Below are 106,083 nucleotides of genomic sequence, written 5' to 3' on the forward strand. Positions count from 1 at the left end.
GAGCACATGCCCCTCCCTGGCAACAGTGGGGGCTCCTGACAAAGCGAAATCACTGAATGACATTTACATTCAGGGTGGACTGCGGAGGGGCCTTGCGGTGGGGGCAAGAGGTGAGGCTCCCCCCCAGGACGGCATGGGCAGACAGGAATCTAGGGAGCGGGGCAGGTCTGACGGAGGTTCTCTCCTTGGCCAAACCTTCCCTGGGCCCATCCGGTTTCAGCAAGAACACCGCCCTCCAAACCTGGTCACCCTGGGCCGCCCTCAGCAGGAATCCTGGGAGGTCGGTGTGGCCAGAGCCCCCAGACCTAAGGTCTCCTCCCAGTGATTTCCCACCGCCAACCTTCCTCGGCCGTCACCCCCTGTGTCAGTGGTGCGTTTGGAACAGAGCCCAGCCTTCCCCACTCAGTCATCGTGAATACGGGTGCCCACACTGCCGTGGCCTCTGTCCTGCTCTGCTCTCTCTGCCAGGGTTGGTGACGGATGGCCACTGAAAGGAAGAGTCAGGGGGAGCGGTTTCTGGCTGAAGTAACCGAACAGGGTCCCTGCGAGAGGCTGCCGGGTGATTGCACATCACGGCAAAGGGGGAGGGGCCCAACCCGCGGCCAGCGTTCTGGCCAAACTAGCTGGCAGGATTCTCACTAAGATGCGATGGTTTGGGGGCTCCCGGGGGCGCCGTAAGTTGAGCATTGGACTCCTGATTTCGGCTCAGGTCATGATCCCAGGGTCGTGGGATCACGCCCCAAGTCGGGCTCCTCACTGAGAGCGGAGCCTGCTTGGGATTCTCTCTCTTTCTCTGTCTACCCCTCCCCCACTAGCACTTTCTCTCTCTCTAAAAAAAGATACACATATATATGAAAAATCTAAGTTGATGCACAACAGCCTTTTTGAGCCGCCTCCAAATCTTAAAAAAAGACAGGACAGAGTTGCTGCTGCCCTCCCCCAGCTCAGGTTCCGTGCGGCACCCGGGCGCTGCTGGGGGTGCTGGCCTGGAGCAGCCCCCAGGGCAGCGCCACCTCCCCCCACCCCCGAGCGTGACCCACCTGGGTCCAAGGAACAAGGTCAGCAAAAAGTGAGCGAACCAGGTAAGAACAAGAAACCACCTGCAGACACGGCCACACCCAGCTCGTCTCTTAAGCTGCACACGGGCCCCCAGGACCCCCGCACTGGAAACTAGAACACAGAGAAGGCAGAAGCTTGAGGAGAGGCCACGGGTCTCCCCCATCCCTGTCCCATCGCTGGGACCCGAGGCCCAGGAGGCTGAGGGCCCCGGCAGGGTGCGACACTCAAGAGTTTACAAAGTGCTGGTGGCTGTCCCTGCCACACCCCACGTCTCACGGCCTGAGCTGGGGCTGCGGCGAGGGAGGCACTGGGGGGGGGGGGGTGGCCCGCCAAAAGTCTGCGGCCCCTCCAGCCTTCCCTGGGTCCCTGGGACCCCGTCAGCATGCAGGAGACACACTGAAGTCACAGCAAGCGTCAGCCCGACCACACGGACCCACTCTCCCCCCGCCCCCACGACCTCCACAGCAAGCAACTCAGTGTCAGCAGTCAGCCAGTGACAGCCGCCTCTCTGCCCGTGTCTTTCCCCCACCCAACTCAGGAGCAGTGAGTGGGGAAAGCCGAGGACCCCGTCCCAGCCTCCAGCAGGGCGCCTGAGCCCCCTTTCCTCTGGGGACTCTCCCACTCCCTGCCTGCCTTGGGGTCTCTGCCCAAGACGAGAGTCGCGGGACCCCCACACGGTGCGCTTGACGTATCAGCCCCTGCCGTTCTCATCTGGGGGAGCACGTGCCCTTTGCCAAGTATATTCGGAAGCCCCAGGCCACGTGCCTTTCACGCACCACTCGTCAAATGCTGACGTCAGCCCCGTGAACAGGCTCCGAGAGGTCAAGTGACCTGCCCGGGACCACACGGTCAGGACGTGGCAGCCTGGCTCTGCCAGAACATCCGTGAGCCACATGCCCTGCCGGCCACGCCCTCCGGCCGCGTCGAGGAAGCAGCTCCGAGGCCAGCACTCACGGCGGGCCCAGCCAGCCTCCGCCTCTGCCCCGTACCTGCGGGAAGGAGGGACGGATCTTCACCTGCTGCGCAGGCCTCTCTCCACTGTCTGAGTCCCTTCCCACACGACGCCCCTCTTCACAGCGCACTCTGTCGGGGCCCCAGCGACCACCAGGGCCGACAACACGGGGGTGGGCAGAGCAATGTGGAGGGACAGCGTCCCGGACCAGGGGAGTGGCCTCAGTCCCGTCCTGAAGGCAAAGCCTCTTGCACGACGTGCACACTGAGCTCAAGAAGCTGAAGACAGCAGGGTGAGTTCCCTCACTTCCCGCAGATGCACCAGCAACTGAGGCAAGTGACTATGAACGCCTGGAGATACGGCATTCTGGAATGTTCATAAACACGTGGAATTCGTTCCAGAGCTGCGTGGAACCATCCTGAACAGAGAACGTCAGCCTGAGGCCCCGGGAGGCCACGAAGGGATCTCTCCCTGGAAGAGACGAATCGGGAAACGGAGGCGGTGCCTGCCTCACGGCCAACAGCCCTCAGATGAAGGTGGGGGAACCCACCGGTGTTTCGGGGTAAGTGATAAGACGGAAGTCCCAGCACAGAAGGAAAAGCCCATTCACAAACCTGCCCGTGAGAAACACTGAGCGTTTGGGGGGCGAAGGGGACCCCTGAGAAGGCCCCTGAGCTCAGCCTCGGTCCCAGGGCTCTGTGGAAAAGTCGCCAAAGCCGTGGCCTGAGAAGCTTTGGGAAAGCCGGAGAAGACAGGTCACAGGATGTCCACGAAAGGAGCACACTTGCATGGAGTTCGGGGCAAAGAGCAGAGGGAGACCCCAATATGGCAGGAATGGGTGTGCCTCACCCAAGGGTCCGGGGCCCCGGGGCTCGGCTCCCTGCCGGAGGCCGTGTTCGTCGGGATCTGAGTCTCAGATCTTTGCATCTTTTTCTGAGAAACGTTTCCCAGGGAAGTGAGTGAAATGGAGTATGTCGTTATTTTTCAAGAGACATAGACATCCATCCGGGAAAGATGTAGCACTTTAGCATTTCATCGATAGGGACCCACAGCGTAAAATCAGCTTTGCTCTCCATGCAGGAGGGAATACCATAGCCAGAAAGCTCTTGGCGATTTCTCCTTTAAACTGGCTTTAGTTGAATTTAGTCTGGAATTTGGTTTTTAAAGACCAATGTTTGTTTGTAACGGGTTAGGGTTAGTGTACTGGCCAGAGAAGCCTCAAGTGGGCCCCGGGGCCCCTGGAGAGAGCGAGCTAACTTTATGTTACACAACGGCCACCGCCTTCCTCTGGCTGCAGACTGACCCACAAAAAGCCCTATTTGAAATTCGGTTCCACGAATAGAAACAAGGAACAGAAGTGCCAGTTCCCAGGCCCAGGGCTTCCTCTGCCTACAGACCCAACCCCCAGCCACAGAGAAGGGCTGAGCCTCGCAGGGACCCTCCAAACGCACCCCAAAGCCCACACCGAGTCACTGATGGCTTTTTAATTACAGAGAATCCTGGGCAACTGAGGGAGGGGAGAGGTGCCAAGAGTAACAGTGGCGGGGGGTGTGGAGAGGAGGCATCTGGTGTCCCCAACCCACAGCGGGCAATCCCCACCCCCCCCCCCCCCCCGCCACCGGCTGGCACTGAGATGTCAGAGTCAGAGCCGCCCACGCCTGCATTTGTCCTTGGCAGAAATCACTCATGAGCGGCATGCGGTGAAAACACAAGCTAACACGCCGCAGTGGGTTGGTCATTAAACCTGCAGTTAGCACAGTGGCCGCCCAGCCCGGGAAGCAGCCGGGCGCTCTGGAGCCCGGAGGAGGGGCGCTGGCGCCCGGGAGCTCCACTCAACACCTGGGCCACCGGCCCACGCCGAACAGGGCGATCCCCCCCGACCCCCGGGCGACACCACATGTGTCCCTTCACTGCACGCAGCAGGACACTCGCGGGCCGGGGTCCTCCAGCCCGGGAAGGCTGTGCCACACGTGACCGTAGCCCAGGAGAGGCTGCTCTCTGAGGCTCTCCCGGCCGCAGCGATGGAAACGCAGACACACGCGGCCAGCTCAGGGGGCAAGGAGGGCCGCATGTGCCCAGAGCGGCACGGGGACCTGCCACAAGCCGTGTGCCCGCCCGACGCTGCACTCCAGGTGGCAGACACGCTGCTCTCGGCCCCAGCGGAGCTCTGAGTGCAGTAATCAGGCTCCCAGGGGCGAAACAGCTTCTTCTTGGTCCTTGGTCCCGGGGCCAGCTCTGAGGACAGGGTTGTGGGTGGAACTGTGTCCCCAAAAATGGCATGTTGAGGTCCTAGCTCCAGGTACCTGTGTGACCTTATTTGGAAATCAGTGCTTTGTGGATAGAATCCAACATGACTGGTGTCCTTATGGAAAAAGGGACAGCCACGATAATAGTCACAGAGTGACAGCCACAGGGTGACAGCCACAGAGGGTAATAGCCACAGAGTGACAGCCACAGACTGACAGCCACAGTGGCAGCCACAGAGTGTTAAGAGGGCTCAGGCCCCTCCAACAGGAGCCATGTCAATGGTCCACCATCCTTGGGTGTCTCCGCCTGCAGCCCCAGGAGAAACATGGTCATTTACTTTCCCAAAAGACTCCATACTGTAAAATGAACCCTATGGTCACGGGAAACAAAAGAAAATTTAAATGTTTTTGTTTCTTGAATATTTGTGGTGTTTTTAGGTCTATTTATTTATTTTGAGAGAGAGGGAGAGAGAATCCCGAGCAGGCTCCACAGTCAGCGCAGAGCCCGATGCGGGGCTTGAATCCCATGAACTGTGCGATCGTGACCTGGACGGAAATCAAGAGTCAGATGCTTAACTGACTGAGCCACCCAGGCGCCCCAGTTTATTCAATATTTGGTTTATGAAACACTACGTGCGTTTTTGTTGCAAAGACGTGTAATCGGGGTCTATAGACACTTTGAAGCATGAAAAGATATCACAGGAGGATACAATTCTGGCCACGGTTTGATGTCCGTAATTTAAGGGAAAATACTATGATGAAGATTTTGGACTGGTAAAGAACGCGTTTATGTGATTTCTTAAGTGACTGACATGTGGTATCGACACCTGGCTGGCACCGTCAGTGGAGCATGCGACTCTTGATCTCAGGGTCGTGAGTTCAAGCCCCATATTGGCCATAGAACCTACTTAAAAATAAAAGTGTAAAAAAGCAAAACCATTTTGGTATTTAGCTTCTTGGGTACATTGACAAGAGTAACAGCTTTATTTCAAAATATCAATATTTACCACACCAGAAATTACATTCTTTGCATTATTTACATTTGTGATTTCTTTAAAAATGTAAATGTTGACTTTGAAATGTTCAAACAGTTTGACAGCTTTTCAGAATTCATTTAGGGAAAGTGAGAGCCAGGACCCAGAAGACCCCACTCCGCTCACCTCGGCACGCAACCTGGCCATGCTGAGTGCCAACTGAGTGCCCCAAGACCCGAGCGAGCCCCCATCCGAAGGAGACGCCCAGCTCAGAAGGACAAGGCAGAGTCCTGCCAGTGTCTGTGTAGGACAAGGGCCCAGCAGTCAGCACAGAGCTTTGCAGGAAACAGCGTCCATCAGGGGTGTCCTGACCTGACGTTGACCAGGAGGGAGGTCCATGGAGGGCAGAGGCCAGAGGCAGGGAGGGCAGCTCAGGCCAGGATCTGCGCGGGTGGGGAGAGTCTTGTGGGAAAGTGAGGTGGGGCAGAGAGTGAGTAGAGAGGTCAGGGAAGGCCACTGAGAAGGCTGGGGCACCACCATGTCATGGCCTCGGACCTCTGACATCACCCCAGAGGCCTCAGGAAAAAGGCTGGGCATGGGCTGGGCACCCTGGGGTGGTGGCAGGGGCAGGCATGGAGGCCAAAACTGAGAGGCTATTCCAGCGGTCTGTTCGCGAGGGCTCTTGGCCCTGAGTTTGGAACTATCTTCGAGTGGACATCCAGGGGCCGCTGGGATGTCCTCACACCCAAGTGTGTCTCATCTGCTCTGGGAAGTGTCTAATCAGACTTGTTCTGGGGTCAAGAATCATGCCTCGTCCAACATTAACGGAGCATCTATTGTGTCTAAGGCACCAAAACACAGAGCCAACACCAAATCCTTCCTTGGACCAAAGCTGGCCACAAAAGCCGGCTCGTATGCAAACACTCGGACTGAGCAAGCTTCCGGGGGGGGGGGGGGGGGGGGGGGTGACATCACTCACTGAACAAGACCAATGACGACAAACTTTTAAACGAAGGAAGGATAGCAGTGTGGCCTCAGCCCCACGGGGGTCTTCCCACCCCCACCCCCTCCCCACCCCCGTCGGCTCCTCCCCTCAGCTGCTCCCCAGCCCCTCCCCCGGCCCCTCCCCCCAGCCCCAGCTCCTGCCCCCTCCTCCCCCCTCGGCTCCTCCCCCCGCCCCTCTCCCTCAGCTCCTCCCACCCCGCCCTGCCACTCCCCCTCAGCTCCTCCCCTGACCTCCCCGCGGCCCCTCGACCCCGCGCACCCTGGTCCGTCTCCTCCTCCGAGCAGCAGTCTGACCAAGGAGCCGGGAAGTGTCCACTAGGCGCCTTCAGGCTGCAACAGCCAAAGCTGAGTGAGCCGCATCAAAGCCTGTCCGTCACCCAAACTGCTCGCACCTCTTCCCGAGTAGACCGTGTGTCCTCAGACTCAGGACCGCTCCCCAGCTGTGGGATTATCTTTACCCTCCCAATCGGCGCCTCAGTCCCCACCCCTGACCCCTGGCCCAGGGGCGCAGCCACCGCGGAGCCAGGTGACAGAGCCCACATGCACCCCCGTGAGGTCCCTGCAGCCCGTGGGGGCGCACGGGGCACCTGCGCCGGGCGGCGGGTGAAGGGCGTCTCCAGCCCTCCGCAGGGGAAAGGGCGGCCAGGGGGAGCCCGCGGGCAGGGGGCTCAGCTCTGTGGACTGGGAGCCTGGAGCGGCCCGCCTGCCACCCTCTGCCTCCTTCTGAGGCCTGGGTGCTGCCCACTGGCCCCCACCGCACAGCTGCCAGCTGGCTTCTGCAGCTCCAGCCACCGCCACCCACCCCCCCCTGGCTGCTGCCCTGAGCTTCCCAGAACCCCCAGAAGTGGGGAGCGGCACCCACAAGTCTGCTTGACTTGGGTGGCTTCAAGGATCAGCATTTTGCCCCAGGTGAGGCCGGCCAGCACCCACCTGGCTGCCAGCTTGAGGCCTATTTCTTTGGTGACTCGGATGGCCCTCCAATGCTTGGGTATCACGTGCCAGGGCCCAGGGTCACAGTGACCTGACCTGGGCACAGAATGCTGGGAATCTGTGCCCCAGTGCCTGCTCGGACTTGGCAGGCCTTGCCACAACACCTGCCTCCTTCACGCGAGAATTTGGGGAGCACCCGCCGTGCACCTGGTGGGGGGGGGGGGCTGGGGGGGGGGTTGGCCACATGTGGAAACCCACAAGCCTGGCCAGTAGCACCTGCTCTCCTACCGGGGCTCTGGCCCAGAGCTCTGCTGGGAGCCGGGCGAGGACCACGTCCACCAGGGTAGTGAGACTGCCACCCACCCTCCCGTGGAAAAGGTGGTAGGGGGTGCTGTCTGGCCCTTTGCCCGGCTGTTTGCCAACCACAGGCCCCAGGTTGGGGCAAGGCTCACCCCGGTGCTTCGCAAAGTCCAGCCACTGGGCCACAAATGGGGCGACGGAGGGGTTAATCAGGAGGCAGCAGGACCGCCAAATTGTGGGGAGGGGCTGTGTGGCGTCTCCTACGCCCCCAGGCTGGCTGGGAAGGTGTGGATGAAGCTGTAATCCTGGGTCCGCACAAGCATCCAGGAGACCCTCACTCAAGCGAGGAGGCAAGGCCAGACCCCAAGCTGCCCAGACGGGCCCCCGCCGGATCTCCTGCCCCCTCACTCCCGTCTCCCCTCCCCCGCCCCCCCCCCCCACAACCGCGCGCCTCCGCAGCCGCCACCCCCAGCGGGGACTGCGGCAGCCGCGCCCCTGGGCGGCGGGGGGAGGAAAGGGGGGGGGGGCGGACGGAGGGTCCACGTCCCACCCAGAGCCCTCCTGGGAGTGGGCCACGGCCCTCGACCTCGGGGCCCCAGGTGGGCGCAGACCCAGGCAGCAGCCTGCGGTGGCGTCGCTGAGGACGCCGGCCACACGAGAGGCCCCGCCCCAAACGGTGCCAGCCGCGCACAGGCCGCCGGCTCCGTGCAGCTGCAGAAGCAGCCAGCGTCCCCGAGGAACAGAGTCCCCGAGAGCGCGCAGACCCCAGTCGCGCCCAAGCGCCCGCCAAAGTGAGCCCGGCCTGGCGAGTGCCGGGACCCCCGGTTCCTCCCGGACACCCCGTCCCCCGCTCGGGTGACACTGCGGCAGGCGCGCGGGCGGCGCGCCGAGGGCGGGGCCGCGGGGGGCGGGCGCGTTGCCATGGCGGCGGGGCGCGCGTAGCCGGAGCCGGAGCCAGAGTCCAAACCGAAGCCCGAGCCCGGCCGCGCGCGGAGCCGGAGTCCAAACCGGAGCCCGAGCCCGGCCGCGCGCGGAGCCGGGCGCAGGGCCCGCGGGAAGGCCCAGGCCGGACGGGCGCGGCGGGGCAGGGGCGCCGGCCGGAGCGCGAGGCCCCAGCGCTGGCCGAGTCCGAGGCGCCCCCCGCGCGCCCGCACGATGCAGGCCATGGACGCGGCCGTGGCGGATTTGTACGAGGAGGACGGCAAGGACCTAGCGGGCTACGACTTCGAGCCGCTCCCCACTCTGCCGGAGGACGAGGTGAGCCCGGGCGCGGTGAGCCCCGCCTCCCCCCACCTGCTCCTAGGGAGAGTCCGGGGGAGGGTGCCCCCGCTCCCAGGACCCCTGCCCCTGGCCCAGGTCTTGGAGGCCGCTCTCAACAACGCCCGGTCAGCCTTAACATTTTCGCTTTGAGAGGACAGGACCCTTGGAATGTCAGCCCCACGGGACAGCAGTGGGTGGGTGGTCACTGAAGAAGTTGGGTCCTTCCGCGGTGAGGGTGGGGGCTCCTGATTATAAACGTTGGATGGATGAGTGTGGGGTGGGGCGTCGTGAGCGGGAGGGGGTGGAGCACTGTCCTCCTCCCTGCCGGCACCCTAGGAGGTCAGTGGGGGGCACTGGCCAGCAGAGCGCAATCAGGCCGGCCTGCTCAGGAGCTGGGTGGGGGGGCGGGGGAGCCCCCGGGACTGAGGGCTGCTGCCCGCACAGAGAACAGCAGAGGCCTCCGCCCAGCATCCCGAGTCCCGAAGCATCCCCCCTCCCAAGGCTCAGAGGGACCAGCAGTCTCTGCCACATAGAGCTTCTGGTCATTAACTGGACAGGTGCCCACAGAACCGATTTGCCTGCACCTCTTGCTTCCCCACGGCACCCGCAGGCTGAGGCCTGGGGCCAAATCAACAAGCCGGGTCCCTCCATGTGATAGGTGGCCCCCCGAGAAGGCAGCCACTCCCAGGAAGACCCAAGGCTCTGGGGTCTTGGCAAAGGAGGGCCTTCCAAGCCTCCAAGCAGGCAGATGCCCCAATCCCTGGGCTTCTGTGCTCACTGTGGAGGGATCCTGGCATCATGCAACCATCCACGGAACGGGCTGTAACCGGCATGTTGCTGATGAGGACCCTCCAGTGCCCACGTGGGCGAGACTGGTGGCCAAGGGTTAGACACGGCCACCACCCTCCTAGAGCAGATAAGGGGGTTCCTGAGGACCTAGCCACAGCCCCTAGGGCCCTCTGCCTTCTGCCTGCCATCCCCCCACACACACTTTTGCAAGAAGGCTGGCTGTTAAGGGCAGGGTTCATGACATGGTGGCCCTGTCCTTCTGGGGAGCAGAGCCTGCCATGGGAACCCTGTGGCTGGCCTGCCAAGAGCCGCTGAGGCCGGACCCGAGGGTTGGTGTGCACCCCCCCCCCCCCCGCCCGCCATGGTGGCCTGGATTTGGTGAGAGACAAGGCTGCAGAGAGGGAAAGCTAGAGAATAAATAAACCTCTGGGCATTTCCATGGCTTTGATGCAAAAAGAAAGGGTGCGCCCAGCCCACAGTCTTCAATATCTCCCCCAGAGGACACATTTCAGTGTGTCTGTTAGAAGACTCACCTCCTAAGTCACCATCCAAAGCAGATGGAGAACGTGGCTCTTTGTATCAGCGACCCCATCCTTTTAGGGCCTCCTTTGTGCCCTGTGGCTGGTGCCAAACAAACAACAGCAGAGCCGGGATTCAGAGCCAGAGCCGGATCCCCGCCCACGGTCTGTATCCCCGTGGCCCTGCTGCCTTCGCTGGGTTGGAGGGTTCCCTGGTGCCCCTCTGGGTTGGAGCAGCCCCCTAGCTGTGCACAGTGCATACGGCTGCGGGGTTCCCATCGTCCTGTGACCAAGGCCTCGGATGAAGTGGGATGCCACTGGGTTAGTAGCATCCATTGGGAAAGCTCAGATGAGCCCTTCAAACTTCCTTCACCTTTTGGGGGAGACAGGCACTGTCTTTGGGCATGCTCCCGTAAAATAGGAAGCCTGTCCAGCTCAAGCCTTGGAGCCAGACCAATGTCCTGTGCCTGTGAACACACCTGATCCAGACTTTATGCTTCCTGCATACATTCAACTCGGTTGGTGTTGAAGGTTTTCAATCCCCATCAGGGTCGTGTGACTGCACCTGCTAACATTATGGCATCAGGTTGCACCTGAAAAGCCATCCCGTGTAAGGTGAGGGGGTAGCCAGACTGCAACATCACCCATACTGACGGAGACCCCGGAAAGAGCCAGGACAGAGAAGACACGGGGCATCTTCTCACCCACGGAGGGGTGGTGGGTGCCAGACCCAGGACACGGACAGACTGCACAAGACATGGGAATTCACCATTTTCATAGCTGATTATAACAGCAGACTGCACGACAGGCCAGGACTCCCCACGAGCCCCAGGGAATGTCCTTCCCTGGTTGTAACCCCAGGGAAAATCCAAATGGCCAGTGAACACATGAAAAATGTTTGGCTTCATCAATATCGAGGAAGCCAAAATACACTGCCGTGAACACCTGTCCGCGAGTGCTAGGTGGCAAGAACTGAAAGACCGTATGGTGGCCACGTCAGCAGGGACAGGCATGGTGGCCGACCCCCTTGCTGGTGGCAGTGTCCCAGCGCTTCCACTCTGGGTGTGTGCCCCGGAGGGTTCTCTCAGCTGCAAACCCCCCGGGCCCGTGGTGAGCGGGCCTGAGGCCCTGGGGGCTGTCGCCCCACCTGTCCCGCTGCACCGGTCGCAGCAAAGGTCAGGATGAGGGACCAGGCAGAGCAGCGGCTGCCGGAGGGGCAGATGCCAGGCCTTCTGGAGGCAGGTGATGTCGCCTTCAGGAGCCTCCAGGGGACAAGGACAGGGCAGACTTGGAGGTGAGGTTGGCACCGGGGCAGGGCATCTCCGGGTTTCTAGACTTCCCTGCGGTGTAGGGGGCTTTCCTATCCCTTCCAGGTTCTGTGAGCATCTCCCCAGCATCCATGCACTGGGCACCAGGCTGGGCCCAGGGATGTGAAGGTGGGTGGGGGGCAGCCTGGAGGCACCCACGGCTGTGGGTGCCCTGTGAAGAAACAGATATTCCCACTGGGCCCTCCGGGTCCACGTGATGACCCCACCCAGACGACACAGAGCAGCAGGCGACTGGGGAGGTGAGGAGAGCTTCGTGCTGGGTGACAGTCCAGAGTTGGAGGGGGGCGCTTTAGGGCAAGCACCCCCAACGGGGTACTATGCAGACCTCCCCAGCTTCCTCCAAGCTGCCAGCAGGCCCCGAGATTGTCCACAAGTGTCCTCAGCAATGATTTGGGTTTCTGTTGGGGGTTCCCATCACGATGCTCTAGGGTTGAGAAAAGTAACATACGAGAGTATGTTTGAAATGGACAATAACCGTCCACGGTCCCTGTGGGTCCCCACGTAACCCCGACTCACAGGGTTATCTCTGATGGGATGGGGGGGGGGTCTTCGAGGCACAGAAGCTCCTGGATAGACCCACTTTGCTCTAACCAGACAAGGGTGGTCAGGTGGGAAGCCAGCCCTGCCCTGTGGCTGGCGAGGGGCTTCCCTGGGGACCAGCCTCCCTGAGGAGTGCCCCTCCTCCCAGCCTGGACAAGACAGGGGGGTTTGTGTCTGCACAATCGCTAGGGAAGGACAGCTCACAGGCCTGCTCACAGCCGAGGCAGCACCTTGCTGGCCAACAGTGAGGGGTGGGGTTCCAGGCCCTGTGGGCTCTACTGGGTTTTGAAGAACTTTCTGGGCCTGCGCTGAAGTCTGTGTCTGTACCCGAGAGGTAGAGCCACCAGAGGCTGCCCAGCAGCGACAAGGTCATGTCACGCTGGCAATGTCAGGGGACGGCTGCGGTGTGGGAGGCCACGAACCCTCCGGCCTGTCACAGGCCCTCACGGGTGCGGGTCTGTGGCTGCACTGGACGGGGGACTACAGACAGGCATCAGTGGGAGCTGCGGCCGGTGTTTCTGTTCCCAGCCCGTCACCTCCTTCCGAAACGTTGCCGCGGCCAGTGGAGCCGCGAGTCCTGCCCTGGGGCCCATGGTATCCGGATCCGGGCCCACCTGGCAGCAAGGCTCAGAGCCCACAGGACCTGGAGATGGGCACAGACGTGCAGGACGCCCACGTGGCTCTTGTCTGTCAAGGTGGCCGGGGGGCTGGTGGGGACGTGCGCTGAGGGAGCAGAGTGGCTGGCACGGGCTTCCCCGTCTCTCACCCCTGCCCGGCCCATTAGCCAAGCCTCAGCCCTTCTGCCCTCCTTGGGCCGTGGATTCAGGCAAGGGAGGGTCATTCCAACAGCCAGGGCCGGAGCAGGCGGAACGGAAGGGTGGGTGGCAGGCCCCAGAGGACAGGTGACCAGGGAGGCCGTGGGTCAGGGTCCCCCAGCACTTGGTGACCCCCCGCCACCGTTCTGGTGTAACGGAGCCAGCGGCACATCTCAGCCCCACCCTGGAACCGTGTGTCAGCTGAATCGTGCCTTCCCATTGCAACAGCTGGGCTTTGGAGGGGCCGAGGGCATCTTGTCCGCGAGTGGCAGCTTCCGCCGTGTGCCGGAAGCAATGACCCACGGAATCCACCCCGTAAAGTCGCACAGAGAATCTGCCCCCCACCGTTTAGATGATCCCACCGTGAACAGGCACTGGGGGTTAGGGGCCTCCCCGCTCACGGGGCATCTTCCAGCTGGGCCGGGGGCCCTCGACCCGAACAGGAAGTCAGGCTCTGGGCCGTGAGATGCCCCCGGGGAGCCACCCGACCTGGGCTCCCTTCTCCTGGCAGCACATTCAGTCAACACCCGCACGAGCTGGTGCCTGCAGCCTGTGCAGACACCGCGAGCACAGCATCAACAAGGTGCCTGCGGTGGGGACCGGCTCACGCTCGCGCCGTGGGCTTCGTTCTCCTCAGGAGCGTAAACCCAGGCTTTGGGTTGTTGGTTAGTGTGTGTCTACTTGTGTGGTCGCGTGCATGTGCGTGTGCACGCGTGTGTGCTGTGTGTGCACGTACACGCTGCCAAGACGCCTCTTTAACGAGGCCCCACGAGCATCACTGGGCTCTCCTGCGTCCTGGGGAGCCCACGTGCTGCAGCGAGGGCCCTAGACTGAGCCAGATCAGACAGACCTTTCATCCGTGGACCTCAGAGGCTGGGAAATTCAGATTTTCCGGTTTGCCAGCCTCCTCCACGCCCGAGTCTAATCCTGTGCTCTGCTTTGTGCCCTCATTCTCCTTTGAAAACTCCCAGACCACCTTCATCACAGGGCTGCACGCATTTCTGGAACCTGGCTGGCAGCTCTGACTTGGATGTGGGTGAACCCCGTGGCCCCGTCTTCTTGAACCAGCTTCCAATGGGCTGGCTGCCCTTCTTCCCTCATCCATCTACCCCACAGAAAGAGCTGGAAGGGCCTGGGGAGTGACGTGGAGGCCTGTGCTGAGCTCTGAGGAGGAAGCAGATGGTGGGGTGTGCCAACTCACGTGGGCACAGGCAGCCCAGGCCCGGGTCCCCTCCTGTCACCCGCACTGCTGAACCCCAGAGGTTTGGCCAAGGTGCCCATGGGGGCCACTCCCTGATTTTTCTTTCTTCTTTCTTTCTTTCTTTCTTTCTTTCTTTCTTTCTTTCTTTCTCTTTCCTTCTTTTTCTTTCTTTGTTTCTTTCTTTCTCTTTCTTTCCCCCTTTTCCTTTTTTCTATGTTTCTTTCTTTCCTTTCTTCTCCTTTCTTTCTTTCTTTCTTTCTTTCTTTCTCTTTCTTGGCTTAAACTCTTTTCCCCTTTGTCTGTGGTTGTGGGGATTCCTTGCAATACAAATGGGGGAAATTCAAGGGCAGGAGCTAGGAGACTTTCCAGGCCCGGAGGGCTTGGCCACACGGGGAGAACACTCCTGTATGCTGGGAGGGGTGGGCAGCTGAGGCTGGAGAAGGAGGGGGCTCCGTCTCTCTTCTACACCATCTCCCCCACCCTCCACCTCCTCTCCTGACCCCACGCACATGCTTCCTGCAGGCTCCAGCTCCCAGCCTGGCTCCCTCAGCTCCTCCCTCCCGAGGGCCGGGGGAACACAGTCCCACAGACACACAGAGGTGACTAGGGCATTGAACAGCAGGCCAGATGAGGGCCTCGAGATCCAAGGTGTCTGACGTGTGGCAGTGTGTGTGTGCACGCTCAGGGTGCACGTACGGGTCTGAGTGTGTGCATACAAGTATGTTGTGCACGTGTGAGGGTGTGTATGGCGTATGTGTGAATGTATGTGGGTGTGTGTGACTCGGGATCGCACAAGTGTGCATTTAAGTGAAAGTATGGGTTCTGAGCGTGCGTGAGACTGTGTGGCATATGCCTGACCACTGAGGACACGTCAACTCATTTTATGAGCGTGTTGGTACATGTGTGACTTGCATGTGTGCATGTGAGTGCACATGTTGGTGTAAACCCTCGTGCGAGGTGTGTGCGTGTCTGGCAGCGTGCAGGTGTCCGACGTGCATACGTTCGCAGTGCGTGTGTGCGTGCTGGTGACGTAGTCACAGCGGAGTCTGGTCAGATGTGACGCCGAGCCCAGCACAGGGAGGCCTGGGGTCTGGCCTGCAAGAGGAAGCCCCTTGACCTGGGTCCTCCGTGCGCCGCCTGGAGCACCTGCTCTGCCACGGGCTTCCCGCACACCGTGCATCTGTACGCGTCGGCTCGTCTCCACCGGTGCCCACGTCTTGCTTACGACCCGAAAGCCCTCGGCGTGCCCACCGAGCCGCGGGTGGTGAGCCTGTGGGCCGGGTGCCTCCGCCGGGGGGCTGTGGGGCGGCCAGAAATTCTGGGACAAAGAACTAGGTCCCGACCGCAGGAGCCACACCTGTTCCCGATGATATGCTGGTCATTTTGCCAAATACTCTGTGGCTTCTGGCATCCGGGGGACGGTGGGCTGGGTGACGTTCTGGGTTTGTTGTTTCTCCTTAAAAAGCCTTCGCCTACAACCCCGTTTCTGACGTAAAGTGAAACGTCGCCGCGTGCTGTCTGCCTCCCCGGAATCGGTCTCGACGTGGGGGTGCCGGGCCTTCCCTGGGGAGGGGGCCCCGAGGCGGCCTGGGCCCGTCCCCAGACCCGTCTCAGCCGCGGCCTGTCTTGGCAGGAGAACGTGTCCCTGGCCGACATCCTGTCGCTGCGGGACAGCGGCCTCAGCGAGCAGGAAGCGTGGGCCGTGTGCCTGGAGTGCAGCCTGTCCATGAGGAGCGTTGCCCACGCGGCCATCTTCCAGACCCTCTGCATCACGCCCGACACCCTGGCTTTCAACACCAGCGGGAACGTGTGCTTCATGGAGCTGCTCAGCGGTGAGCCCGGGGCAGGGCGGCGGGGGTGGGCCGCGGAAGGTAGCTTGGGGGCACAGCGTGGACACGGGCGCCCCGGGCTGGCCCAGAGCAACAGAGCCCAGGCCTCCCTGGTCCCCTGGTGAGATCTCCAGCCCCGAGGACCGCTGAGGGAGAAGGAGGCGGGAGGGCCCTCGTGCACGGTTCACGTGGTCCCCGCAGGGACGAGCCCGGGGCTGCCAGCTCCGAGGCATCCGGCCCTGCCGGCCAACAGGGAGTGCACGTGCAGAGGGCATCGTAGCGGGCACCGGAGGCCACCTGACATCTGCCTCCAGTGTTCCCGTGGCCTCCCCTCCCCGCCACTGTGCTCTTGGGACCGTTTCCCCACACGTAACAGTGAAGAGTGAGGTTCTCCCTCTCAACCGCTGTTTCCTCAGGGACGCGGGGACAGAAGGGGGTCGGGAGAGAGCCATCGGCCCCCAGGAAGCAGGAGGCGACGCGCCTCCCTCCGGGCTGGCGGGTCTCTCTTCACCCTGGGCGTTGTGGGCGTGTGACCAGAGCCTTCTCTCTTCCGCCCCCAGATGACCCCGAGGGTGCCTTTGTTCCCCCGGAGTTCGATGTGACCGGGAACACCTTTGAGGTGGGTGGCCGGGCCGCTGGGGCTGAGGCACCTCTGTGCAGGGTCGGGGGGGCTGTCTTGGGACACCCACCTTTGTCAGACTCAGGGTCCCGATGGGGCAGCTCGGCTCTGGTGATGGCTTGCTGTCCGGATGCGCGCTTGTCATGACAGCTGTAGAGTGTGTCTCCCGAGTGCGAATTTGCTAGATTGAACTTGCTAAAAGCGTCTGGAACTGGCAGCGGCGGCTGGCGGGGGGTCATGGTTTCTGGGGGAGATTAGCGGAGGGTGGGTCGTGGCGCCCAGAGGAAACACGTGGCCTCTGAAGCATCAGTCCCCAGCGGGAGCAGCAGCCACAGCAGGCTGCCGTGGGCCAGCATCACCAAGGCCCCCCGGGCCCCGCCCCCCGATCCTTGGAACGGACTCCGGGGCCCTGCCGTGTGCCGGTGCGGGAGGTCCGGGTCGGGCACGAAGGAAGGGCTGGAGAGCCCAGCTTTCCGCAGAGCCCCAGCCCCTAAGACAGCGGAGAAAACGAGATCACTTGCCAACAAGTAAGTGTTTACTTACAAACTCAAAACTGTAGATGAAAACACATTGGCTTAGTGACATTAGGTTACGTTTTCACCCCCAAATGAGAGTTTTAGGATTGGCTCCTCCTATGCTCAATTTTCCTTTAAAATAAGCCGGAACCCAGCCCCTCGCTGAGAGGCCCTTGTCCCAGCTCCGCTGGCAGCAGGACGCAGGCCCGAGTCGCTGGTGGGTCAGGTCCCTGGCTTCCCTGAAGGGTCAGCACCAGGCCCACGTGCCCTTCTGTTTGTGGCCGTACCCGTCCCTGGTCTGTGCACAGGCTTCTGCCTTTTCACTGCATCTTTAATGTTTATTTTATTTTATTTTATTTTATTTGAGAGATAGATAGAAAGAAGGAACAGGGGAGGGGCAGAGAAAGAGGGAGACACAGAATCAGAAGCAGCTCTAGACTCTGAGGTGTCAGCACAGAGCCTGACGCGGGGCTCGAACGCACGGACTTCGAGGTCCTGACCTGAGCTGGAGTCAGATGCTGAACTCACTGAGCCACCCGGGCGCCCCTTCGCTGCATCTTTAGAACCGGACCGGACACGACACTAAAGCCCAGAAAGTAGTGATGTCCTCCGCCCCCGCCCCCGGTCCGCCGGCCAGGCTCCTGCCCTCCTTCCCTGTCCCCTCGCGGTTCTGTGCCTAAAAGCAGTTATCGTTTCGTTCGCGCTGTTTTTAACATTCTAAAACGAGCATCAGCTGCGATGCGTGCCACCCTCTGGAACTTCCTTTCACGCGCTTCCGCGAAGGTTCATCGGACCACGCGCGCTGTCACTGTCACCCCTGTGGAGTAGCGAGCCTCTCCGTGGGTCTGGGCCGCAGCTCCTCCGGGGCGTGAGCCCAGCGACGCGGCGGCCACACGTGCGCTCCGGCCGCCCGCGGGCCCGTCTCCTCGTGCTTTTCTTCAGAGTCTCACCGTCTTGCCGGGACCGTAAAGGTCTCGTCTGTAACTTGTCTTCCCACCGTCTTTAAGGCAGCGAGCGGCTCTCAGCCTCTTTGGCTCTCGGGACCCCTTTACGCCCCTGCAAATCGCAGAGCAGCCAGAGCCAGAGAGCTTCTGTTTGTGCGGGTTATGCCTACCGGTCCGTGGTGTAGACGTGGTGCAGTCTCAGGGCTGAGACGTGGGAAGCGGTTACCTAGTAATTCACTTAAAAATAGCAATAAACTGCTGCCTGTTGACACACAGGACGTATTTCTATTAGCGATAGCAGCATTTTCCCAAGAAAACAGTGAGAAGAGTGGGGCTGTTTCACACATCTGCAAGCCCCGTAGCGCCCTGCTCTGTGGAAGCCAGCGTGGTTTCCACGGCGGCGTGCGGGTGTACCCCGGAGGGTCCAGGGTGCGCTCGGACCGCACGACACGGAGGCGGCAAAGAGCATGACCCGGTCACCCTGAAAACCGTGCGCCCCAGGAGGGGCCCCTTGGAGGTCTCCTGCCTTGGTATAATCTCCTCTCAGCCTTAATATAGTCAAATTTATTCATGTGTTCTCTCGTTGTTAGTACTTGTTGTGCCTTAAGAACCCTCGCCACCCCCGAGGTCTAACAGAGACGTGCTCATAATTTCTCCATAATTGACTTTTTTCTGTAGCTGAGGTAAGGGCCCAGTTTTATGCGTTTCCCTGTGGATACCCGCTCCTGGACCTGCCAACCCCGATGCTGGCCACAGCCGCTGTGCGCCCAGCTCTGGACAGCAGGGTGGGCTTCCCGGCCCCTGGCCCAGACCCAGCCCTCCCGGCTGGGCACCCGCTCCTGTCCTCTTCCAAGTGTTCTGACTCTGCTCAGCCTTCACTCTTGCCCGTCAATCTGAGAATTAGCTATCAGGTTCCACAAAATCCTCTGCTGAATCAAGGGGCGTCTGGGGGGCTCAGTCGGTTGGGTGTCCAACTCTTGGTTTCGGCTCAGGTCACCATCCCGCTGTTCATGGGATCAAGCCCCACGTTGGGCTCTGTGATGACAGCACGGAGCCTGCTTGGGATTCTCTCTCCCTGTCTCTCTACCACCCCCCCCAACTCTCTCTCTCTCTCAAAATAAATAAATAAACATTAAAAAAAACACCTCTATTGAATCTGTCAGTCACTCTGGGGAGAATTCGGTCATTATAAGTTCTCCATAAACACTTCTTCCTTTTCATTTATTTAGATCTCAGTAACATTTTTTCACTGTAGGAGTCTTGAATATCACTTATTAGTTTATGCTCTGGAACTGGATATTTTCTGCTTCTATTCTAAATTGATGGTCATCTTGTCATTGCATTTTTCTGCTTGTCTGTTGCTGCTCTTTGGAAACGCAATTCACTTATCGTCTCAATCTTACGTCCATCCACCTTGCTAGACTCGTTCGTTATTTCCCATAACTTACAGATTCTTTAGCTTTTCTGTCTCACTGACCAGGTCACCAGCCCGTGCAAAGGTTTTGCATCACGTGTCCCTTGTCATCCTGCTCTGTGCCCACAGGAGCCGCAGCAAGGTGCCAGGTAGCACAGTGTAGCGGGCCCGCATCCTGCCTCGGGGACACGGGGCTCAGAAAGTGCTGTCTCTCCCCTTCTGGGGGGGGAAGCCAGGGTGGCGTTTGCTACGTGCCTGCCCTCTGTGCCACGTCCTATCACGGATGTACCTTAGGTTTTACGAAAATGTTTCTGCACCCTTTGAACTGATCATTGAGGTTTTTAATACTTACGCATGTATTTTCTAATGTCAATTCATCCTTTCCTGCTTAGACAAACCAGGCCAGCTGTCTTATCTTCTTGGTGCACCGTTGCACTGGATCTGCTGGTGCTTACTCTGGGGTTTCGTGCCGTTTCCGACTGGTACTGGGGGCAGGGCCCTCTCAGTCTGTGCGAGCGCCCCTGCCCCTGCCTGGGAGGGTTTATGCAACAACAGGGCGCACTGCTCCTGGAGGGCTGGTCCCACTTACTTATGGGGCCACCTGTTCCCTTTGAAGGAAGTTCTTTCAGTGCTGCTCAATTTTTAACAGTTACAGGGTCCATCTGTTTTGTATTTCTCATTGAATCAGCTCTCTGGTAAGCTGAGTATTTCTGAAATGTACCCATTTTTAATTGTTTTTTTTTTCAACGTTTATTTATTTTTGGGACAGAGAGAGACAGAGCATGAACGGGGGAGGGGCAGAGAGAGAGGGAGACACAGAATCGGACACAGGCTCCAGGCTCTGAGCCATCAGCCCAGAGCCCGACGCGGGGCTCGAACTCACTCACGGACCGCGAGATCGTGACCTGGCTGAAGTCGGACGCTTAACCGACTGCGCCACCCAGGCGCCCCTTTAATTGTTTTTTAAGTCATCGGCGTTTGGTTGTAGACTGTCCCTTCTTAGTCCCTGCACTGTCTGTGGGACACTGGATAATTTAAATTCTCTTCCCTTGCACTTGTCAGTCGCACTGGGGGGTTTTACTTTGTTAGTTTTTTCAAAGAGCCCACTTTATACCACATGATCTTTCCTGATGTGGTTTCATTTTCGTTTTCGACTGATTCTGCTCTCCTTTCCATTCTCTTTTCCTTGTTTTGAGTTTGGTAAGTATTCCTTCTCTAAAATAAGTTGGACACTCAGCTCGTCTGTCTTCAGCCTATCTTCCTTTCTAATATGAACATTTATATCCAAGGCTATGAACTGCCCTCAAAACATGGGTTTAGCTGCATCCTGCAAGCTTTGCCTTGTAGCATCTGCAGTATTTTCTACTTCTAAGTATTTCTTTTAATTCCCACTGGGATTTCTTCTTTAGCCTATGAGTTGTTTGGCAACAAGAATGGGTTGAGTTTTTTCTGCCTTTTTTTGAGGTGTAATACACATACAGAAACACACATGTCACAAGCCTGGCAGCACCCTATGGGGTGCAGGGCCAGGTGGGTCCATGATAGAGTCCACAACCCAGCCTGTCCACAGTGACAAGCAGGGTTCCCAAGTCTTCAATGCTTCACATCTCTAGAATCTTCCTATAATGAAAAGTCTTGTTTTCTGAGTTATCTTAATTCCCAATGGGCGATAGGTGATTTTCTTTGTTTTTCCGTCCATGGAGCAAACAATCCTTCTTACCTGACACGTGAAAGGGGCCTGCAGAGTGCACTGATGCCTTGGTCCCAGTGTTTGCACGGGCCCATGCATCCCCCATCAGCCCTGTGATTCCAGGGTCTCTGTTCTCCTCTTGTATTAGCTTCATGCTGGTGCCTGTTCCTGGGGCTGTCAGAACATCCCTAAGCGTCACATCTGGAGACCCCAGGAATGACTGCACATGTCACGTGGGCTCGTCAGGTCTCCCCAGGCACCTGTTCCTGCTTGCGTCCTGGGGTGGCAACCCCCTGCCCATAGGAACCATGGTGGCAAATGTGTTTTCTTAGTGCCACTGCTGCCGTGACACCAAGACGCCTCTGGCCCTGACCTCTGTGTCTCTGCACTATTGCGCGGGTGCAGCCCGTTGGACCACTTGCTGGCCATGTCAAGACTGAGCCCATCCTCTTGCCCACCGCATGCCTTCCAGACCTCTAGTTGGCACAGCTCATGCTGCTGCCCACCAGCCCCTGCCGGCCTGGTCTTGCCCCCACATCTGCCCCAGAGAGAGGACAAAAGATAAGTAGCAGTCCTCAAGTCCTCATACTGAATTCCCCCTTGTGACCCTACCCCACCACCCACCCACTGCTGGGCTGACCCCTCAGTCTCCCTAAAACCCAAGATGCATGGAAGCTGGCCCTCCTGGGACCATCCTCTGAACATCTCAACCCTTGCTCAGGAAACCCCAGAGATGGGCTAGCTTCCAAAAGCTAAAACTATGACCCATGGCCAACATTCAAGGCCTGCCCCAGGCAAGCCCCCAACTGCTACAGGAGTCTTCTCTGGACCTTATCACCCTGAGTATGTTCGGGTTCCAGTGGAGCCTAGCCAGGGTGACCTCAACATCTGCCACCCACTATTACTGCCCACTGCCATTTGTCCACAGACATGTATGTCAGGCCTCACAGTGAACAGAACAGATGGGCTCCTGCCTCACGGGAGTCATGGTCCTTCACAGGGGATAGACTTGATGTAGGCAGGGGGCTGGGTCCTGAGAGAGGAGAATGGGGCCTTTCAAGGAGATGACAGGGTCCCCAGCCAGGTCAAAAGTCCCTGGAGGCCACTCTATGAGAAAGTGATATTCAGGTTGGAACCTGAAGGGTGAGTAGGGTTCACCAGATTGAGACCTGGGAGGGGCTTCCAAGACCGAAGGAAGTGTGCAAAAATGCTTGAGTGGCAAAGATGCTGATATTGGCCAGCATGTCATGGACAGCGTCATCCAACAACCAATAAGAAGTTTATTTGCTGAGTTATTGTCAAACTAAAAGATATGGAATGATGGATGAGTGGATGGATGGATGTTTGGGTGGGTGGGTGGGTGGATGCATGGATAGATGTGTAGATGGATGGATGGATGGATGGATGGATGGATGGATGTGTGGGTGGGTAGATGGATGACCATAGACAGGTGGTTGGATAGATGGGTACCAGTGTTCCTGAAGGGAAATAGGGAGTGGTAAAGGCAGAAGCAGATACCCTGGCCTTGCAGGCACAGAGACGGGTTTTATTCTCAGAGCTGTGATGAGGGTGGTGGGCAGAACTGCACCCCCACAGCTCATAGTCCCGGCTGGAGTCCTACAGGGAAGGCCTCATAGGGTTTGCCTCTCCTTCTACCCCAAGTATTAGCAACCAGCAAGGTCCCTAAAACAAGGCATCTGCCCGAGTCCTTGAAGCCCCTTGACTTAAGTTTGGCCCCTTCAGGAAGCCCTGGACACTGGCTGTGTGGGACCCCAGGCAGGGGCCCCGGGGTGTGATCGACATGGTCAGTGTGTGAGAAGAGAGAGAAGGCTGCCCTCTTCTTGGGGACCAGGGCTGGGAGTTCCAATGTCTTCTGTGAGAGGTGGGGTAGTGGCCCAGCGGCCCAGCTTTGGGCATGGGGAGAGTGGATGGATTTGGGAGTCATCAGTGCAGCTCAGCCATGTGCATGGGGGCCCAAGCGAGCAGCGGGATGCCAACGCTGATTGGTGTGTGCGGCCAGGGGGCAGGATTGCCTTGTCTGTAGAGAACAAGTTTGTGGGCCTGAAGTCTAAGAGGCTTCAGTGGAAAATGACAGAATAAGAGGCTTCAGAGGCCAGGTGGAAACAAGATACATCCCCCAAAAATAAGTAGCTTCTCTTTGTATTGGTAACTACTGGTTAGAGATGAAATGGAAAATGTTTCATTTATAGCAGCAACAACAACTACAGAAAGTCCAGAGTAAATACAGCAGGAAGGATAGAAATGTAAAGTGAACCGCTTTTCCAAAGGTAAGAAAATAGGGTGCGAGAAAAGGAGGAGACAGACCCCATCCCTGCATCTGAGTTTGCCCCAGCTTTTGGGAGGCATAACTGACGTATGACGTTGCGCAAGTTTGCGTACAAACTAATGACTTAATACATTTGTATCTTGCAAAATGATTCACACTACTAATAGGGTTAGCTAACACCTCCATCACGTCATTACCATTTTTTTGGTTGTGAGAACACTTAGCATCTACTCTCTTAACAACCTTCAAGTGTATAATACAGTGTTGTTCACTGTAGTCACCAAGCTGCACATTAGATGCCAGGAACTTACACATCTTATGAGCGTGAGTTTCGGTCCTGTCTCCAACATCTCCCTGTTTCCTCCACCCCCCAGCCCTTGGCAACCTCCACTCCACTCTCTGTTTCTGTGAGTCTGGCTTTTTTAGATTCCACGTAGAAGTAAGAGCACCCAGGGGCGCCTGGGTGGCCTGGTCGGTCGGGCGTCCGACTTCGGCTCAGGTCATGATCTCACGGTCCGTGAGTTCGAGCCCCGCGTCGGGCTCTGTGCTGACAGCTCAGAGCCTGGGGCCTGTTTCCGATTCTGTGTCTCCCTCTCTCTCTGCCCCTCCCCCGTTCATGCTCTGTCTCTCTCTGTCCCAAAGATAAATAAACGTTGAAAAAATAAATAAATAAATAAATAAATAAATAAATAAAAGTTAAAAAAATAAAAAAATAAAATAAAATAAAATAAAAAGAAGTAAGAGCACCCAGCATTTGTCCTCCTCTGTCAGACTTATCTCACACAGCCTAATGCCTTCACGGGCCATCCTTTCCTGTGGCTGAATGATGCTCCTTTCTTTGCTGATTCTTCCAAACACAGGCAGGCTGCTTCCACTTCTTGGCTTTTGTAAGCAAAGCTGCGTGAGCATGGGGTGCACACAGCTCTTCGATTGCCTGATTTCACTTCCTTTGGACATGTACCCAGAAGTGGGATGGCTGGATGACAGGGTTATCCTGTGTTTAATTTTTGAGAAACCGCCATGCTGTTTTCCACGTTGGCTGCACCAGTTTGCATTCCCACCAGCACCACATCCACACCAACACATATCACCCCTTGTCTTCTCAATAATAGCCATCCTAACAGGTGTGGTTTTGATTTGTGTTTCCCTGATGGTGAGTGATGGTGAGCATCTTTTCAGGCACCTGTCGGCCATTCGGATGTCTTCTTTGGGAAAACCTCCATTCCGTCCCTCTGCCCATTTTTTTAATCAGATTGTTTCCTTGCTGTTGAGTCGTCTGAGCTCCTCATATATTTTGGATATGAACTGCCTACGAGGCAGGTGGCTTACAAATGTTTTCTCCCTTTCTGTAGGTTGTCTTTTCATTATGTCGACTATTCCCTTCACTCTTCAGAAGCTTGTTATTTGCTGTCATCCCACTTATTTGTTTTTTCTTTTGTTGCTTGTGCTTCGGTGTCGCATCCAAAAACTCATTGTCAAGACCAACGTCTCAGAGCTTCTTCCCTGTGTTTTCTTCTAGGAATGTTATGGCTTGGGGTCTTATGTTAAGTCTTTAATCCATTTTTTGCATATACATACATACATAAGATTATATAAATAGATGAATCATTGATGAATAGATAGGAGATGATGATGATAGATAGATAGATAGATAAGATAGATAGATAGATAGATAGATAGGAAGGGAAGGGAAGAAAGAAGGGTTATTTCCTCAAATTCTCCCATGGAGTAGACAGATACCTTTTGTAGCTTTAATGGTATTTGTGATCTCACAATTTGGATAGCACATTGTAAGTCAAAAGCCCCAAAGAGATAACTTGGGCATCGTGGGATCATGCTCCATGGGATTCATACTGAAATGTATCTCTGCATGAGAAATTAGTTTTCCTTCCAGCACCTCCCTAGGCAAAGGCACTAGGCAGAGGTCGCTGCATGTTCCTCTCCAGGCCCATCTTGTCCAAAAATACACCTGAACCAGACCCTCCTCCCACACCACTCCGCACACACCGCTGTTAAGTCCTTGGTTCCTTCTGCTGATTGTTTACTTGTTCATCTGCCCCTTGGTCCATGACTTCTCTTCCTGTGCTCTGACAGTCAGGATCATGTGTCTTCTCTTCTTGAATTTGGAATGTTTGCACAATATAACCATGCCCACAAAAACATCATATTAAATACACTTTGGTGGTAAGAGCTGTTGTAAGGATGCATGGCAGTCACTGATTGCCATGTCACCATATGCCTCCTTCTGTGCAGCTTGGTTAAGAAAATCAAAATTGAGAAATCCAAATGTATAGCATCTAGGATTCTGCTCAGGGCTAATTGTCTAGAACTAAATCCTCAAGGTCTGCTTCTCTTGGTGCCCTTTTGTGACTTCTGCCTGACTCTAGCCCCAAGCCTTCAGTCTAGATCTTTCTATATTAACATTCAATCCAAAGAAGATAATTCTGGGGGCACCTAGGTGATTCAGTTCATTAAGCGTCCAACTTCAGCTCAGGTCATGATCTCACAGATTGTTGGTTGGAGCCCTGTGTCAGGCTCTGTGCTGACAGCTCAGAGCCTAGAGCTGCTTTGGATTCTGTGTCTCCCTCTCTCTCTGCCCCTCTCCTGCTCACACTCTGTCTCTCTGTCTCTCAAAAATGAATAAATGTTAAAAAAAAATTTAAAAACAAAGAAGGTAATTCTGGTCGGCTTTGATCTTGCTGAAAAGTCTCAAGCACTTTGGGATTCTCTGGTTTTGCCTGAGATTCTGCCTATTTTAATTTTTTTTCTCATATGTGTGAACAAGGATGCATATCACACTGTTATCACTGAAATAGCATTGGAGGAAAGGTGATCAATTATCTTTGCTTTTATACATTTTTGTGCAATAATGTTCCAATTGTTCCAGTGAGATTGCATTGCTATTTTAATTTCAAAAGCTCAAATAAAAAAAAAAAACTTAAAAAAATTTTTTAAATATTTAATCCATTTTGAGTTCATTTTTGTCCATTTTTGTAAGTGGTGCAAGATAGTCCAGCTTCTTTGTTCTGCAGGTGATTATCCAGTTGCCCAACATTTATTGAAGACATTGTCCTTTCCCCATTGAGTATTACTGGCTCCCTTGTCAAGTATTGGTTGACTGTATAGACTTGAGTTTATTTCTGGACTCTCAATTCGGTTCCATTGGTCTGTGTGTCTGTTTTTATTCCATGCTGTTTGGGCTGCTATCGCTTTGAAATCAGGACATGTGATGCCTCCCTTCTTTCTCAGGATTGCTCTGGTATTTAGGGGTCTATTTCTTTCTATTTCTGTGAAAAATGCCATCAGAATTTTGATAGGGATTGCATTCAATCTATAGATGACTTTGGGTAGTATGGGCAAATATTTAACACTACTAATTCTAAAAATACTAACAATACCAATACAAACATTTAACAATGCTGATTCTTCCAGCCCGTGAATATGGCGTCTCTTCCCATTTATTTGTGTCTTCTTTAATTTCTTTCACCAAACTTTTTTTTTCTTAAACTTTTTTTAAATTTTTTTAATGTTTATTTATTTTTGAGAGAGAGGGAGAGAGAGGGAAAGAGCGTGAGTGGAGGAGGGGTGGAGAGAGACACAGAATCCAAAGCAGGCCCCAGGCTCCGAGCTGTCAGCACAGAGCCTGATGCGGAGCTTGAACTCACAAACTGTGAGATCATGACCTGAGCCAAAGTCGGACGCTCAACCGACTGAGCCACCCAGGTGCCCCAAAGTCTTAAACTTTTAAATGTACAAAGTTTTCACTTCTTTGGTTAGATTTATTCTTTTTTTTTTTAATTTTGTTTTAACCTTTATTTTTGAGACAGAGAGAGACAGAGCATGAACGGGGGAGGGTCAGAGAGAGGGAGACACAGAATCCGAAGCAGGCTCCAGGCTCCGAGCTGTCAGCACAGAGCCCGACGCGGGGCTCGAACCCACGGACCGCGAGATCATGACCTGAGCCAAAGTCGGACGCTTCACCGACTGAGCCACCCAGGCACCCCTGGTTAGATTTATTCTTTTTTTTTTTTTTTTTTTTTTTTAATTTTTTTTCAACGTTTATTTATTTTTTTTTGGGACAGAGAGAGACAGAGTATGAATAGGGGAGGGGCAGAGAGAGAGGGAGACACAGAATCGGAAACAGGCTCCAGGCTCTGAGCCATCAGCCCAGAGCCTGACGCGGGGCTCGAACCCACGGACCGCGAGATCGTGACCTGGCTGAAGTCGGACGCTTCACCGACTGCGCCACCCAGGCGCCCCTAGTTAGATTTATTCTTAATTATGTTTTTGATGCTATTGTGAATGGGATTTTCTATATTTATTTTCCTATATTTCATTGTTAGTGGACAAAATATAACTGGCTTCTACATATGGATTTTGTGTCCTGCAACTTTATGGAATTGTTGATCCTTCTAACAGGGTTCTGGTGGACTCGTTAGGCTCTTCTGTATGTAGGATTATATTGTGTGCAAATAGAGACAGTTTTACCTCTTCTCTTCTGATTTGGATGTATTTTATTTCTTTTTCTTGCCTGATTGCTCTGTCTGGGACTTCCAGGGCTGTGTTGCATAGGAGAGGGGACAGTGGGCATCCTTGTCTTGCTCTGATCTTAGCGGAGAAGGACTCAACCTGTCACCGTTGAGTGTGATGTTAGCTGGAGGCTTGTCACGTGCGGCCTTTGTTATGTTGAGATATGTTTCTTCCCCACTCAGTCTCTTGAGAGTTTTTATCATGAAAGATGATGAATTTTGTCAAATGCTTTTGCTGCACCTTCTGAGGTGGTCGTACAATTTTCATCCTTCATTCTACTAACGTCGTCATCAAGTTGGCTGATGTGCAGGTGTTGAACCACCCTTGCAACCCTGGGACAAATCCCACTTGACCATGGTGCGTGATCCTTATGATTGTTGTTGAATTCAGTTTGCTGACATTTTGCTGAGAATTTATACATCTATGCTCATCAGGGATATTGGCCTATAGTTTTCTTTTGGTTCCTTATCTGGCATTGGTATCAATGCCAGATCAAGTAGTGTTGGCCTCACAAAATGAGTTTGCAAGTGTTCCCTTGTCTTTAATTTTCTGGAAGAATTTAAGAAGGATCGGTATTAATTCTTCTTTAAATATTTGGTAGAGTTCATTAGGGAAACCATCTGGTCCTGGGCTTTTCTTTGTTGAGAGGTCTTTGATTACAGATTCAATCTCTTTTCTAGGAATGGTCTGTCCAGATTTTCGATTTCTTCATGGTTCAGTCTTGGTGTGTTTTATGTTTCTAGGAATTTATCCACTTTTTTCTAGGTTATCCGATTTGTTGCCGTGCAGTTGTTCGTACTAGTCTCTTAAGATCCTGTGGATTTCTGTGGTGTTACTTGTAATGTCTCCTCTTTCCCTTCCGATTCTGTTAATTCGAGTCTTGTCTTTTTTTCCCGGTTAGTCCAGCACTAGGGTCCACAGCCAGGACCGAGGTCTGTCTTGCCTATTACCTGACACACAGGTGGGCGACACTCCCTCCAGGTTCCCTTGGTGCGAGACACTGGCTCCCGCAACCCCCACAGAGAGGCTCTTGGCCATGGATGGAGGTTGAATTGCTGTTGAGGACATGTTGGTGGCCATCTTGGTGACATCCTAAGCATTTTATCTCGTAAGAATTCTGCGATGTCAGTGCAATTACAATAAAATCCCAACTGTTTTTAGTTTGTTTTCTCAATGGGAATAGGGGAACTTATATTTGTTTTCTAAAACCTGACAAATGTGAAAATAATCAAACTTTTTGAGAAAAAAAAAGAATGACGACTTGTCCTCAGGACGTGAAAATACACTCTGAAGCTACTATAATTAAAATAGCACCGTCTGGACAGGAGGACAGGAGGAGAGGCCAGCTGGTTCTCAGGGTCCCAGGGGAGCCAGCGGGACGGGCAGTGGCTCAGCAGCAGAGGGTGGGATCTTCTTTAAATGGTGCCAGGGGGTGCTCTCTACCAGGAGGGAAAGAAGGCCAGACCCCGCAGCACGCCAGCACACTTCAAATGGATCAGAGCGGGGTGCGCAAAAATTATAAAATATTGGAGGAAACAAAAGCAAGCCGTCTTTATCATCTCGGGTTAGGGAGCTTCCTCCTAAGAAGCAGCTGAAGAAAAAGCGTCTGATTTCACAAATTAAACCTTAGACATCATGAATGTCAAGGGGCGCGTGGCTGGCTCAGTTGGAGGACCGTGCGACTCTCGGGCTCGGGGTCGTGAGTTCGAGCCCCACCTTAGGTATAGAGACTACTTAAATAAAAGTAAAAACTTAAAACAAAAGGAAGTTTTGAACGTCAAAAACCGCACGAACCGCATCGAAAGCTAAGTGACGAGGAGAGAACATACGTGTGGCACACAGACCAGGAGTCCGATCCCCGGTGCGCCAAGGGTGCGCCCCAAACAGGCCACGACGCGGTGGAGGTAGGGAGTCCACGAGTGGGCAGAGAGAGGAAAAGTTAAAACCGTGCCCAGCGATGCTCAGTCTCATTCACAATTAGAGAAATGCAGATTTCAAAATAGAAGACTCCGCCCTTCAGAGACACAGCAGCCTTCACAGGTGGGACCCTAGCGTCTGTGCACCCTGGGTGGCGCTGGGGTGAGCCGGGAGCCCGGGAGGGGCACCGGTGGGCGCAGCCAGGCCAGCACAGAACCCACACCCACGCGCCTGGGGCCCTGCGGTGGGGGGAGGCGGTACCTTGGCCGTGCTTGCGCCGGCCCTACAGAGCAGGCGTGGTCCCCGAAAACACCCGCTCCTGGCCAGAGGAGCAGAGGCCGTGTGGGGACAAGCCACGCTCCACGCCACCGACAGGCTCTTTGGTGCCGCAGGCTCACATCTACTCTCTGGGGGCCACGCTGAAGGCGGCCCTCGAGTATGTGGCCGAGCCTGAGCCCGAGCCCGAGCCCAGGCTGAGCCAGGACCTGGAGGCCTTACTGAGCCAGATGCAGGCAGAGAACCCCAGGGACCGGCCAGACCTCCAGGTAAAGACTCATCGGCCGTCCCCACACTTCACCCCCAGGCCGAGACCTGAGACCCTCCCCACGGCCCCGATGCCCCAGCACACACCCACGGGACCCTCCTGTCCCCATACCTCGCCCCTCTGTCATACGGGCTCTCCCCCTGGGGTGCGGTGGCGTTGCATTTTGCTTAAACAAGAACTTGATTTCTTATTATGCATTGTTATTGTGAAGAGGCGTGGCTTATAATTCTCGTGGGCTAAACAGAATCTCCTGGTTTCCCGTAATCCCGGGACACAGGGTGTTTTTACGCCAGAAAGTAGACGTGGCGGGCGGGCGGGCTGTCGGCCACAGGGCTTCCTCGTGGTGAGCGGTCCCGGCTGAGGCGCTCACACGCGTGTCTGCAGAGCATCATAGCGCTGTGTGAAAAGAAGATGCTTTTCACGTCCTCCTGCCGCCTGTGCCGGAGCCTCTCGGCCGTCGGGAGGAGGGTGCTCTCCATTGAGTCTTTCGGAGCATTTCAAGGTAAGCACACGCACACACGTACGCGCACATGCGCACAGATGGTCACGCACACGTGCGCACGCCTGCACGTACCCACTCACATACGTGCCTGTGAACGTGCACAGGTCTCAGCACAGACCACACACGTGTTCACACCTCTGTACTCTCACACCATGAAACACCCACGTGTACACAGGCAAACAGACCACGTGTGCCCCACAAGCACACGTGTTCACACTCACATTAACACGCATGAAAGTGCAAAGTCATACACCTCTTCATCCTCGTACACAAGCATGCACCCTTGTGCACAAAGACAGCACTCTCCCACACATACAAACCCGTTGTGCAAACGTGCACGCAGATCGACACGTACACCCTCACCCTCTCAGTCACTTTGTGCACGCTTTGCAGACCCCCGTGCGGCTGGGGGTGAAAACCCAGGTCCTGGTGGGAAGTGACCGGTATTAGGCCTCTTGTCTCTGTCCTAGTCTGTGAGCAGGTCAGTCCCTGGACACGGGGACGTTTCACTCTTCGTTTCCGTTTGCCAACACCACGCAGTGCCTCTGAGGCCCGTTGCTTCTCTGCTATGGAAGCTGTTGCTGAAGCGCCTGGGACTTTCTCGGCTCACGTGAGACTCTGGCATGGTCTCAGGTGGCCTTCCGAACAAACGCCCGCATCACTCTGCCCTGTGCCGGCAGCGAGGAGCCTGGAGGGCCCTCGGGGGAGGCACGTGTGGCCGGAGGGACCCGCCGCACCGGGGACCACGGGCCTGAGGCGTGGCTCCAACAGCGAAGCAGAGAGCGGTCACCACCACACGGGCTGCAGGCCGCAAAAGGGGCCGTGTGTCTCTAGTGTGGTTCACACAGACACAGACACGTGGGGGGGCATTGTGCACCAGGACAGGGCAGGGTCGCAGCCAGATTCAGTGTCTTCCTTCGGGGAACATCACTATGTAATTGTGCCAGAAAGCCAAGGCTCTTTGGACAAGGTGCTTGGGTGACCTTGGGAAAACCCCGAGGGGGCTCACAGAGGCTGGGGACGTGGCCCGGACCCTCTGGAGCCTCAGTATTTAGAATCAGCTGGGTTTTGTGATCAAGGAGGTGGATGAAGACGGGGAGGCATATACACACGCACACACAGATGGTGACACATGTGGGGGAGGGGAGCAGTGGGGGACCCAGGAGTGCAGGAGAGGAATCCCCGTCCCCTCTGGTGACCCGCAGGGTCACTGGCCGCGTCCCCCACAGCAATCTCCTTGCTTTTGCCCAGATGTCAGCGAGAGCTCCTGCAGCGGGAGGCCGGCGACAGGAAGCACAGGGCCCAGAAAGCAGCCCGGGGGCCGCACCGCGGACCCAGAGGGCCCCGCCCAGCGCCCCGCCCACGAAGCCCACGGCGCCCCGGAGCAGCCCGCGGCCCTGCCTTCCAAGCCCCTGCTGTCGGCCCCCGTGGGAAACGGAGAGCGGCTGGCCAGCCTCGTCTTGGACGCCCAGCGCCCCCTGGGTGACCCGGAGAGGAGCTGCCTGAGGAAAGTGCAGACGTTCCCCAGGCTCCTGCCCGACGGCCCGGAGGCCAGCGCCCTCTGCCTGACGCTGGGCCCCCAGCTGCCCCCATCAGAGCTCTTCCCTCCAGACCCCAGGAAGGCCTTTCTGGAGGGGATGAACGGCCTTTCCAGCTACAAGACACAGCCCTCGGCCAGACTGCGGCCAGAGCAGGAGCCCGAGATCCGGCGGGGAGGACCCGGAGGCGCCGGCAGAGGTGGGGACGGGGCGTCTGGGGCGCCGGGCTGGGGCCCCACGGAGGAAAGCCCCGCGCCCCGCCCCAAGGCCCCTGGAGATGCAGGCCGAGAGCCCGGGGCTTGCAGGGCTGAGGAGAGGATTCCGGACGGAGCTGGGGAGCCGGCTAGCACAGCCACAGAGCAGGTGGGTGACGCGGTTCCCGTCCCGCAGAGCCCTGGGGCAGGAGGGGGGCGGTGCCGCACGCTGCACACACACCCACTGCTGGTCCTTTACCACAAGGAAGGGAGTGAGCCTTCACCCCTGCTCAGGAATGTGCAAACTGTATGCAAGCTACCTGGGTTCTGACGGAAGCTGTGACTACGGCCTCCCCCTGCCCCAGGTGTGGCCCCAGGTGTGGCCCCAGGTGTGACGCCAGGCCAGAGCCTCCCCTGTGGCCCCCCTGGGGGTGCGGGGGGGCATCCCACAGAGCACCCCACACGCCCAGGCCTCACCTGGCTTCACCCAGCACGCAGCACCCCGCGCATCATTCACCAAAGAGGCACACCCCTGCCTGGGGGGTAATGCTCTTTTACCTTCTTTAATTTAAATTTTAGTTGGTCAGCATGCAGTGCAATGTGGGTTTCAGGAGTAGAACCCGGTGATTCACCCAGTGCTCGCTCCAGACAGCGCCCTCCTTAATGCCCGTCACCATCCAGCCCATCCCCCACCCACCTCCCTCCATCAACCTTCGGTTTGTTCTCCGTATTTAAGAGTCTCTTGTGGTTTGTTTCATTCTCTTGTCTTCTCGCCCCACTGCCCCTCTGTTCCTCTGTTTGTTTCCCAAGTTTCACACGCATGAAACCATAGGGTATCTGTCTTTGACTGACTTCTCTCGCTTGGTGTCATACCCTCTAACTCAACTGTCATTGCAAATGGCAAGATTTCATTCTTGTTGGTGGCCGAGGAGTATTCCATCGTGCCTATCAGACCACATCTTCTTACGCAAACAATGCGCAGGGAGCTGCCTCCGCAGGGGGAGGCGGGGCGGCATCAGGCCCAGAAGGGGCATCCACCTCTGGGACCCCGCCCCCAGCCCTGGCGCTCCACCCCCCCCCCCAGCCCTGGGCCCCCCTGCCCTCAAACCCTGGCACTCCCTCTGAGGCTTGTTTTCTTTTTTTTTTTTTAATTTTTTTTTTAACGTTTATTTATTTTTGAGACAGAGAGAGACAGAGCATGAACAGGGGAGGGGCAGAGAGAGAGGGAGACACAGAATCTGAAACAGGCTGCAGGCTCTGAGCGGTCAGCACAGAGCCCGACGCGGGTCTCGAACTCACGGGCCGTGAGATCATGACCTGAGCCGAAGTCGGACGCTGAACCGACCAGGCCACCCAGGCGCCCCTCTGAGGCTTGTTTTCAACGTCAGGCACTAACACCACGAGTTGGGGTTGCTCACGGGTCAAGCGTGGCGCCCTGCGCCCTCAGATCTTCATCGATGCTGGGGTTCTGTGCAGCTGTCAGGACGGGGTCTCCCAGGGCAGCTGGGGTCTCCCAGGCCTGGTGGCTGCACCCCATCTGCTGAGACGGACAGGCATCTCCGTTCTGGGAGTTTGCACTGTGTTTAGTTGAACCACAGGTGCTCTGAGGGGCCTGCGGCCCTAGGCCCTTCTGTGTGGTGACACCTGGGCTCAGCAGGTCCCTCCCCAACGCTCTGTCCCCATGAGGTCCTCAGGCAAAGCCACCTGTGTGCTGCAGGGCAGCGCTGGGCCCTCACCAGGGCACCAAAGGCCATGTTTCCCACCACGCTCTGTTGACCCAAAGGACAAAAGGTCAACAGTCTGTGATTTGTATTGGTATTCATATCCTGGTAAGGACCCGAGGGTAATTTACATAAAAAACATAGTTACCGTAAGGCAAATGTCTGTCCTGACGACCCCAGTGCACTGACACGTGCTTAACGTGCACATGCATGTGTCCCCACTCAGCTCACACGGCCTCCACTGGCCTCCTGCGTCCACCCAGCCTCCACACCAGCTTGTGCAGAGAGAGCTCCCAGTCATACACCCTAGCCCTGGACTTGGCTCACCTTCCCATGCCCAACAGCCTCACAACGGCCTGCCTTCCAGATGGGTAAACTGAGGCACAGAGTGGCCATGCACCCTCTTGGAGGGTGGGCAGCCACTGAGGAGCAGGGCTGACTGGGAGCGCAACTACTGTCTTGACCACTAGGCTTCCCTGCCCCAGAGGCCCCGTGGGACCAGGGCCACGCAGACCTCCCCCCACCCCAGGCATCAGGGCACCCAGATCTCCACTGCGGAGCGCGAACAGGGTTCAGAGCTGGCTGCTTCAATCCCCACATGTAGCAGGAGGCTTGGGGTGCACCGCTCCCGGAACATGGGCCGCCAGCCAGGCACTGCAGAAACGGGGCTAGAAGGAGCAAGGCGGCTGCACCCCGCGTGGAGCGGGGTCAAGGGTGGAGACACTGCCTCTGGAACCTTCCCTAGAGCGTGCACTTCTGTGCCCCAAGTGTGGAGGCCGTGGTCCTAGCTCTTCCCGTGGCCTCGAAGTGGCGAACGACCTTCCAGCGGAGTGCGTTCCGACTCCAGGACTTTTCCATGTGTAGCAGGGACGGGGGTGAAGCAAAGCTCGTGTCACATAAACTTTGCCCTCTCACCCGTTGAGCATGCGGTCTGGAGCACCGAGCACGGTCACCCCGCAGGCAGCCACTCCCACCCTCCATCCCCAGGACTCTCCCATTCCCCCAAACCGAAGGTCTGTCCCCGATCAGGTCCCCATCCCCTCCCCGCCCCTGGCGCCCACCATCCGCCCTCTGTGTCTGGAACGTGATGGCTCTGGGGACCTCTCGAGGGTGGAGTCACACTGGGCCTGTCTTTTTGTGTCCAGCTTCTGTCACTGGGCATTGCGCCCTCAGGGCTCATCTGCCCCATGGCAGGTGTCTCCTTCCCGCGAGGCTGGGGGACGTTGCGCCGTGTGGACGGGCCGCTGCGTTCACCCGCTTGTCCACAGTGGACACTCGGGTCCCTTCCACCTGCGGGCTCCGGTGAATCTGCTGCCGTGGACACGAGGGTGTCTGTCTGAGACCCCGCTTTCAGTTCGGGGGGGGCGCCCGGAAGTGGGATCGCCCGATCATGTGGTGATTCTGTGTTTAATCTTGAGGACCCGCCACACCGTTGTCCACACGGCTGCACTGTCTGACATCGCCACCAGGGGCACGGGGTTCTGATCCTTCACGCCCTCCCCCATCGTGTCCATGCGGGGACTTGGCCCACTTGGTCAAGAGCACACTGTGTGGGAGGCGCATCCCACCCTGATTCGAGGTGGTTCCCGCCCAGTTCCCTTCCCCAGCGGTGGGCTGAGCTGACCCCACGTATCCACTCTCACTGAGATGTGACTTCTCCCCACCAGGGCATCTCCCTGCAGGACCTCCTGTGCCAGCTGGGCCGGCCCTTCAAGGAGTATGAGCTCTGGGCTCTGTCCCACGCATGTCTCAGTGCTCTGCGTGCACACAGCGAGCACCCAGGTGAAGTTCTGCCCCGCGGTTCCGTGTTCAGCCCGCCCCCCGATGTGTTCCAGGGCCAAGACCAAGAGGAGCACCTGGGCCATGGGGCCGGCCTGGGGGCAGGCGGCTGTGTCCCCACTGTGAGCCAGTGGTGCCCTGGACATGTCTGCTCTGGTCTCAGGACCAGAGGGGCCCAGGGCAGAGTGTGAGCTGTGTGGATGGCCCACATCCCCTGAATGGGGCGACACTGTCCCCAAGGAAGCAACATTGGCCAGGGAGAGGGGGGGATTTCAGACACTACCCCGATTTGCAGCCCCCTGAAGCACAGCCTTCCCGGACAGCGTGGTGGCCGACAGCCCTTGAGATTACCAGGTCCTGGGGAGGGCGATGAGGAGAAAGTCTGCTGTCCGGTCCTGTGACCCCCAGGCCTTGGGGATGCAGCCTCGACGGGGGCCCCTCAGGGGGGCAGCGCTGGGTGCTGGGCCATGTCCCCCCCCCGTGCCCCTCCTCTTCCTTGAGCTGCTTGCAGTTCCCAGCTTGATGTGCCCGGGGCAGCCTCGAAGAGAACCTCCCCGGGCCCTGTCCAGCCCCTGGCCCCTGTGCTGTGCTCCCTGGAGACTGGGGGCAGGGGCGGGGTGCTGCGGGCTGGGGGGGAGCTGCCCCACCCTGAGCACACCACTGCGGGTTTTCCGGGAGAGCCGGGTCCCCACGGTGAGTCTGGCCACCCTGACCCCACCTTCTCTTGCAGCATACCTGTGCCTGGACTCCGTGCTGGTGGCCGAGGACGGGGCCGTTCTCTTCAGCCCACCCCCTGCCAATGGTGCGTACGCGGGGACACCCTCAGGAGCTGTGCTCCACCACAGACCCCCAAGGCTGAAAGGGAAACTAAGAGCTTGGGCCTTTCTCTCTCAGGCACTTACGACACGTTTTTTCTGGCTCCTGAAGTTGCAGACCAAGAGCTGGTGACGGAGAAGGTAACTGGGGCCTTCCCGTCCCTTCCCAGGGCCTCCTGCCCCACACCCTCCGTGGCGCCCCCTTCTGCCCAGAGAGCTGGGGTTGGGGGTGAGGCATGGGCCCCTCACCGGGACTCAGGGGGAGTCAGGAAGCCCTCCCCCAGTGCAGGAGTCGCCTCCCCAGCCCTGGCTCTCCTGGCCTGGGCAGCGTCCACCCAGCAGGTGCCTCCCCAGGGCAGCAGGGGCGGGGCTTCTGCATGGACAGCTCTGGGCGGTATGTGTTAGCTCAAGAGAGCCCAGGGCTGAACTTTCAGGAATATTTACAAGGCACTTGTTAAACAGAGTGTTATTAAAAATTAAATTGTACACACTTACGGGGCGCCCGGCTGGCTCAGTCGGTGGAGCATGTGACTCTTGATCTTGGGGTGGTGCGTTCAAGCCCCACGTTGGGCATGGAGCCCACTTTAAAAAATAATAACAAAATGAAATAAAAATTAAAATGAATTTAAATTAAGTAAATTATATTCAAAACCAAGGTAGAACTCCACTTCCCTACTCCCCGACTAAGTACAGCTAGAAACCCCGCATCCCTAAAACAAACGTGAGAAGTGTGCAAGGCAGAGAGCAGAAGGCAGCCTGGCCGGGGCCTCGGGCTGAGGAGGGCACAGCGGTAAGGGCCCTGCTCCTTCTCTCTGCCTCATGCGTGGAGGCAAAGGCACCGCACTCGAGCCAGAGGAGAGGAGCGGGCCTACCCAGGCGGTGCCAGAGGAGGCTGAGCACCCCCACCAGTCTATTCCAAGGACCCCTGCCCATTAAGCTGGTGAAGAGCATGTATGTGGGGAGCCTGGACCCCCACCACTGCACCCAACCCTCCGCAGTAGCAAATGCCCCTCGAGGCCGAGTGTTGCCAAAGGAGGCCTCACGGAGAGCTGGAACCCCCACCGTCACCCAGCGGCAACAAGGCCACCCCTACCTCGTGCTGGGAGTGGAGGCAGGTGAGGAGCAGAAAGGATGCCCTCCCACCCCTCCCGGCCAGAGGTGTGACACCAGAGGCCCAACGGGGAGCCAGGATTCCCACCCCCTCCAGCAGCAAAGAGGAGCCCCCTCCTCAGGTCTCAGTTGAGGCCAAATACAGAACCTGGACTGTGCCCCCACCTGGCAATAACAAGATGGTGTCTCCTTTTCTGGACAGTGCTGTCAGAGAAAGTCAGGTAAAACAAGTTAGAAAGATCTAGAGGCTTACAACATGAAAATGTCCAGGTTTCAACCAAAAGTCACTTGCCACACCAAGAACCAGGGAGATTCAAACCTAATGAAAAAAGACAATCAACAGATGCCATGTTGACACTGTGGGACACAGCCAAAGCAGGGCTAAGAGGGAAATTCGTAGCACTAATTGCATATGTGAGAAAAGAGGTAAATGCTCAAGTCAGTAATCTAAGCTCCTCAAGAACCTAGAAGAGCGACACAGACCCAGAGCAGAGGAAGGAAGTCATGAAGACGAGAGCAGAAATCAATGAAAATGGAATAACAATAGAGAAAACAGTGAAGAGGTGGTTCTTGGTAAAGACCAACAAAATGTGAAGACTTGCAGCAAAACTGACAAAAATAAAAAGAAGACACAAATTACTAATATCAGGAATGACACAGAGGATTCCCCGACAAACCCTTCAGGCATCGAAAGAATAATGGAATACCACAGATAAGTCTACACACACAAATTCGACAACTTAGATGAAATGGGCCAGTTCTTCAGAAATCATACACTACCACAATGCATTCGATATGAAATAGATCTTTGAACAGCCCTTGACTATTGAGGAAATTGAATTTGTACTTTTAAAGTTTTCAAAAAATAAATCTTTGGGCTCAGCAGTTTCATGGGGGAGTTCTACTCAATGTTTAAAGACAAATTACTACCATTTCTACACAATCTTTTCCAGAAAAGAGAAGAGAAAACACTTCCCAATATATCTAATTAAGCTAATATATATATTGTCAATGTAGATAGATAGATGATAGATAGATAGATAGATAGATAGATAGATAGATAGAGGCATCTATACACACACACACAGCAACATCTCTCATGAACATAAAGGCAAAAATCCTTAACAAAATATGCAGCTAGAATTCAGCAATATATAAAAACTACGCACCATGACAAAGTTGGGGGGGGGGTATTCTAGGGATAAAGGGCTGGTTTGGTATTTGAAAATCAATTAGTCCAACATATTAACCAGCTAAAAAAAGAAAAATCCCATAATCACATTAATTGATGCAGAAAAACCATTTGGCAAAATTCAACACCCATTCATAATAACAACAAAAACCTGAGAAAAATACAAGTAGAAGAAACTTTCTCAGCTTAATAAAAAGCATCTACACACACATGCACACACACACACACACACACACACACACCCTATAGCTAACATCATACTCAATGGGGAAAGACTAAATGCTTTCCCCACGACTGGGAACAAAGCAAGGATGTCCACTCTCACTGCTCCTACTCAACATACTGCTAGAAGCAGTAGCCACTACAATAATAAAAATAAATAAATAAAAATTTAAAAAAAGAAGCATGTAGGAAGCATAAAGGCCAGGAAGAAGAAATAATACCATTCGCAGAAGACCTGTCTATGTGGAAAATTCCAAGGAAACTCACGTAATCTACCAAAGGACTCCTAGAATTAATAAGTGAGTTCTGATATAAGATAAGCATTCAAAAATAAGTTGTATTTCTATATATTAGCAATGAACGTGCAGACTCCAAAATTACAAATACAGTGCGTGCTCTCGGCACTAGCACCATCTCAGAAACCTCCAGGCCATGAACCAAGTGGAGGAAGAAGTAAATGCACAGGCTGAAGCATAAAAGAAGAACGATGAGGCAGAAGTTCAAGTAAACCACTAACTTGTGCACCCATGGAAGCTACGGAAGGGGAAACAAGGAAAGCCAGAGGCCAGGGACACTGGCACAATTAGTGGGCTGCACACCTACTTTCTAGATCTTGTTTCAGAAACAAATGGATCTAGAAACACCCATCGTCATCTGAGCGCAACAACCACTTTTGAGAGACCCACCTTGCTCATACAAAAACAGTCCTTTTGGTCCTTTGCCCTGGATCTGTGATTTTCAGGACTAATCCTGTACTCAGAATGTAACATGTGTACAATAAATCATTTCTTCTATTGTCCTAGCTGAAATATACATATAAATATAAATTTAATTAAGATACAAAATTTATGTAAATGTACAATCACTCAAAAATTGAAATACTTACATGTAATCTAACCAAGCACACACAGGACTGAATGCTGAACACTACCAAATGCTGACGAAAGAAATCCAAGAAAATCTCTGGGATGGAGAGCCAGGCAGAGAGCTTTTATCCTTGACACCAGAAGCAGTATCCTTACATTTTTCACAAAAGGAAAAGTGGGCAAAATGAACCTCATCAAAATTAAAAACTGACCAAGTGGGATTTATTCCATGCCTGAAAGGCTGACTCAACAATGGAAAATCAGTTAATTTAACACATCACATCAATGGGCTAAAGAAGAAAATTTGTGTTTGTGTCAATAGACGCTAAGCTATTGATGAAATGCACTACACATTCAGGATGCAAGCTCTCAGCAACCTAGGAATGGAGGGAAACTTCCTCAACTTGATAAAGAACATCTACTAAAACCTACAGCTCACATAATTAATGGTGAGGAAACTAGATGCTTCCCCCCTAAGATTGGGGAAAACTCAAGAATGTCATTCTCACCACTCCTATTCAACATCATACTGGGATTCCTGGCAAGAAAATGTGTACAGATTGAGAAGGAAGAAATAAAACTGTCTTTGTTCACAAGTGACATGATTGCCTATTTAGAAAATCCCAAAGAATCAACAAAAATCTCCTGGAACTAATAAACAATTTTTTAAGTTTATTTATTTATTTATATTGACAGAGCGAGAGGCAGGGGAGAATCCTAAACAGGCTCTGCACTGACAGATGCAGGGCTTGAACCCACAAACCATGAGATCACGACCTGAGCCAAAACGGAGTGTTGGACGCTTAACTGACTAAGACCCCCCAGCACCCCTAATAAGCAACTATAGCAAGGTTTCGGGATAGCAGGTTAATATGCAAAAGTCGGTTGCTTTACTGTTTACCACCAGTGCACAATTGGATTTTGGAATTACAAACACAATGCAATCTACATTCATACCAAAAAAAATTACTTCTATATAAATCTAACAAAATATGTATAAGATCTATAAGGAAAACTACAAAATCCTAATGGAAGAAAAGCCTACATAGAGAGACATTCCATATTCATGGATAAGAATATTCAATACTGTTAAGATATCAGTTCTTCCAAACCTGATGTATAAATCAAATGCAATTTCAATCAAAATTCCAGCAAGTTACTCATGGATATCAACAGTCTGATTTTAAAGTATGTATGGAGAGATAAAAGACCCAGAACAGCCAGCAAATATTGAGGGAGAAGAAGAAAGTCAGAAAACTGACAATACCCAATTTTAAAACTTACCGTAGAGTAATAATGGTCGAGCCAGGGTGGTGTTGGCAAAAGAATAGACAAATAAATGGAACAGAATAGAGGGCCCAGAAATAGACGCACACAAATAGAGTCAACTGGTCTTTAACAAAGGAGCAAAGGCAATTCAGTGGAGAAAGGACAGTCTCTTTAACAAATGGCGCTGGGACAACTGGAAGTCCGCGTGCAAAAAAAAAAAAAAAAAAAAAAGAATCTAGACAGAGACCTTGCACCTTTCACAAACATTAACTCAAAATGGATCACAGACCTAAATGCAAAATGCAAAACCATAAAACTCCTAGAAAATAATGGAGAAATCTGGCAACAACTTCTGGGCGCAACACAAAATCACGATCCATGAAAGAGAAAATTGATGTTAGACTTCAGTAAAATTTCAAACTTCTGCTCCACAAAAGATATTATTGAGAGTGAAAAGACAAGCCAGGGACCGGTAGAAAATATTTGCAAAGCACACACAAAGAGCTCTTAAAACTCAGCAATAAAAAAGCAAACAACCCGCTTAAAAAGTGGGCCCAAGGTCTGTGCAGACCCTCACGGAAGAAGACAGCGTGTGGTTAAGCAGCATGTGGAAGATGTTCGACCTCCTGTGGCACCTGGGATTGCAAAACAGGAAGCGGCCCCTGGGCCCCGGCTGGAATGGCGACAACCCAACACCGACCACACGCGTGCCGGCCAGAATGTGGGGCCGCGGGGGCTCTCGCTCATCGTGGTGGGCACAGCCCTTCGGGAGACAGCTCGGCAGATTCTTTGAGCACCCTGCAACCCAGAAACTGCCTTCCCGGGTGCTTATCCTGGAGAAATGAAACGTCCGCACAGAATCACGCACACGAACGACCACGGCAGCTGTACTCAGAATAGCCCCAAACTGGAAACAACCCAGATGTCTGTCTGGGGCGAATGGTAAAACTGGCTGTGGTCCGTCCACACCATGGATTGCTACCCAGTAGTCAGAGGAACGGGGTATTGATAAGGCAGCAACCTGGAAGGATCTCCATTTAATTAAAAGCCAATCCCAAAAGGTCGCATATTGTGTAATTCCATTTATGTGAAATGGCACAATTAAAGAAACAGAGAACAGATTAGTAGTTGCCAGGGATTAAGTACACGTGGCTGAGGGCTGTTGCCCTGCCTCATGCAGGAAGCGCTCTGTACCTTGATCGTGTGGATGCCTCGTCCTGGCTGGGACGTTGTCCTGCAGCTTTGCAAGATGTTACTATCATGCAGAACTGGTCCGGGGTACACAGTCTCTCTGGACTGTTTCTTACAACTGTATGTGAATCCATAATTCTCTCAAAATTAGAGGTTTAGCTTTTTAAAAACGTTCATAAGTATCTACAGCTGATAATTTCATTCGTGCGTGACTGTCGTGCACAGTGGCCTGTGCTCCTGGCGGTGGGAGCGCTCCTGGAGGGCACCGCTGGCACTGCCCCCGCCCCCGCGCACTGGCACCACTTGAGCAGCTTGAAGGTGGCCTCGGGGGAGCGTCCACACTGGGGAGATCGGCACACGCGGTCTGGTCAGCTGCATAGACTTAACGAGGGCACGGAGGAAATGTTAACGATGCAACTGAATGCAGAGGTGCTCCGCGCCTGCCGTGACCCTCCAGAACTGCTGGTGGCCGCACAGCGGCCGGTTTACAGCAGCGAAGCTCGCACCGGGCCTTCCTCGGGTCGCTCTCATCCCGCCGGTTGAGTTAAATGAAAACGAAGCCAGCACGCCTGTCGGGCCACCTGTGTGACTTCCGGGACAAGAGCTGGAAAATCAGTGCCCACGTCCCGTGACACCCCTTGGCTCTCTGCAGCTGACAAAAAAAGAGTATTACACCTTACCCTCTTTTTTAAACTGTGTGCTTCCCTACATTTGCATCAGGAACGTTTAGAGTAAACTGATGTGTGTAGACACGGGTATTTTTTTTAACGTTTATTTATTTTTGAGAGAGAGTCCGGACTTAACCGCCTGAGCCGCCCAGGTGCCCGAGGAAGGTGCTGTTGCTCAGAGAACCTGCTGCTAAATAGCGGCACACTGCTGGTTTGGGGGGCTCCTGGCCTCTGAACCCCGAGCCGCGGCCTCCAGCTGCCTGAGGACCGCGGAAGGTGGGAGGGTCCCACGGAGGCCTCGGGTCTTGGCTGCTCACACCTGAGGGTGATGACCCGGGAGTACTTGGTAAGCACGCAGGTTCCCAGGCCAGTCCCCGCTCCCCCAGGGATCTGACTCAGGGTCTGGCAGACCTCCAAGCTCCGAGGAGGTGCGAACCGGGGGCGTGGATCAGAGCCACCGTCCTGCTGGCGCCCCGGGTGCCCTTGGGGAACCCCCGGGTGGGGACGTGCTGCTGAGCAGGGCTGGCCTTTCCCTCCCCCGCCCCCAGGCCTCCGTGTACTGTGTGGCTGCGGTCCTGTGGACGGCAGCCAAGTTCAGTGTTCCCCGAGACCACAAGCTGGCCCTGCCTCGCAGGCTCAAGACCCTCCTCTTGGACATGGCTAGACGCAGCGCCCAGGAGCGGCCGTGTGCAGCAGAGGCCATCAAGGTAAGCACACTGCGGTCGGGACCCCGGCTCACAGTCCAGGGCCTGAGCGATGGCCGACAGGGGACCCAGGTTCTTGTTTCCAGGAAGAGTGGGCGCTGGACAGACGGCCATGTGTGTCATTTGCGAACAGGCGGTACTTGATGTCTGCTGCTCACCCCCGGACCACCCCATTGTCTCCGTGGGTTCGCCGGGCCAGGGTGGGTGGGGAATGTCCTGGGGCCAGCCCGACCCCTGCCCTCATGCCCTGCCAGACGGGACAGAGGTTTCTCCCCAACAACCGACTTCCCACAGCTCCTCTGAGGGTCTCTCGGCCTCCCCTCTGGTCTCTCCAGACTGGGCGGGGGCCTGATGGGGCCGGATCCTGACCCTCCCAACAGTGCCCGCGTCTGCCAGCAAGAGCTGGACGCCTGAGGGGGAACTGGGCCACTGTCTCAGTGACGGAGAGGCCACAGGAAAGCCACCCTGTGGAGGGAGAAGCCCTGGGCCGGCCTCCCCTGCCCCTGACTGCCCTGCTTCGCCAAGTGAGCAGGAGCCCTGTGTCAAAGAGAGACACTCAGACATCAGCTACGATGCCCAGACACGCTACCCAGCGGCCACAGACAGACAGACAGCCGGGGGACGGCCCGCAGGGAAAAGAGTTGCGCTCTACTCCAGATCTGCACGGAGGCGGCTGGAGGTTACGGGGAGAGTGGGGACACAAGCGGAAACTGCCCCGGGGCGGGTCAGCACCAGCACACGGACGCTGGGAGCCGGGATCCACCCTTCCTGACGGTCGAGCTTCGGGGGACCAGGCATAAAGCCCTGAACAAGACCGTCCTGGGTCGTGAGAGTCACATACGCCCCACAGGGGTGGAGGAGGGGTTCACAGCCGTGACCTTTGATAGTAATTGCTCTAAGGCAGGAGGGCATAGCCTCTGCCTGGCGTTGGCTCGAACAAACTGACGTTTTCCAGGCAGGAGCCCGAAGGAGTCGGGGCCGTCCCTGACTTCGGCCGCCCCAAGTCGCGCTCTGGCTGGCCAGCCTCTGTGCAGGGCTTGGTTGGGGCTCCTGCCAGCGGTTAGGAAATGACATAGGTGTTCGGGGGGAGGGAAGGTGCTTACACGGTAGCTTAAAAAAGAATCTTTATCTTTCTTTATCTTCACTATCAATACCGTCCATGACCCCAGATGAAAAATAGACGTTCTCATCAGTGACATTCTCTCCCCAAATATCAGAATGTTTGAGCTTGTAGAATCAGTTCCCAGGGGTCAGCTGCATTTTCAGGGTCCACCCCCCATCCCAGAGCGTTTCTTCTTGTGCACGCACAGGCGGGGCACGCGCACAGACACGGGGACAGACAGCTGGCTTCAAACCTGCCTGGGCCCCACCCACATTTGTCCTGCAAGCAGCCACTGCCTTGTTGTCAAGGTCACCGAGGACTCGGGCCTGCCTGGGTCAAATTGCAGATAATTGGAAATGTCTACAGAAGTTTTCTCTTGCCTGTTTTTTTAGGTTGCAGTTTTGGGGTTTGCTGTCTGTGCATGTGGGAGCTGACTGGTCTGCCCCTAACTCCTCTGTGGTTCTGTAGCATCACCTGTTCTTGAAGTCTTTAGAGGGACAGGCTGGAAAGGTCATGTGTCATTGTGCCCTCCTGTCCGGCGCTGAGGCAGCCCCTCAGCAAGGGGCGGGGGACATTTCTGTTCAGCCTTTATTCCTTCTACGTGAGGCTGCAGAATTTCATCCCTGGCTGCCCGAGGCTGGGGTCTGCTTCCTGTACACGAAGCCCCCAGGCCCTCCTCCCTGCCGCTGTGCACTCTCTCAAGGGCTCCTGCCCAAGGCGTGCTCCCCTCTACGTTTGGAGTGACGTGGGCCCGGCCTGCGGCCTCCCAGATGCCGGACACGGGGCTCCTTCTTTCAGATATGCAGCACTTACCTCCTTCAGCGAGGCATGGACAGCAGGAAGATTTTAGCCCACCTGAGGGCGTCCACCTGCAAGGTAAGACGGTGCCCTGCAGAGTGTATGTGAAGCCCCCTCGGTTCTGTGCTGGGGCCCGGGCCCTGGGGAGACGAGGACGCCTGTTCTTGCTGTTTACTGTGCAGGTGGACGGCGAGTTTAGGAAAGGGGGGGCATACCCCACAGTGACCCTCAGGCACAGGTGGCTGTCAGCCTCCTGGGCCTGCGGACCCGGCGGGCCCCGTGGATGGCAGACAGGCACACACACTCCCCCGCAGCGACAGTGCCCTAGAACCCTACCCACACTTTGTTGAATTAGGAAGCAAACGCCCCCAAGGCTCCCATTGGAAAGAGAAGCAAACCAGGGGGCACCCGGCTGGCTCAGTCGGGGGAGGAGGGGACTCTTGATCTCAGGGTCGTGCGTTTGAGCCCCACACTGGGTGTAGACATAACTGAAAAATAAAATCTGAAAAATAGAGAGAGAAGCAAGTCCAGTGTGTGAGCCAGTGCCGGCTCAGAGCTCCGCTGAAAAGTCGGGGAGCGCTACACGGCGTCCACTCGGGACCGCCGGGCCCCTGGACTCACCTTGACCGGGGCCATCCTGTTCTTCTGCCTCAGGTTGACCAGGAGGAGGAGACCATCGGCCTCCAGAACGCTCTCTCGGTGGTGGAGCTGAACCCCAGTGCGATGCCGCCTCCCGGGCCCAGCTCAGGTGAGCCGCCAGGGCCTGGCCCTTCCTGCCCTCGACGCCACGGCTACCCCCGCTGCTGACCCCCCAGCCCTGAGCGGACACCCACAGGCAGCCACCACGGGGCCCCGGAGCAGGGTGTCCAGGACCTCCTGGCGGCCTGGCTGTCCACCTCTGGGCTGACGGCCGTGTCACGCTCCTGTGTCCACATCCACGTGCCGCTGCCCAGCTCCTGTCCTGCCCCGTCTTCCCCCCCAGCCTGCCTGTCATATCTGGGTGGTAACCCCCATCCTGCAGCACAAAGAAGAGCCCCTCCTCCCGTCCGTGGCCTTCTCCGTGGCTCCCAGCTCCGCCACCCTTGACCCCGGCCGCCTCAGGCCTGTCAAAGCCCCCTTGGAGCCCCGCGGGGGGGAGGGGTGCAGCACCCGCGGGGGCGGGGAGGAGCCAGTGCACCTTATGGCAGGGAGCTGCTCCAGGGCATCTCGGGGCCCGCGCTCACGCGGAGTCTGTCCCCAGGCTTTGTTCAGGTCGGAGGGGACAGCAGGCTGGTGGCAGTGCAGGGGCCCGTGCCCACTCAACCCTCCTGCTGCGAAGCGGCCGCCTCCCTGCCGGCCGCCTTCACCTCGGCAGCCACACACTTCAAGCCCATTGTACTGGCACCACATGCAGGTGACGCCAGGTGAGCAACCCCACCCCGGAGCTGGCGGGGTCCCCGAGCCCTTCCTCAGTGCTCTCTCCTTCTCTCTGTGCTCTCAGGGACGGGGAGGGCGCTGCGAAGCAGGCTCCCGAGACCCATGGAGCAGCCCCCAGCCAGCAGATTCCCGACCAGCCGGTACCGGGTGCCGGACCACAGGGAGCAGCCCCAGAGCCTCTCGGAGAGTCCGTGCCGAGAGACACGGGCCAGGGGAACCCCTGCACCCCTCCCCCTGCCCCGGCCAGCCCGCCGGAGGAGGCTTCACCAGCGATGCCCGCATCTTCTACGGCTGTCCCACCCCTGAAGGCACAGGTGCCCCCCACGGAGCGAGGGCCAGACCCAGTAGCCCTGCCTGGAGCCTCTTCCGAGGGCCTCAGGCCTCGGCCCCCAGGGTCCAGTGCAGCCCGCCATGACCTGGGTCACCCAGCCAAGCCGCCCAGGAGCAAGGCCACTGAGGGCCCAGGCCAGGAGCCGGGGGGTCCCCCGTCAGCCCCGAGGGACCCCTCCCTGGCCAAGGCGAGTCCAGACAGCCCCAAGGGCACCTCGGTCCCAGAGCAGGATGACCAGGCCCCAGACAGTCACCGCGAGCGGCCCCTGCCAGCAGACCGCAAGCTCTGTCCGCCCAGTGTGGACGCCTCACCCCTCCCGAAGAGGACGGCCTGTCCGTCGCTGCAGGAGGCCATGCGCCTCATCCAGGAGGAGTTTGCCTTTGACGGCTACTTGGACAACGGGCTGGAGGCTCTGATCATGGGTATCACGGGGGGGACCACAGGGCTCCCCGGAGCAGCCCCAGGACCAGGGAGAGGCCATGGGGGGACGCAGTACACTGTAGGGGGCCCGTGTGAAGGGGGAGCTGGGGTCGTCACAAAGAGGGGGCCCCCCACTCGTCCATCTGCACCAAGAGCTCAGGGGGCAGAGCTGAGCCCCCCCAGGATTCGGCCGGCAGCAGAGTCTTAGGCAGGAAGAGGGACTTAGAGCCCTGGCGCCCCCGCCCGGCCCCCTGCCAGCTCCTTCCGCCCTGGAGAGCGGGGAGCACGGAAGGTGCTCTCCCACGTGGTAACTGGCCGCTGTCATTTTGCAAACCCAGGGGAATACATTTACGCCCTGAAAGACCTCACCTACGCCACGTTCTGTGGGGCCATTTCGGAGAAGTTCTGTGACCTGTACTGGGGGGAGCAGTTGCTGCACAATCTCTTCCACGTGGTGAACGGGAGGGCATCGCCCCCGGAGAAGTGAGTCCCCCACGCTGGGGCCCTGTTCCGCCTCCTCTAGGCCCTGGGCTGCCTTCCCTGCGTCCCCTCCCACCCACCTGGGCTCCAGCTCCCCGCCCTCCCCAGACTCGGCTGTCCACCGGGGTCCCCCTTGCCGGGCCTGCAGCCCACCCTGCGGGCGCCGGGCTCCTGTGGGCAGGGAGAGACAGTGTGGGAGGCACAGCCCCTGCGCAGGTACCGGCCTGAGGAGGCGGAGTGACCCGGGGCCCGGAGGGGCGGACGCCCCCCAGGGAACGGGTCAGCGCTGGGTGACAGCAGGTGGATGGGGACCCTCCCTGTGCTGTCCCCCTGCCCCCCCCCCCGCCCCTTCAGAGACTGCCCTGCTGCTCTTCTGCCGGGGCCGGCCCACCCCCTCCTGGAGGACTGTCCACAGCGATGTGGGGGGTGCCTGGAGAGGCCCGATGCCCCGACACCCAGTCCCTGAGCCCCAGGCACACCCACAGCCCTCCCCGCCCCTGTCCCGTGACTGCACCAGGCAGTGGGAGCCGCGGGACCGCCCTGCGGTGTTCACTGCCCGCCTCGTGCAGACAGGTCAACACCGCTGAACACCCCGAATCGGTGCCTGCCCCCCCCCGGGTCCCAACACTCACAGGCTCGCAGGCAGCCAACGCCCTGCATTCTCACAGCACCGACCTCCAGAAAGCCCTGTGCCAATTATTTGGGCCCCTTAATTGTTCTGGAAGGAGGGTGCTCTGTGACAGCCTGTGGCCCGCAGTCAGGGTGTCCTCGGGAAGCTGGGTGGGGCCTCTGCTAAGTGGTGTGTGTTGGGCGGGGAGGGGGGGGGGAGGGGGGAGGGCCAGGTCACCGGTGGGCCCCCACCGCAGCCCAGGTGTGTTTACGTGGGGTGAGCTCTGGGGGCTTCTGCACATCCGCCCAGAGACTCCTGCTGGAAGGCAGTGCAGGGACGCTGTGGCATCGTGGGGGGCCGACGGGCCGGGCCACAGAGGCGTCTGAAGCATCCTTCCCTCTGATGGCAGCGCTTCAGAGGAGGCCGTGTCACAGCCCCAGGGTGACGGGACTAGCGCTCCAAGTGGCTGCTCACTGTCCAGCAAAAGGCCATCGTTGCACGGGGCGGGTAAGACATGGGCTCCATCGGGGCAAGAACTCTCCATGGCGGGGTCCACATTGACTCTCTTGGCGTGGCTGGGTAATTCCAGGAGAGGCTTCCCTTTGCCCCGGGGTGCCCTAGTGTCCTCTCAAAGGCACCCAGAGCAGGGCTCGCCAGCTGGGGACCTTGTGCCAGGAAGGAGGGCTCTCCCACGCCCGCAGGTGGGTGGCACACAGGAGCCCAGTGCCCTGGGGGCCGGGGGGTCTCATTCTGCTTCCTGGAGTCGCTGGCCAGCATCCTGGTGATGGGACAAATCTTTGCTTCTTTCCTGGAAACATGTGCCAGGTAAAGAGTCTGAGGGTTATTTTCCTGGATTGTTAGCACAGGCTGCAGGATGCCGGAAGTCTGTGTAATTTCCCGGATACCGTGGGAGTGGGGCGTGGCTGTAGGAGTCAGGCTGTGTGACTGTGATCACACGTGTCATGGCCATCGGAGTGGGTGGCGAGCACAGGCACCTCACCCCACCCCTCTCCGCGTGCGCACTCCAGGAAGTTTGAGAGCAAAGTGAGGGCGCCCACCGGGCCCCCAGCGCCCTGCTGGCCCTCCGTCCAGTCTGGTTCCTCCTCGTCTACACACAAGCAGCTCACGACCCAGGGGTCTCCTCCCCCACCCCGGGACAGCCCGTGTTGGGAGGGGATCTGAGGGATCCTCCTGGGAGGCAGGACCCCTGCCCTGAACCCTCAGAGCCCTCTTCAGGGGGGCACCCTGCCATCCCGAGGGGCTCGACTGAGCGCAGTCAGCTCCTCTGTAAAGAGTTGGTGACGGACCCTGCCACTCGAGCTGCATTTTCGAGGGCGGCCGTCCTCTCCTGTGCAGGGAAGGAGAAACCGGCCACCACTCGCGTCAGCCGAGCCCCCTGCCCGCCCCCACCACTGTCTGACGTGGACGCAGACGAGCTCTCACGGGGTAACTTTGAGGTGGGATTCCGGCCTCAGAAGTCTGTCAAAGCCGAGCGGGAACAGCAGCCGGAAGCCGGAGAGCATGGGCAGCAGGGGGGGGGCCCCGAGGCAGTGGCCCGGCTGCCCCGGCCCAAGGACGGCGGCCTGGCCGTGAACCCCGGCCCGGCAGACCTCCAGAGCTGCAGCCCCGGCTGGTGCAGTGCCTTCTACGAGGCCGACTGCTTCGGCGCCGACGTCTACAGCTACGTGCAGGAGTTGGCAAGGCAGAAAGCCGGTGGGGCCAGGGATGCCGACACCCAGAGCCCGGTGAGTCCCGGGCCGCTGCCCGGTGCTGGGGGAGGGGGTGCAAGTCCCGCGTGGCGGCAGGTAGTGGGGCCTGGTGTGCACAGAGCCCCTCCCCGTGCCCCATTCCATGGCCCCCGCCTGCCACCAGCGCCCCCCTCTGGTCTGGGCACCCCCTCCACATCTGGGGTAGGAAATGGCTTCTGTCTCTTGGTGAGCTGGGCAAGTGGTCCACGCGTGGCGGGAGAGGACCTCGTGAGGGCGACCACAGTTGGGTTCGGGCCGTGTCTCTGGCGGGCCAGGCAGGTGCAGCTCCCTCCCCCCAGGCAGCCTCCTGCCCCTTGGGCAGCGCACCCACCGCGATGAGAAAAGTGTTGTGGACGCCTTGCCCATGGCAGTCCATTCAGGCCGGCCCCGGGCTCCATCTGGCCCGGCCTGAGCTTCTCTTGTGAGCAGCCCACCCCTCCCCCCGCGCCATCCTGGTCAGGGCAGCCCAGGCTCCTCCCGAGTCAGCAGGGTGACAGGAGGGCACAAACCTGAGAGTGGCCAGGCCAGGCCAGTCCTTAGGTGAGGGCAGCACCCCAGAGATCTGGACCCGAGGTTCCCCATAACCAGCCGCGCTGCCCTGGGCTGTATTCTCCCCCCGGGACCAGGGGCTCCCACGGAGGCGCACGAGGTGCGCCCCACCCCCACCCCCCCCCCCCCCCCGCCGGCAGAGCAGACGGGAAGGAACCGTCAGCGCTCAAGCATCCTGCCCTGGCGCCTCTACCCGCCCCTGCTTGACTCACCTCCTCTGGCCTCCGAGCACAAGCCCCAGAAACGTTGCGTCGCCCCGGCCCTCACAGCACCATCTGAACCTTTCCCAGGTGTTTTTGCCTTGTTGGCCTCCGGCCGCTGCCTCAACTGGGCTGCACTGCTCAGCCCTGCGCTAGACAGAGGACGGGCCCTGCCTGGTCCTGACGCACGTGTGGACGGCGGCCGTGCCCGGTGGAGCCGTGCCGCTCCTCCCGGCGTCGTGCCCCAGGCCCTGCATGTGCCGCCTCAGGCAACAGACTCGGAGGCCTGGCCTCACGCGCTGGGGGCCTCCCGTGGGGACCCGGTGCGCCGGGTGGCCCCCATGTAGGGCGCCCTCCTCTGGGACCACAAGGAAGCTCCACACCACTGTGTTGGAGTCCAGTGCCGCGGGCAGAGAGGACAGCTCCCAGGCCCGACAGTCCCCTTCCTTCCACCGGGGGGGCCTGCAGACCTCGCTGGCACTTCCTTTTCTGTAACGTGTATTTGCCCTCGGAGCTGCTGGATGTTCTCGCCCCGGCAGCCCTGGTTCTGCACCCGCGGGGGCCTTTCCCAGAAATAGAAAGTGAACAGACTACAAGGGGCAGAAGGTGCCAGCACGACTGTGGGCCACATCAGACTCCCAGTCATGGGAAACGGAGGGTACGGGGCTTGCACAGGTGGTGAGAGAACAGAGCGGGCACCAGCGACGGGGTCACGGCTCATGACAGCCCAAGACGAGCATAGGCCTCGTCACCAAGAGTGGAACAGCTTCCCCTGACGCAGGATCCTGAGCATCCCGATGCTCGTCCCCATGAGAAGAACCCACAGACCGTGAGCGCTGGGAGGCGGTGAGGAACAAGCACGCTTCACGGAACACTCACGCGTGCACACTTCCCGGCTGTGTTGCTGATAGGGCCCAGAAGCAGCAGTGAGCACACTGTCCTCCAGTCAGAGGGACCAGGGCTCCGGGGAGAAGCCACCGACCCCGGGACGCGTGAAGAGGAGCTGGGGCATCTCGTGCCAGAAAGTAAGGAGATGACGAAACAAGACGGGAGACGTCCGAAGTCGGAGGAAGCAGCTACAGAGCTCCGGAGCCCGGAGCGGCAGCAGCGTGAGAACTAAAGGAACCACGCGGGTCTGTCTTCTGACTCGAAGTGGCGCGTACCCACACGTCTGCACTGAGACAGGTGGCTGGCCCGAAAGGAGAGCGGTGACCCGACGGTGCTTCTGGAAGAAATCGAAAGCCCACCCTTAAGTTCACGTGGAACCTCGAGGAAGCTCAAACAGCCAAAACGATCGTGCCAAAGAAGAACAAAAGTGGAGGACTCGCACCTCTGGTTTCAGAACTTGTCACAAAGCTGCCACCGTCCCCACCATGTGGTCTCGGCACGGAACAGACGCACAGGCCCGTGGGGCAGGATAGGGAGCCCGAAACAAGTCCCTGCCGACGCGAGTGCTGACAGGCCGCCAGGCCCGGCCAGCGGGCAGAGGGCAGAGGGCCTGGACCATACGGCACTCTCAAAAATTAGCCAGAACGTCGGAGACCGAAGCACAAGAGCTAAAACCCATGGAGGAACACAGGGGAGGAGCTTGGTGACACTGGATTTGGAAATGATTTCTTGGACACGACACCAAGATCGCAGGCAACAGAAGTAAAAATAGATTCACCGGACTTGATCAAGATGAAAACCTGCGCATCAGAGGACGCCACCAACAGCGTGGGGAAAACAGTCACGAGTCCCACGCCTGAGAAAGGCTCAGGCTCCAGAGTACGTGAGGAACACAGAGGACTCCGCAAGCACTGAACAACGGACGACGGACTTGCACAGACATCGCTCCGAAGAAAACACACAAATAGCCAAGCTCACGAAAAGGTTGCCCAGCGTCGTGAGTCGTGAGGGAAAAGCGAATCAAAACCACAGCGAGGCACCACCTCACACACAGTAGGGTGGCCGGTACCAGAATTTGGAAAAGAAAGAAAAGAACGGAAGTGTTGGGAAGACGAGGAGAAGCTGGAGCCCTTGCGCACGGCTGGCGGGAACGTAAAATGACGCTGCCGCCGTGGAAAACGCTGGCGATCCCTCCAAAACCTAAGCCCAGAATTATCAGTGGGTCAGCAGCCCCACGTCTGTGCACCCGGAACAGCCGAAGGCGGGGTCTCGAGGGGACGCGTGCGCTCCGTGTTCCCAGGAGCCAGCAGGTGCGAGCCGCCCAAGTGTCCATCAGCAGATGAGCGGATAAATAAGATGTCCGATATGCGCACAGTGGGACGTCCCCCAGCCTCGCGGGAGGGAGACACCCGTCACGCGCGGAGGAGCCCCAAGGGCATGATGCCCAGTGACAGAAGCCAGAGACAAAAGGACAGGCCCGGTGTGACTCCACCCTCACAAGGTCCCCAGAGCCATCACGTTCACAGCCACAGAGAGAGGACAGTGGGCGCCAGGGACAGGGGAGGGGACAGGGACCTGATGTCTGATGGGGGACAGACCTTCCAGGATGGGACAGTCCTGGGGATGGGGGGGGTGAGCACACTGGATGCCACGGAACAGCTCGATGAAAATTTGTTAAAATGGTAACTTTTATGTTATGTTTCTCTTGTCACAAAAAAATTTCTAAATAAAAATTTTAAAATTAGTTGAGAAAAGGGAGCGACGACCATTGGTCCCAGGGACCTGAACTGACACCTGCAGATGTCACCATAGGTGAAGCTCTGAGTGACAGAGAAGACACGGGCAGCATCCCTGGGGAGCCCCCTTCGCCCGCCCCTCAAGCCCAACCCACCACCGTCCCCCCACCCTGGCCACAGCGGGACCGCGACCCAGGAGCCCCACTGACCCGGGGGACAAGGGTGGCAACCAGGGGCGGCTCGCGGTGCCCACACCGACTCCCCCGACAGCTGTGGGGACGGGGGATGATGAGAAGTCCAGCTGTGCCGCCTGTGTCGGAGGTCACCTTCTGCGGTCACAAGTCATGTCCTCTGACATCACAGGTCACGCCTGCTGGGCGGCTATGGACCGGCTGCCCTGTTTCCAGCCCCTTGAGTTCAGGGCCACAGAGGGTGGCTCTCAGCTGTGCGAGTGCCTGGCCCGGGCTGACGGGGCCCTGTCCTCAATTCTGTGTTGTCTTCGGGGTGGTGGCCCCTTGCAGGGAGATGCACCCCCTGGCGAGCGTGGGTGACCCATGCACCGTGCGCAGACTGTTCTTGAAAGTGGGCTCGGAGACGCGCTCAGCCCAGGAGGCTGCTGGCGCCCGCGTCCGTTCTTATCCGGACCATGACCCTGTGGTGGGGACGAGGCTCCCCGCTCCTGCCACCACTGAGAGTGGGGCCCGGTCCCGCGGTCCTCGGCGGGCGGCTCCCGCGGGGGACGGTCTGCAGGAAGCAGGCAGTTTGAGGGAAGCTGTGGAGTGACGTGTTTTCCCTTCTGTTCCTGCTCGCCCGGGAAGGCGTCTCTGCTGGAACCCGAATGCCGCCAGGTGAGTTTCCCGTGCCCTTGTCTGCATCGTGGGTGGGCTGGATCAGGCCGCTGGTTTCACGTTTCTCTCTGAGAACCACCGTGTCTGTTTCAAAACAGGAGTCCCAGACAAACTCGAAGGGTATAAAACAACCATTAGACACACTTCCACATTTGCTGCCCAAACAGAGCGAGTGTGCAACAGGTCAGGCGTTGGGGTGGGGGGTCAACCAGAGGGCATCATGTTCCCTCCGTCCGTCCCTGACCGCACAGCAGCACCTGCACACCCAGTGCGTGCCGACTGGCGCCCCAGCACGTGCCGCGAGTGGGGGCCAGGAGCCCGCCTTGCGCGTGGCCGCAGCATCTCCGAGGCGGCACACGCAGCGCGGAGGTCCTCTGTTATCCTTCGCCTGCTGTTAAAACGGGCTTTGCTTTCAGTGCTGAGGTGAATGGTGCTGATCTAGGTTCATCCTGTTATGCCCAGAGTTCGTGATCCCCAAAGACCACCAGGGAGCCGAGTCCGATGCAAAAGCAAAGAGCCTTTATCCGAGCTAGCTCGAGCTCAGTCCCCTACCTGCACCGACGCAGGGGTGAGATGCCGGGGAGAGGGAGCGAGTTTCAAAAGCACAAAGGTTTTATAGGGGTGTAGGGGCAGTTGGTGAGGTGATGGCTGTGGCCTCAGCCGATTGGCTGGGGAAGGGTCGGAGTCCTGTCACGCGGGTGGCCGGGCGGGCGTGTTTTGATCGGGAAGTTTGAACGGGTGAGCGGGAGGTTACTCAAGGGGAGGAGGCGCGGTCTGAGGTTTCTGCGATTTTCCCGGAAAGGGGCCGTGTCGGGGACATAGTCCGTCAAGGTGGAGGACACAGAACAAGATGGAATCGGCCGGCGGAGGCCCGCCCTTTCAATCCCTCTTGTCTCTCTTTGCCTACAAGTTCTGGCTTTTCCAGCTTCCTTCCGACTGTGGTTTTGTCTCCTCCCCAGCACTGGCCAGCTTTCAGGCCTGTGTAAATCAGGGGCCATGGTGTGTGATGAAAAAAACCCTCACTTGGGTTCGGCCAGGGGAAACGCCTAACCTCGAATGACCCTGGGTGTTTTACTTAGGCGCAGCCCGTCCGGCTCAGCCCGTGGTCCAGGACGCCTTCTGCTTCTGCCAAGGGTGGCCATGGCCGTGCTGCCCGGCTCCCATGTTTCTTCTCCATCATCCCGTTCTGTGTGAATTTGAATTCACATAGATTTAGTTTAACATCAGCCAAAATGGTCCTTTGCAAAGAACCAGTCTGTGGTTCAGTAGCGTGAGAGGTGTTACTGACAAACTTCACACCCAACCTTAAAACCTGAGGTTGCCGAGACGCTCACCTGGGACGAGGCCGCGTGAACCTCGTTCTGGCAGGTGTGTGACCCATCGGCCCCAGCGCCCACAAACCCGCTCCAGGAGAAGGGGTCTTATCAGCTTCTGGAAAAGCGTGCAAGGGGGCGACAGGGCTGGACAGGGCCTCATGCAGGGTGGCCTCAGAGGGTGCCCTCCCCATGGCTGTTCTGAGCCACGCAAAAGGAGGGGAGCCCTGGAACACGGGGCCGAGGCCATCCTTCCCCTCTCCGGCAGGGGCCACTGCATCATCAGAAAGCCAAGGTCACAGAGAAGCATGCATGGAGGGCAGAGACACTCAGGTCCCTACACCCAGAAGGCAGAGGAGGAGTCCTCCGCGAACACAGTTCTGCGGGGCCACCTGCATTTGCCGCTGTGTGGAGATTGGTGCCATCTGACGGGACTGCCGTCAACGATGAAATGTTCCAGATCTGCACCATCCATCAGGGCAGCCACCAGCCATGTGTGGCTAACTGAGCGCTTGAGGTGTGGCCCACGTGACCGAGGAATCGCAATTTTCATACCACTTAAATAGAAGAGCTGCCACACACGGCCAGTGGCTCCCACGTCGGAGGCACACTTCAGTCCTGCCCCCATGTACCCTGGGGGCCCGTTCTCCTCCGCACCCTGGCAGCTGGTGACCAGGGCCTCCAGCTGTCAAGTAGGGGAGGAAGATTTGGACCCGGGGCCACGTGGTGTCAAATCCCACGCTCTGCTCAAACACAGGCCCAGCCAAACGGTGCAACGGCAGCTTTGGGGCAGCTCGAGCTGCCCTCGGCAGGCTTCCTCCCCTGCCCTCGAGGGTCTCCCCTCGAGGTCTAAATCGGCCTCCTCCCCATGCGTGACTCCTCCCCTGCCCTCGGCAGCTTGCACTCAGAGGCCATGGGGGATCTGATTTACCAACGGAGATGTGGCAGGGCCACGTGGTTGTGTTTGCACCACACTCCCCAACACCAGGCACGGCCCCTGCCCCCCAGCTGCCCTGGGCCTAGAGGCTCCTACCCTCTGCTGTGGCTGTTGCCACCCCGTTGTTATCGTAGCAGCATGAAGAAGACAGCCACGTGAACCTCCTTTCAGTAAAACCACCAGAGGGAAGGGATTCAAATATTTAAATTATTATCGGCATTTTTTATTTTACAAAATCATACAGAAATAAATGCTACCAATAAAGCAAAGTCCATAGTTGTAGTTAGATAAGATCAGGGGAAAGCTTGTTTGGGTTTGAGGTGCTTAGATGTCCCCAAGTGAAGACCACAGTGTATTTGACTTTCAGATTAAGGTTCTTGTCAGTGTGGCCGCTTCAGGGCCCTGGGGCCACCTTGAACCCTGTTAACGGGAAGTTATTTCCCAGGGAGTCTGAGACCTCCCTGAGCCAACGCCTACCTTTCGCTGGTCCCCGGCCCCAGTCTGGTCCCCGGCCCCAGTCTGGTCCCTCACTGTGCCCACCCACAGGAAAAGTCAAGCCACAGCCCCAGCTGGAGACCCACGCTCAAGGCCAGCTCCCAGGGACCTGCCTGGCTTCCGGACCCCTCACTGCTCCACTGTCACATCCCTCCTCAGCCCTGGGCTTGGCCAGGTGGGGGCAGTGGGCCAGGCTGTATCTGTCAGCTCCCTCCTTGAAGGGAGGGGCCTCATCTGGATTCCGGTCCTTTCCAACATTCCCTGCCCTGAGCGGGCCTGCCCTGGGGCCTTTCCTGCCCCCTCTGTGTAAGAGAAGAACCCAGGCTGTCTGCCCTGGAGGACAGAGCCAGGGATACTGCCCCTCGGAGCGAGCACCCTTGTGGACCCTCCCAGGAGGATGCGCCTCCTCTCCCTGAAGATGCAAATTCTGCTGGAGGGAGCTGGGGCCTCTGTCACTGGGCTCCCTGGTGGGCAGTGACACGTGACCCAGCAGAACTTCCGCTGGCACCGCCGCCCTTTGGACGGTCCGCAGGCGGCAGCGTCCACACGTCCAGGCCACTGTCCCCACGCAGGGGTGGCCGAGGGGCCGCGGCAGGAACTGGGGCCAGTCGCCCCGAGTCTGTGGCAGGGACTCCGTGCTGGGGTCCCCCGGACAGCGGGGCCGAGGTGCGGGGTCGCATGGGGGTCCTGCAGGGACCTCCCCGGGCCGCAAGTGCCCCCCCCCGGCCCCTCCCAGGACCAGGAAGGGGGTAGGCATGCGCCAGGCGCCCTCCCAACTGGCCGGAAGTAGTATCTGGAGACCGCTCCAGAAGGACAGACCCTCCGTGGGCCAGGGCAGGTGTCAGGGGTGGAGCCAAGGCCAGGAGGCAGGGCCTGGGTTGCAAAGGGATAGGGCGAGGCCCCCAAGCTGTGGACCCTGTCCACCAACCCCCTCCTCTGCGGGCATCCTGGGGGCTGCTGGGGACCTGGCGGTCTGTAATTTTCTTTAAGTGGCTCAGTGGAATCCCTGTCTCTCATTGGCTGGGCTGTGGCAGCCCCTCATTGGCTGGGTTATGGCAGTCCCGCCTTAGTTGGGCTCTGGCAGTTTCTCATTGGCTAGGCCATGACTACCTCTCACTGGCTGGGCTGTTGCCAGGACAGGAGGAAACCTTCCTTCCTCCTGCGGGGTGGTGAAGTGTATCCCCCTGCAAGGTCCTTGCTGGGTCTTTACTTCACCAGGCCGTGGGCTGAGAGCTCCCTTGCTGGCCTCCCCCCGCTGTTTCAGCGCGGTTTCCCTTCTCATTTCCTAGCGTCCTTGCATCAGAGCACAAGGCCTCACATCCCAGCTCGCGGGCACAGATAGTCCTTCTGTGGCTGTTTGACAGCTTTCCTCCCAAGAACTTCCACATGATTCACATGTGTGTCCCTGCATGCTAACGTGTTTTCCGTGTGTGCATCTTGTGTAGGCCTTGCTGAGCAGTTGCTTTCGAGACAACAGACGGAAAGCCTGTTGTGAGCGGAGCCTGGGCCGCCAGCACCTCCTGCAGAGGGAGGAGGGCGGTCGCCTGGGCTCACGGGCTCTTTCCTCACTAGGAGCTGGAGCAGCAGCTCATGATAGAGAAAAGAAACTACCGGAAGACTCTGAAGTTCTACCAGAAGCTCTTACAGAAAGAGAAGCGAAACAAAGGTAATGTTGCGTGTCCACATGCCAGAGCACAGAGTTGGACAAAGGGCCCCCCCCCCCGGGAGCTCAGGGGACCACTTTGTGCCACCTCTGCCTGCCCCCAGGTTCCGAGGTGAAGACCATGTTGTCCAAACTGAAAGGGCAGCTGGAAGAAATGAAGTGCAAGGTGCAGTTCCTTGGACTGGTCAAGAAGTATCTGCAGGCAAGTCCCCCTGCGTCTCTGCCCCTCCCACCCCTGCCCCTCCCATCTCTGCCCCTCCCATCTCTCCCTCATCTCGGCCCCTCCCACCCCTGTCCCTCCCATCTCTGCCCCTCCCATCTCTGCCCCTCCCATCTCTCCCTCATCTCGGCCCCTCCCACCCCTGCCCCTCCCATCTCTGCCCCTCCCATCTCTCCCTCATCTCGGCCCCTCCCACCCCTGCCCCCTCCCATCTCTCCGCCATCTCTGCCCCTCCCACCCCTGCCCTTCCCACCCCTGTCCCCTCCCATCCCTGCCGCCTCCCATCTCTCCCCCCATCCCTGCCCCTCCCATCTCTGCCCCTCCCATCTCTCCCTCATCTCGGCCCCTCCCACCCCTGCCCCCTCCCATCTCTCCCCCATCTCTGCTCCTCCCACCCCTGCCCTTCCCATCCCTGTCCCCTCCCATCCCTGCCTCTCCCATCTCTGCCCCTCCCATCTCTCCCTCATCTCGGCCCCTCCCACCCCGGCCCCTCCCATCTCTGCCCCTCCCATCTCTCCCTCATCTCGGCCCCTCCCACCCCGGCCCCTCCCATCTCTGCCCCTCCCATCTCTCCCTCATCTCGGCCCCTCCCACCCCTGCCCCTCCCATCTCTGCCCCTCCCATCTCTCCCTCATCTCGGCCCCTCCCACCCCCGCCCCCTCCCATCTCTCCCTCATCTCGGCCCCTCCCACCCCTGCCCCCTCCCATCTCTCCGCCATCTCTGCCCCTCCCACCCCTGCCCTTCCCACCCCTGTCCCCTCCCATCCCTGCCGCCTCCCATCTCTCCCCCCATCTCTGCCCCTCCCATCCCTGCCCCTTCCATCTTTCCCCTTCCCTCAAGAGGCCTTCATGCTCTTGTGGATACCCGGGAAATCAGTCCCTGGGGAAAAAAAAAAAATCACGAAAACGTGCCGCGGTTTTTGAGAAGCCACAGCCATGCAGAGTGACTCAGCACCCATGTCCTGCAAGCACCCGGTGGCAGCAGGTCAACCAGAGGCAGCTAGCTCCCCACCCCACACACAGGTCATGTACGCCGAGCGGTGGGGCCTGGAGCCCTGCGCCCTGCCCGTGATCGTGAACATCTCGGCGGCCCACTGCGACACGCTGGATTTCAGCCCCCTGGACGAGTCGTCGTCCCTCATCTTCTACAACGTCAGCAAGCACCCGCGCGGCGGCAGGCAGAGGAAGGCCCGCGTCCTGCAGGCGGGCACGCCCCTGGGGCTCATGGCCTACCTCTACTCCAGGTGCAGCCCCCGGCCCCTGGGGGGGTGGGGGGGACTGTGGGCTCCCCTGGGCCCCTGCGCGCCTTTTGAAAGCAGGAGGGAGATGGAAACAAAGAAACAGGCCCCCAGAAGGCGAATGAGGTGAGGAAAGTCTTTGCCTCATCTGAGATGGGTTGGCGCTTTTAATTTAGGAAATTTTGAATCAGAACTTCAAGCTGCCTCGTGTCAGCTGCCGCTTGCCTCCTTTGCCAGGCTCTTGGCTGGACGTGCACCTGTAGACCTGGGCGTCTGGGTCTCAGCTGTGCCGGGGCAGGTGCCTTGGAAGAGAGACAGGGGATGTGGGATGCACAGTTAACGGCCCAGGGGACTTCTGAATTTAAACACACACAGGAGCCTCAGAGACCTGCCTGGATTCCATCCGCTTTGCTGGGTCAAAACACCCCTTAACTAATCGCGTGGCTCCCCAGGGACTGCCAGTGCGGTTGGTCCCAGCCCCTCATTGAACTATTTCTGCAGCTGCCACCTCTCGGCAGAGCCCTGCACTGGGGCCTCAGACACTCTGACTGATCCGTGCGCAGGGGCGCGTTCACCCTGCAGCATGGAGGACCAGTCCACTCACACCCAGGCTCGCAGGGATCCCCGGGCCGCCCCCTGGCCCCTCCACCCTTGTGCCCGCCCTGTCCATCGGCACAGCCACGTGTCCCCCTGGTACAGGCACAGGGCCTCCTGGCAGGTTCCCTTGACCCGATGGCCCGGCCCACGCCACAGCGGCCAGCAGGTCAGGTCTGGGTACAGACTACCTTCCCAGACAATGGCGGAGGCCTCCCCCGGTTCTGGCTTTGGGGGGGCCCGTGACACACTTGGGGGCTCCCGGGGCCCTCTTTGAGCTGAAGGCTGTGGTGGTCCCAGAACCGATAGTCAGGAGGGGACACTGGGGGCTGTCAGGGGATGAGGGAAGTACCCTGAGAGCAGAGGCGTCCTGGGCCTCCCGGGATGGCAGCCTCTTCCCGTGTTCTCCCGAGGTGGGCTGTACCCGACTGTGCTGGGAGACTTCCCCTGGCGGGGGTCCTCCGACCAGCCCTGACCACGCGCCCGATGACGGCGGGCTGTGCAAATACAGGAGACGTGCATGTGTGCATGTGTGTGTGGGGTGTGTGTGTGCTTGGGGGGGTGTGCATGTATGTGTTGAGGGGTATTACGCGGCGTGCTGTGTATGTGCGTGCACAGCACCTCCAACAAGGGGAGAGCCCTTGCTCAGACCCCGTAGGCACCCCCTTCGTGGGGCAGGCTGGACCTGACCCCGGCCGCAGCACCCCCAGCTCCCAGGAGCCCCAGGGTGACCAGGTGGCTAGGCTCCCTCACCCTCCAGACACCAGGCCTCCACCCCGAAGCCCCTTCCAGGAGCCTTGCCAGGACCCCTGCACCTTTCTTTCTGGGACTCAGTCACTGACCTGCATGGTGTCGCCCGCCCTGGGGTTCCCTGGGGCACCCCTGCGGGCGGGGGACGCTCATTCCCTCGCCTACCTGGTTTTGCCCTGAAGAAACTGAGGACTTTGGGGCACAACGAGCAGCTCTCCTTTCTAATGTAGTGACTTCCAGTTTGGGGGCGGGGGTCACTGCCTGCGCACACGAGTCCCCCCAAACAGGTTCTAGAAGCGGAGAGCGAGGGTGCCTTAAAACTCGATGTTAAAGAAGGTCCTCCCGCCAGAAATGGTTGGGAGTCCCTAACGTTACCAATACCCGCAAGCACCTTTTACTTCTCCAAGTGCTCCTCCTGGCAAGGGCCGCGCATATCCACGCGCTCACACACGCGGAACTCACACGCCTTCTCGCTCACGCACATTCACATGCTCTCTCTCTCACATCTACCTCACAACTGCTAACGGGGGCTGTGGGGAGCCGGGCCCTCCCTCCCGCTTACCTGAAGCACAGGTAAGGTCTCCTGGGAGGAGATGATGCCTGCCCGGCCCGGGGTTGGGGACGGACGCAGCTAGGAGGCGGGCGGGCGGGGCCGAGCCTTGGCCTTGCCGGTGTTCTGAGCACCTCCTCTCCGCCCCAGCGACGCCTTCCTGGAGGGCTACGTGCAACAGTTCCTGTACACCTTCCGATACTTCTGCACACCCCACGACTTCCTGCACTTCCTGCTGGACCGCATCAACAGCACCCTGTCCAGGTACGGCCCGGCCCACGAGGCGCCACACAGGTGCACGGTGGACCCCGTGGCGCCTTGTCAATGGCTGTGAAGGGCCGGGGGGGGGGGGGGGGGGGGGGGGGCCCTGCCGACCCTGGCCAGGATGATGGCTGTGCCTGGCCGGAGGAGGCAGAGCAGGAGGGAGGGTGCGAGGGGACGAGGAGCCCAGAGAAGGGAGGGAGCAGCAGGAGGGGAGAGTGGCTGGGGCACCTGGGTGGCTCAGTCGGTTAAGTGTCAGACTCCAGCTCAGGTCCTGATCTCGCAGTTCTTGAGTTCGAGCTCTGTGCTCACAGCTCAGAGCCTGGAGCCTGCTTGGGATTCTGCGTCTCCCTGTCTCTCTGCCCCTCGCCCGCTCACGCTCTGTCTCTCTCTCTCTAAGATAAATAAACATTAAAAAAAAAAAAAAGGTTTTTTTTAAAGGAGGGGAGAGTGGCCGAAAGAGACCACCGATGCTAATGGAGGAGGCAGGGAGGGGATGGCCTGGGTGGGGGCAGGGGCAGGTGGCCTGGGTGGGGGCAGGGGGGGAAGGGGGGTGCTGTTCTGCAGGCCCTCAGCCCTCCTCAGCAGCAGCACATAGGCAGCCCAGGACTGCAGTCAGGGAAGGATGTATGGACTTGTTCTGGCCTGTTCTGACCTGGCCTGTCGTCACCACAGGCTCCCTGCGCCTGCCTGGCCCATCAGCCATCACCTCCCTCCTTGGGGCGGGGACTCGCAGGGGAGACCTCCGTACCCTTTGCTCCTGCGCGTGTGGAGCCAGGCCCCCACTCTGCCTCTCGTGGCGTGTGCTCACACCGTGTGCCAGACCCCTGGCATCTCAGCCTGAGCTGCAGGGGTGGCAGGTGCCTCAGGACTGGCGCCAGGCAAGGCTGGCGGACAGGCGGCAGGCCCCTGTCCCGAGTTGCCGAGCCCGAGGCCCAGCTATGCGGCCACGGCCTCTCTCTTCTGCCCCCTGACACAGGCGAGATAGGGCTGAAACACCCCTCGAAGGCAGAGCCACGTTCAGACCCCACTCACACCCCCTTGCTGGGCAGTGCGTGACCCCCGGCAGCAGACAGACCCGGTAAAGCTTAGGTCTCTGCCGTCTGCCTCCAGGGCCCACCAGGACCCCACCTCGACCTTCACCAAGATCTACAAGCGAAGCTTCTGCCTCCTGCAGGCCTGGCTGGAAGACTGCTACACCGTGGACTTCACTCGGAACTCCGGGCTCCTGGGCAGGCTGGAGGACTTCCTCTCTTCCAAGGTGAGGGCGGCCAGAGCCAGAGCCGGCACTGCGGCAGCCCCCGCGTGCCCGTGGGCAGGACTCGGGGTGAGAGCCACCAACCCTGTCTGGGTGACGAGTGACCACCCTGTGCTTCTGCCCAGATCCTGCCCCTGGACGGCTCTGCAGAGCATCTGCTGGGCCTCCTGGAGGTGGGCACTGACCGGCGGGCCGAGGGCACCTCGCGTGGCACAGACCTGGAGGGCCCCAAGGAGGCAGAGGAGGACACCAGGCCTCTCAACGCCCTCTGTAAGAGGCTCTCGGAAGACGGCGTCTCCCGGAAGGTGGGGGCCTTTCCCGGACTGGGGGGACGGGGGGTCTCCTGGGGCAGAGGCAGCACAGCCCAGAGAACGCAGTGCACGCACGCATGCACACACACATTCACACACGCGCTTGTGCGCTCACACGTGTGGACACACGTACAGACACGCGCGCGGCCCTGTGAGGCTGGCACTTCCCGCCCGTCCTCGCCCTGGACGAGGACAGTGCAGGAGCCCCGGCCGGGTGCTCAGATGACCTCACATTCCTGATGAGTGGAGCAAATCATTGCCAGGAAATGGCCTAGGACGGGGGCCGGGTCTGAAGGGACCTGCCCATAATATATGGGGACGGCGCCACACTTCTTCAGGGGGGGATCTGCTGAGATGACCAGGACAGGTGTCCCAGAGCGGTGGGTGGCAGAGATCGGCTCTGCGGCTCTCTCTCTGAGCAAGGGCCTGGAGCCCTCCTGGTCCTCCTCACCCCCACCCCCTCCCCTCGGGGCTGCGCCTCCCGCCCCTTTAGCACCTTCTGACCTCGCCCTGCAGAGCTTCCCCTGGAGGCTGTCCCGGGGCAACGGGCTGGCGCTGCCCCACCACAAGGAGCGCCAGTACACCATCGCGTCCGCCCTGCCCAAGCCCTGCTTCTTCGAGGACTTCTACGGCCCGTACGCCAAGGCCAATGAGAAGGGGCCCTACTTCCTGACGGAGTACAGCACCCACCAGCTCTTCTCCCAGCTGACGCTGCTGCAGCAGGTGACGGGGCCGGCCAGCCTGGCGCGGGGACGCCACGGGGAGGGACGCGGGGGCCCTCGCTGGCTCTCTGGAGTTGCTGGGCGGACGTGCGGAGGGCAGTGAACTTGGCGGGCGGGGCTGCGCTCTGGAAAGGCCCGGACTCTGCTCCTACTCCCACCCCTCCCCCTGCCCACCGGGCGCCGGCGTCCCTGACACTCCCGCCTCGCGAGCGCTAGAGGGCGCCCTGTGGGCCTCCTCCCTCCTGGCGCCCTGAGCCCCGCCCCCAAGGTGTCCCGCCACCCTGGGCCCCAAGTCACTTGGCGGGTGAAGGGGGTGATGGTGACCCAATGATCCTACCTGCTGTCACCACGGCTGGGCAAAGAGGCCCCCCGAGATGCTGCCTTGTCCGCGAGGCCCCTGGGAAAGGTGCCCTGAACATCTGCGTCCTTGTCTCCGACAGGAATTGTTTCAAAAGTGCCATCCCGTCCACTTCTTAAACTCCCGGGCCCTGGGCGTCATGGACAAAAGCGTGGCCATCCCCAAGTGAGTGTGCACCTGCGGGGCGTCACCCCAGAGCTCTGGGACAGACAGATGGCTGGTGGCAGGGGCCCGGGGGCTTCCCCTGAGTGTCTCGTGGACACCCTTGGCCAAAGGGAGACGCCGATGTCACAAACGTCCTCAGAGCCGGACGCTCCCCGCTCCGCAGAGCCCATCCTGCCGGCCCCACCCGAGTCCGGAGAGCCCCCTGCGGCCCCAGGGGCCCGGGCAGGGCCGCGGCCGCACGTCCTCGCCGGGATGCACACGCCTGTCTCTTCCAGGGCCAGCTCCTCCGAGCCTCCGACCGCCAAGACGTGCAGCTTGTTTCTGCCCAACTACGTCCAGGACAAGTACCTGCTGCAGCTTCTGAGAAGCGCAGACGACGTCAGCACCTGGGTGGCGGCTGAAATCGTGACCAGCCACACCTCCAAGGTGGGTGCCCGTCTCACAGGAGGGCCAGCGTGTAGCCGCAGGGGCGCGGCGCCTCACGGGGGGCCCCAGTCGTCCGTTCTCCGGGCACGGGGCAGCCTCAGACTCCGCCCGAGCAAGGGTGAGAGCCGTGTCACCGCCTCTGTCGACAGCATCAGGCGCCCCACCCGGCTCGCCCGCCGGGCACCGTCTGTCGCACCCCGACCCGACACCGCAAATGCGCACCGGCTCTGAGCGCCACGGCGGCCCCTCGTCCGTGCCACTTCCACACGTGTGCCTGTGCACACCTACAGGGTCACACGTGCACGTGCAGTCTTACACAAATGCACTCCCTCACACACATACCCCCTCACGCACCCACAGCCACGTGCTCATTCCCTCACACACACTCACACACTCACACTCCCTCTCACACTCGCACGCGCAGCCGCGGGGCTGGGAACTGTGACTCCCGGCCTTCCCTTCCCGCTCACCTGAATTTTTCGAGGGTGGGGACCAGCTTGGTTCCTGTCACAGCCCTGCAGCCAGTACAGTGCCTGTTCTCAGCAGGTTCGTGGGATAAACAAACCGGGTCAGCGGTCCAGTCAAGGTGAAGGTCTTGCCGTTCTAGGGCCCCTTCTACGCCCCGCCGGCCTTCCCCCTGACGGCCAGTCTCTCAGCCTGAACTGACCCACCTGCTTCCGGCAGTGCACCAGGCAGGCCAGGAGGGACAGTCCCCTGCCTCAGAGCCGGCGCCTCCCTCCGGGTTCCCACTCACTCACGAGGGGCTGGGGGAGGACGGAGTCCCCGGGCCCCGGTGCGTCCCGAAGGCCTCCGCTTTCCTGCCACCTGAGGCCAGCCCTGGCACGGGGCATCGCCGAGTCCTGCCCACCTGAACTGCCACACTGGCATGCTGAGGAATGAGGTTGGGACCACAAGGGCTCCTCCCGTGGGCGGATTCCCACCCCTTCGCAGGCGAAGCAACCTGAGGGCAAACTCTGGCCCAAACATAGGGCTCCTCCTGCGAGATCCCCATCACCGCTGCCCCTGGGCTGAGCATGACGGGGGAGCTCAGGGGTGGGGGACGCCATCGTTCTGCCCCCGGAGCCGCCCCCAAGCCCACAGGGGCCACCCCCCCACCCCCCATCACATGGCAAAGCACAGAAAAGTCTATCCCAGCACCTGTCTGCAATTTCTTTTCTTTCTTTAATATTTCTCTGTGTCCCCCTGACCCCAAAACCCACAGGGCAACCCAAGACCCATTAGCAAGTGCAGAGTTCTCTACATTTTCCCCCTTAGGGGAGAATTTTCGTACTTTAGAGATTTATTAGCCTTCACTTCTCCAAGATGTGGGAACAGGGAGCCTGGGCTTACCCGGTTTGTTCTAATCCACGACGTTACAAATATCATGACATCGGAACGTAGCTTCCCTAAACCAGGTCTTCAAACAGGGGCCTGTGTGGTTAGTCCTCACGAGGACTTCCAAGGACAGGGCCAAGGACAATCCACAGCCACGCCACGGCCCTCCCAGGATTATCCCTATGTGAGTCCCCAAAAAGAGGGTCGAAGGCCCCCTCCCAGCCTGAGAGGGAAGGTGAGCTCGGTGTCCCGAGTCTGCGGTGCCTGCCCAGCAGGCCCACACGGAGCAGCACGACACCTTTGCGGGCCCGGCGGTCAGCACGATGGAGCGGATCTCTGGGCGCACACCCGGGCACCCAGCCTGGAAGGACAGTAGGGACCATGGTGTCACTGGGGCAGAACGCCTCCTGTTGTCGCGAACGGGCCCTGTGTCCCCACAAGCAAAAGACAGAATCATTCAAGTGGGCAGTCCTCAGCCGCATGCAGGAACCACCGGGGCCAAGAGCCTGTGCAGCTCATCGGGGGACGTGTTTCCAAGGAAACCGCACGTGAACCTTCGACAAAAGTGTTTGTCACGTTCCGACGGATGCATTGTTTCACGTGTTGTGTGTTATTTACTGTAATGTCAGAACAATCCAGAAGACTGGCTTCTCCATTTGTCAACTGTGGTCACAGAAAACTGTCAACATTCACATTCTGAGGCAGAGAATGCAGCGGGGCCCTGGGGACAGCATACATCCCACGCACGTGACGCGCTGGGGAAAACGGAATGGAAGTACGAGGTGAAGAACAGGAAACGGTGTGGAGGTCGTCACCTTCAAGAGAAACTTGTTGACTTTTTTTAGGTGAATAATGGTGGGTTTGAAGGCAAAACCGCATTTCGACTTCTTCAGGTAGTTTTCCAAGTGATAGAACACAACAGCCAAGAGAAAGAAGCCACCCAAAGGTCCATCCACGGACAAGTGGGTAGACAAAAGGTGGCCTGTCCACGCTATGGAATAGTAGCCAGGCTTAAAAGGGAATAAAGTCGGGGCGCCTGGGTGGCTCAGTCGGTTAAGTGTCCGACTTCGGCTCAGGTCATGATCTTGTGGTTCACAAGTTCGAGCCCCGCGTCGGGCTCTGTGCTGACGGCTCGGAGCCTGGAGCCTGCTTCGGATGCTGTGTCTCCCTCTCTCTCTGACCCTCCCCCATTCATGCTCTGTCTCTCTCTGTCCCAAAAATAAATAAACGTCGAAAAAAAAAAAAAAGGGAATAAAGTCATGATACAGGCTCTGGCGTGGCTGAGCCTGGAGCACGTCATGCTCAGGGAATAAGCCAGTTCCAGAAAGACAAATGCTGTGATTCCGCTCTAGGAGATCTCTGGGGGTGTTCCAGCCACACAGACAGAAGGTAGAAAGGTGGGGGCAGGAGATGGGGGTAGCTGTTTGACAGTTGTGGCCTCAGTTTTACCAGAAGAAAGCTCTAGAGATCTGTGACACAACCCAGTGTCACTAACGCTGCGGAGCTCTATTAAGAGTGCTTACAAGAGTCAATTTTCTACTGCATATTTTTTACCACATTTTTTTAAACACAAAAATGTGATGGAACAGTTTTATCTGAAAGTGCTGGAAATTACATACTTCACATCTATTTAAATACTTACTTATTTTTGAGAGAGAGCACACGCAAGCAGGGAAGGGGCAGAGAGAGAATCCCAAGCAGACTCCGCGTCGTCAGAGCAGAGTCTGGCACCGAGCTCAATCCCACAAATCTGAGCCGAAATCAAGAGTCGGACACAACTGACAGAACCACCCAGGCACCCCTATTTTGCATCTGTTTAAATATATGAAGAAAAAAGTGGGATGTCAACTTAAAAAGTATGAGCGAGTAAATGTTTTCCAAGACTCTTTAAGAAGCACTCAGGCCAGACAGCTGGGAGGCCACCATGGTGGATGAGCTCCAGGGGCCCATCTGTGTGACCTTCGATGGCATCAGAATCACCGCAGACAAGGTCAAGTCCAGTGGAAAGACATGTGGTTGGGATCCGCAGGCAGGCAACTGTTCCCGCCTGAAGGATGGCCCTGGCCCTGGTGACAGTTTATAGGGTGAGGCAGCTCTGCAATGAAGGGTCAGCTGAATTCTCTAGAATCTTCTAGAAGCCTCTGGAATTGTGTGAAATCCAAGTGCTATCTGTGGGTCCATGAACCCAGGACCTCAGGCCTCCGAAATGGCACATGCGGTTAGGAATGAGAATCCCACCGGGTGTTCCTATCAAATCTGGTGAATTTGCCAAATCTGCTGACTGGCCACCCGCAGAGGAGCAGTGGGGCCCGTGGACCCACCCCCTGGTCAGGCGCTGAAGCCCTTCCTGCAGTGGAGTCGCGCCAGGCAGATGAGAAGCTGCTCTTGGCCACGAGATGCATCGGCTCCGGGGTGCCCTTCTGGGTCCTAAAGCTGTGCCCCCTGCCCCGTGTGTCTCACTCCTAGAGCAGAGGTTTGTCCTGGGAGAGATTTTGCTTTGGAGAAGGGAGGCTGACTTCTTTTCACATCTTCGTGCCTACTGGGTGCTTGCCTTTTCGTTTTGTGTTTCCGAGTCATGAGCATCCTCCTCCCCTCACAGCCATCCTCTGAGACCTGAGCCCACCTGCCTCCTCCCCACACGGGTGGTGGGCCTCCTGTCCTGTGTGCCCTGGTGCTGGGTTACTCTAACGGGTCCTCAGATGCTATCTACCGGCTCGTCTTAACCCGGAACACACCGAATGTGTCATTTTCTGGTTTCAGTTGCAGGTGAATTTACTGTCCAAATTTTTGCTGATCGCGAAGTCTTGCTACGAGCAAAGGAACTTTGCGACAGCCATGCAGATCCTGGGCGGCCTGGAGCACCTCGCAGTGAGGCAGTCCCCCGTGAGTCACCTCCGGGGGCGCCGGCCAGGGGCGGGCGTGTGGGCACCGGCACGGCCACGGGGGTTCACTGTGCTTTTCTTCTAGGCCTGGAGAATTCTACCCGCAAAGATAGCAGAGGTCATGGAAGAGCTGAAAGCCGTGGAGGTACTGGTGCTGTGCCTGAGCTTCTGGCAGCTTCTGTCCACCTGGGGCTTCCCCTAAGGACGCACCGCGTGCACCTCCGCGGGGCTCACCGGGCGGAGTCTGCATCGTGGCCCCCAGGCCGCACGGCCCCCTCGGAGTCGTGCGTGGAGCAGCCCGGCTAGCCTGGTCTTGCACGCCTCCCCGTGAGGCCTCTGCCGCTCAGCTGGGCAGAGACCGAGGGGCCAGTGCCCAGGGCACAGGTGCCCAGAGGACCAGACTGAGCTGAGCCGGCCCTCTGGCCTCGGTGCTTCTCCCCAGGTACAGAGGCACCTGCCTCATGAGATCAGAAACGAGGAAGCGCTGGGCATTTCCCCAGATGCGGCAGCAGGAGCAGAGGCCCCGCGGCCCCCACCCCGGGCCCGGCCCCCTGCAGGGCGGGAGGGCTGCTGCGTGTCCTCGGTTGACGCCGGAAACAGGTCCCCGAAGCCGGCCGGCCTGGGTCTTATTGTCACTTGGGCAGCTGGGTCACCTGGCTGTTTTCTGGAGCCCGGCAGAGAGTAGGTTAGGAAACGATGGCGGGACGCGTGCGGCTTTCTGCTGGATGTCCGGGTCCCCCGTGTCTGCCAGTCTCAGACATCCGCACCGCCGACCCCCGTCCGGTCATCCCAGGCACGCTTCGGATTGGATGTAAATCAGTGCTGTGCAGCCCCATGCAGGGGATTGGCTGAGCTGAGGGCCCTGGACTGACTCTCACCTGTCTCCCCCTGCCCACGCCCCCGGCTGGGCCCCCAGGTCTTCCTGAAGAGCGACAGCCTGTGTCTTATGGAAGGACGGCGCTTCCGGGCCCAGCCCACTCTGCCCTCGGCGCGCCTCCTGGCCATGCACATCCAGCAGCTGGAGACGGGGGGCTTCACCATGACTAACGGGGCCCACAGATGGAGCAAGCTCAGGTGAGGGCCTTGCTCCCCACGGCCCCATGGGCCCCTCGCGCTACAGCTGTCTACACAGCCCGCTCCTGCGGGGCCGTGGTTCCCCTGCGCGGCACCCCTGGGCGCTCGGCATGCCTGGGAGGTACAGACCGGGGGCCGCTTGTGAAAGCCACCGCGGCGGTCCCAGCCAAAGCGGGCCGTGGCTCATTTCTGCCTCGGAGCATGCGAGCGTGCCCGGAGAAGCCCGGCCTCCAGCCCACCGCTCCTGGGAGCTCCAGGCCTCCTCCGAGATGCCCCCGCATGTCTCAGGACCAGGCCAGCCCTTCTCCAGTGGGCCTGCACCCACCCCCCCCCCCACAACCCCCCCCCCCAGCCTCACACGCACCCTGCTCTCCTCCCGTCTCTTCTCCACACCAGCCACGTGCACAGTCAGGTGGAAGCTGGTCAGACCACAGTCCAGCTGCACTCGGGGTGGAGGGCTGGCCTCAGCAGGCACGGCCCAGGGGCCTTGGAGCCCAGCGGTTCCAACCTGCTATGCGCAAGGCCTCCTTTCGGTCACCAACTTAAAAAGTGCTTAAGAGACACCACAGGGCACGTCAATCCGTGTCAGCAGAATGGCAGGCCACGATCCAGAAGGCACAGGGGAGGAGACCTAGTGAGGCCTCTTCTTAACTCTATTGTACGTCTGGATCCAAGAGCCTGGTCCCCCACACTGGACCATCTCCGTCCACAGTCGCGACGGGAAGACGTGTCTGGAGCCCACGGCTTCCCCCTTTCCTGGACGACCCCCACCCCCACCTCCGGGGCTGTGTGGCCTCTGTGGCCCCGCTCCACAGTGTCAGCCAAGCCCCGGGGTGTAAATGCCCCCACGGTGGTGGCTCTTGAGCTGTCAGGTGATGTCCCTGAACACAGAGCTGGGGGGAGCATGTGCCCAGGGGCCCCTGCATCTCCCTACCTCACGTTTCTCCTCTGCGGGCCCTCGATGGCTGACACCGGGGTCTATTCACGTCGGAACCCTCAGCACTGACCAGACCCGACACAGACGTTCAGTAAATGTTTGTGGGACGAAAAGTGGACGGCTGGACAGAGGGATGGATGGGAGCGCGGGTAGACAAACAGGCCTGAGTAACGAAACGAGGTTTGGCCGTCGGAAACTCACCCAGAGCTGATACCAGAAGAGGTTTGGGTTAGACGTTTCCGGTGACGCGCCGGGAACTCCCAAGCCACGGCCTCGTGCGAACTAACGGTTCGCTTCTCCCCAACACAGGAACATAGCCAAGGTGGTGAGTCAGGTCCACGCGTTCCAGGAGAACCCCTACACGTTTGCCCCCGACCACAAGCTGCAGTCCTACCTCAAGCAAAGAATCGCCCGCTTTAGCGGGGCCGACATCTCCACATTGGCGGCCGACAACAGGGCCTCCTTCCACCAGATCACCAGCGAGAAGCACTCCCGCAAGATCCAGGACAAGTTACGGAGAATGAAAGCCACGTTCCAGTAACGGGACGGTGGATGTGATGAGAATGCCAAATCGGGGACAGGACTGGGGCAGAAAAGAGCCGCCCGCTTGCCGTCCAGGCCCAGGAAGTCCGTGCAGCCCAGTGTCTGCTGCCCCGGACGGGGGACCCCCAGTGCAGGAGCCAGGGCCCAGCCGGGGCGTCGGGGTGCATGCCCGGGGGGCTCTGGGGGGTGGAGGCTCGAGGGCCTTGCCGAGAGGGAGAGGATGGGGGCTCTGGTGGAGGTTGGGGTATTGCTGCTAGTTTAAAACTATATTTTAAAATTAACACAAAAATAGAATAAGTAAACTCCCCAGGAGCCACATACCCATTTATACTTCTTAGAGATAAACCGCTCTCTGCCAACTCTCCAGGGATCCCGCCCCCCCCAAAACCCCACAGCCACCCACCCTGACTCAGAGCATTGTTTTCTTGAGTCCGGCTTATGTCTGCCCAGCAACCAAGGACCAAACTGACCTCTGACCCCCATGCCAACCATAGGCTCCAGGGGTGTCCGAAACCTTCCCCTGGGGCCCTGAGGCTTCCTTCCCAGTGGCCCAAGCCCCAGCCTGGGCCCACACTCCTACCCTCAGGCCTCCTCCCACCCCACAAAACCCCCCCTCCCCACCCCCAGACCTCCCCCATACCTCACACCTACCCCTGTCTCCCAACCTCCCGCTCCCCACCCCAGGCCTACTGCCCCCGCAAATACCCCCTCCCCAACCCCAGACCATCCCCCAAACTCCTCCTCCTCCTCACCCCCAGACCTCCCCCTCACGCAACATCCCCCTCCCTTCTACCCAGACCTCCCCCAGATCTCCTCCCACATCCCAGACTTCCCCCCCCAACACCTCATACCTATACCCATCTTCCACCCAGACCTCCCTCTCCCCACCCCCTGACCTCCCAAATTCTCCCTCCCCACCCCCAGACCTCCCCCACACCCAAATTCCCCCTTCCTACCCCCAGACCTCCCCCACACCCCCCTTCCCCTGGCCACCTCCTTCCAGACCTCCCCTTTAGGGGCCCGGCTCAGCTCACCCCCATTCCTGCCAAGAGGGGGTGCCTGAGTTTTGCAGCCCTTGCCCCAGCAGGCAGCCCCGCCTCTGGTTGCTGGTGAGGGAGCACCTCACGGCTCCACACCGCTCCACACCGGCAGCCCCCCAAGTGCCCGCGGCCCCTGCCCAACCCCCACCCCTTAGGACAGTTCCTGGTGAGGCCCTCGAGGCTCTGCTTCCTAGCAAAGCACACAGGATACAAACAGCAACTCCAAAGCCGACTCAAGGCCTCAGGGGCCCTGAGAGCCTCCCCCAGCCCCATCTGGGGGCCTCAGGCCTGTGGCCCAGGTCCATCTGCCGCCAACAGCCAGCATGCGCTGCACACGCCTACGCCCGGGCTCTCACAGCTTGCCTTCGCTAGCGCTCCGTCAGAACCGTGGGGGAGGTGACGTCAGAACCGCGGGGGAGGTGACGTCAGAACCGTGGAGGAGGTGACGTTCGCCGCCTGGATGGAACCAAGCTCTTCCCCGAGGCTTGGATTCCAAACAGCTGGTGTTGAGCATTTGCTCAGCTGCCAGAAGACCCCCTCGGCCAGGTGTACAGGGACCAGGAAGGTGCGGTCACAGCCCCCACACGGGTAGATCAGGCCCCCTGGCACCGTCCCAGGCGCCACTGATCTTAGGTTGCACATCGTTGCAAGACCCAAGGCTGTTCTCTAGAGTCTCAGAATTGGAGACTCTTTAGAACAACCAGCGGTTAGTATTTCTGGGGAAACAGTTACTTGTGATAAAATACAGAGTTTGTAATGTCAAGATGTGTTTCCCACACAAATTCATTTGCGACACGTAGGTCCTGCTTAAACGGAATATAAGCGGAACTCGGCACTCCCCGCCACGCAAGTTCGGGTTTTTTTCTGGCTTTTATATGAGGATTATGTTCTACCAAACAACACTTACATTTTCAGATTTTGGATTTAACAAAGGTGGTGTCACAGAGCCTGAAACTGCGGGTCTGGCGCAAATAAACATTCCAACCGTAACAGTTTATTTCGGGGAAGTGACTGGGCTTTCAGCTTAAGCACGATCGTCTGCATGTCGCCCAAATGTCACTGGTACAGATTTCTAAATAAAGTCATTTCTACCAAGATGGCTTCCGTACGGCTTGTCTCCAGACTGACACTCGCACCGGGAGTCACGTGGGCTCCTCCGTGGCCGGACGAAGACAACTTCAGGGGTGCTCGCGAAGGCACCAGGGGACGAGAAGTACCGGCCACAGCCAGTATGTCCTTGGGTGGCACGGAGAAGGGCCAGGTCTGCCAACTCGTTTAATTCCAGCCCCACCAGAGCTGAATCCCAGAACTGCTGGGCCCATGAGCGCGCGGTCTCTCCGTTGCCATAGGAGGCGTTTGCCTGCAAACCACTCAAATTAGGTGAGCCACCAAAGCTCGTTCTGCCACGGACGGGGCGTCCCCAGCCGGTTCCCACCCGAAGGCTGCCGGCCTCACCCTGAGCCTGAGGGCAGGACGGCCGGGTCCTCCCTCACCAGGGCAAGACAGGGATGTTCCTTGAGGCTTGCTTGCCGCCGGGAAGGGTCCTGCCAGACACCGCGAAAGGAGGGGCAGGAGACCAGGGGTTCGAAGAATTTGGGGACAAACATGGTTGTTTTCTGTGGAAAAGCCACCCGGGGAGTCCCTGTAATAAAGGGTAAAGTCCCCCGCCTGGCAAGAGCGTCCTGTTAGAGTCACGTTACCGCGCACGGTGGCTGCACGGGTGGGTCCCGGTGTCCCAGTCGCGGGTGGGTGGGTGGTTTGGGTCCTTACCCACTTTAAAATCACTAAACCCTGGTCTCTCTTCCCCCCTGAGACAGAAGGACCGGGATCTCCTTCCACTGCACTGGGCCTAATCAAATCAGCAGGTTTTCCTTTAGGACAATTGACAACCAGTGACCCCTTGGGCCCCCAAGCTAGCCATGCTTCCCAGGTCCCCACCCCGGGCAGTCCACTCCTATGCCGATGAAGGCTGGGCCGGTGTATCCGTGCTCTGGGGAAAGGCCCCACCACGGGCAACGTTTGAGTACCCTGAGACCACCATGCTGGAGCAGGCCCAAGACAGCAGTCCTGAGCGGACGGAGCGGAGACGGGAGAGACGTCCGGCCAGCCGGCCCCGGAGCCGCCCGGGCACCAGCACATGCCGCTTAGAGGCCTGTGGGGCCCCAAACAGCCAGGCCAGGGCCCCGGAAACGGTGCCACACCCGCCCGCCCCAGTCCCAAGGGAACGCCCAGCAGCCCACCCGAACCCTCGTTCTAGCTCTGACCACGGAATCAGCGGCATAACCAAACAGGGCCAGCGCCGGCCACTGCTCAGAGTCAACGGTTATGCCGTGGCGCATGACGCAGCTCCTTGTCGCGTGCTGAGGGGCAGACGGCTCCCCGCGCCGAGGTGGTCGTCTGCTCTGTGAAAGAGGACCCCGTCAGCTGGCCCGCCCACCGGCATTAGCCCCCAGACGGGTGGTTTGGGGTTGTTTGCCGTGGCTCCTACTGCTGTCTGAAGCTTGCTCTAAAGGCGGGAGGGATTCGCACGGGCACACTGTGCCTGGAGCTGCCCCGGTGTCTTCAGCTGCCTCCCACCCCTTTGGGGGGCTGACCTAAGCCTCCCTGGAAAACAGTGTTTTGAAAGGAAACTGCGAGGCCAAAGACCATATTAGGCCTGCACCCCAGTCGATGGACTGACTTCTCCCGGGAACTCGGCTCAGCAATCCTAAAGCTACTTCCCTTGCACAGTCGGGTTGATCCATAAATACGTAAGCTGGACATAAGGGAGCCGGGGCCTCCTGTTGTCAGACAAAGAAGTTGCAGCAAAGCCAGTGGGGAGGCCAGGTGTGGACACGTGGGCGGGTGCACATACACGTGCTTCCTAACTCACCCTCCACGGGGCCAGCACACAGCCCAGTCACAGCCCCACTGATGCGCTGGGTGGATGGGCCACCCCGTGCACTGCGGGGTGTTTCCCAGCACCTCTCGTCTCCACCCCCTACATGCCAGCAGCAGCCCCCAAGTTGTGACAGCCGACATCTCCAGACATCAACAAATATACCCTGGGCGGGGGGGACTACTCCCCACCGAGACCCAGAGGCTGGGAAGCAGTGACACCCCAGTAGCAACAGGCACACCCGTCTCCAGATCTTGGATTCCAGATACCACTCTCCCCAAAAGAAGGAACCACAGGTTTTTGGAGAAATGGCAAATTGCTTGATTCCAGGGCTGGAGTGGGGAAAGCACAAGATGAACCGAAGTCTCTGGTAGCGGCACAAAGCAGAGAAGTACTGGGGGTGGGGGGCATGTCAGAAGGACACAGGACGAGAGGGAAAGAGGAAGAGAGCTGGGGCGATCCGGGCGCCTCCAGCTGATGGCATGGGACGGCACCCCGTCATGCAGGACGGCACGAGTCCACAGATAAGGAAGAATTACAGGAGAGCCCCAAACCACACGTGGCCAGCCCCCTCAAAGGGCAGCCCGCTCACCCCCACGTGTGGGGTGCATTTGGTGACCGGACGGTGGAGAGGTGGCGGGCACCCCGGCAACATCTGTCTTCTTCCCAAACGCCCACAAGCCCGGGCTCATCATGAGAAGGCATCTGACAAACCCAAGGTGAAGGACGCCCACAAAGCACCGAGCAGTCTCCTCAAAGTGTCCAGAACGTGGACAACAAGAGGGGGAAACTGTCAGGGTCCAGAGGGGACAGAGGAGGCGGGACGACCGCACGCGGTGCGGTGCCCTGGACCGGGTCCTGGGACAGAACAGGCTCATTTCTGGGAAACCTGCTAAGACCCAAGTCACGTCTGTGGCTCAGTCAATGGTGTCCTGCCAACGTGAATTCCTCGGCTTTGACAAAGGTGCTGTGGTCCCACGAGATGCTCCTCTGAGGGGGGGGTGGGGGGCACAGGGTCTCCAGTCCCTTCTGTGCCACCAATTACCCCAAACGAAAAAGTTGTAAAAACGACTATAGCTAGTATATGGAAATACAATTGACTTTTGCTTATTGTTGTACTCAATGACCTTGCTAAACTCATTTACTAATTCTAATAATGTGGTTGCAGATCATTTTGTATTTCCTACATTTACAATCATATCACCTGAAAATAATGATGGTTTTACTTCTTCATTTCCAATTTTATAAACCTTACTCCTTTTTCTTGCCTTATTGCTCTGGCTACACTTCCAGAATGATGTTGAATAGAACCAGTGACGCTGGGGCATCCTTGTCTTCTTCCTAGTTGCAGGAGGAAATGCTCAATACTCTCTATTAATCTGATGTTAAGGGTAGTTATTAGAATAAAGCAGTTTTTTCCTGTGAAGTGTGTGTGTGTGTGTGAGAGAGAGAGAGAGAGAGAGAGAGGGGGAATGAATTATGACACCAATTATGAGCTCTGGTCATAACTCAGCAGATCCTGCCCTGAGCTGGCTGCACGCAGCGGCGACCACACCTCGGTGCTCACACCAGAACCACGGCAGGTGGGGGCGGGGCCCAAACACCAGCGCCTCGGCGAACTACTGGCGGGGACGCGCCTGAGGCAAATGGGAGGGGCGCGGGGGCGCCTTTGGGAGCTGGAATGTTCCATGGCTAGGTCTGCGCGGCGGTGAAAGGGCACGGCACATGCGTAAAAGCGAATCGGACCTTGCGCGCCTCGGGCAAGCTGCCGTATCCGTTTGTTCGCCAACTCCAGAGTTTAAAAAGTAGAGCCGCTGTGGTTTGTCGGGCGGTTCCTAGCCAGGGCCCGGGCCGGCGCAAGTTTGAGGTCGGCTGGCTGGGTGGGGGCGGGGCGGGACGGGGCGGGGCGCGCGGGGGCGGACGGCGTAGACCCGCTACGGCTCTCGCTCGGGCTCCGGCTCCCGCTCCTCCTCCGGCGAGCGTGCACCCTCTGATCCCGCGCAGGCGGCCTCTCTCGGGCCGCGGCCCCGACCCCACGCGCCCCGCCGGCCCCGGGATGCTGCTCCGGCCGCGGCGGCCGCCGCCGCCCGCGCCCCCCGCGCCGGCGTCGCCGGCCAGCCCCGACCCCGAGCCGCGGCCGGCCGGGGGCGCCCCGGGGACGCCGCCCCGGCGGCCCGCCTCGCCCGGCGCGCTGGCAGCGCCCGCGTCCCCCGCGTCCCTCGGGCTCCCCGGGTCGCCCGTGTCCCCGGGCTCGGCGCAGCGCACGCCCTGGAGCGCCCGCGAGACGGAGCTGCTGCTGGGCACGCTGCTGCAGCCGACCGTGTGGCGCGCGCTGCTGCTCGACCGCCGCCAGGCGCTGCCCACCTACCGCCGCGTGTCGGCCGCGCTGGCCCGCCAGCAGGTGCGGCGCACGCCCGCGCAGTGCCGCCGCCGCTACAAGTTCCTCAAGGACAAGCTCCGCGACGCCCAGGGCCAGCCGTCCGGGCCATTCGATGCGCAGATACGCGAGCTCATGGGGCTGCTGGGCGACAACGGGCACCGCCGCGGACGCCGCCGTTCCCCGGGGCCCGGGCGCCCCCCGCGCGGCCGCCGGGCGGCCGCCGCCGCACACCTCTCGTCCGCGGGATCGGGTAAGCGGGGGCGGGGGCGGGTGGGGGAGCCGGGGCGGCAGCAGGGGCCCCTGGGCGTAAGAGCCGCGGCGGGCGAGCCCCCGGAGCCCGGCCCGACGCCCCCTCCGCGTTCCAGACGTTCCGCCGCCGCCCGCCACCCGCGACCCCGACGCAGACCCTGCCTGGACGCTGAGGTTCAGCCCGACGCCGCCCAAGTCTGCAGACGCGCCGCGCGCTCCCGGCTCCCCGACGGCGTTCTCCACGGTTGCCGCCGCGCCCGGCCGCCCCGAGGACCACGCGCCTTTCCGCGCCGCGGCATCCCCGCCGCCGCCGGCCCTAGACCCCGCCCGGGAGGACCCCGACTCTCCGTCCGGCCGCCCCGAAAACCACGCGCCCCCGCAGTCCGCGCCCCCGTCGCTGAACGCCGCCCTTCTGCAGACCCTGGGGCACCTGGGCGACATCGTGGCCATCTTGGGTCCGCTGCGCGACCAGCTGCTGACCCTGAACCAGCACGTGGAGCAGCTGCGCGGCTCCTTCGACCAGACCGTGTCCCTGGCCGTCGGCTTCATCTTAGGCAGCGCCGCCGCCGAGCGAGGCGTCCTGGCCGACCCGCGAGATTGAGGCCTGGCTGCCCCGACCCTTTCTGTACGATCACGTTCCCTCCGCCCTGACCCCATCCTGCGGCCCTCCCCTACTCCAAGTCTAGGTATGTTCAATAAAAAGATTGTTTTTTTCCGATATAATTCTGTGAACGCGTGCACATCTTGTGTTAGATAGGAGTGGTCCCTACTAAGACGGCCTGCAGAGATCAGGCCGAGGTTAAAATGTCTCCCTGTGGAGTGGGGGGTGGAGGTCCTGGGCTGCCTGTGCCTTGGGGCATGCTGGGATGCTGACTAGGACCTTCCCTAGGAGGGAAGGGCACATCGAAGGGGAAGCTGGGGTCCTCGTAACACTGGCTTTCCCCGGAGCCTCCCAGACCCTGCCCGCCAGAACTTTGCACCAGCCCAGCCTTGGTGGGTGAGCATTTTCTGCCCTCCCTGGGAGCCCAACTGAGCGGGACCAGGGGGGAGATTGGACCCCCAGGGAAAATAGCAGTGACCGGATTCTGCCTGAGCTACTGGGGGTGGGCATTAAAGGGCCTCCTCCACTGGGGGCACGCTCCCCAGCCTGACCAGAGCTGCCGGTAGGATGTCAGAGCCCCACCCTGACCCCAGTCAGGCCTAAACCTTCCGGCTGGGTTCTGGAAAGCAGGACTCTTTAGAGGCAGCTGGGAACAGGACAGCCAACGCATACCAGGACAGGGGCTCCTTTTTTCCCCGGGAAAGTGACTGCTCTGGGTAGCCCAGGCTCTGAGACTTTGGCCGAGGACCACGTCCTGCAGATTTGAGAGGACTTGACCAAAACCGCCCTGGGAGCATTTTCCACATAGTAACTGAGCCCCACCCTCTTTCGGTGGATCCAACGAATGAGAACTGGGTGGGCCGGGAGGTGTTCCTGCCCTGGGGAGATAAGGAAGTAGCCCGAGGCTACTGGCCAGCATAACAATACAGTTCCACCAAGTAGGGGTTCTTTTCAGGGACAAGTGATTGCCCCGAGGCCACAAAGCTAAATAGGTGTTCTTGCTGGCCCTGTGTTCCAAGGTTCCAGCAGTACCTGGGGCTTGGGGTGGGGGTGGGGGGGGTAAAGCCTTTTCAGGAATCTTTGGAGAAGAGACCCCAGTTGGACCCTTGGCCTGCAGAGATCCCCAAATGGGAGCAGGAGTGGTCTCCCAGACCCCAGAAGCTGAGCCCACCCGTGGGCTGTACATTTATGGCAGATCCTGGGGGCTCTGTGAGACCAAAACCGTAGAAGTGACTCAAAGCGTCACCTCACTTAAGACACACTTTCTTCTGCTTCACGATGCTGTCTATGCTATGATCCCTGAGAGTGTCTAGGCTGCCAAAAACCTGCTGGGCACGTGGGACAGACACGCCACAGTGGCGATGCTTTCACTGGCCATTAGCAATCCTTCCCTGGGCCTGACCACGCGCACAGGGCAGCGTCTCCAGCAGGGTCTCCTAGGACTACTCAGATGAGTGCCCTCTCCCTAGGGGCCCCTGGACAGCAGATTCATACCCTTCATTTCTTTTTTAATTTTAATTTTTTTGTTGTTGTTCTTGAGAGAGAGAGAGAGCATGAGCAGGGGAGGGGCAGAGAGAGAGCGCGAGAGAGAATCCCACGCAGGCTCCGTGATGACTCGGGGCTCAAGCTCACCCCATGCGGGCGGGGCTCAAACCCACGAAATCGTGACCTGAGCCGAAGCCGGATGCTCAACCGCCTGAGCCAATGAGGTGCCCCTCTGTTTTTAGTTTGTTGAGGAATCTCCATACTGTTGTCCACATGGCTGCACTGTTTCACATTCCCGCCAACCGTGTACAAGGGTTCCAGTTTCTCTGCATCCTCGCTGACGCAGAGATTTTTTTTACAGTAGCCACCCGAGTGGCTGTGCAGTGTGTACCTTCAATGAGCATTCTTACAGCGTGCATTCTGGCAGGTGCCAGAGTGACTGTCGTGCCCAGCTGCCTCCTTGCCTGGGTGACCCACCCGTCTAGTGTGGAGCTCCCCGTCGTGCCATTCTGTTCTGCGCTGCCCTGCGGGCCAGGGATTGTGCACATCGCCTGTGTCCTTCCTCAGTTCAGCCGAAGAAGCTCTGTGGCTGAGGGTCCTCTCCGCCCAGCTGCGGGGCCACCCACCCAGCCCAGCCCAGCACCTTTGCATTCTGGGGCTGGAACCGGAAGGAGTGTTTTCACATCTTGCTGATCCGTCAAGGACCAGTGCTGTCCAGGGCCTTGTGAAGTAACCTTTATCTGGTGATCAATCTGTTGCTTACAAGAGAACACCTCAATGTTAAATGCATTTTTCTACGAGTAGGCAAATAACCCTATCAACGTGCGGGGCAGCTTTTGCACTCCCGAACAGCTCGACACTCCTTATCTGTAATTAGCCCTGGTACCTGCACTCTCTCTGATGTCCAGTTGTGCCTCAAAACTTAGCAGAGGTTGGGGCACGTGGGTGGCTCAGTCAGTCAAGTGCCCTACTCTTGATTTCGGCTCAGATCATGATCTCACAGTTCCTGAGATGGGAGTCCCACACTGGGGGAGCCTGCTTGGGATTCTTTCCCTCCCTCTGGCTCTCTGCCCCTCCCCTGCGCTCTCTCTCAAAATAAACATTTTTTAAAAATTAACAGTTAAGGGGCGCCTGGGTGGCGCAGTCGGTTGGACGTCCGACTTCAGCCAGGTCACGATCTCGCGGTCCGTGAGTTCGAGCCCCGCGTCAGGCTCTGGGCTGATGGCTCAGAGCCTGGAGCCTGTTTCCGATTCTGTGTCTCCCTCTCTCTCTGCCCCTCCCCCGTTCATGCTCTGTCTCTCTCTGTCCCAAAAATAAATAAACGTTGAAAAAAAAAAATTTAAAAATTAACAGTTAAAAAAACAAACTCGGGGCGCCTGGGTGGCTCAGTCGGTTAAGTGTCCTACTCTTGATTTCGGCTCAGGTCATGATCTCACGGTGGCTGGGACTGAACCCCGAGTCGGGCTGAGCTGAGCTTGGAGTTTGCTTGGGATTCTGTCTTCTCTCTGCCCCTCCCTGACTCGTGCTTTCTTTCTCTCAAAATCAATCAATGAATAAAAATAAAAAATTTAACAGAGGTAAACTTCCTTTGTAACTTCATGTTTGAAATTGCTGTCTTCTTGGGCACATGCACCCCAATGTTTATAGCAGCGCTATCCACAATAGCCACAGTATGGAAAGAGCCCAAATGTCCATCATGGATGAATGGATAAAGAAGATGTGGCATATATATACAGCGGAGTATTACTCGGCGATCAAAAGGAATGAAAATTGCCATTTGCGACTACGTGGATGGAGCTAGATATTATGCTGAGCAAAATTAGAGAAAGACAAATATATGACTTCACTCATATGAGGGCTTTAAGATAAAAAAACAGGTGGACGTAAGGGAAGGGAAGCAAAAATAATATAAAAACAAGGAGGGGGACAAAACACAAGAGACTCTTAAACATGGAGAACAAACAGAGGGTTGCCGGTGGGGGTGTGGGAGGAGGGATGGGCTACATGGGTCAGGGGCAGTAGGGAATCTACCCCCGAAATCATTGTTGCGCTATATGTGAACTAACTGGGATGTAAATTTAAAAAAACAAATGAAAATTTTTTTAAAAAATAAGAAATTGTCATCTTCTTGACTGTCATTGTCTGTCCGTCCAGATTCTTGTCTCTTCCATGCTTGTTTCCCTAATTACATTGATCTTTGGAACATTCTCAAACCTGCTGCTTTTGGACTCTGCGGGGGCTCTGAAACCTGCATCTTTTTCCAAGTCAAAGCAAACAGGGCTGAGTGATCTTGACCTATCATTTTTTTCGCAAAGAACACATATCTTAAGATTTTGGTAAATTGGTTTATCCTTCATATGATTTATAATGAGATAAGATAAACTCCTATATTCCTTCAGTCTTACCAGAGGCCTAATTCCCCCTTTCTTTCCAGGTTCAGTGTCTGTGATTTCTTCCTCCGGTTTTGCACCCTGGAGGCCGGCCACTTTGACCATATTACTGGCTGCTACTTAACCTTCCACACCGGTTCTGCTGCTCAATTGTTCTGTTAGAAGCCATATTGTTCTGTATTACGGACTGGATGTTTGTGTCCCCAAAATGTGTATGTTGAAATTCTAACCCCCAATGTGATGGTGTCAGGAGACGGGACCTTCGGGACAGGACTCAGTCCTGAGGACGGCGCCTCGTCGTTGGGATTGGTGCTTTCTGAGACAGGACAGCAAGGGAGTGGCCATCGGCTTGCCAGGAGGTGCCCTCACCAGAACCCCACCACACCACACCCTGATCTTGGACCTCCCGCTGCCAGAGAAAGAAATGTCCTTTTAAGCCCCCAGTCTGTGGTGCCCTGTTGTGGCAGCCAAGCTCCCCCAGACACTTGTCAAATCTATCAAACAAGTGCATTCGAATCCAACAGTGAGTCCAATGTTCCAGAAGTCTCCCCTGCCAGCCTCTCACCTTGTTTCCCATGATGCCCAGCAAGGCAGCTCACTATTCACACCCGTGTGCTAGTGCCTCCCAGAACGGTCATTTGCTATCTGAATCTAGAGAAATCCTAAGATGTTTTTTGTTCTTCCGCTTTACCCATGGCTCTGCCAGCGTGAGACTCCCTTCCTCACCTGGCCCAGACCCAAGCCCTGCTGGGTCCCAGGCACAGACCTGAGTCTGACGGTCCTGGTCTTCTTCCCAGGCCTCACACCCAGATGCAGCCCAGCACCAGTAGGTGGGGAGTCTGCTTGGGGTGCAAGCATTGGCCATTTACCCACATGCGACAAGCCACTGTTCCTTCTAGCGGGTTTTCCTGCCTATACAGTGAGTCTAATTTCTTTCACCTTCAGGACACCCAGCGGACACTCCATTCCTTCCCTTATTCTCTGAGCCCTCGGTTCTGACATAGTCCTTCAAGGGCCCTTCCGGCCTCCCCCAAAACGTCAGACCCCTAAAGAGATCAACAGTAGGTCTCACTTCCTTTTGATGCGATGGAACCTGATTAACCCCGCCTGGTTTTCTGGTTATATCTTCTACCAGATAGTTACCTGTATCAACCCTGCGGTTCTCCGAACTCCCGCGTCCCCCTCCCACCTGCCTTTGTAAACAGAGCTGGAAGGTCGGGCGTCCTTTGGCCCTGACACTAACTCGCTTCTCCACCGAGGTGGGCAGGGGAGGGGAGGGGGAGGGGGCCTCTGCCTCATCACACCTGCAGCCTGGGAATCCCACACCCTACCCACTCTGCTCTCTTCCCAGACTATTACCCAGCTGAGTGCCCCACGCGCACACCTTGGTTCTTTCCGCCCGAAGCACAAACAGGGAAGTCAGGGGGCTCCCACGGGAAGGGAGGCCGGCCGAAGGGGAGTCTGAAGGGCAGGAGGCCGTCGAGGGAAGTCTGGGGGGGCAAAAGGAGGGGGAGGGGTGGAGAGGGAAGGGGAGGAGCCGCCCCGTGGGTGATCCGGCGTGGGGGCGTGGCGGGCGGGCCGCGCGGTGTGGCTCTGGTTTCCCCGAGAGGCTGGGGTGGCCACGCGGCGCTGGAGTGAGTCTGGGGACCGGAAGGGCAGCGTTGCGGCCGCAATGGACTAGCCGGCGTCACCCCGCCCCCCCCCCCCCCGCCCCACTTCCTAATGGCGTGGAAAAGGGGGTCTTGGGCGGGGCCGGCCTCCGTCGGCCGCGCGTCCGGGTTGGCCCTTGCGGCGCGGGGCGGGGCGGAGGCGTCTGGGCGGCGGGACACAGTGGACCCGGAGCCCAGGCGGGGGGCTGAGGCCAGGAATGTCCGGTCAGGGGGATGGGGACTTTGGACGCGAGTTGGGGGCGGGGCTGCCAGGACTTTGGAGTGATAGACTGGACTCCGCGCGGGGAGCCCCGTCTCCGAGGCGAGCAGGTGCGGGATTCAGTGGCGAGGTCAGCGGTCAGAGCCAAGGCCACTTCGCGTCTGATCGCGAGCCTCGGAGGCAGGCGGCGGAGGACCCGGGGACGTAGGTCCCCGAACCAGCGCAGGGACAGGGCCTGCAGCCCCAGAGTGAGGAAGCTGAGGTTAGGGTGACACATTCGTCATTGGCTCGAGATGCCGGGGAGAGGGGGGACCCCGACGGCCGCGGGGAGGGGAGACCCTAGTGGGCACGAAGCACCACCAAGCTCCGGATGAGGGGAGAGGGGGCCTGAGCCCAGGGAGGTGCTGGAGGAAGGGTCCACCGCGGGCACAGCTGGCAGCGGCGGGGGCTGGGGGGGGGGGGCGGTTCAGGCAGGGGAAGGTGTAAGCCGGGAGCTGGGAATGGGTGGGCAGGAGGGTCCCCTTAGTGAGGACTCGCCCAACAGAGCTGGGGGGGTGGGGACCTGAAAGACTGGAAATGACGCCGAGAAAACTGGGTTTGCAAAGGTGTGGCGCTCTTTCGGGGTGGCGTGCGCGAATTCTGGCATCTCATCAATTAACGCTTGTGGGCGCACCACACACGAATTCCCCACGAGCCTTCCTCTTTCTCTCGAGGTGCTTCTGGGGCCAGTTCCGCGCTGCCTGAGCAGTCTTGGGGGGGAGGGGTGTCTCCCTTTGTCGGGTTTGTGTGGCGCCGCCCCCGTGAGCGGTGCGGGCCCCCACCTGCGGGGCCTCTGTCCCCAGGTAGCGGGACGGCTCACTGCCGCTGGCGCGTCGCGGTTCCTCCTCTGACCCTTCGCGGGCCGGGGTCAGCGCCTGCCGGTTCCCGCTGTGCCCGCGGGAGTCTCCCCAGACCCCGCCCCCGCACCCCCAGCCCGGCCGGAGGCGGGGGGGGGGGGGGCTCGGGAGGCGGGGCTGGGGGTGTTAATCCCCGCGAGGCCCCAGGGGCCTTTGATCCTGCGGGGCGGGGAGGGCGTAGAGGCTGGCGGTCCCGCCCAGGCTGGCGCCGGCGCCCCCGGGAGGCCGGCCTGTGGGCTAGGGCCACCACGCCGCTTGTCGGTGCTCCCGCCGCGCTGCCCTGGGTCGCCCTGAACGCGGCTCGGGCTGGTCCTTGGGGTCGTGTCCTGGAGACAGACGCGTTGGGGGGGGGGGGGGTGCGGGGGGAGAGGAAGGTGGACGGGGTCCATGACCCCGAAGGGCCCCGGCAGGTTCGCTGGAGCACCCGCGGGGGAGGCCTGTGCAGCCCAGTCACTCCTGCACCTTCCCGGAGCTCGGGGCCTGCATCGGCCACCGTGGGGACAGCGCTGCAGTGGAGGGCAGTGGCTCCCCCCGTCCTTCCCCGCAGGGTCCTCCATGCCTTCGGCGGGCAGACGCCCCTCCTTCCTGTCACTGGAATCCAGCTCAAGGGCCCCAAAGTGAAGCCTGGGGCGAAATGGGGTTGTGGGGGGGCCGCCGAGTACAATTTGAGAGGGAAGGGCCAACTGGAACGGGAGGGCTCTCCCGGGGCAACCCTACGCGGCCCCGCTGCCTGGTCACAGTCCCCTTCCGGGATCCCACCCAGACAGCCAGAGGCAGGGGACTCCTGGCCTGGGAGCCCACCCGGCCCTGGGAGCAGTAATGCTGACTCCCCCTACCTGAAGCACCCTCTCAGGTGTGCACACCTGTCACCTTTGGCACTGCAGATCCAAGGGGCAGGTTGGAGGGCCAACCTCGGGAGAGGACAAGCCTCCGGCAGGAGTGCTAGGCTGCGAGGGGGGCCATCGTCACCGTCCCCAAGCCTAGGCCAGCGGGGGGGGGGGGGAGGTTGGGGGGGGAGATGAAAAGATGTGACCAGTCCCCAACCTGCACCACTTCCCGAACTGGTGGACACAGCCCCGCCCCTGCCCAGACATCTCGGAGCCGGGGGAGGTGTGAATGGCCTTCTTTGTGCCTCTGAATTGGAAGCAATTAGGTGCTACTTATCTGGGCTGGGGGGAGGATTGGAGCGGTCTTTGCAAACCTGCTTGCCACTCCCTCCTCCTGAGCTCATAAATGCAGCTCAGCCCTGCTAAACCCTCGGAGGACCCTGCGCCTCACCCCCACAGTCTGTCCCCTACAGCCATGTCTCCTTCCTCTGCCCTGCCCAGCGGCTTCAAGCCGTCCAGCTTTGGCTCAGTGGACTGGCTTTCCCGGAGCAGCCACGTGGGGCCGGCACACACCATCAGGCCCGCTGAACTCTCCTGGGGGAGCCTGTCTGCTCCAGCCAGGGTGTCCAGCAGCGGGGAGCTCCCCCAGACCGTGGGCGTGGAGGAGGTGAAGCCCTCGGAAGTGTCTGCGCCAGGGACACCTGCAGCTGGTAGGTGTGGGATGGGTGGGGAGGGTGCTCCCCTCTTCCCAGGCTGGGACGGGAGCCTGGAGGGTTCGGGAGGAGGGAGGCCCTAACACACCCCACCACATCCTGGGTACTGGGGCTGGAGGTGGGGGCTGGGATTTGAGGTTCCACCTGACCCCCCCTGGCAAGTAAGCACTTCCTCTCGGAGGCGAAAGCCGCAACGGGGGTTTTCCCTCCTCAAGCCCCGGAGGTCCTCTTCTTCCCCCACCTCCTAGAAGGGCCGACCCCCTGGCCTCTTCCTGGCCTGACTGCCTGTGGACTGTGTCCCACCGCTGCTGCAACTCCTGTCCTGTGAGCCCTGACTGCGACATTGGTGCCTTTGTGCAACTGACTTTCTAGTTCTGCAGCAAGTCTGGGGGGGACCGGTTCTACCCGAGTCACAGGGCTCTGGACGCACGTCTTAAATGAAACCTGCCGGGTTCAGAGGGGTCGTCGTGGTTCTCCCCGCGAAGCTGGGCGCCTCGGCTTGGCTTGCAGAGTTGACTCTGTTCACAAGCAGCCTGGAGCCCCTGCAGGTTTGGGTCGGGGACAGCCCTGGCACTTCGGTTCACAGGGATTCCAGTGCCTCTGTGGCTTGGCTCCTGGAGGTTTTGGTCGCTTCCTAAACCTGGTCTAACCCTTTGTCATTTGCTCAGGAAACCTGGTTTGTTCTTTTAGTCTTTGTGACTTTATCATTGCTTTTTAGTTTAAAGCCCTGCCTAGTCAAAGTGGGGTTGATATTATCTGTACGTTTTCATTTTTGAAAAGGTTTAAAAATTTTTTTTAATGTTTTTATTTTTGAGACAAAGCGAGGGAGCACAAGTGTGGGAGGGGCAGAGAGACAAGGAGACACAGAATCAGAAGCAGGCTCCAGGCTCCGAGCTGTCAGCACAGAGCGAACTCGACAACCATGAGATCGTGACCTGAGCTGAAGTCGGATGCTTAACTGACTGAGCGCCCTTCATTTTTGAAAAAGTTTAAATAATCCTATGGAAAAATTTTATACTTCCATGAAGTGAAATTTTAAATTTATGTTCTGCAACCAGCCCCCCCCCCCACCTCAAAAAAGCCAACCAAATCATCAAATCTTTCACACTGACTAGTTCCACTCTCCCCACCTCCACCTCCAAAGCAAAGCGTGTCTTGTCTTGTTGCACTGTCCCAGGTATGTGTTCAAAGTGACTTGGTAAAATCTGACATTCTGGCCAAACATGTGTTGAGAAAAGACAGGTGACCCTCCTCACCACACAGGGTACTTAGTGCCATCTGCCACCGCCGATTTAGATAGACACAGACTGGCCACGGACGCATGGTTGGTGGCAGGGGGGACTGGGGGTCTTGTGACCACGGCCCCAAGCCCTTACTGCCGACTGGGTTCAGGTTCCTTGTGAGCAGCCAGAGGAACTGCTTTCCGGAAGGATGTGTGAGGCTCCCTGTCTGGAAGTGACCACGTGCCCCAGTGGAAGGGTGAGGGGCTGCATCAGAACTGCTGTTCCATTCCAGAATCCTCTTTCTCCAGTATTCCCATCCTGGCCACCCTCCCACATTTGAGCTGGGAGGGGAGGCGGGGCTGCCCCCTCATCCACATTTGTGCAAGGACGGCAAGGGACAGCAGAGCAGTGAAAGTGAAGGAGGAGGGCCCAGACTTTCCTCTCGGTCCCTGTGGCCACAGAGCTTGGAGCACTTCCGAGTGAGGGGAGCAGGTCCCACGTGAGTGGCACTTTTATCCTAAAGGATTCAGTGCCTTCTGTCCTTCTCAGGGGTGAGGAAGGAGGCCGACAGCGGGCGGGCGCCCCGGGTCCGCACGGCCTTCACGGCGGAGCAGGTCAGCACCCTGGAGAGCGCCTTCCAGCACCAACGCTACCTGGGCCCCCTGGAGCGCCGGAAGCTGGCCCGCGAGATGCGGCTCTCGGAAGTGCAGGTGAGGGGCCCGGGACGCATGGGCCAGGGCGGTGGCTGTTCTCGCCCTTGTTCTGATCTAGTTTCCCCCACAGATAAAAACCTGGTTTCAGAACCGCCGCATGAAGCACAAGCATCAGCTCCAGGACTCTCAGCTGAGCTGCCCTTTCTCCAGAACGCTCTATACGCCAGTGGCTTTCTGCCCACCACTCTCTGCCCCGGCCAGTAGCTTACCGCCACTGAACCCTTGGGCTTCCCCGCTTGGGCCTCTGGCTCTGGGACGGCCCCCTGGCTCCTTCTGGGACCTCTGCCAAGTGGAACGAGCCTCCCTGGCCTTGATGTGGGCCTCGTGCAGCAGACAGCCTCCAGTGTGCTGCCTCCCAGACCCTGGGGGCCTGGTGCGCACACTGGGCCCAGCTTTGTCCAGGGGTCCGTGGGGCCTGTGTGCCTTGCCCCAGACCAAGGATGCCTTCTGAGGAAGCGTGGTGGCCCGGAGGCCTGCAGCTGGAACGTGGCACACACTGCCACCGCCACAGACACAGGAGGTGTGTGCGGAACTGTGCCCGGTATCTCCCTGGAGAGACGCTCACCAGTGACTGCTGTCCCCGTGACATCTGGCGTGAGCCTTGTGTCTCCACAGGTGGGACCTGGAACCCTGACCTTCCTTAGGACCTCTTACAGCCACTCCCTCGTTGAAAACTACTGCAGGTTCAGTTTAGGAACCACACACGATGGGTCAGCCAACAGAATCCAGTGCCGAAAGTGGACTCGCCAAGTGTCAGGCTTGTAGCATACGATACAGCGGTAATTTATTCAATGGAAAGTGTTGGAAAAATAAAGATGGGCACCTGGCTGCCTCAGTCGGTGGGGCCCGTGACTCTTGGTCTTGGGGTTGTGAGTTCGAGCCCCACGTTGGGTGTGGAGAGTACTTAAAAATAAAATCTTAGAAGTCAGGATGGATACTTTCTTGTGCTGTATGATCATGAGCTTTGGGTGTAACCATGGAAACCACGGAGGGATTCGGGCCGAGTGAAGATGTTTGTTTTGATCACCTTGGGGTTTGGGTTCCGTGTTAACGGTGACCCCAAAGTGGGAAGCCAGAAGGGAACAGGGATGGTGGCTCTGCCCACTGCCACGTGGAAGGTCCCTCCGTGGCCACGTCTTGCAGGGCGCCGTGCTGTGTGCTGCTCTGCTCTTCACGGCGTGTCCAGACCTGTGTCTCATCTGGCTCGGGGCTCAGCCCTGTGCGGTCCCTGTGGCCAGGCCGGGCTGCAGTCTGGCCTCCCGGGCGCCTGCAAGGAAGGAGGCTGAAGCCCGAGGGCCCAGCTTGCTGTCTAGGCGGGTTCTCGGCCCAGAGTTCCTCCACCCACTCTCAGCAGCGGAAGCCCAGGCACCAGAACCAACTCTGGCAGGGGCGGCAAAGCCACGGGCCAGTTATAGGCGCCGGTGGACCGAACCATCCCGTAGGGACTCTGTGTCCCTCCTGGGGGTTGCTGTGCAGCAGTGGGACGTCTGCCATCCTGTCGTGCTGTCCACCCAGGATTTCTTGTCGTCAGGACTTAAACACACTGTTCAGGCTCGTGTTTTCATTTGTCTTAACCTCTGGTTCAAACCCACCTGCTGCTTTCGACACCCCTAAAACTTGAGTGTCTTCTTACCTTGTTACTTCCAAATTGCCCGCTGTTCCAGGGGAAACTGAGTTGCAGTGTGTTTTCTATGGTTTGTGTCCTTTGTGTTCTGTGTCCTGTGTGTCCTATATCCTGTGACCCCTGTGCTCTGTGTCCTGTGACCTGTGTGTTCTGTGTCCTGTGTGACTTGTGTGTCCTGTGACCTGTGTATCCTGTGTCCTGTGTGTTCTGTGTCCTGTGTGACTTGTGTGTCCTGTGACCTGTGTATCCTGTATCCTGTGTGCTCTGTGTCCTCTGTCCCATGTTCGGTGTCCTGTGTGCTCTGTGTTCTGTGTGACCAGGTGGGTCTGCTGTCTCCTCTGTGTCCAGGATCCACTCGCCCGGCTTGGGGCATCACATGTTTGAAACATCGGCTCACTTCTGAGCAGTGGGCACGCCTTTGCCTGGTCTTGCCTGTAACCCGAATGGCTTTTGTGACTAGTAGTCCCCATGGGCTCGGGGATGTGGACAGAAGGACACATGCTTCCTAAGCCCTCCCCCACAGAGGCGTGGCCTCTCAGAAGGGCAGGGGCTCCACCCCCTGTGGCTCAGACATTCTAGCACCTATGAAATAGTCTTGCCAAAAACCTAAATTCCTGTTGATAGAAAACGGACATCAGCCGGGGCTTCTCCGAAGTCCCTTGTCAGAGGGGCAGGGAGACCCGGCCGTCCGGGTGAACCCTGGTTAGAGCCGCATGAACACGGCTGTGAGGCAGGGAGGCCTCCGGTCTGCCAGGACTGGCTGGGGTGGCCCACCCGTCTCTGCTTACATGACCAGGTGAGGGACAGTGATGATCTGTGGGTCCCATGTCTGCAACTCTCACTCGCGGGGTTCAAGGGCAACACAACAGAGCACAGACACAACGTCTTGGCTGTGGAGCCGGGTGGTGGGTCTGTGGACATGGGGCTTCTGTCCCTGAGAACTTCTCCGTCTAAAACCACAGCAAGTGGCTGGATTGGGGGCACGCCCAGACCAGAGGCGGTGGGCTCCAGGGGTGGGGGCTCTCAGTCGGGCCACCCCCACAACCCTGAAGGCAGAGCGGAAGTCATGGGCTCGCTGTACACTCCCACAGGGGTGAAAACATGCAGCTCTCTGTCCAGCACATCCCATCTCACGGCGCCCGGGGCAAGAGGAGGGGCTGTCCCCAGGAGTCCCTCATCGCCCAGCAGTGCCCTCAGGTCCAGCTCTGCAGAAATCTGCAAGCGGCAAGGGAACAGGTGAACAGAAACCCCTTCCCCGAGGAAGGCACTGGGAGGGGTCCCCGGAACCCCGCCCCGCTGCCGGGGGGAAAAGGTCCCCAGGACTGAGGACCTGTTGGTGGGCACTTCTGAGAGCCTCTCCAGCCTCAGTCCTGGCCCCAGGACTGCCTCAGGGGGCTCCTCAGCCGGCTGGACCTGGAGGGCTCTGCCCCACCTCCCAGTGGACCGTCCTCCCTGCGCAAGGAGCAACCCACTCCGTTCCATGCTGTCGACAGGGGCCCCCACCCCAGGGCTGGGGTGAAGCGTGTGAGCCCCAGTCAGCCAAAGACCCCACCTCTAGCTGCGACGATGCTGAAGGACCCCCTTCCCTGTGCCCAGAAGCTGAGCCTTGTCTGCTGCTTCCACACAGAGTGGAACCAGGAGCCAGCCCCCAGTGCCCCACCCCCACCTACAGGGACAAGCACCGTTGGGGGGGGAGGGGCAGCGGGCACTGGGAGGGTCTCCTGGAGGCTGCCCTGCCTTGCCACCCACCCAGCCCATCCTTTCCCAGGAGGCCGTGGTCCTGGAGGGAAGGACAACCAAATGAGATTAGGGACAGGCCAGCCCAGTCCACGGCTGATAAAGGGGCGCCTGTAATTGCTGGGCCGATTAGCTGACAAAGGCCAACAATCACTGTTTAAGCTCTCCGCTCAGCAGGGCTTCTGTCCATTTTGCTACACCAGGAAGTTGAGACCGCAGGCTCCTGGGACGAGGGCCCCCACCCTGACCCGCGGGGCCAGTGGCGGGCGAGGTCTGGCCCACCCACCCCGCCATCTGTTCCCAGGCACCCTGGGGACGCCTGCCCCGGCTGGCCCCGGTTTTCAGAAAGGCGGCTGCACCCTCCCAGCCTGGGAGCCATTTCACTCCCTTCGCATCCACGATTTCTCACTCAGTTCCTTCAAGGCCGCGGCAGCTTCTTCGTGCCCCCACCCCACTTGCTGTGTGGCCGCGGCAGCTTTGATTTAAACTCTGATTGTCAGAACCACGTCACACTCAAGTTCACGCGAAATTAGTTTTATTGACATTTCTGGCCAGAAAATCAACGCACACCCATGATTACAAAACTATAACGAAGGGGTAGGAAGCAGACATCACCATGGCATCCTCTGCAGAAGGCGTCCTGAGCCCTGGGGGCAGATGTCAGCCAGGGGCAGGACCTGACCACATAGTCCGGACACCTCGAGGGCGCACATGAAAGCCAACGTTACCCAGCCTTCTTGTCCCCCAGGGAAGAAGGAGGGCGGCAGCTCCACGGTGGGGGAGGACCTCGCTGCCCCATTTTCCCATGCCTTACACCTCTTTAGGCCTGACCCTCAAAGAAGTATATGCATAGGAAAAAGGAACAGCGAGCAGCTCGCGAGGGTCCTGGAGAGGGTCCTGGGCGAGGGTCCTGACGAGGATGCTGGGCGAGGGTCCCGGGCGAGGGTCCTGGCGAAGGTCTTGGGTGAGAGTCCTGGCGACGGTCGTGGGCGAGGGTCCTGGACGAGGGTCGGGGAGCTAGCCAGTCCTGGGTGGCCGGAGTGGGCAGCAGAGGCATGGAGCAGGAGGAAAGCCCCTCTGCTGACTCTGCCCCGGCCAGCCGGCCTGCCCCTTTTATGTGAGGCAGAGACCTTGGGGCAGGGCACACAGCAGCCGCTGTCACATGTAGTCACCGGCCGAGCTGAGCCAAGGACCCCGTTCCCACCCCCGCACCTGCGAGATTGGGGCACAAAGACCTTCTCTGAGTGCATTGCTGAGCCGGGCAGGCGGGCGGGCGGGAGGGCGGCGAGGCCCACGGGGCCCAGGGGCTGCTGGCTCGGGACCTGGGGCCGGGCCAGCCCTGGCCAGTACTTATCTGCCAAAGAGCTACTGCTTGCGTCAGGGCCCGGAAAACGCACGGCTCTCCCCTCTCCCTCCCTCCCTGCCCAGGGCCTCACTGTGCACACCCCCTCCCCCCGCCTCCCCGGGCCCTGGGCACCAAGTTCCAGAGGGTCAGGTGGGCCAGCTCTCCCAGGGCCCCACACACCTGATGTGTGCTCCGCTCTGCTCCTGAGCCCCCGGGGGGTGACTGGAGAAGGCAGAGCTCTGCAGTGGTGGGGTTGGGTGGGGGGGGCGAGAATGCAGACACAGGCGAGGGACATGGCCCAGGGGACCGCTGACCAAGGACAGAGACACGTGCACTTGTTGACACCGCAGGGCCCGAGGGGAGGGCAGGGGACCATAGGTTCCCCTGGGGAACAGGTGGGGACCAGAAGAGTGTCCGTTTCAGACCCAGGCTGCCACATCTGTCCCTCCCCACAGTCAGCAAGCTCTGTGCACAGAGTGGGGACACTCGCCCATGTGGATGCAGCTGTCCCCCAACTTGGGCAGGCGCTGACTGGGGACATACTCCCACGTGGCAGGAGCTGAACTGCCCTGCTCTCAGATCCTTGGCCCGGGGGCACCTGCCTAGGAGAGGGGTGATGTGCGTGTCTGTGTGTGTGCACGTGTCCAGGCGGGTGTCTGTGCGCGCACAGCAGCCCCCGGGCTCTCCCCGACTGTAGGGTGGGGGTGGAGGCTGACTCCCATGAACCTCTAGCTGGACTGGCCGCTGGGTGGGCAGAGGCAGGACCCCGCGGTGGGCACAGTCATCAGCGTCCCGTGGACATGTCTGGGCCCTGCCGACTCACCCCACGGTGGCCTGGACCGAGGGGTGGGCCTGAACAGCTGCAGACCCCTGGCCTCTGGAGGGTATGGTTCCCCCCGTGCTGGCGGGCCTCGGGCCTCGGCCGCGGGCTGATGGGCACAGAGGCGCAGAGGCCAGCAGTGGGTGGTGGGGGACGGATGCTCCGTGAGCCCGTGATGAGCCCGTGATGAGCCCATGATGAGCCCGCGATGAGGAGGCAAAGCAGGTGTCGGCCCCCATCCTCTGCTGGGAGGAGGCCGGGGTGGGGGAACCTTAGGGAGGAATCCCCCCACAGCTGCTCACGCCGGCTGGAGCAGGAGCGCCTGTTGCGTCTGGGGCTGATGGGTGAAGCCCCTCCTCGCCCCTGGCCCCCCAGCCCAGTGGTGACTCAGGGGCCATCTCTCCCAGCCACTGTTCTCTGTGAAACTTTCCAGGGTCCTGCTCTGTGACCCGGGGTCAAATTCCCCCTTCAGACCTGCCCCAGGGCTTCGGAGAAACCACTGTCACCCTTGACCTTGGACTCCTGGAAGTGGGTCTTCAAGAGAGGAGGAGGCAAGAAGCAAGGGACAGAGACAGACAGGGAGACAGAGGGCGGCAGGGGTGGGGACAGGCCCTGCCCAGGTCCAAAACATCGGGACTTTGCCACTTTGTTTCTCAGACTTGTTTTCTTGGTTATAAATCAATGCCTGCTAATTATAAAGCCCTATAAAGGTCCAGAAAGGTATAAAGAGACAATGTCAGGCAAGGACGCCTTAACCTGCCTACAGCTGGGTGTCCACGGCCCCCTCCAGTCACCTCATGACCCCCCAAGCCACCTTCCCTCCAAGTGGGGTTCCAAGGAGCCAAAGGGTTTGTCCTGATGGTGGGGTGTCTGATCTCTCACTAGCTGGGGGGAGGGGCCAGGTCCACTGTCTGTGTCTCCGGAAAGCCACAGGGAGCTGGCGGGGACTCGGTGACGGGGCAGATGCTGTGCCCAGGAGCCCCCCCACCGCCGCCCGCTGTGCGGAGCCGGATGCTCTGTGGGGGCTCCAATTCCAGCCAGCCCAGCTGGCCGTGGCCCCTGGACAGCCCGACACTTGGGTCTCAGCATCCCTCACACGTGTGTCTGGGGGCTCCAGGAGGTGAAGGAATGGATGGAGAGACAGCCTGGTGGGAGCTGTCAGGAGGGTCCCTGCAGGCGAATGCTGGGGCCGTGCACTGCCCGACAAGCGTACCCCACCTGCCCGCCCTGTCCTGGGCCGCCCAGCCGGCCCCTCCCTGCACCCTGGGCTGCCCAGCCTGGCTCCTGCCTGGCCAGGGGACCCCAGGTCAGGCTTTTCTGCACGCCAGGCACAGTCCGCTCCTCAAGTGGTGAGGACAGTACCCGATGGGCAGACACCAGGTAAGGGACAGGGCTGCAAGTCATGTGTGTTCTTCACAACCCTCCTGGGTCCTTTAGGCAGCCGCCACCACCAGGAAGCCTTCCCTTTGCCAGCTCCTTGGAGTCCATGCCGTCCTGGGCACAGTGTCGTGGTCCCGAGGACCTGGGGCAGTGCCCTCTGCCAGGTCCAGTCAAACCCTGGGCACTGTAGACCCCAAGAGTCCCCTGTGACACCAGACACGCTGGGCCCGGGCCTCCCTTTGCCATTAAGACAGAAAACATCCCTGTTGTCCCTGGAGGACGTGCTTGGCACTGAGCTGAGGGGCGATAAGGGTTGGCCTTCAAGACTTCGTGCTCCCTCCCTGTGCTGTATTCTGGGGGGGGAGGGGGGGAGCGCTCCCGCTGCTGTCTGCTCAGCTCAGACCACGCTTCCAGCCCCCAGAAGTCAGCCTGGTGTTAACCCTTGCTGGATTCTCCCAGTCTATTCCCAGAGAGGGTAGCCTGCTGGTCTATAGGACACAGACCTCAGCCTCAGCTGCCCTGCACCCCGGCCTACCATCAACCCCCACCTGCCTGCACATCTGTTCTGCCCAGCACCCAAGCCTACCCTGCACCCTGGCCTGCCCACCACAGCCAGCTTTCACCCTCAGCCTGCACCCACCTCAGCCTGCCCACACCCCTGTTCTGCTCTGCACCCAGGCCAGGCCTGCACCCCGGCCTGCCCTCACCCTCAGCCTTCCTGCACCCCTGTTCTGCCCTGCCCTCCAGCCTGCCCTGAACCCTGACCTGCCCCACCCCAGCCTGCCCTCACCTCCAGCCTACCCGCACCCCCAGCCTGCCCGCATCCCCTGCCTGCCCTCACCCCCAGCCTGCCCTGCACCCTGGCCTGCCCCACCCCAGCCTGCCCGCACCCCTGTTCTGTTCTGCACCCTGGCCTGTCCTGCACCTGGGCCTGCCCTCACCCCAGACTGCCCTCACCCCCAGCCTGCCCACACCCCCAGCCTGCCCCCACCCCAGCCTGCCCTGTGCTTGTTTGGATTCACTGCAGTTCCTGGGTTATTATCCACTGGACAGCTCCAGCCGGTGCCAGGCAGCGTTCACAGCCCCTCCACAGAGGAACAGCTGAGGCCTGGACTGTGGCCTCATAGTGAGCTGGGCCGGCTGCCTCCCCTGGCCTCGGTTTCCCCACCTGTCAGTGGAGGTGCTGAAAATGGCCAACCCCTCTGGAGGTTAAATGTTACGTGCCTGCCAAGTGGCAACTCTACCCCAGGTGTGTGCCAGGAGGAAGGGGGCCAATGCCCCTAGAACCAGAATGTCCTTCCACAGAGGTGTGGGGAAAGATACACGCGGTGCAGCTCCGCAGGGCAGAGGACATCGTCACCGTGGGTCGTTTTCGTTCATCTGGCTTGGCGTTGAGCTGGGTGTCCTAAACCCGTTTACGGCCGGGATGAGGGCTCGAATGGTGGGCGACACAGGAAGCCAGTGTGGGTCTCCACCCTCAGCCCCGGGCTGGGAGAGGCACCAGGGCAGAGACTCCTGCGCTCCTGGGGCCGCCCGGGCTCGGGGTCTCCTGAGTGTGATCTCTGCTGGGGGCTCCCGTGACCCTGGGCACCCCCTAGGAAGCCACCCGTGCGTGTTGGGTCCCCAGAACCTGTGCTCCGGGCCAGGCCGTGCAGGGTGCCAGCCGGGTGGGGGCCATGCCCGGAGGTTCCCAGGAGGACAGACGGGCCCGCGGGAGGCGGTGGGAGGGGGAGCAAAGGGTTAAGCCGGGCTCGGGAGGCCCCTGCCTGCCTGCGTCAGGGCTCAAGGCTGCTCCTGTGACTCCCTCCCCGGGGGAGATAATCGTGGCTTCTTGATATTTTCTTTCTTCTCTCCCATGCCGTATCGGAACACTGGCCCAGCCATGGGAACGTTCCTCTGCCCTCCAAGGCCACTGCGCACACAGCCCCTCCCAAGGCGCGCTTGGCCTTTCCGGGACCCCCCACCCGTGGAGAAACTGAGGCCCAGTTTGTTGGGACTGCTGGCCAGGCAGCCCCACCTCTGAGCACACAGCCCAGAGCCCGTCCTACAGATGTGCACACGCACACGTGCATGCACACACCTGGCCCGCCCCCCCCCTCCCACCTCCTCCCCCTGGGTCTAGACACCAGGCTCACTCAGCCCAGGTCCAGCTCCTCACCTTGACTCCAGCTCGGTTACTGATTTCCTTGACCTGGGAGCTGGGGGCCTCTTTCCCACTGAGAAGGGGTCTCTCCCCCCGGGCTCGAAGAGGGGGCTGCCACCTTCCAGCCTGCCCCTATAATGGCCACTGCCCTTCTCTCATTGTCTCCTCGGGTCCTAGGCCAGCTGACCCACAGGGGAATGCCCTCCCTCAGGCTCTGGCTCAGGATCTCTACCCAAGGCCCCTCGGCGGAAGTCTGGGAGGTCGGCTAGGAACTGGAAATGCTGGGGAACCCAGCCCCAGACCACCCACTCGCTGCTTCCATTAGCTCCGGCTGGGCCTACGGGGCCTTGGTCCTAGGCCCCACTTTGCTGAGGGGAAACCGAGGCCCAGAAGAGTAGGGGGAGCTTAGCGTTCAGGAACAAGGGCCAGCCAGGGTCAGACACAAGACCCCTTCCTGCTCTCCTTGTAAACGGAGAAACTGCCTGGCTGGGCCGGTGGGGGCTGTGGGGCACCATCTCCCCGGGGACCCCTGCCCCGGGTGGGAGCTGGAAAGGCTGAGTGGCCCCTGGATCTGGGGAAGGGGCTGGGGCTGTCGGTCCTGGCTGCAGGGTAAGGACCACGCGGGGGGGAGTCCTGTGCCTTCCTCCATGTGGCTCTGGGTCACGGGGAGGGGACCGGTCCAGACAGTCTGGGCAGGAGACCACGGGCCGTGGGAGGAAAGGACAGAGGCCTGGGGGGATGAGTGTGCACTGACACACGTGCAGGCACACGTGTGTACACTTGGGGTGTGCATGTGGGTACATGTGAGCACCTATGGGTCTGGGGGCCCTGCGGGGGGAGGGGCGGTGAAGGGCGTGTGGGGGCAAGCAAGGACTAGGGCTCGGAGGCCTCTGGGCCTGAAATTGCAAGTGAACAGAGCCCCTGCCTTCTTCCCCACAGTGGAGGGGTGGGGGGAAGGGTGAAACAGGGGCGTGAGGACGCCGTGAAGACGGAGCGATCGGGGCAGCTGCCCAGGGCTAGGACCACCAGGACGTTGGGTAGAGGGGTAAGGGACCATCGGCAAGTTTGAGGCAGACTGTGGGGGGGTGAGCCCTTCCTGAGTGGGGTGGGGGCCCCAGGAGCAGGAAGCAGGTGTTGTGGTGGTCTTTTGGAGGGACGCTCACTCCTGCTCGGTCTCTCCCTCCCGGGAGGGGCCCGGCCTAGAAGGGTGGGCTCTCCTCCGGGAGCCCAGGGAGGGCTCCGCACCCATCAGCCAGCCACCTGGCATGGGCCGCCTGCAGGGGGCAGGGTGGGCTGCGTGGCACAGTGCCCACCAGGTCCACCCAGCACTCCGGGCGTGGGTCCGGCACACCCAGGCAGCTGTCACCATGAGGGTGTCCAGGGAGGGCCCCACACGCCCTCTTGGCCACCAGGCTGGCCTGGAGGCTGAAGTCAGGGGCACAGACGGTGGGTACTGCGCGGGAGGAGGGGAGGAGGCGAAGGCCCTCCGAGAACAAGCCGGGCTCTGGACCCGGGGTCCCCACTCTCCCCTGGGGCAGGACCACCCTCCGGGACACCCCACCAGACACGTCCCGGCCCCAAGGCCCCGTGTTTCCTGGTGGGGTGGGGCCCCGGGGCGGTAGGTCCACACCCGACCGTTTGGGGCACTCTGTTTAATGGGTCTTTGAGCATTTTTCTCTTTTCTAGAAAAAAATGCAGAGTCTCTGAGAAGACCGGAGGCGGCGGCAGCGGCAGGTTTCTGCATCCCCAAGGCGAGCTTAACAGAACCATCGCTTTCATTTTTCCCCAGTTATTGAACAAGACGTGGCTATTACGGAAACCGAGGGCAGCACAGAGAAGAAACCGCCGTGTGCCGCCCCGAGGCGGTCCCCGGTCACCATGTTGGGTCCAGGCATCACTCGGCCCCCGTGCTCAGCACCAGTGCTTTCCTGGGTGCCCACGGTGGGGGAGGGGGTCCCCGAGACTCGGGCGGTCTGCGGGCAGCCTCGGGCCTCACACAGGGACGCTCGCTGTCCGGCAAGTTCTCTTCCTAAATGTTCATTTGTGCTTCATTTCTAGGCAACTCTAGCCCATCACAACTGGTCTAACTGGCTGCTTGCGGTTATCCAAAGCTTTGGTCTAAATTTCATGGTTTAACTTTACCAGGTAGTTTCACGAAAGCAGATTGTTCACCAATGTGTTCTGATCGTCAGTTCACATTTCCACACCTTTTGGGCATCCCTGGGTGCTTTTTTCCCTGAAAATGTTTTTTAGGGGGTATCTGGGTGGCTCAGTCGGTTGAGCGTCCGATTCTCAGTTTCGGCTCAGGTCGTGATCTCAGGGTTGTGAGTTCGAGCCCTGCGTGGAGCTCTGCACTGACAGCGGGGAGCCTGCTTGGGATTCTCTGTCTCCCTCTCTCTCTCTCTCTCTCTCTCTCTCTCTCTCTCTGCCCCTCCCCCTCTCAAGCAAGTGCACCTGTGCGCTCCTTCTCAAAACAAATAAACTTAAAAGCCTTTCTTAAGTGTTACAAAATACTTAACACTGCAAAAAGCTGTGCTTAAATGCTATGAAGGGCACACATGCAACCACTTTCCAGCTTAGAAACACAACCTGAGGAGCTCGTGCAACGTCTGAACCTCCCACGCGAGCCCTGCCCTTTGGGGTTCTCATTCAGCCTGAGAACAGCTTTACGACCTTTTAGTAAAAGCACCCACTCACTCTCCCTGTTTTCTGGAATTCTGAATGTGCTTCACCAGTGATGCTGAGGACACTTGTGCTAACGTTTCCTTCGGAGCCGGGCCTGCTGGCTCCCTGAAGACAGCCCAGACCTTTGCTGCTGCTTCCCAGGCCTTGTCCAACCAGGGGCATCCAGGTGTGTCTCAGCCCCCAGGCCCTAACACACTGTGGTCACAAGGACGCTGACAGAAGGCTGAGCCTCTTGGCTGCCCAGCTGTGACCCACTCGCCCGCAGGCTATAGGTCATGAGCCCCCTGACCCCGGTTCTCCGGGGCCTCCGTCCCTCTGCTCCCCTGTGTGAACCACCAACGCCCACATTTTCCTCATAGTCTTAGTGGGCTTCCCTGGCCACCCCCTCTGCAATGCCCCTGTTTTGATTATTTCCTGGTCCCTGCTCTGTTTCTGCTTGGTACCCCCGCCTTCCTGCCTGCAGCCCCCTCTGCCGCTGGAGGACCAGAGCCACAAGGGGGCAGGTGGAGGGCTTGGACTGGAACAGAGCCAGCAGGGAGAGGGTTTTTGCAGGAAAAAGGAGCTTGTGCAGCCCCGTGCTCCCCCCCCCCCACCCCGCCCCGTCCAGGCGTGTCTCCCACAGCACCCTGTCCAGTGCCTCCCCAGCCTCTGGCACTCACTCAAAAAACACATCTGGGAACAACCCTGTGTTCAAGAGGATGAGAAAGTTGGATTCATTGTTTCAAAATGTATGAAAATATACACTCATGAGCAGGCAGAAGGCAGCGGGCGGGCAGGGGGCTCCCCTGGAGTGCAGGCCATGCAGTCTGTGGGGGTATCTGTCCACACGGGGGCTCCCACCACCCGCTCCACCGACCTCCTTCAGGCATCGGCGACCTCTCCTCTCCGTTCTCTGGCTGACGTGGGAAGGCGATGGGAAGGCCAGGCGTGCAGGCCAACAGAGCCCAGAGCTGCAGGCGTTTACAAACCCTACCAGCCTATGGCCCACTTTTAAGCGTCAACAAGGCATGATCTCCACACTGACCACATGGGGGCACCCCTGGGCCGGCCCATGGGGGCTGGGAGTGGGGCAGTGCCGGTGGCGGGGCACCCCGCCCAGTGGAACCTGCACTTCCCCATTTTACGAATGAGGAAGTGGGCTGGGGAAACTCAAGCCACCCCCGATCTTGGCTGACGCCAGGCAGGGGCGGGTCAGTGCCACGCAGCGACGCCCGGCTGCACACTCAGCTGTCCGTGCGGTGGGTTTCTGACCTCCAGTTCGCACGTACACCTCTGTGCCTCCTAGGCGTTTCCCTTTAAGAGTGTTAACAGTTACGAAATATTTCACACGCGCAGGAAGACCCGCCAAACGAATCTCCGCCCTCCCGCGGGCTACCTCCTGCTGTCCAGGCAGGGGGCGCCCAGTGGCACTCCTTTTACACTTCTTGTTCGTTCTCAGATGACCGTTTGTGGTGCGCACGGTTTGTCCAGGACAGAGCTGGAGTGACCTAAATCTCTCGACTAGGAATGCTGGGAGCCCGTGGCCAGACCCTGGGTCTGCGTGTGCGGGACTCCAGGGCTGGTGAGGGGAGCGGCTCAGCTGGACCGCCTCTGGGCCCAGAACCCGCTGCCCCATGAGGTGCTGTGGGAGGGGACCTGACCCGAGAGGGGACGCGCCGGAGGTTCTGCACTCAGACCATCGAAGCCCCCTTGCTCTGCATCATCTTTGGACACAGAGATGAAGGCGTTTGTTACCTCGGATCCCTTCTCGAAGGCACTCACTTGGTTCTAGCACTTTCCGTGTCAGGTGCATCTGACCTGACACAGGAGTAACTGGAAGGATTGGTATCCGATGGCGTCTGGGCCTCGAGGAGGCCACCTGCGCGCGTGGGGGCGTGGACGGTTCTCTGCTCTCTGCTTCAGCAGTGAAACCGTGAACTAGACACAGAGCGGCTGCAGGGTGGGGCTGACCCGGCTTCCAGTTTTGTCCTAAATTTACCCCAGGCTCGGTCCTTTCTAGGGCTACATGGGAAACGGCACCTGGCTGGTGTCACTCACGCACGACGTTTATCACACAGCCTGTTTCGTCATCAAGGCGTCACGGCCAGGCTTTCCACACGGCTCCTTGGAGTTGCGGCTCATCCGGGCCGTGGCCTTGAGCCACGGTGAGCAGCCGGCAGTGAGGCCACAGGTCACCTCTGCTTCCTGGCGGGGCTGCAGACCCAGGCGGGAGCCCACAGCACAGCCATGCACGACAGCCGCGTCCCATCTTGCTGGCCCTCTGCCGCAGCCCCCGAGGTGTGTGTGCCCGTATCCGACCGGCAGCTCAGACCCCAGGTCCTGAGAGCCCTGTGGTCCCCTGGGGAGTACCCTGTGGCCTGGGTGGGGGCCTCCAGAACTGGGATGGGGACCCTCAGAGGGAGTTGTGGCACGGTGCTAGGGTCCTACCTCCCCACAGAAGGATCCAGAAGCCTCTTGGGGCTATGTTGTGCTGGCCTGACCATGAGGTCGCTCTAGGGGCCCGGGGAAACAGAATGGGGTGGGGGGACCCACAGCGGCACCCTCATGCTTCACTTGTCATCAGCTTTGCGCAGGCCCTAAGGGAGCCCCCAGCTCTGCGGCCTATGGCACCTCCCATCACCTCCAGCACCTGCTCCCCCAGCCACAAGCTCACCGGGGAGGGCCTGAGCGGGCACAGGTGGTCTGCTCTCTGCAGGGGCTCCACCCCCACCCCACCTCCAGACCTGGGGGCCCACGTGGAGTGCCTTGGACGACAGAAGAGACGCAAGCTGGTCACAGGAAGTCCTGGGACATCACAGCCACCCAAGATCATGGGTGCTGCCGAACCAGAGGGAGCCCCCAAGGGTGCCCTCACTGGAGCTCCAGTTTGGGGGTCTTTGCTGGGGAAGGGCTTCCCATACATGGTAGCCCAGGATCCAACACAGGCTGGAGGGGCGAGTGGGAACCCGAGGTCCTGGCTTCACAGCTTCCCCCATCACTGTCAGGCCCAGGCCTGAGTCAGCTCCACCCACAGCGAGGAACTCAGAACCTACTGCCAGAACCCGTCAACCTGTCCACTAGGCCTGCTGTCCGGGGTGTACGTGGTGGGGGAAGGGTGTCCCTCCAGGAGCTGGGCTAAGCCAGAGGGTGGCCTTGGGGCCTTGCACAGGCCCTCCAGAGATCTGGCCCGATGTGCCCCTGGGAACCCGGACCCTCACCTCAGGTGGTTCAGCCTGCGCTGGTGGCACAAGGCTGAGCTGTTCCTTCAGCCAGGGTGGGGCCCTCACCCCCCCACCCAGAGGTCTCCCTGCCTTGTGCCCCCCTGGCCCCTGGTCAGCCCCCTGCCTCTCCCCTCAGCCGTGGGGCTGACCCTCTCGAGGCTGCAGCAGAGGTCCAGCCCACAAGCCCATCTGCAGGCCAGCAAGCTGGGCCTGTGTTTGGGGTCCTCATCTGCAAGCGGTCCCCACCTCCAGGCACCAGATGCTCAGAGCCCACTCCCAGGTCCCTGCGGGGGACAGGTTCCCGTCAGGGCAAAACCGTCACCTCCAGCCACGCTCCCCCGGCTCCAATCTCCGTCTCGAGCCCTTGGGGCCACCTCTACCGGTGAGCCTGTGGGCGTGACCAGGCACACACACAGCCCTGCTTCATCAAAGGACCAGCCTCATGAGTGAGCACGTGTCCGCACACGTCTGGGCCCTGGAGCACATCGGCGGTCCCCCCACTGTCCCCCTGAAGCAGCGGAGTGCAGAAGCACCCCCCCACACGCACATCCTGGCTCCCGCAGGGGCCCAGGCAGGCGCAGGCCTGGGGTCTAAAGCCACCTGGGCCTGTCCTGACTCAGGCTCCAGGCCCTGGGAGCCCCCATCTCTGGGCAGATTTTCTGGCTCCTGCCGGACACCAGAACAAGCAAGTGACATCTGTAGCCCAGATGTCCACAAGTGGTGGGGTCTGGACCCTTGAGCAGAAGCCTC

At 59.3% G+C, this 106,083-nt stretch overlaps 3 protein-coding genes across 5 annotated transcripts; all 3 read left to right on the plus strand.

Annotated features, from left to right (window-relative positions):
* Window positions 1-8,082: 8,082 nt before the first annotated feature.
* On the plus strand, window positions 8,083-75,270 carry KNDC1 (kinase non-catalytic C-lobe domain containing 1). 3 transcript variants are annotated; one of them, XM_045439332.1, is made up of 31 exons: window positions 8,105-8,723; window positions 15,551-15,749; window positions 16,307-16,365; window positions 30,055-30,207; window positions 30,591-30,708; window positions 31,960-32,609; window positions 35,829-35,943; window positions 36,671-36,742; window positions 36,835-36,896; window positions 43,822-43,980; window positions 45,878-45,955; window positions 46,532-46,625; window positions 47,118-47,280; window positions 47,358-48,046; window positions 48,383-48,527; window positions 49,544-49,641; window positions 50,491-50,879; window positions 55,074-55,103; window positions 59,421-59,514; window positions 59,616-59,713; window positions 60,755-60,975; window positions 63,014-63,127; window positions 64,238-64,385; window positions 64,508-64,687; window positions 65,210-65,416; window positions 65,856-65,938; window positions 66,214-66,364; window positions 70,460-70,582; window positions 70,667-70,726; window positions 71,498-71,655; window positions 72,902-75,270. In XM_045439332.1, the coding sequence occupies exons 1-31, from the start codon at window positions 8,622-8,624 to the stop codon at window positions 73,131-73,133; spliced, it is 5,244 nt and encodes a 1,747-aa protein (XP_045295288.1). In that variant the 5' UTR covers window positions 8,105-8,621; the 3' UTR covers window positions 73,134-75,270. The 3 variants fall into 3 exon arrangements, with proteins under 3 accessions (XP_045295290.1, XP_045295289.1, XP_045295288.1); XM_045439333.1 differs by lacking the exon at window positions 55,074-55,103 and having other exon boundaries at window positions 8,104-8,723; XM_045439334.1 differs by lacking the exons at window positions 55,074-55,103; window positions 59,421-59,514; window positions 59,616-59,713; ... (9 more) ...; window positions 71,498-71,655; window positions 72,902-75,270 and adding an exon at window positions 51,722-53,129 and having other exon boundaries at window positions 8,083-8,723.
* Window positions 75,271-79,109: 3,839 nt separating this feature from the next.
* UTF1 (undifferentiated embryonic cell transcription factor 1) lies at window positions 79,110-80,399 on the plus strand. Its single transcript, XM_045439808.1, has 2 exons — window positions 79,110-79,683; window positions 79,799-80,399. The coding sequence occupies exons 1-2, from the start codon at window positions 79,110-79,112 to the stop codon at window positions 80,281-80,283; spliced, it is 1,059 nt and encodes a 352-aa protein (XP_045295764.1). The 3' UTR covers window positions 80,284-80,399.
* A 7,573-nt stretch (window positions 80,400-87,972) lies between these two features.
* VENTX (VENT homeobox) lies at window positions 87,973-91,273 on the plus strand. The gene is made up of 3 exons (XM_045439809.1): window positions 87,973-88,460; window positions 90,236-90,396; window positions 90,470-91,273. Exons 1-3 carry the CDS (start codon window positions 88,157-88,159, stop codon window positions 90,848-90,850), a joined length of 846 nt encoding a protein of 281 aa, XP_045295765.1. The 5' UTR covers window positions 87,973-88,156; the 3' UTR covers window positions 90,851-91,273.
* Window positions 91,274-106,083: the final 14,810 nt, after the last annotated feature.

The sequence above is a fragment of the Leopardus geoffroyi genome, chromosome D2 (assembly GCF_018350155.1).
Source record: "Leopardus geoffroyi isolate Oge1 chromosome D2, O.geoffroyi_Oge1_pat1.0, whole genome shotgun sequence".
In the NCBI taxonomy this organism is placed as follows: Eukaryota; Metazoa; Chordata; class Mammalia; order Carnivora; family Felidae; genus Leopardus; species Leopardus geoffroyi.

Excerpts from the sequence above, each read along its gene's own strand:
- KNDC1 (XM_045439332.1), top strand. The coding sequence starts at position 8,622 with ATGCAGGCCATGGACGCGGCCGTGGCGGATTTGTACGAGGAGGACGGC. Across the intron at positions 30,709-31,959 it reads GTCTTTCGGAGCATTTCAAG|ATGTCAGCGAGAGCTCCTGC; the intron begins GTAAGCACACGC and ends GCTTTTGCCCAG. Across the intron at positions 64,386-64,507 it reads AGGACTTCCTCTCTTCCAAG|ATCCTGCCCCTGGACGGCTC; the intron begins GTGAGGGCGGCC and ends GCTTCTGCCCAG.
- UTF1 (XM_045439808.1), top strand. The coding sequence starts at position 79,110 with ATGCTGCTCCGGCCGCGGCGGCCGCCGCCGCCCGCGCCCCCCGCGCCG. Across the intron at positions 79,684-79,798 it reads CCTCTCGTCCGCGGGATCGG|ACGTTCCGCCGCCGCCCGCC; the intron begins GTAAGCGGGGGC and ends TCCGCGTTCCAG.
- VENTX (XM_045439809.1), top strand. The coding sequence starts at position 88,157 with ATGCAGCTCAGCCCTGCTAAACCCTCGGAGGACCCTGCGCCTCACCCC. Across the intron at positions 88,461-90,235 it reads GCCAGGGACACCTGCAGCTG|GGGTGAGGAAGGAGGCCGAC; the intron begins GTAGGTGTGGGA and ends TGTCCTTCTCAG. Across the intron at positions 90,397-90,469 it reads TGCGGCTCTCGGAAGTGCAG|ATAAAAACCTGGTTTCAGAA; the intron begins GTGAGGGGCCCG and ends TTTCCCCCACAG.